General features: G+C 37.7%; 1 pseudogene; it reads left to right on the forward strand.

Moving 5' to 3' along the window:
- Nucleotides 1–10,431: 10,431 nt before the first annotated feature.
- On the forward strand, nt 10,432–84,187 carry LOC148165011 (cell division cycle protein 20 homolog; annotated as a pseudogene).
- Nucleotides 84,188–144,179: the final 59,992 nt, after the last annotated feature.

Here is a 144,179-nt window from a genome sequence, read left to right on the forward strand (position 1 = left end):
GAATGTAGCTACCTGGAAGCAACCATCTCACTTTGATTCCTGGAATGTCCAGAAAAAACAATGTATATAATTTCATAAGATAAACATTAGAAATATCAAATATTTATGCTAGTACAACATACATACATTTATACAATTCCAATTATAAAAGCCATGCTATAACAAATTCTGCCCAATACTTTCTAACTGTTCACTATAGTTTACAGAACTTTGCAAAAGAATAAAATTATTAGTATAACAGTTTTTACATTGGGCTTTTCATAGTACTCAGATTTCAGTAGGGGTGACTTGGACACTGGAACTGAGCAGAGGAGGCGTGTGTCCCTCATCTCCATTCAAAGTACCTCCTCCTCTTTTATCTGTTTTCTCTAAGTAGGTTCTGATTAAACTGTCTACAAAAGGGAGCTTTCTGCTAATAAAAATCAGTTAAACAAATAAACATTTTGAAAACCACAGCACTAAGAAAGTTCAGTCCAGTGACTTCCTTAACATTTCCAAAGCTTACCTGTCACATGAAATTTACAGCAGCTTAATGTTTTAACATTGTGTCAAGGACTACTCCAAAGTTAATGCTAAATCCTATCCAGTCTATAGCATAGATTTTCTCTCCTTCTTCTGCTGTAGGAAACTTCTTATTTGTGTATTCTGGACAGGGGCAAAGAATTGGCCATCTTGTAGAGGCCTACACTGTACTTTAAGACAGATCACTAATTCTATGTATGTGGGCATGTGTGTGTGTTTGCAGGTTTAGAGGAAAGGGTAAAATTTAGGTATTAAAAATTACATGTAGGGATGCCTGCGTGGCTCAGTCGGTTAGGCATCTGCCTTCAGCTCAGGTCATGATCCCAGGGTCCTGGGCTCGAGTCCCACATCAGGCTCCTCGCTCAGCGGGGAGTCTGCTTCTTTCTCTGACTGCTCTGCCTGCCACTCCCCCCTGCTTGTGCTCTCTCTCTCTCTCTGACAAATAAATAAATAAAATCTTAAAAAAAATTACATGTAAAAAAATGATATGTATTACATAAAGTTTGGTGGGTTTTTTTTTTTTTTTGCTTTAATTTTCTTTTAGCTTGATTTGATCTTCATAACGACTCCTTTTAAATACCAACTTTCCCAGACGCTGTTGTGAAGATCCAAGCACAAATTCTTTTTGATCACTTCTTTCTGTGCTTCAAGAATTCACTAATTCATTCTTCCAACCATTCAGTAAACTTTGCTGAATTCTCACCATGTTCTAGAGGATGTGGAAGGATGAAAATAATAGAGCTGTGATAATCCAAACAGGTATGCTCGGTACAGACTTGCACGGAGGAGGCAGCATGTAGAATCAATGGGCTTTGGGATCAGAATGGCTGTGGGATGCGTCCCATTTCAGTGTTTACCAATCCTGTGAGCTTGAGTAACTGATTTATTCTCACTGAGTCTCTGTTTCCTCAACTGTGAAACAGGGCTTCCCAATAGCCTCCTTCTGATAATTAGGCATAGAAATACATGTTCAGAAACTAGCCCATTACCTAGCAGAAAATAATTACTCAATATGTGGTAAGAAGTATTTTTTTCTTTGAAAGGTACCTCGAGGTCATGAAATATAACCACATCTCTGCCCCCTGGAGGAGTACTTGGGTGGCAGTGCATTTGTGAAGCCACGTATTTGGCAAAAGGCCCCCAAGCAGCCTCCACTGTTCTCAACTTCTCAGAAAAAAATTGTGCTCTCTCCAAGCATTTACTAAATTAGCAGAATTCTAACTTGGTTTAGAAACATATTTACTTAGCGTAAATTGGCCTTTTATTTTGGAAGTGAATGCCATGCGAACCCAGGTGTAAAACAGGAGAGAGCTCCCAAATACCCTACAAACATGCTCTCTAAAAATGATAATATGAAAGATTAATCTACACTGATACTTTTCCCAGTATAGGAGCCATTCCCTGGGAGTGACTCAGGAGGTTTAGCCTAGCATCAAACAGGATAACAGCTAACAGAGCGAAGCAATAATGACTAAATGGTACCCTGAGTTATTAATGCAATTTCTAAAAAGGCCTATTATGAGAATACAGCTATCAAACAAAGCAAATTTGGCTTCAGAATACTTTGCACATACTGCATGTCTTTAATACTTGAGGCTTAAAAAGCTGTGAATGCATTTGGCTTAGTATTTGGGCTTTTCTGGCATATTAGTTTTCTATTATTGCTATAACAAATTATTGCAAACTTGGTGGCTTAATACAACACGCATTTATTATCTTGGGATTCTGCAAGTCAGAAGCTTAACATAGGTCTGACTGGGTTCAAATGAAGCTGTTGATAGGGCTGCAGTCCTTAATGGGAACTCTAGGGAAAGTCTTTGTCCCTGACTTTTTTAACCTCTAAATGTTGTCCTCATTCCTTGGCTCCTGGTCCCCCTGCTGCACCTTCAAAGCCAGCAATGTTATATAACTCTGATGCTTCTCCTTCTGTTCACCCTCCTCTGACTGTAGCCAGGAAAGGTTCTCCCTTTTTAGGGACTCATGTGGTTAGACTGGGCCCACCTGGATAATCTAAGATAACCATTTTATCTCAAGATTTTGAACTTCAGTTACATCTGTAAAGTCCCTTTTGCCATTTAATGTAACATATTCACAAATTCTAAAGTTTAGGACATAGACATCTTTAGGAGGTCATTATTCTGCCTCCCTCATATGGCATTGGGTGGGTGGGCTATTACCGACACTGTTAAAACTGGCTGTAGGTCTTCTGAATGCTCTTTTATGTAGCCATTAAGAAAGATCTGAACTCTTCAGAAAGCTCTTCCACTCCATATGCCCTCTTAAACTTTTCTCCATCTGTAGAGTGAACCAGTGGGACTAAATGATCACTGGGTGCCCTTCTAGTTTCAAAGGCTGGGAAGCCTCAAGGCCATATGGACTAAACTTTATGTACTGCTCTTTGATAAATTTGGAAGATTCAGATTTCAAGGCAAATGGAAGATTCAGAAAGGATGAAACAGGAAAAGAACAAAAAAGGTACTATCTAGACCACATGGATTACCTAATTACATGATCTCTGCACTGGCCAGTCCCCACATGCAGAATTGTGTTCCGATGGCCCTGCTTTTTAATTTGTTTTAAATTATTTTAGAGAGAGAGATTGAGGGCATGTGAGCCAGGGGAGGGGCAGAGGGAGAGGGAGAGAATCTCAAGCAGACTCCAAGCTGAGGTTAAAGCCCAACAGGGGGCTTGACCTCATGACCCAAGATCATGACCTGAGCCAAAACCAAGAGTTGGAGGCTTAACTGACTGAGCCACCCAGGCACCCTAGGCACTGCTGTTTCTTAATGGAGTGACTGACACCTTGAAGTGAGTCTAGAGAACAGTAATCAGGAATGTGAGAGTCTTCCCAATTTGAAATATAGTGGAAGTAACAACGAAACTTTACTTCAGGGAACAGAAAATTGGAGAATGGGATAGGGAAGGGGATATGAAACTGTCTTTAAATATTTGTCCTTATTGAATAAAAGTGAATCTTAATTAGATATAGCTCCAGAGAACCAAGGGTAGATTAATGAGTGGAAGGTACAGGAATTTAATATGAGAAGATACTTTCCAAGAACTTGAGCAAAATGGAAGTAGCTACTTGTGGGGCAATTAGTTCTGTATGATTAGTCTATGTGACTGTGAGCTAGAGATAACTGGAAAGGCAGTTCCTCCATTTGATGGGAGGTTTACACAGTGGTCTTAGAGATTATCCCAACCACTAAACCTCTAGAAATGTTATGAATCTGATTACCATAGAGATAGCATTTACATTTCCTTGTTAAAAGAAAAAAAGATAATTATAGAGAATGTGTGATTTAAGTTATACCCAAAGAAGAATTTCCATTAAGCAAGAGTAGACGGGTTTATAGATATGCAAGCAAAAAAGTTCCTGATACTTTTAAAAAAGAGTTGTCATTACATTATTCTTAGGTTTAAGAGGTAGACTAGAGCCTTGACTTTGAAACTGCATCAGTGGGATCCTAGTGTCCTCCTGAGTGAGTCAGTTGCTGCTAGGTATGAAGAGAAAAAGTATGCGTAAGGGGAAAGCAGAGGCGTTAGAGCCTACCGTTGCCCACATCCTGCTTTAAACCAGAGAAGCTCCCTTTAGGGCTCTGCATAGAGTTTCCATTATGGAATAAGGAAAGTTCAAATACTTAAAAACAAACAAACAAACAAACAAACTACTGGTCTAGAGGAATATTCAAATACAGAAGTAGAGGATTTGAAATGAAACAAATCTAAACTCCATCTTCCTGTAGTTCAGAGGTTTATTTATAAGACTGATAGTTTTTCAACTTATGTAAATATCTATACATTATGTCTTGATATTCCACCACTAAGGCATAGCTTTGTGGCATGGCCTGATAGAGATGAACACATACATTTTTGACATTTAAACCATTATCATACTTATTTCAAGAAGCTCCATAGACATGTCTTGTGGAACCCTGAGGCTTCATGCAACTTACATAAACATTCCCTGCTACTGAATATACCGCTTTTAACTAAATTTATTTGAACGATTCCTATGTGTATGGAAGCCAAGAAAACCAAACTTTTGAAACTTTTTAAAATAAAAAATTTCTCAGAAGATAAATGACAAACCAGAGGAAAAAAAAATAATTGCAATTCATCACAAAAGGTTAATCTCTCTAATAATAAAGGGCCCCAAGACATTGATAAGAAAAAGACTCACAACCCAACAGAAAAATGGGCCACATATACAGAAATAAAAAGGAAGTTTAAATCATATTTAAATATTAAAATGTGCCAAACCTCACGCCTATCAAACTGGCAAAATCCAAAGGTTTGATAATGGTACTTTGGTGAGGCTATGGAAATAGATATTCCCATACATTCCTGAATGTTCTACCATTGAGGGCTACTTGATAATACTTATCAAAATTATAAAAGAATATACTCTTTGATACAGCAATCTTAACGGAGAGGATTTATCCTACAGATATTTATGCATATACAAAAATACTTTGTATGAGGTCATTCAATACACTGCTGTTTAAAATAACACAAAATTGTTAACAGCCTAAATGGACTAGCTAAGTAAACTATGGAAATCCATATAGCTATATGAAATAATAAATAATACATAGCTGTAAAGATGAAGGCTGTAGTTTTACATGCATTGATGTGAGATCTCTAGAAAATCAGATAAAAAAGCAAAATGTAAATCACTGTGCAGAATAGCAGAATATTCAATTTTTTATGTAAAATGTATCAAATAATATGTATTCATGTTTATTTTTGTATACACCAAGAAAATTTAAAATTATACATACATATACAAACTAACAGAAATTGTGATTGGGTAAAGACAACTAGACAGGTGGGACAGGGATGGAAAGGAAGTTATTTTATTGTACTTTAATTTTCTCTAATCACATGAATCTCTAATCTCTAATCACCTTTTCAAAAATAAATGTAAAAAAATTCATTAAATGAGCAGCTTCTGATAAGCTGAAAAGATTCACATCAACAACTATTTCCTTTTTTCTAACATAGCCTATTTCTGTAAAAAAAAGCTGGAGAACAAGTTTGTTATATTAAAAATAATAAAACCATAAATCCATGTAGGTAGATAAGTTAGATATATCAACCTGTCCAGTAAATGTGGATAAAATGAGCAATTATTTATTTAATTCTGAATTTTCAGGTAATCAAAGAAAAAGTGAAAAAAATATCAAGTTACACAATTCTTACCATCTGGTAAAGCATAGCCTATCATATTTTTCATACTCTACTACAATTTTTATAGCCCACTAGATTTTCTAGAGATGGAAACATTATTTTTATAAAATTTTAAGAAGGCCCTTCTTCGTCTTTGAAAAATGATCCTACAGTAATTTCAGCAATCATTCTACAGAATATGCAGAAGCACAGTTCATATTAAATAAATATTAAGCTATTTTGATTAAGTCTCACTATGAGCCAGGCAGTGTTAAGTATTTTTCCTAAATTGTATCTGTACAACAACAAGGCACTTAATATCCCCTTTACGCAAATGAAGAAACCAAAGCTTAATAGTTTGGTAATTTGACCAAGGGTACACAGCTCTTAAATGAAGGAGATGAGAGCTGAATTGACAGTGGGAATCCAGAGGCAATGCTCCTGACCACCACACACCAGTGCCACTACTGGTCCAGCAATAAAAACCAAGGGTAGCCTATTTAAGAGGTAATTCAGGAAAGTCTGGTTTCGAGGAAACAGAGGTCAAGGTGAGAAACTTTCTCATGAGCCCATTCAGGCTTGGACTTTGCATTTAAAAAAGTTCTCCAAGTAATTTGATACAGCTGGAGCGAAGTCCAATGTTGCAAACAGTTGCCTCAGACTTTCTTCTGTGAATATGATATCACTCAACTAGAGTTTTGAAAGGTGGGAAATAGCAGTCACTTGGCGGACACACTCTCACCAGAGCATGGAGTACTGCTCTTCTCTGTTGCTGAAGAGAGGGGGAGCCATATGCTTTGGCTATCACACTTTCTGTTGGCAAGGTCAACATTCTATTTTTAAAAGTTGTGAAGGTGGACTTCATTCAGCTGGAGGGTCATCTCAACAACTGTTCGCCTCTGCAGCCCTAGTCCCATGATAGATTTGTGTGGCCTACTGAAGACACAGTCTTTGCCCTTGAGAAGGTGTACAGTTGTCAATTTGGGCGGATGAGATTTACATATTTTGAAACAGTTCAAGAACCATAAAAGGCAGTGCATAATCAAGGGCCAGATTGTGTGGTATGGCTCAGTCACTTATGAGAAATCAGGGAAGGAATAAGATGAAGCACAGTAAGAAAAGTCTTTATAAAGTAATGGGTCTTGAGTTAGCCCTCAAGGTTAATAGAGGAAAAAGGAGGTCACTTTTAGGGGGTAAAATAAGAAACAGAGAAAAAAATGAGGGACAAAAGTGGTATTTTCAGGGAACAGTTAGGGAGCCAGCATACTACTTATACTAATTTGTTCGTTCATGCATTCTTTTACTCTCATTCTGATAATCTGTCATATGCATACACTCTGTTAAGCACTTGGAATACAAAGAAGAGTAAAACAAGATCTTCATCCTTATCATCTGAAGATAGAGTTTACTTTTAGCTGGGGCAGGATTTATGTATGTTGAGAATGGGGATGACATTTATCTTAGGAGCAATAATGGTAGCAAAAGTAGAAGAGCTCTCAATATGAATGAGGAATAGTGAATGTGGAAAGAAATATAGATGGTATCTGATGAAAGAAACCTAGGAGATAAAACTGGAAAGGTATTTGTTTAGAGGCTGTGTATAATCACAGACACTATAACTCAGACATTATAATGTATATTGAGAAACATAAAAAAAGCAAAGAACAGAAACCAAAATTCAGTAAAAATGATTGGGAAATAATCTTTTTGGTATGGAGGTAGCTAAAGGAACAACTAAAAATGATTTTAAAGATTAAACTAGAGACTATAAGGAATAAAATAAGGGATAAAACAAGGTCAGGGAAAATGTCCAGGTGGCATCAAGGAGCACGGGGACTAATGTCCTGGTAGGTGGACTAAAGTTAAAAGGATTGATAAAGGAAGACTTTAGGAGGAATAATGATGGTAATGAAGATGATAATAAAAAAATCATGAGTGATTGGATATAGATTATGAAGAATTGGATTGACTCAAATACCATTCCCTGGTCAAGTCTAACTTTTGTCCAACTTTATTTATGGACAAAAATAAGGAGTTAAGACAAAGTACAAGTAAAATAGTGAGTCCAATGGTACAGATCAAGGGTCCACATACTCAAGGTGAAATTCCATCCTGAGTTAAAATTTATCTATGTCTGTAATTAATTGCCTTATGAAATCTTTACTAGTTCACACTTGCATTGTGTTTTCTGCTTTCTAAATCTCATGTTTCACCAGGTTACAATTTAATCTGAAAAGAGGAAATGAATTCGACTTTTTATTACTACATTCAAAACCAGTAGAGAGGCTGTAAATGGGTCACCCAAGAGAACGTGCAGAAGTGGTCAGTTAGAAGCATTTCTCAGGCAAGAATAAAGACCTTCATGGATGATCCAACAGTCTGTGCAAGATCTGATATAAGAAGAAGCTAATATCTTCTCCCATTCAGTCAGTTGTCTTTTGGTTTTGTTGACTGTTTCTTTTGCTGTGCAAAAGTTTTTTATCTTCATGAAGTCCCAATAGTTCATTTTGCCCTTGCTTCCCTTGCCTTTGGCGATGTTTCTAGGAAGAAGTTGCTGCGGCTGAGGTCAAAGAGGTTGCTGCCTGTGTTCTCCTTTAGGATTTGGATGGACTCCTGTCTCACACTTAGGTCTTTCAACCATTTTGAGTTTATTTTTGTGTGTGGTGTAAGGAAATGGTCCAGTTTCATTCTTCTGCATGTGGCTGTCCAAGTTTCCCAACACCATTTATTGAAGAGACTGTCTTTTTTCCATTGGACATTCTTTCCTGCTTTGTTGAAGATGAGTTGACCATAGAGTTGAGGGTCCATCTCTGGGCTCTCTATTCTGTTCCATCGATCCATGTGTCTGTTTTTGTGCCAGTACCATACTGTCTTGATGATGACAGCTTTGTAATAGAGCTTGAAGACCAGAATTGTAATGCCACCAGCTTTGCTTTTCTTTTTCAACATTCCTCTGGCTATTCGGGGTCTTTTTGGGTTCCATACAAATTCTAGGATTATTTGCTCCATTTCTTTGAAAAAAGTGGATGGTATTTTGATAGGGATTGCACTGAATGTGTAGATTGCTCTAGGTAGCATTGACATCTTCACAATATTTGTTCTTCCAATCCATGAGCATGGAACATTTTTCCATTTCTTTGTGTCTTATTCAATTTTTTCTTAACAGAATGGGAGAAGATATTTGCAAATGACATATCAGATAAAGGGCTAGTATCCAAAATCTATAAGGAACTTATCAAACTCAACACCCAAAGAACATATGATCCAATCAAGAAATGGGCAGAAGACATGAACAGACATTTTTCCAAAGAAGACATCCAAATGGCCAACAGACACATGAAAAAGTGCTCAACATCGCTTGGCATCAGGGAAATCCAAATCAAAACCTCAATGAGATACCACCTCACACCAGTCAGAATGGCTAAAATTAACAAGTCAGGAAATGACAGATGTTGGCGGGGATGAGGAGAAAGGGGAACCCTCCTACACTGTTGGTGGGAACGTAAGCTGGTGTAGCCACTCTGGAAAACAGTATGGAGGTTCCTCAAAAATTTGAAAATAGAGCTACCATACGATCCAGCAATTTCACTACTGGGTATTTACCCCAAAAATACAAATGTAGGGACCGAAGGGGTATGTGCACCCCAATGTTTATAGCAGCAATGTCCACAAAAGACAAACTGTGGAAGGAGCCAAGATGTCCATTGACAGATGAATGGATAAAGAAGATGTGGTGTGTGTATATATATATATATATATATATACATATATATATATATATATATATACACAACAGAATATTATGTAGCCATCAAAAGGAATGAAACCTTGCCATTTGCAAGGACATGGATGGAACTGGAGGTTATTATGCTGAGAGATATAAGTCAATCAGAGAAAGACACGTATCATATGACCTCACTGTAATGAGGAATTCTTAATCTCAGGAAACAACCTGAGGGTTGCTGGAGTGTTGGGGAGTGGGAGGGATGGGGTGGGCTGGGTGATAGACATTGGGGAGGGTAAAAAAAAAAGAGAGAGAGAGGCTCTTGCAGAAACTGGGAATGTGATTCCTGACAAGTCCAGACGAAGAAAACAAATGTAAACTATGGTTTAACTCAGTTTACCTTCTGGATTATTAACTTGCTTCAGAGGAACTGAACAGGAAGTCCTAAATGGGTCAAAAAACAAAGCAGGGATTTTAGACCCTGTGAGATTATCTGGCAAAATAAAGGCTGGTGCCACAGTCAGTTCCAAAAGCCTAGAAAGAATGCACTGTAGGCTAGAAGGGGCCGCTCTCTCCTCTTTCGGGGCCAGGACCCACAGAAGCTGCTGCAAGTGTGAACAGAAAGTGAAAATGAATTTAAGTACAGCAATAATTCTCTGTGTTAAGGGAGAACAGTCAAACTCCCTGTGTTGGAGTGGGGGGCAGGGGGGGTAAAATAAAGAAGGTGCTGAAAATCATTCCAGACCAAATACTGAGGTCAAAACAAATGACTTAGAGCTAAAGTCAATGTAGCTTGATCAGATAGAAGTTTTGGTGCCTAAGGAAGTGTGGCCTGTGGTGCCCAAATCCCTGCCAGCAGCGCCAGGCTGTGGACAGACTTCAAGTCTTAAGAGAGCTATTCTCTGGAAATGTTATCTCTTTCTTTATGTGTTTTTTTTTTTTCACTTGGGGCTTTGTTTTGTTTTCCTTCTACTTTTCTAGTAAACTTCCCCTTGAAAATTTTCCACCTTGTGATGAGAAAGCTGGAGGGCACAGGCGAGGTGGTGGCAGCATCTCAGCTGGATAATCCCCCCGACCCTTCTCCTTCTCTGGCTGCTGATGAAGCCGAGGCTGAAACAGACAGAGAAGTGAAACCCCTAGAGGAGAGACAAGACAGCTGTGATCACTGGTTCCTTGCTACCTGCTGGGGTCTTCTCTCACTGTAAGGCTATAGCACCTTTTAAAAATATATATGTAAGATATCTTTTATATAAATATTTAAATATATCTATGTATATATTTACAAATAGGCAAAAAATAGTAAAGTCATCAGTGGTTAGTGCACAGTTTCTTAATCTTTAACAGAAAACAATGATTGTTTTGAACTTAAGTGTACAAATAAGCTGTACCTAAAATAGTCGAAGATATTACACATAAACTACATATAAATGATAACGCTAGGATAATGTGTTCTAACAGGGCATTCTGCCTTTAGCAAATTGCATTCTGACATATTTATTTCTGATTTTATATGATGTAGATAAGGAACAAACCTCCCTGGGCACTTTATAGCCCAAAGTATAAAACATACTGGAAAATCACTGAAAATAGTATTTTTTTTTCTTCACCTGTTGTGCAGTGTTGCTCTGTGTCTTCATCCAAGTCAGAAGTAGCTAGATTTCAGTGTTAGCACAGGGATTACAGGTAAAGTTATTTCTACATGTTGGTTGAATTGGATTTTACTCTCTTCAATTGAGCCAACCTCCCACTGATCTCAATGGGAGTGTTGCCTGAGAGAAGGTGGCAAAATTTAGCCTCATACTTCATAAAGTACCCTGGACTGTTGTTGTTGTTGTTTTTTAAATCAAATAGATCCATGTTCTATTCTAGATCACTGTGACTCTTCCATGCACTAAACTCTCATTGACTTTGGAGATAATGCAGGACATAGAAAAGACGGGGAAAATCCAAAGCAAATTAAGGATCTTACCAATATCATTATGCATCAGGAGCAAATCCTGATAAACTTTTTTTTTTTTTAAAGAGCAGAGTCTAATGTGTGTCTTGACTATTTGTTCCACTAAGAAATTGAATATTGAGAAATCAATCTTGTAGCTTTACCTGAGCTGAGGTTTATGGAATGGGACTGAACCAAGCTGATATTGTCAGATTTATATTGCATATAACTTTTAATCCTATAAATATGAAATGTAACATTGAAAGTATTTAGTATTCAATAAAGATTTTCTATTGCTTAGAGAGATAGTCAATAAACATGATATTCTTTCTGAGCCAAGATAATATTACTAAAACCCTTAAGATCATGCTGCCCATACAACCTGTCGACACAGCTTCTTAAAATAATCACAACATACCTAATAATGAAAATGAGACTATATATCAATACAATCAATGAAAATGCCATGGCATTTTATACGTCTTTCCCTTGATGAAGAAGGGGACATAAGCATGATTTTTAGGATGGTTAAGCAGCAAAGGAGTTCAAGGAAGAATATAAGAAAATGCTATCTGAAAATGAAATCGGAGTCTTTGTTGGTAGTCAATAGGTATATAGGATTTTATGATACCATTTATATCCTTCTCAAGAAGGAACACCACAAAAACATCAAAAGGCTTAAGAATTATGAGGGATAGCTCTGCTGTTCACAAAACTGGATAGGGTCCCAGGAAAGGGATAAGTAACTAACATAACTATCAGGGAACTTCAAATCTAACATAAGACCTGGATACACTTTCAGGGTAATTACATACCATATAAAACATTTCCATGCATATGGGGATATAACTAGGCCTAAGCCCAACTACACAGACAGATGCAGTAGAATTACTAAAATTACTGGAGAAATTGTTATTAACTGGGAAGTTTTTGAGAAGGCTTTGAGTTCTGGATAGAGTTTTGAATGAAAAGAACCATGATGCACAGTGGAGAGAACATGCCAAACTAGAGTAATTAGACATTTTAAAAGGTCAAAGTCAAGAATGATAGATTTGGAGGTCAGCTAACAGATTTGGAGATGAAAACCAAAAGAGGTAAGAAGGAGAAATTAGTAAAGGGCTTGCCTTGAAGCTCAATTATGCTAATAAATGCTAATAGTAAGTACTCAAAATACTTGTTGAATAAATTATTATTAAATATACATTCTATCCGATTCTATACAAAATCAGTTCCTCTTTACTGGGTCTATACCATTTCCCGGGCAATGTGTTGTTTGCATATATTATCTCTTTTGACCAATTCAACACGGTGAAATAGTGGTATCCTTATTTATAGAGGAGAAAACTGCATTCAGGGAAATTATTTAACTTTCCCATGGCATTTTGATTTGATAAAGAAGGCAGTTCAATGCTATTACTACAGAATGACAACATTACAATGACTCTAGAGGAAAATACTCTGTTGTCCAACTGGGGTTGGATTGAAAAGAGAGAGACTTGAGGAAAGAATGTTCTGGTAGTTTAAGCATCACATGAGTGTTCTGAACTGTGTCAGAAGGGGAGATCTGAGCACTGCAGAGCAAAAATTAGGAGAGGTGTCCAACCACAGGTCTAGGCAATGGTTAAAGCTTGTGAGCTGGCCCTTAACCCACCATACAGAATATGTTTGAGATAAATCTTTGTAGCATGATAAGTAAAAACACAGGTTCAGAAATCAGTTTACCTAGGCTTGAGTTTTTATTCTTGCAAGTGGAATATGTGAGACCTTTAGCAAGTTACTGAGTTTGCCTTACCCTGAGTTTTCTAACTACAAAATAGTTGTTACCATTAATGGTTTCTTTTCCCACGGTACTGTTGTAACATTAATTTAGATCTTGCAGAGAGGAGGAGCAAGATGGCAGAGGAGTAGGAGACCTAAATTTTGTCTGGTCCCAGGAATACAACTAGATAGGGATCAAACCATTCTGAACACCTACGAATTCAACAGGAGATCAAAGAAAAGAATAGCAGCAACTCTCTGAACAGAAAAGCGACCACATTCTGGAAGGTCTGTTTTGATTTGTTCAGTGTATATTTTTCTGGGGACGTTGGTACCCTGTTAGCATTTTGTTCTCTTATTCATCTTTTCTCCTCTAGACAAAATGACAAGATGGAAAAAAAATCACCTCAACAAAAAGAATAAGAGGCAGTACCAACTGCCAGGGACCTAGTCAATACGGACATTAGTAAGATGTCAGAACTAGAGTTCAGAATGATGATTTTAAAGACACTAGCTGGGCTTGAAAAAAACATGGAAGATATTAGAGAAACCCTTTCTGGAGAAATAAAAGAACTAAAATCTAACCAAGTCGAAATCAAAAAGGCTATTAATGAGGTGCAATCAAAAATGGAGGTTCTAACTGCTAGGATAAATGAGGCAGAAGAGAGAATTAGTGATAGAGAAGATCAAATGATGGAGAATAAAGAAGCTGAGAAAAAGAGAGATAAACAACTACTGGATCACGAGGGCAGAATTCAAGAGATAAGTGATACCATACGATGAAACAATATTAGAATAATTGGGATCCCAGAAGAAGAAAGAGAGAGGGGGGCAAAAGGTATATTGGAGCAAATTATAGCAGAGAACTTCCCTCATTTGGGGAAGGACACAGGCATCAAAATCCAGGAGGCACAGAGAACCCTCCCTCAAAATCAATAAAAAGAGGTCAACACCCCGACATCTAATAATAAAACTTACGAGTCTCAGAGACAAAGAGAAAATCCTGAAAGCAGCTTGGGAGAAGAGATATGTAACCTACAATGGTAGAAACATTAGATTGGCAACAGACCTATCCACAGACACCTGGCAGACCAGAAAGGACTAACATGATATCTTCAGAGCACTAAATGAGAAAAAAATGCAGCCAGGAATACTATATCCAGCTAGGCTGTTATTGAAAATAGAAGGAGAGATAAAAAGCTTCCAGGACAAAAAAAAACTAAAGGAATTTGCAAATACAAAATCAGCCCTACAAGAAATATTGAAAGGGGTCCTCTAAGCAAAGAGAGAGCCTAAAAGTAACATAGACCAGAAAGGAACTCAGACAATATACAGTAACAGTCACCTTACAGGCAATACAATGGCACTAAATTCATATCTTTCAATAGATACCCTGAATGTAAATGGGCTAAATGCCCCAATCAAAAGACACAGGCTATCATATTGGATAAAAAAAAAAAAAAAAAGACCCATCGATATGCTGTCTGCAAGAGACTCATTGTAGACCCAAAGACACCCCCGATTGAAAGTGAGCAGGTGGAAAACCATTTGCCATGCAAACAGACACCAAAAGAAAGCTGGGGTGGCAATCCTTATATCAGACAAATTAGATTTTAAACCAAAGACTATAATAAGAGTTGAGAAAGGACACTATATCATACTTAAAAGGTCTATCCAACAAGAAGATCTAACAATTGTAAATATCTATGCCCCTAACATGGGAGCAGCCAATTATATAAGCCAATTAATAACAAAAGTAAAGAAACACATTGACAACAATACAATAATAGTGGGGGACTTTAACACCCCCCTCACTAAAATGGACAGATCATCTAAGCAAAAGATCAACAAGGAAATAAAGACTTTAAATGACACACTGGACCAAATGGACTTCACAGATATATTCAGAACATTCCATCCCAAAGCAACAGAATACACATTCTTCTCTAGTGCCCATGGAACATTCTCCAGAACAGATCACATCCTAGGTCACAAATCAGGTCTCAACCGGTACCAAAAGACTGGGATCATTCCCTGCATATTTTCAGACCACAATGCTTTGAAACTAGAACTCAATCACAGGAGGAAAGTCAGAAAGAACTCAAATACATGGAGGCTAAAGAGCATCCTACTAAAGAATGAATGGGTCAACCAGGAAATTAAAGAAGAATTCAAAAAATTCATGGAAACCAATGAAAATGAAAACACAACTGTTCAAAATCTTTGGGATGCAGGAAAGGCAGTCCTAAGAGGAAAGTATATAGCAATACAAGCCTTTCTCAAGAAACACGAAAGGTCTCAAATATACAACCTAACCCTACACCTAAAGGAGCTGGAGAAAGAACAGCAAATGAAGCCTAAACCCAGCAGGGGAAGTGAAATAATAAAGATCAGAGCAAAAATCAATGAAATAAAAACCAAAAGAACAGTAGAACAGATCAATGAAACTAGGAGCTGGTTCTTTGAAAGAATTAACAAGATTGATAAACCCTCGGCCAGACTTGTCAAAAAGAAAAGAGAAATGACCCCAATCAACAAAATCATGAATGAAAGAGGAGAGATCACAACCAACACCAAAGAAATAAAAACAATTCTAAGAACATATTATGATCAACTCTATGCCAGCAAATTAGATAATCTGGAAGAAATGGATGCATTCCGAGAGATGTATCAACTACCAACACTGAACCAGGAAGAAATAGAAAACCTGAACAGACCTATAACCACTAAGGAAATTGAAGCAGTCATCAAAAATCTCCCAACAAACAAAAGCCCAGGGCCAGATGGCTTCCCAGGGGAATTCTACGAAACATTTAAAGAAGAATTAATACCTATTTTTCTGAAACTGTTCCAAAAAATAGAAATGGAAGGAAAACTTCCAAACTCGTTTTATGAGGCCACCATTACCTTGATCCCGAAACCAGACAAAGATCCCATCAAAAAGGAGAATTACAGACCAATATCCTTGATGAATATGGATGCAAAAACGCTCACCAAAATACTAGCCAATAGGATCCAACAGCACATTAAAAGGATTATTCACCATGACCAGGTAGGATTTATCCCTGGGTTGCAAGGTTGGTTCAACATCCGCAAATCAATCAATGTGATACAATACATTAGTAAAAGAAAGAACAAGAACCATATGATCCTCTCAATAGATGCAGAAAAGGCATTTGACAAAGTACAGCATCCTTTCTTGATCAAAACTCTTCAGAGTATAGGGATAGAGGGTACATACCTCAATATCATAAAAGCCATCTATGAAAAACCCACAGCGAATATCATTTTCAGTGAGGAAAAACTGAGAGCTTTCCCCCTAAGGTCAAGAACGCAGTAGGGATGTCCACTATCACCACTGCTGTTCAACATAGTATTAGAAGTCCTAGTCTCAGCAATCAGACAACAAAAAGAAATAAAAGGCATCCAAATTGGCAAGGAAGAAGTCAAACTCTCACTCTTTGCAGATGATATGATACTTTATGTGGAAAATCCAAAAGACTCCATCCCAAAACAGCTAGAACTCATACAAGAATTCAGTAAAGTGGCAGGATATAAAATCAATGCACAGAAATCAGTGGCATTCCTATACACCAACAACAAGACAGAAGAAAGAGAAATTAAGGAGTCGATGCCATTTACAATTGCACTCAAAACTATTAGATACCTAGGAATAAATGTAAACAAACAGGAAAAGAATCTGTACTCAGAAAACTATAAAATACTCATGAAAGGAATTGAGGAAGACACAAAGAAATGGAAAAATGTTCCATGCTCATGGATTGGAAGAACAAATATTGTGAAGATGTGAATGCTACCTAGAGCAATCTACACATTCAATGCAATCCCCATCAAAATACCATCCACTTTTTTCAAAGAAATGGAACAAATAATCCTAGAATTTGTATGGAATCAGAAAAGACCCCGAATAGCCAGAGGAATGTTGAAAAAGAAAAGCAAAGCTGGTGGCATTACAATTCTGGTCTTCAAGCTCTATTACAAAGCTGTCATCATCAAGACAGTATGGTACTGGCACAAAAACAGACACATGGATCGATGGAACAGAATAGAGAGCCCAGAGATGGACCCTCAACTCTATGGTCAACTCATCTTCGACAAAGCAGGAAAGAATGTCCAATGGAAAAAAGACAGTCTCTTCAATAAATGGTGTTGGGAAACTTGGACAGCCACATGCAGAAGAATGAAACTGGACCATTTCCTTACACCACACACAAAAATAGACTCAAAATGGTTGAAAGACCTAAGTGTGAGACAGGAGTCCATCCAAATCCTAAAGGAGAACACAGGCAGCAACCTCTTTGACCTCAGCCGCAGCAACTTCTTCCTAGAAACATCGCCAAAGGCAAGGGAAGCAAGGGCAAAAATGAACTATTGGGACTTCATGAAGATAAAAAACTTTTGCACAGCAAAAGAAACAGTCAACAAAACCAAAAGACAACCGACAGAATGGGAGAAGATATTTGCAAATGACATATCAGATAAAGGGCTAGTATCCAAAATCTATAAAGAACTTATTAAACTCAAACCCAAAGAACAAATGATCCAATCAAGAAATGGGCAGAAGACATGAACAGACATTTTTCCAAAGAAGACATCCAAATGGCCAACAGACACATGAAAAAGTGCTCAACATTACTTGGCATCAGGGAAATCCAAATCAAAACCTCAATGAGATACTACCTCACACCAGTCAGAATGGCTAAAATTAACAAGTCAGGAAATGACAGATGTTGGCAAGGATGCAGAGAAAGGGGAACCCTCCTACACTGTTGGTAGGAATGCAAGCTGGTGTAACCACTCTGGAAAACAGTATGGAGGTTTCTCAAAAAGTTGAAAATAGAGCTACCGTATGACCCAGCAATTGCACTACTGGGTATTTACCCCAAAGATACAAATGTAGGGATCCGAAAGGGTACGTGCACCCCAATGTTTATAGCAGCAATATCCACAATAGCCAAACTATGGTAGAGCCAAGATGTACATTGACAGATGCAGTCATATGCTCTACCACTGAGCTATAACCCCCACGATATACATTGACAGATGAATGGATAAAGAAGATGTGGTGTATACACACACACACACACACACACACACACACACACACACACACACACAATGGAATACTATGTAGCCATCAAAAGGAATGGAATCTTGCATTTGCAATGATGCGGATGGAGCTGGAGGATGTTATGCTGAGCGAAATAAGTCAATCAGAGAAAGACATGTATCATATGATCTCACTGTAATGAGGAATTCTTAATCTCAGGAAAGAAACTGAGGGTTGCTGGAGTGTTGGGGGATGGGAGGGATGGGGTGTCTGGGTGATGGACTTTGGGGAGGGTGTGTGCTATGATGAGTGCTGTGAATTTTGTAAGACTGATGAATCACAGACCTGTAACTCTGAAACAAATAACACATTATATGTTTAAAAAAAAAGTAGGAAGGGAAAAATGACAGGGGGTAATCGGAGGGGGAGATGAACCATGAAAAACTATGGACTCTGAGAAACAAACTGAGGGTTCTAGAGGGGAGGGGGTTAGGGGGATGGGCTAGCCCGGTGATGGGTATTAAGGAGGGCACGTTCTGCATGGAGCACTGGGTGTTATATGCAAACAGTGAACATGGAACACTACATGAAAAACTAATGACGTAATGTATGATGATTAACATAACATAACAATAAAAAATTAGATCTTGCATGTAAAATGCATAACATAAGGCCCGATTAAGATAATGTGTGTTTAATAAATGTCAGCTACTATTGGCATACTATAACTTCAAAGTCTCTATTCCTTCTATATATAAAAACCTGGAAAATATACCATCTATGCTTCCTTCTGGGAATTCAATCACTTTCAAATGATTTTTATAATTCACAATAAGAAATAACCTTATAAAATGAACATGTGTCTGTACACACATTTCATGAAAAAACCCTTATTAAATGCCATAAAAAGCAATATTCTATCATATTACATTCTCTTCTGTTTCTTTTTTTTTTAATGCTGGTGTGACTCACTAAATTGACTCTATGACTCACTAATGGGTGTCAATCCACAGTTTCAAAAACATTTCCAGATTTCTCCTTGGGCTAATGAAGACTATTCCAGAGTTGTGAATCTGTATCCCATTGTCTAGCATCACAAAGATTTGTTTTTATTGAATGGAACTTAGGCATTACTCTTTTGGACTGTTTTGAGAGGCTTTATAAGAATCAGCCTTGTGAGGGACACTTGGGTGGCTCAGTCGTTAAGCATCTGCCTTTGGCTCAGGTCATGATCCTGGAGTCCCGGGATCGGGTCCCACATCGGGCTCCCTACTCGGCAGGGAGTCTGTTTCTCCCTTTGCCACTCCCCCTGCTTGTGTTCCCTCTCTTGCTGTGTCTCTGTCAAATAAATAAATAAAATCTTAAAAAAAAAAAAGAATCAGCCTTGTGAAATTTGGAACTGTAGGCATTTTTTGAGGGTTTGAGGGATTTTTTGAGGGCTCATTCATAGGACTACTTGCATGTCTAAACCTTACTTGTGCTTCCTTTATAACAGAAACTACGGGTCACATAAGGCATCAAAATCAAAATTTCTAATCTTCCTAAGAGAGAATAATGTAGAAATAAGGATAAGGAAGAAATTTTGTTATTGGCCTTTCCACTGCTTTTACTTTAATATCCTATATTTTTATAGACTTATTTTCTATGGTTCCAATTATTTTTCTTATTTCATGGTATCATAGGTAATTCATTCATTTATAATATTAGTTTTGAAGTGATGCTATATCTGCATGGTTCAAAATCCAACAGGTTCAGAGGGTATATATAAAAAGTTTCCCTCTCATCTCTGCCCTGCAACCATAGTAAGCTTCCTGTGTATGCTTACAGAGATATATGCTATCTCAGGATACATAAAGGTAAACTCATATATCTCAATAAAATTATTTATGATATGCCTACCTAAGCAGGTAGCCATTGTTCTTTCCCCTAAACAGTTATTTACATATGATTGTATAGTTACTTAATCTATGTAGAAGGCTATTCCATATCAGAACATGGCTTCTTAAATATTTTCTATGGCTGAATGATACTTCATTTTTAATGAAAAAATGTTTAACCAATCCCCTACCGATGCATGTTTGTTTTCAATTTTGTAATTACAAATAAAACAATGACAATTATAAACAATACCACAATGAGTGCACTTATCCCTACATCATTTAGCGTGTGTAAATATATTCATGGAATGGATTCCTAGAAGTGGTATTTATGGCTGACAGACATGTGCACTTGCTGTTTTGATAGATATTACCAAATTATTCTCCTTTCAGGTTGACAAATTTTTGTTCCCAAAGGCAAATACAACGGTATTGCATATATATTGCATTCTGTAAATTACCTCAAATCCTTTTTAAAAAAAATATTGTGCAATCTGTATCTGATTAATTTCTTAAAATGGAAAAGAAATAGTTTAAGGCATGTTAAGATTTAAAAATTAGAGGGCGCCTGGGTGGCTGAGATGGTTAAGCGTCTGCCTTCAGCTCAGGTCATGATCCCAGGGTCCTGGGATCGAGTCCCGCATCGGGCTCCCTGCTCCTTGGGAGCCTGCTTCTCCCTCTGCTTCTCTCTCTCTCTCTCTCTCCCTCTGCCTCTCATGAATAAATAAATAAAATCTTTAAGAAAAATTTAAAAATTAGAGAAGCTTCTCAGTGATTATATCTTCTGGAGAAAGGAAGATACAGGTTAAAGTGAGGATTTGGGAACACTCAACATAAAAATTATAGTTTTAATCTAGGGTGGGTAAGTTCCTTTCCATAATGGAGAGAACTATATGACCAAACTTTATTTTCTACATAATTAGAGTATAATTATCATATAACAAAGGAAGGATATTAAATGTAAAGGCAAAGACTTCAGTCGCTTTAGCTTTCATAGGCATGCAATATAATTGGCACAAACCTCCTTAAGCATCTGTACTAATACAGCCAAGTTGGTCATGAAATGTGCCAATTTCAAATATAAGTTAATTAAATACCATGTACTATTTATAAATATGGACCTCTGGTTAACAGAAAGGTTGTTCACGGGTGTGGGGGGAATAATCTTTCTAATAGTTTACATCTAATGTACAGTATTCATCAATGCACATTAAAATATTTACTAAAATGAAAAAAAAAGATGAAAAGGAGTTACTATCATTATAGAGCTTTCTAATTAATCTTTTAAAATATTTTTGTATATTCTTTAGTCCTTTGGGAATATTTTAGAGGAAAAAATAGTATGTAAGAAAAATAGGTCTAACGGAGATGAGATTAATTATAGCGAAGTAACAAGAAGGAAAGATAAGTGTTGGTAATGGAAACAGGGGACATGTAATAAATTACTAGGTAACGAGGAATGGACAAGACTGGCTCTTGATGCCTGGAAAACTTACCGTGCAATAAAGAGGCCCGAAACTGGTATTAGCTTGGTCATATCTAGTGAAGAGCAGTCACTGCTCGAGTCCTCCACTGTACTGGAGGGGGGGTGCGGGTGCAATAAATGGGAACTGATGTATACTCGAAGCCTCCTGGAAAATGGAACACGCTCTAGAGATTGCCTAGTCCAACACCTTCACTTTTCAAATGGAAAACTGAAATCCAGAGAGGAAAAATGATTTTCTATTATCATTAAATCACCTTGTGGGGAAACTGGAGATAAACCTTAGGACTCTCGATGCCTAATCCACAGTGAAGATCTAGTAGAGATCACTCTCCTTTACCCCCGTGCAATCTACACAGTTTCCCAATGGCCTCTTCAAATTCACTAACGACCTCTCAGCCCCAAATTTAATAGCTCACATGCCTATTAACCTAAAGTAGAAGACTTGAAAAGGACCTGAGGAATCACAGAACAAGCCACCCATTCATCACACAGAAAAAACCTGAGATCCTGGAAGTTGCTATTTGCCTACACTTTGCTGACTAATGGCAACATTAACAAAATATTTCTCCACTGGATTATGATCCAATTGCTCTCATTTATTTCCCAAAGCTGATACGTGATGGCATGGGTCTTTGTGTATGTATATTCATTTTGATACATACTATATATTTTTCTATTTAATTATACCTGGCATTTTTACTTGGTTGTTCTAGGTGAACAACTTTCGTTTTCCATATAAACTCCCTGGGGACAGGAACTACGTCTTACATAGATTTTTGTCATCTTGCCCTACCAACTTCGCAGGTGTGCAGTCACCATGTAAACCGTACCTACCTAAAGCTTGACAGACAGGTAGCTGTTTATCTCAATCCTTAGTTGGGTGTGATTCTAAATGAAAATTCAACTGTGTTTCACATACCCCTGAAGAAACTCTGCTATGGAGTTGCTGATGCTACCTCTACATTTAGAAGCCTCACTGACCAATTAGATGCTGGCTTTGAAGAGGGACATTTGATACTAACTCATAATCTCCTTTTCTATCACTCTCTTTTCTTGCATTTGCTGTCAGTTTAAGCTGGCCCCAGAGAAGTGACTTTTCCTATTTGCAGTTCCTCTGTTGTTTAATCAAATGGCGGGCAGAATCAAGGTTGGCTGCTCTAAACTGCATCCAAGCAGGGTTTCTTAGGGGGTGGAAATGTCAGCCTACCTATTGGGAGCTATTCCAAAGCCAGCTGGAGCTGTCTCAAACACTCTTAATTACCATTTTGTATTCTAAATGTCTCAGCCAATGCGGTATCCTTTAAAAAAAAAAAAAAAAGTAAAATAAGCTCAGGTAAACAAAAAAGAAAGGAAACCAGGTAGAATGAAATTTTTCTCCAGACTTCACCTGGTGGAGGAAGCATAGGCAAAACTTGTCTTAACGTTCTGTCAAGGATCTTGGTTAACTGCTCAAATGCACAAATCACCTTTTTCAGTAACTTCTTCCTTGAGGATTGATTACCACAAGTAATAGCTCAGCCCTCGCCCTAACTCCAGTTGCCAAGAGAGACGTTCAACTGGGTGGGACACCACTCAATTACTAGGAGGTGACTTCTCAAATAAAACCCAATAATCCCAGGTTTTGACAACATCTTTATCAAGGAAATAAGCTTATTTGAGGAGAGTGAAGAACTTTATGTCAGGCCACACATGATTCTCCCATTAGCCCCCAATTTCCATCTTCTTTCTTCCACTTTCTTTGTCTTTGATCTCACCCTTTTAACACCCTTTGTTTTGTTTAGATTTGGTACCTTTGTAGTCAGTGAAGTAACTGAACCAAGAACATAGTGCATTTGTACCATAGAAATGTTCCCAATCGACATACAAAGCAAAAATACTCAAGAGGCTCCAGACATACTGTTGACATTTCTTTGACTTTCAGTTTATGGCAGCCATCTTTGAAATATAAATTATAATCCTAATAACACAGTATCACAGGAATTCACTGTTAGAGACTATAAAAATTATATTTATATTGGTATTGGTCAGATGATTTTCCCTAGAATTTCCTTTTCTTTATTATATGCTTAAACAATTCATTTAAGGCCAAAGTCTATTTAGATCATTTCTAACATAAAATCCCTATAATAACAATATAATGGAAAATCCACTTCTTTGGGAAGCTGCATAGGACCAGCGGGAGGGTGGGAGATGTTAACTATAATGTTATTAAATGTGTATTGTATGCCTTATTCAGTGAGAGATATTTACTATTCTCATCATACTCCTTAGAAAAACCTGTGGGAAATGAGTTTTAAATGAAATTTATATCAGGCATGACTTTAAAGAAATGTAATTTTCAGAGGAGGCAGGAGAGGGATTGTTGTTTGTGTGTGTGTGTGTGTGTGTGTGTGTGTGTGTGTGTGTATCTCTGTGTGGGTATGCATATTTCACAAATAAACTGAATACTCATTTTAAAGAACATTTTCCTTCACAATATACATTTTGAGAGATCACAGAATTTCCTTCCTCATTTATGGAAGTCTTTTTTTTTGGAATGAGTTTTTAAATTTATGGTCACAGGAAAGAAGCAGTTTTATTAATGCTTCATCAAACTTTGTTTCAGATGAAAAATAAACTGCGTAATTTGTCACAGTTGATTTCAAATGATACTTAACTGTTCTCAAAAATGAAACCCACTCTTAAAAGAAAGATTTACCACGTTTGACGATATGGGTACATATAACCCTAAGAGACTCTTCACCAATTGTTTGAGCTATACCAGAACCACAGAAATATGTATATAGCTTCCAAACATGACTGCTTTGAAAGGGAAAACTCATTAGTACACATAAATTCTGTTTTGAGTTTTTTGTTTTGTTTTGTTTTGTTTTTAAAGAGCTCAGCCATTCTACCGTATATTCTCACAGTGTATACAGGTGAAAGAAAGGAAATTGTCATTCATTTGCTAATGTGTTCATTTTTTATTAAGTATTTTTGGATCATGAGCTGTGTGTCAGGCATTATGGTAAATATGAATATACAGTGGATGGTTGTTTACCACGAGAGCAATCTCACACTTATGGAGATCGAACAATTACAACAATGACTATATAAACAAACTACAATAAAGGTTTTGAAGTAAAAATACAGTGTGCTATGAAAGCAGAATATAGGGGGGCCTAACACAGTTGGAGGGTTAGGGAAGAGTCTCAGAAGAAAAAAATAGAAGACTTAACCTGAGGTCCAGTCATGGGCTTATTAACTACTTTGGGCACATGATCTTATTTTATTCTCACATCAGTTTTGACAATTATATACTCTTATCCCCATTTTGTAGATGACAAAACTGAGGCTTAGAAAGATTAAGTAATTTGTTTGAATCCAAACTGCTCACACGAGACATAGTTAATATTTCAATCCATGTCTATTGGATTCTTAAACTCATACTCCTGCTACACCACACCATCCCTAACAATGCCTCAGAGTCTGACCAATTACACTGCACTTACTTCTTAAAACTACAGGGCTCCTAGGTATGTTAATAGTCATTTGGTTGACATTGTCTGATGAAGACTATTTGTGCCAAGGGAATTTTCAAGTAATCCAATACAAATTTAGATGAGTACGAATTGGTAAATTGATCCAAATCTTTCTTTTTCCTTGCAGAAATCAACTTACATAGAAAATATGGATCCCTTAGGTGCAATAAGCAGCAGCAATCTGGGACAGGGTGGATTGTTCTGCTCAAACGCATTTTGAACAGATTCTTTGGCCAACTTTGTTTCATCGCTCATACCCAGAGACTGCTGTCATTATTTGGCTCAGGAAAATCTGGCACTCTTCAACCAAATAAATGTATGTTCTGACAATCCAGGGAATTTCAGTCATATATCACTTTGCATTTTCACTTCAATTACATAAATATTAGCAGACTTCTTCTAAATGCAAAGCATTGTGCTAAGCTTTGCCTCTTTCCTCCAGAAAGGAAGCTACCTACTATCTAATAAGACAGTACCAGAACTTAATAACTAAAGAAAGATAACTTAAAAGAGGGTGATTTAAGTGGCATTGGGACACAATGTCACAAGGATTACTTGAAGGAAAGAAAGCACATCTAGTCTCTGAAAGAAGTAGCATTTGAGGTAAAATGGGAGTTGGGGTAAGCAAGGGACTCCATAAAAAGATTAACAGTACATACAAACAATTGGCTATGGGAAAAATTTTGGCACACTTGTGCAGTGGTTTCATTTGACTGAAATAGGGCAGCTGAGTTGCGTGGGAAGGAGTTGGTAATACCATGGAGTTATTATTTGAAGGTAATTGGAAACCTTAAGGATTTTTTTTTTTTTTTAAGATTTTATTTATTTATTTATTTGAGAGAGAGAAACAGCATGAGAGGGGAGAGGACCAGAGGGAGAAGCAGGCTCCCCGCCGAGCCGGGAGCCCGATGTGGGACTCGATCCCAGAACTCCGGGACCATGACCTGAGCCGAAGGCAGCCGCTTAACCGACTGAGCCACCCAGGCGCCCCAACCTTAAGGATTTTGAAGAAGATATTGGTATGTTGAGAAATGCATGTTAGAAATATAAATTGGGTGAAAATGTGTAGAGTTATTTGGATTAGAGGGGAAAAGACAGCAAGTGAGGAGAAAAAGTTGGAGTTACTATCGACAGGATGAAGGAAAGGACCATGTTGTTGAGAGGTAGTGGGTGTTTTTATATAGCATAGTAATCTGTAGCACTACTATGTTATAGTGGGAACTGAAAAAAAAAAAATGCTTTTGTTGTTTTTTTTTTAAAGAATGATTGATTGACTGACTTATTTTAGAGAGAGAGAGAAAGAGAGAGAGTGTTCGAGCAGGGATATGTGGGGGAAGAGAGAGAATTCCAAGCAGATGTCACACTGAGCACAGAGCCCGATGTGGGACTCAACCCCATGACCCTTAGATCATGACCTGAGCCAAAATCAAAAGTTGGATGCTTAACCGAATAAGCACCCAGGTGAACCTGCATTTACTTTAATTTATTAAGAAGAAAGGGAGAAAATGGTCTGCGTATGACTTGTGCCAATTGTGGGTGAGAAACTAGAATTCTCAAACATTGACTGTGGTAGTGTAAATTGGTAGCACCATTTTGAAAACCTGTTTAGCATTATCTAATAAATCTGAATATATTTATACCTTATACCCAACAACATCCCTCCTTGGAATGCTCCAAATAAATGTACATCTAAAATGAAAATATAAGAATGTTCACAGCACTTATGTTTTGTTGTTTTCATGCAACACGATTGCCCAAAAATAGAAGAATGGACACATAGGTTGTGGTATATTCCACAATGGAACACTACAGAGCAATGAATGTGAATGAACATTAACCAAAAGAAGCTGAACACAAAAAAACACACTGGGTATTTTTCTATTCATAGAAAGATCAAAAACAGGTCAAACTAATCTAGCGTGTCAGAAACCAGAATAGTGGTTTGTGGAGAGGAGGAGTGGTGATAATTAGAGGGTCAAGAGGAGCTTCCCGAAGTGTTGAGAGAGTACCTTGTCTTGGTCTAGTGGCAGTCACGTGGGAGTGCTCTAGTGAAAATTCATCAAGGTGTCCACTCATGATTTATACATGTTTCTATTCTTATACTTCAATAAAAAGTTTGTCAAGTTAAAAAAAAGTAACTGGGAAATGAGAACGGTTACAGACAGGTAAAGATGATGCAGATGTGAACTGGAAGTGCAGTCTTCAAGATGTTTAGTCATTTCAAGGTTCTCTATCTCGTTCAAGACGGTGTGGTATGGCCAACCATCGGGGACTTCAACCTTCTGAGAACCAGAAATCATTCTGGAAGATGGATAGGATGAAAAAGAAATATAGAATTTCCTTCTGCTCTCTCACACACACATTTACTGATGGGGTAATTTGTAACCCAGCATGAACATCAGGCACTGAATTAGTTTTCCTAGCTATTTTAGCAAGTTTTTGTTCATGTTACTTCTTTCTCTGAGGTGGGGGGCTCAAAAGAAGGTCAAAGAAACTGATAGTCTGCTGGTAAACATTCTCAATATTTGCCTTGTGAAACTATGTGTTGTCATGTTCTGGCATTGGCATTTTCAGTACAGTAAACATGGTGGTTATTAATATGTGTACACTCATTATTAAAACCACCTACATAAGCCTTGCTTGATGGTTGGTGATTCAAAGCTATAAGCCCCAAAGTCCAGTCAGGCCTTGTTTTATATGTCAAGTATAACTGCATTCACATGATAATGATCAGTGGGTACTTTTACTAAGTAGGTAAAGGTAAAAGGAATGAAATTAAACATTTTAATAAAACTCGACAGGCACGGGAGCAGATTGAATCACAATGAAAATACAAAATATTAGAACTTTACATTGAAATAGAGGTTCTTTTTTTTTTTTTTTTTTTTCCTTTAGCCCTGGCTCTGACTTGTTATTTGCAGGCTATTTGGAATCTGTCACCCTTGAGCTGGTTTTTGGTGGACAGGGGCTGAGAGATGAGTCCAAATAGATTGTCCTTTATGTGCACCAGTGTATCTGAATTTTCAGCAGAAACCAAAGACTAACAGTCACAAAAAAGAATTAAGTACCCTCTCGTTACAATGGATAATTTCCTCAAAGGCAGGTCCTTGAACACTGAAAGGACAGACTTGAAGCAAATTTTCACTCCAGGGAATGTCACACCTTCATTGTGGATAGAAGAGGCCTTTCTTCTGGGTTAGCTGCTACTCATTTTCCTTATATTGAGTCCACTTTCACTATTTAAATGCAGAAACCATTAATACAACAGGCTTGACATCCAGGGTATGATTAAAGTGCTATGGCACTAACCTATTTTTTCTAGAATGGAAAGGCAATTTCTGCTGAATCAGAAGGGTCCCTTACTACGTATCGCTAGCCAGCTTATCATATTTTCACTTCAATACAATGTTCATTTCAATGCAGCTATCCACACTAATAGAGAGGAGTGATGGCACAGACAAACCCAAATTCAAAGAACATACTGATATACTTAGAATGGTGGTACATTTGAGATTTTGCTAACTCATAATATAAACATAACATACACAAAACACAAGCCACGAAGAAAGATTTGCCCTATAAAAGCTGAAACAAATAGGATTCTTTGCTCATTCACACTCTTGCTAATTCTTTAACCTTGTTTGTATCCCTTCCCAGTTTGATGTGGAAAACCTACCTGAGATGTGCTAGTCCTCCTCATTTTCACCTTCCCAATACTGAGGGAATTAATTGACTGTTTTGTTTTAAGAGGCTTCCTGCAGGGCTGTAGACAAGCTGGGTAAATAAAAATAAGTATGAGAGAGTAAACTGTGTCTGTAAATGATATCATAACCTACTTAATTATGTTAATAGAGACTCTGAAATAATTATGAGATGACTGTTCCTATTTATGCCACTCTTTTGGTACAAAATCTACTTCTCTCATCTAGGGCTTCATGGAATCTGTGTATTAGAGGGCTCTATTTTCTCTGGCTTCATTTTTTGTTTTTTGGTTTGTTTGTTTTGTTTTGAGAGAGAGAGCAGTTGGGAGGTGAGGACCAGAAAGAGAATCCCAAGCAGGCTCCACGCTCAGCGTGAAGCCCGACACAGGGCTCTATCTCATGACCCTGAGATCATGATCTGGGCTGAAATCAAGAGTCAGACGCTTAACCGACCGATCCATCCAGTCTGCTTTTTCTTTTTGACTATGTATTTTGCTTGGTAGTAGGCAACAAAGTGAAGTAAAGGAGTGAAACCAGACCAGTCAAGGAAATATTTACTTAAATATTAGGACCTTTTTTTTTTTTTTTAACTGTCAGACACCTGTACTATCTCTGTCCCTATTACAAGTAGAGTTCAAGAGATGGGAATAACTTTCCATGGTGAAGTTAGAGAAAGGGGAAAATAATCAGATAGAAAAAGATGGTGTTAAACAGTTAAACCTGAATTATTCTGTTTTCCTTACAGCCTGCAAATGTGTTTTTCTACTATATCTTAAAAATCCTGCTGAAATCCATTTGGCCTCTTTATAACCTGCAGCCATTCACTTAAAATGCGCCATCCTATGCACTTAAAGCTTTAAAGTTTAGCAAGAGGGAAGGGAAAGAATATTTTCTGTGGCCTAGAAACTATGTCAGGTGTGCTCTATGTCAGGTATTGTTTATTTAACGTTCAGGATAATTTTATAGGAAAAGGATGCTTTTTACTGAGGCTTAAAAAAGTTAAATAATGCACCCAAAAATGTTAAATAATGCACCCCAATGTTGTGAACAAATAGCAAAGTTAAAACTGTAACCTGGCTGCCTGATTCAAAAGCCCATGATGTTGCCAATACACTTAACTGAAAAATCTATGTGCATTATTCTACATTATCATTCAAGTTTTTATTTGTGTTGTCTCTTATGCTGTCATGAAAATAAATTTACCTTAAAATAAGATCAATATTTTATTTGAAATAAATACTTGAAAACGTTGTCCCAGCAAGATACTACTAAAAGAATATAGCTTCATTTCTAATGCAAACTACTCCAAATAAGTGGCTTTCTCTCTGAGATGATGCTGTTTCTAATGCAGTGCACAGAAGGGGAAAGGTTACAATGGTGATCATGGAGAGATCAGTGAAAGTGTCAGTCCTGGGACAGAAGATCAATTGTATGCATTGTGAGTTCTCCTTGCCCAGAACCCCAGGGATCTACTGCAATCCCATTCTGCTTTCAATGCCTCCTTTCTCTCTGCTCCTGAATAGTCCTGTTGAAAGTAGACTGTCTAAAGTTCACGTAGAACTGACTCTAGCTCAGAGAGTTCAAACACTTAGTTGAGCTGAGAACCTGGAAGGGCAGATTATTATTATTTTTTTCTTTTTTTATCTAAACCACTTATGACTTCTAAATTATGATGGTGAGATTTTAGATACAGTATTTTCTGCTTCCAGTCAAGTCAGTTAATACTGTAATTTACCGTGTTAATGGTACCATTTGTCCCTTCTGATCTCACTCCACATGCAGAGGCAGCAGTTTAAAAGAGGTTGCATAAACTCTGCTCCAACGAAGGGGGAGAAGGTTTGTGGTCATAAATAATGCACTTTGAGGAATAAATAATGCACTTGGCAGAATATAAATCAGCATCCTTAGATATCAACTCTGAAGACATTTTGGCAACCTTGAAGGCATCACCATTAATACGTGACTCTAAAGAGGATGACTAAGGTACTTCATGCTGCATTTCATCACATGGCTCATAGCTACAGAAGTGAATTTTCACATTGCTAAAATAATAGATCGGAATACAATCTGGTCACAGATTTTTAGGGATACCTGCACAAACATAATTGCTGGCAAACTGCATATATTTTTAATTAAAACCGTTTCAGCAAAGAAAGTCTGCAAACTTGAGCTTCCGAAATCTAAGATTACTCTAGTTGTTGTCTATCCTTTCTAGTTTTCTTCTTTTAAAATCTGCCTTTGTTTGCACAAATCAAAATCACAAATTGCAATTTCAAGAAGACACAAAGAAACAATACACACTCTGACCCCAAGTGTTTCTTCTTGTGGAACTCCAAAAAGCAGTTGCAAGTCTTACAAATTATCTTTGCCAACACTGATTAGAAGCCCAGTGGCTGCCATGTAATTGTTCCATAATCATATCTGTAATATCTGACCTGGTTTATGCACACAATCTATATTCTAATAGCACTCAACAGGTCACAAGTTAATAAAAATACTATTAACGTCCCCCTGTGACTAAGGAAGAGAAATATTCATCTTACTAGGCCACAGTGGGCCAGTATAATTTCCTTGGCTATTAGTGTAATTAACTGTGCTGGCCTGTGGATTTCCCTAGAGCTCAGGATGGGCACAAGATGACCTTAAAGAGTGCTCTCTGTGGTAGCTGCCAGAGGGCAGTCTGTCAAGGGTTTGGGTCAGCCCTGAGTCAGGTTCCCCCAGAAGATATTTGCTTATGTAACTGTGCTGGACATAAAAAGCATTTGCACACAGTTTCTATTTTCCCAGGTACAGGTGCACATGAGCAGAGAAATTGGCAATAGTTGCGAAGTGGACAGTTTTCCTTCGACATCTCCAGTCTTTGCTTTTTGTCCCTCTTTCCATGTGCAACACTTTCGACCTTGTTTTTCTATGGATACAACATGCCTTCCCTCCTGTCAAGGTCCTTCCTCACCTGACCATAACACAAAAACACAGATTTCAACTTTTCAACTTTGAGCAACGTGCCATCACATTAAAGTTTAAATCTTACACACCTGTTTGCATTTTTAGAACTGCTAAAAAAAAAAAAGGACAGGAAATGTTTTTATTTTTCATTAAAAATAAGAAATTTTTAATATTTTTATTTTCTGTTTTATAAGGTGCAGGATACACAGCAGTTCATTAGTTTAAGATCTTGTCAAATCACTATCAAATGACTATCAAATTGTCATTGGAAGATGGGGATTCAAGACCTGAGAAAGTGAAGAAATGTTGCCACTCGTCCCCGAGAGGCTGCCCACTGACCCTCACAGCAAAATTGCTTTACTGACATCTGGAATCGCACACAGGGACTGCAGAATAGGATCAGGAAGTCAGCGAGGGGTCTAAATGTATGCATTTTTTTTTCCTCTTTCTCCTTTCTAACCATAATTCCATTGTTTCAATATGGGGATCTCACTGGTCACTTTCAGTTTCTTAATGAAAAATTTACAGGTACAAATACACAGATAATAACATTATAAATACATCTGGTTTCGTGTGGTTTTACTTATCTTGATATTTCACCACATTAGCTCCAGATCTTTTTTCTTCGAAGAAATAAAATGTTATAGATACAGATGATATCTCTTTTCCTCCATCCTAAGGCAGGAAAGTTTTACTTAAGTGCTTTTCCTAGTAAGTGACCTGTAGCTGAGTTCTTCATGTTTTTAAATTTATAAGTGACATTACTCCTGTTATGGGCTAAACTGTGCCCTCCAGCACCACCCCAAGTCATATGTTGAAGCTTGAATTCCCAGTACTTTAGAATGTGACTGTAATATTGAAGATAGGGCACTTTAGAGGTGATTAAAATCAAGAGACTACGATGGTGTGCCTTGATCCAATCTGACTGGTGACCCTTTAAGAAAAGGAAGACATACCAGTGAGGTACACAGAGAAAAAAACCAGATCCACACACAGGGAGAAAGCCAAAGGAGCGAGGCCTCAGAAGAAGCCAACCCTGCCAACACTTCGATCCTGGACTTCTAGCCTCCACAACTGTGAGAAAATAAATGTCTGTTGTTAAGCCAGCTTGTCTCTGGTTCTTCACTATGACCATCTTGTCACACTAATACAATCACTTTCATTTTTTTCTTTTTTCTTTTTTTCCCTATGTTGATAGTTGTTTATCTAGTTCACTTATTTTAACAGGTGCTCAGGAGTCCATTGCATTCTTGCGCCACACCTGATTTATTCACTCCCACTCTGGTGGACATTTCAATCAGTCTCAAGTGTCCGCTAAAGGAAGCAATGTAGAAATGAACATGAACCACATGTTTCCTTGTGCACACTTGAGAGTTTTGCTCTACCCACACAGCTGTATCTAGAAATAAAGTCTTCTGTTTCATAAACAGAAGTTGACTTCACTGGTTTAAGATCTTGTCAAATCACGATCCAATGTGACTGTAACCAAAACCCCTCTTCTCCGTTACACGTTTTTCTGCTTCTTTAGAGTCTCATCAAGACTTGGTAATGTTAGACTTTTAAGTGATTTTTCTAATCTGATGGATAAGAAATGATCGATATCTCAACATTTACTCGGATATCTCTGATTATGTTTAAGTTTGACCATCTTTCAATGTTTATTACACATTCCAGTCTCTTGTTCCCAAAATGGCCTAATTTTAGTTGGATTTATTGAGCATTTTTTTGTTTACTAATTTGTATGATTTGTTTATGTACTCTGGCAATCAGTCTTTTGTAGATTATGCACAACTTCAAAAATCTCAAAGGTTGTGACTTGTAATTTAACTTTGTGAATGGCATTTCTAAATTGAGGATAGTAAAACATAATAAAAATTATCTTTATGGCTTGGAATTGTTGTGTCCTGTTTCAGAAATCTTTTCTATCAGAAAAAAAAATACTTTTTTTTTTCTAAAACTTTTAAATATAGCCTTTCAGATCTTGTCCTTTAACTATCTGGAATTTATTTTACTGTATGATACAAGAAATGGGATCTAATTTTACTGTTTTCTATGTAGCCAACTGTTTCCACACCATTTATTAAAATTCATCATTACTTCTCTAATTACCACCTCATCTACTAAATATCACCTCATCTACTAAATTTCTATATACACTTGAGTATGTATTAAAAATACTAATCGAGTCACCTATTTGTCTATTACTGAGGCATTGCCGCTCTGTCTTAATAACTACAACTTTATAATAAATCTTGACATTTGGAAAAGCAAGCTCTCTCCCCCAAAATGTCATTTTATTCTTTTTCAAAATTATATCAGTGATTCTTGGACCTTTGCACTTTAAAATATATTTTAGGAATATGTTTTTTTTTAAATATTGTAAAAACCTTCTTGGGATTTGATAGGGATTGTGTTGAACTTAGTTTGCCATATTTATATTATTCAGTCTTTCCATTAATGGATACACTATACAGCTCCATTTATTTATGCGTCCTTCTTGCCTTTCAACAGATATTTAGGATTTTTTTTTTCCATCACAGTTTTACATAACCTGTGTCTGATTCCTCCCCCCCACCCCCAGTAATTTATATTTTCTACTGTTATTATAAATGTTGTCTTAAAAATAATAGCATTTTCTGTCTGTATGAGAACGTTGTTGATTTTTGTTTATTGATTTTTCTATCTAGCAAAGTTACTGAACTCTCTTACTGATTCTATTTTTTTCCATGAAAGTGCATGCAAAACGTCAGAGTTTTTTGTTTTGTTTTAAGTTAACCTTGCCATTTTCAGAGCTTCTATTTCTTTTCTTGCCTGACTGTCTTAACTAGGACCTCTGAAACAATGCTGAATAAAAGTGGCAAATAGTGTGCACCTTCATTCTCTTAATGGTTTTAAAGAAAATGTTTCTCAAGTTTCAGTATGATTTTTGTATGTCTTTGGTAAAGACCCTCATTTGGAGAAGTGTCTTTTCATATCTTCTGCCCATTTTTGGACTTGATTATTTGTTGTTTGGGTGTTGACTTTGAAAAGTTCTTTATAGATCTTGGATACCAGCCCTTGATCTGTAGTGTCATTTGCAAATATCTTCTCCCATTCGGTGGGTTGCCTCTTTGTTTTGTTGACCGTTTCCTTTGCTGGGCAGAAGCTTTTTATCTTGATGAAGTCCCAAAAGTTCATTTTTGCTTTTGTTTCACTAGCTTTTAGAGATGTATCTTGAAAGAAGTTGCCGTGGGCGATGTCAAAGAAGTTACTGCCTATGTTCTCCTCTAGGATTTTGATGGATTCCTGTCTCACATTGAGGTCTTTCATCCATTTTGAGTTTATCCTTGTGTATGGTGTTACAAAATGGTCGAGTTTCATTCTTCTGCATGTGGCTGTCCAATTTTCCCAGCACCATTTATTGAAGAGACTGTCTTTTTTCCTGCTCTGTCAAAGATTATTTGACCATAGAGTTGAGGGTTCATATCTGGGTTCTCTATTCTGTTCCATTGGTCTATATGTCCGTTTTTGTGCCAGTACCACGCTCTTGGTGATCGCAGCTCTGTAATATAGCTTGAAATCGGGCAACGTGATACCCCCAGCTTTTTCTTTTTCAACATTTCCTTGGCGATTCGGGGTCTTTTCTGATTCCATACAAATGTTAGGATTGTTTGTTCCAGCACTTTGAAAAATGTCATTGGAATTCTGATCGGGATGGTATTGAAGGTATAGATTGCTCTGGGTAGCATAGACATTTTAACATTGTTTATTCTTCTGATCCATGAGCATGGAATATTTTTCTATCTTTTTGTATCTTCTTCAGTTCTCTGAAGAAGACATACAAATGGCTAACAGACATATGAAAAAATGTTCCTCGTCATTAGTCTTCAGGGAAATTCAAATCAAAACCACATTGAGATACCACCTTACACCAGTTAGAATGGCAAAAATGGACAGGGAAAGAAACAACAAATGTTGGAGAGGTTGTGGACAAAGGGGAACCCTCTTACACTGTCGGTGGGAATGCAAGTTGATACAGCAACTTTGGAAAACAGTGTGGAGGTTCCTCAAAAAATTAAAAATAGAGCTACCCTATAACCCAGCAATTGCACTCCTGGGTATTTACCCCAAAGACACAGATGTAGTGAAAAGAAGGGCCATATGCACCCCAATGTTCATAGCAGCAATGTCTGCAATAGCCAGACTGTGGAAAGAGCCGAGATGCCCTTCAACAGATGAATGGACAAAGAAGATGTGGTTCATATATACAATGGAATATTACTCAGCCATCAGAAAGGATGAATACCCAACGTTTACATCCACATGGATGGGACTGGAGGAGATGATGCTAAGTGAAATAAGTCAAGCAGAGAAAGTCAATTATCATATGGTTTCACTTATTTGTGGAACATCAGGAATAGCATGGAGGACATTAGGAGAAGGAAGGGAAGAATGAAGGGGGGGGGGAATCGGAGGGAGAGACGAACCATGAGAGACTATGGACTCTGAGAAACAAACTGAGGGTTCTAGAGGGGAGGGGGGTGGGGGGATGGGTTAGCCCCGTGATGGGTATTAAGGAGGACACGTACTGCATGGAGCACTGGGTGTTATACAAAAACAATGGATCGTGGATCACTACATCAAAAACTAATGATGTATTCTATGGTGACTAACATAACATAATAAAATTTAAAAAAAAAGACCCTTATTTGGGTGTTGAGACTTCCGGTGTGTCCTCTTGCCCCCATGGGCAAGCAGTTTTAGATGAACCACGGCTCCATGCAATACTGAGCTCCTATTTCTTTTGGCCTTCTTTGGCAAGCCTCTTAGACACATTCTACCTGGAGCTCAGGAACTTCAATCTGTTGCACTGCTTTACTTTCTGAGTTTTCCCTCCAGAAATATTTATCAAATTTTTAGGTGTGAGTATGTTATTTGTGTCCTATCTCTCTGATAATGCCAGGTTTTTGGAGTAAAAGGGTACATACAAGTATGACCTTACTATGTTTAATTTGGGACTCTTTCCCATCACACCCACCGTTTCCCTGCACCACTCTACCTCACACCACCCCTTCTACTCCTACCCTGCTAGGAGCAAGGGAATGATAGGATCTCTAGGCTCTTACTCACAGCTGGAGAATTGGAAGACTGAATTAGCTCAAGCCTGCAGAATCCAGAATACCTCCTCATGGAGGACAGGATAAGAAGTCACTGTTAAGGACCTTGCTCTTAGATGTGTCAGCGTGACTGAGGGAATAGTAGAGAAACAAGGGAGGAGAAATAGGGTGTGAATGGACATCAAGGAGGAGAGTGGACTTCAGCCAAACAGCATAGAGTGGAGAGGAAAGGAGAGGGAAAGGTCTGCAAACCCTAAATGTTTAGAATATCATTCAGTTCCTTGGTCATTTAATGTGTATATGATAAATCCCACATGGCATTGGGTAATTTTCACACTGATGTTAACTTCAGAATGACAGACAAAAAGCGTAAAAAAATATTTTGGTTTCGCAGAACAGTAACTCGATATATTTGAAATTTTCATATCATGTATGTTACAGTATTTATTTGATTATAACAGCAGACATTCTTTACATGTATTCAAGAGTCATGACATACTGTTCATGAGGAATAGTCACCTAGCATAGTGAAGGAAGAAAAAGTCTAGAGAGAACATGGACCAGAAGCAAACACCAAGTTCTGAGTATGACTTTTAGGCTCTTACATTTTAGCTCTGGGGATTTGGTTAGTAATCTATAGCAGATGAACAAATACTGAAGGCTTGGACCAGGTTTGCTCAATTAATTGTTGAGTGGTAAGGGAGATTAGAGCAAGGGGACTCCAATTAGAAAAGTATGACCCATATTTTCTGTCAATCACTTTAATAAATTATGCACAAAAATGTAGAGACATGAGAAAAGAGAACTTACTGTCCATTTCAGACTAAATTGTTGGAATTGAGTAGGCGGGGATTTGTTTGTTTGTGTTACCTGGTCTGTATGAGAAGAAGGACATTTGGACTAGAAGCTAGAAATCAATGATTAATGTGATACCATTTCCATTTCCCCATAATGCCATGCTATAAAGCAGGATTCCTACAAATATTTTTAAGATTTATTTATTCATTTGAGAGAGGGAGAGTGTGTGAGTGGAGGGGGGGGGGAGAAGGGCAAAGGCAGAGGGATAGAGAGAATCCTCAAGCGGACTCCACACAGTGCAGAGCCCTACACAGGGCTGGATCCCAGGACCCTGAGATTGTGACCTGAGTTTAAAACAAGAGCTGCTTAACCAACTGAGCCACCCAGGTGCCCCAGGATTCCTACCAATATTTCTTACAAAAGTTTCATACATTTACCAATTGAACATTAGAAAAATGGCTTTTTTATTGAACTTCCCTTCAATCTGAGAGTATTTTCTTATCTCCTTAAATATTACCCCTATGTACTACCCCCTCAAACACACCCCAATAACCACAACCAACACAACAAAAACTCCTGATAATATAACAGCTGTTCCATTGTTAAGGAGGAAAAGAGTCAAAAGCTTTTTCCTGGGTGGATCTATTCCAGAACAGAGGTGTTTTAGAGTCAATATTTTGTAGCGCAGTAGTGCACTAAAGCACTTCAGAACCATCAGGGAGCTGCAAGCCAGCAAAATTCCTACAGTGCACAACTACATCCATTCCCTTTTGAGCCACACTGTTTAATTCCTGGAGACGGTTATTTGGGTAATGTCAAAATGCTAGGGAAATGACTGAAAAGCTGTAATAGGTTAAAAAAAAAAGTATACATGTATGTGTTCGGCAGGAAAGAATGAGTGGTTTTATCTAGAAGTGTGTCTATTTTTAGTAGTTCCCTGGCTTGGGAATCACTATACTACTTGCTATAACTACCTTACTAATAAGGTGTTACAAAAAATATATAAAAATGCATGCAATAGCAGATAAAAATACATAAAGTAACACATAGGATACCGTTTAAGGGCCACTGCAGTACACTTTCTAGATGACACTTCCATCACCCAGTGTCCCAGGTGTCTGGAATTTTGGCTGTCCATAGCTCATCGCTGGGCTCCTCACCAGTAACCGCAGTTAGCTTAAGTGCTTCATTCAAGGTTACATTCTTTTCCTGGTGATAACCTGCATCCAATAACTGATCAATGTGGTAAAACAAAGGCCTGGTCCTCTTGCTTCACTTGGGACAAAGGAGTTCTACTGGCTCCAGAGCTCCCTGTCGTATTGCCTGAGGCCTTTGTTGTAACTGCACTGCCACTCAATTTACCTTCTGTCCAATCCTGTGTCCTTACCCCTCACAGGTGATGTTTCTAAGAGTGCTCCCCAAAAGCTCTGTAAGTAATTCTCTGTCTCAGTCTCCTTCTCAAGAAGCCTGACCTAAGAGTGCTGACAACAGAAAGGAGCCTAGGGATGACTTTAGAATAGTATATTGAAGCTACTCACTTATTCAATAGTATATTGAACCTACTTACTAGCTGCCTGGCAATGAATCCCTCATCTCTGGTGCCAGGTAGAGCACTGATAGCCCCAGAAATGTGGTTGTAGTACAATTATTAAAACTTTCATCAGTGCAGATGCAATATCTCGGGTGTTCAAGAAGTCTGGGGAAGTAATAATGACTGCAGAATCCGATAACAATTGCTGGGAAACTTTAATGCCATGGGGAAAGAAAAAATAAAAAGGCTAAAGGTGATTAATCACCAGCATAAGGCAAAGTGTAAGTGCCAGAAGGCCTTCTTGGCAACATGTAGACTCTCTTCCCTAATAGGCAGAGGGCAAAAAATGCTGAGTATCAGACCCAGGACTTAATTTTAAGAGTAGAGCTCCATGGAGAGTTGAATTTCCAACCCTAGCAAGTTGATTATCACGATCAGAAATGGGACTCAGAAACTGAGAATGGGGACATCTGGGGTGAGGTATCAAATACTAAGAACCTGCAGGATCCCTTAAGCACTCTCAGCCTCCAGAAGAATCCTGCTCTTACTTGCTAAAAGCTAGTGCTCATCCTTCGCAGATAACACAGAGGATTCTATATTGTAAGACAACAAGCCTTCTGAGAGCCACCATCACTTCTCCTTCTAGAAATCAGGCAAGTAACCAGGATCAAGTTTTAATATAACCTGGCCAGAGAAGTATTGAGCCAGTTAAGGGAAACAAAGGGATAATACTACGAAGGAGCTTCAGGATCTAACTAACATGTACTGGCAAGAGCTGGGCTTGTATATATGGGACTGGATCCTATGAGATAATATATATGGAATTGGATCCTAAAGAAGCTGATCAATAACAAAATATGAAGTTGGATAAGAAAGTTCATTAATATGGCAATATTCTCCCATGATACAAGACTTAACACTCTAGCAAGGACACTGGGAGATAATGCTCTCAGGATACCTCTGGAAGCTTGAATAATGTGATGGCCCATACCAATTGAGTAACAGTGCAAAATCTTTCACAGTAAATGATGGAAAGGCTCAGAGAAGCAGGCATAGTACTAGAGTGGCTATATTACCAGAGGTCATAAAGCCTACCAGATGACTCTATTCCATGGAAGATGGTTTCTTTACCAAAGTAATATGGAGTTTTTTGATAAGAAAGGCACTAGAATCAATAATCACAGTGGCGGTCATTTTCTGAAGGCCAGGGCTGATAGTAAGAGATGATATTAAAGAACTGAGCATTCCTATAGCAATAAAAAGATGGTTGGATCCCCAAAATAATAGAGGTCATGTAGGATTACCTAACCATTAGGAGCAAAATAGTATGTGCAATTATTGTAACAAATGCTATTGTCAGAGTAGCAGCCAGACCAGGAGATGGTGGTATGGGAGGCAAGTGGGTCTGACCCACATAAAGTTATAAAAATGGTGAATAGAACACAATCTTCCCAGGATCAACCTAAATGGATAGCCAATAAATTTACAACCAAAAATCAAAACCCAAAAAAACAAACCAAGGATCTATGATCAGGAGTCTGAGAGCAAATGGTTAAATAAAATCCCTATCTCATGCCCAAATTTCAGAGTTGAGCTCATTCTCAGACCTGGAACCCTCTAACTAAAGAAGAGGCTGAATGGATCCTGCAACCTAGATCTTACCTATGGCCTGTAGTCATTTATTTAAATCATCATAGCCTAAAGAAATGGGGATACCCAGAGATTTTAAGGACTCTTGGGCAAAGATTCAAGTTTGCAATACTACCCATTGACCTAATATTTCATAATGGCCCTCATGGTAGAATGGAGGCCACATGTGAGCTAGGTATTAGAGAGTGCTGACCCAGGTCAACTCATGTTGAGTTCATGGCATGTTTGAAATGTACATACTTAGTAGCTGACAAAATCTCCATGTAGGTTCCTTGACCTAAAGATAGGAGCTATTATAGTTGAGGCATGCCATATGGAAATCTCTGAAGCTGTTCTTACTACAGTCAAAATTGAAAATTATAAACGTTACTGCTTCATGGGAAGAATGGCAGAATTAGGGCCACCCCTAAAGTACAGAGAGGTGATGTTTACCATCATATCTTCATTTATTTACCAGTCCCTACCCCCCCAAACCAGAAGGATTCTGAAGTATGACAGTGAACCATCAAAACAACCAAAAGCTATCAAGCCAGATGTGGTATCTTTGTTAGATACAGTTGCAGCTATCAAGCCAGATGTGGTATCTTTGTTAGAACACATTAACATAGTCTCAGGTACACGGTACATAGACATTGGCCTAGTATATGTGTTCTTTTTCATCTCTACCAGGAAAGAGAACCAGAAGTAGTTCACATTCATTTAGGAAAAAAGAAACAAAGAGTATTATAATCTTGCCAGAGGGCTGGTTAAATCTTATACCCTCCATCATAATATACTCTAAAAGGATTTGGATCATTGAGACATTCCATAGATCACTTGTCCACTATTTTAAGAACATTATTTAAAATGGACTCAATAAACAAAAATTGTTAGAGGATCTGGCAAAACATGTGAGCTACAAAAATTCAGGGGTGTGCCATATCAGTGACTTTTTAGGGGTCCTATCATGTTGACCATGCCAGGACATGCCCTCCAAAGGAAAAGATACACTTCAGCATCTTACACCTTTTGCCATGAGGCATAATGCCAGCTAAGCCTCTTTGGTTTCAGGCAGAAGAATATTTTACACTTGAAAAGTCTGTTCTGACCCATATACTGAGTGATATGGAAAGCTGACAGCTATGAGAGGGGCCTGGAGTAGGAAAGAGCTCTGTAGCTGATCCAGGCTATAGTGCTTGCAATTCTGCCCCTTGGATCATGTGACTCACAGACTCTATGGTATTACAAGTATTGGTTATGAGAAAAGCACTTCTGCATTTATGACAAGCCCCATAGGAGAAGAAAACAGACACCTAGTGTTTTAAAGCAAGTCCATGATATCTACTGCAAAGAATTATACACCATTTGAAAAAGAACATCCGATCTGGTAGAATATCAAGTGACCATGAGGCCAGAGCTGCCCATCATGAGTTGAGGTCTGCATGAACCAATAAGTCTTAAGGCAGGGTGGGCCAAGAGGTACTTTATCATAAGATAGTTGTGAGAAATCTAGGATCAGACATAAACAAGGTCAGGAGTACAAAGAAGCTGGATGAACAGGTGGCTCAGGCCTCATGCCATCCACTATATTGCAACAGCATTTCTTTCTCAGTTTATAACTATGAATAAATGTGATCTGTGGGGGATGGGGTAGAAGGAGAGTCTCTTATGACCAGCTAACAGAGAAGGAAAAAGTCTGAGCTTGGCTCATGGAGGGTACATTGCAATAGATGTGTACAAGCTAAAGAGGGACTGCTGCTCCATCACAGGCCCATTCAGGGCTGAGGGAAAATTCTCTCATTGGGCAGAGATTTGAGTGGTGTGTGTGTGTGTGTGTGTGTGTATATTTTTTTTTCTTTGCAAAATATACCTTTCCTGAGATGAAAATATATTGGGATACACAGGTACTAGTGGATGCCTTAGCTGGTTGTCCAAGCACCTGCAAGGAAAATGAACGAAAGGGTTTCTGGAAAAGAAGCTTGAGGATGGGCTTCTGGAAGTTTATGCAATGTAAGAGCTTTGAATCACATATTAACACTTACTGAAGGGCAATTATCAAGGAAAAGGCACTAATAAAATCAATCAGAGAGACCGAACCTGTCATTTGACATCTGCCATTCTCTGTTATCATCACAATGCATACATGAATGGAGTTGCCATGGTGACAGGAAGGGAGGTTGGTGCATGAGCCCAAACACCACAGGCTCCCACTCACCGAGTCAGATCCAGATATTTCTACTGCCAAATGTCCGAACTACCAGCCACAGAGACCAATGCTGAGTTGGTGATATGGCACCATGCCTCAAAGAGGAGCAACAAGTCACTTGGTAGAATTTGGTTACAGTGGGCCCCTTATGCCTTTTGCCTCAGTTGGGATAAGCTTGAAGAACCCTCTCAGCTCCTGAGCTCCCTATAAAATGGGCTTGAACTACATCACAGTTTAGCTTCTCCCTCTGCCCAATCCTGCTTTCCTCATCCCTCAGAGATGATGCTGTCCAATAAAACTCCTGCAAACAATTTACTGTTTCATAGTCTTTTTCCCAGGTAATTCAATCTAAGACAGATGGTAAGGTCGAGGACTTGCTCACTGATGAAAGCGATTACCTTCAGAAGAGAACATGAATTAGTATCAGTGGTTATTTTTCTACATCTGAAAATTCAGTAAAATAGTATTACTTCTTATTTGAAATAAGAATTTTCTTTTTGCTCAAGGGTGAGTTAGCAATAATTTGGAGAAAGAAGTGATTTTATTTACATTCTACTAAAGTGACTCATTGTCTCTGTCGTGACCTAGAAAGTCATAGAATTAGGTCTTAGTATGGACCCCACATACACATATAGTCTACTAGAGTGCTTCAAGCAAGTGATAATGCCTCATTTTGTACATTATAAATGTGAAGTTGAAAGAGATTAGTTGCCTTGCCTGAACTGTATAGCTAGGTTAGTGCTGACGGAGAAATCAGAAAATGGATCTAGCAATATTTAGTACAGTGTTTCTACTAATATGCTACCCTTCCAAGTCTTTGTAACCTATTAGAGTCTAAATAAAATAAATCACTTTAATGGGGATACTCCACCTATTTCTAAAAAGCTATTTGCTAAAATACTGTGTGTGTTTCTCAGAATATCATTATATGATGCTCATATTTCCACATGGGAAAATGAGAGCTGTAATTTGGTTAGCTTTTGCTGGGTGAGAGAAATGGAAGGATTTGTCTTCAAGTCCACCTTAAATAGAACTATCAAAGAAGAAAATTAAAAAGGTGGGAAAGCCCATCTGATCCCAAATTTCCACAGAAAACAAAAATATTGCAAAGAGTCAAGAAGACTATCTATCATCTATCATCTATCTATTATCTATCTATCTATCTATCTATCTATCTATCTATCTATCTATCTATCTATCTATTTTAAAGAGACAGAAAGAGAGAGAGAAAGCAAGCACAAGCAGGGGGAGGGGCAAAGGCAGAGGGAGAAGAGGCTCCCCGCTGAGCAGGGAGCTGGACTTGGGGCTCTATCCCAGGACTCCAAAATCATGCCCTAAATCAAAGGCAGATGTTTGACTGAGCCACTCAGGCACCCCAAGACTTTTTATTTAGATTCCAAAAGAAAGAATTTCTGATACTAACATATTTCAATAGTCACTGCCTCACCATCAGGTAAATATCCTAAAATCAACCCAAGTCTTTTGAGATTCAGTTTATGCTCATTGCAACATCTTCTATTTTTCATAGTGATCAAAAATAAACCTGACACGTTATCAGTACATTCTTTGAATTATAGTTACAAAATGGAAATTCTATATGACTTATCTATAACCAAATTATCTACTAACTACAAGTTGTATATCTTTATATTCCAAAGAGCTAACTAGATTAGGGAAATGCAATACGCATAGCTGATAAATAGCCCAGGTAGAATCTACTTTCAGAGGCCATCACATTCTGGCTTTATCATAAATTGAAAAAAAAATGTAATACATAAACATGTGCAGAGTATAAAATCATAGTTTAGCACCAAAAAGAGTAGAGGAATAACAGAAAATAAAAGAAAGAGCTGGCCAAGCCTTTTTTTTTTTTTAAAGGAAATGACATAAACGAGAAAAACAGAATTTTGTTTAATGGCAAAAACAAGAAAACTAAATTTTAAAATGAAGAAAACAAAGCAGCAATATTTCAAGGGCAATGATCAGTCTGACTTTCTTAGGATATGGATTTTTTTTTTTAAGGGTTGAAGTATTTGACTCATTATGAGCATGATGAAGGGAGAGGTATACTCTTCCATACATGAACTGAGCTAGTATGGTTGTGTTGGGAGGAAATGAACTCAGAGGAATCAATCAGAGTACCGGCTCTATCCCTGTCAGCTAGGCGGCATGAGGAAACTTAATTTCGTTGACTTCCAGTCCTATAATTCTATGTCAATTCTTGTTTTCTCAAGTTTGTTACTTATATATATTTTATTTTTAGAAGATATATTTAGTAATTTTAGAAATATTTATTAAACACAGACTGTATTATTAACTCCATTTACACTTATACTTCTATAAGTTTTTTTTTTATTCCTTACTCAATTAACACCCACAATGAAACTGTGAGAGGGATAATTATATCTCCATTTTATAAATGAGGGAATGTATACTCCAAGAAGTAACTTGCCCAAGATTACAAAGGATCAAAGGACAGACGGGACTCAAGGCTGAATGTCCTTACCCAAAGGCTGCTCGATTGTCCAAGTTATCCACTACTGTAGATGAAAAGCTTCTTTGAAGGAGATCGCACTCGATCTAAGAAGTGTTCACCCTTCCAAAATGATTTCAGAATTCTCTTGACTATGGAGTAGGGGACTAGGAGAGATGGGAGCACAAATCTACTCATATGCATGCGGTTAAGCCCATCTGGGTGAAATTGTCTACTTAAACAAGTTCATAGTTTCATTATATTTCAAAGTGTGATTTAGATTTTAGAAAAATCAGGAGAATTACAAAAATCAATATTTTTAAAACAGTAGGCTATCTGTTCTACCTAATACCTACTCTCTGAAAGACTAAGATGTCTTTTGTAGTTCTTAACCATAACGCTGCTCTCCCCCAAAAGAGATTCTACAGTTCAAAAAGATCAGGGAATGCTGACTTTAATTAATTAATGCTCACCCTAATTAATGCTAAAGTTGTTAATCAGAATGTCTTTAGTACAGGACATTTCAGAGCCTTTAATATGTCATTATGTATTGTGAATTATCTAAGGGAGGTGATAATATACAGTATTCATTGGATTTGTTGGAGCATTAGCTTTTTTTAAAGCAAAACCTAATATCTCATCTAACTTATGTTCTGTAGAATACAGCTTGGGAATTTCATCTCCTAACATCTAAAAAAGGTCTTAGACATTGTTTATTTCAACTTCTATAAGTTACATGAAATGAAGATCTGAGTAACTTGCTCAAAGTCACATAGTTACTGATATGGCCTATGGCTAGAACCAAGGCCATCTGACTCCCACTAGAGTGCTATTTCCATTTTATATACTATATTTCTGTAAATTAATATGAACAGTAAGAATAGTTTACCACTTGATACATATTTGGCACAAAGTCGATTAGCTTTGATCCAAATAATTTATAGTATAGTGTCTTTCCAAATCTAAGATATGCATTTACTAGAGTATGTTTTACCATAAGATCAACATATTTTTTAAAATGTGGATTTTCTGAATTCATCCTGGCATTGGACTTTACAAAATAGTTTAATGCCCTGTCTTCTTTCACGAATGTTCAAATTTTTATAAAATAAGAAGATATGTTTTAATTGAGAAAGTAAAAGAAATCATACCAAATGAGTGCCTTTATTGTGCCCAGTACTTTGACTACAGTGTCTTTAGTTAGTTCTCAAGATAACTAAAACAATATATTACTAGCTCTGTTTTCAATAGGAGTTGGAAATAAGACTCAAAATGTCTATTAAAATATCCTATCACATAGCCAGTTAGTAGAGGAGTCAAGATTTCAATGCAGTTATGTCTGGAATATTATTTGATTCTTTAAGCTTTCGTTTTCCTTTTTAGGAAATGGGATAATATCCAGTTGCATCAACTGTGATAAATATTAAAACATTTATGTACCATAAAGTGTTTATATGCATAGAAATTACTATTACTCTTCCTAGTAAGGAGCAAATATATCTTAATATGTTTCTTATTTTTCAAGTCTTCCAGTTAATATATACCTAAAGACAAATATTGCCATCAGGGAAAAACAATAAAAAAAGTTCTGGGGCACCTGCGTGGCTCAGGCAGCTGGGCAGCCAAGACTCTTGTTTCTGGCTTAGGTCATGATCTCAGGTCCTGGGATCAAGCCCCAAGCTGGACTCCACACTCAGCGGTGAGTCGGCTTGGGATTCTCTCTGTCTTCTTCCTCTGTCCCTCCCCCGCATTCTCTCTCTCTCTCTCTCTTCAAATAAATAAATAAAATCTTTTAAAAAAAGTTCATTCTTTTGTTGTTTTTGTTTTAAAGCTTCCACATTATTTTTAAAGTTGCACTATAGGTCTTGATCATCTTTGTTGATCAAGCATGTGTGAAGCTGAACATCTTTAATGAGAAATGCAAGATTTATGGAATTCAAAATCGCTTTGGGAAATGAAAACACAATTTCATTTATTAATGGTCACTAATGGCTTATAATCAAGGCAGCAACTGCTAGTTAAGTAAACAATTAGCTGGTTTGTTTGAAGTGTAAGCAGAGGATAATCTAGCAATTTGTTTATTATTCTTATCTGCTGGGCCCTTTACCTCTTAACGTCATAATGGAAAAGCTGGATATAAACTGAATGTTTTTATACTAAATTATATTTTAAATAGCCTAGGTGAGTTTGCACTTATTTTCTAATTTAAATTCTGTTTATATCTACATTTTTTTATTCTGTGTTTCCATAAAGTAGACATTAAGGGATTAAAATACAGTAACTCCCCACTTATCCAGAAGGTCCAGCTTGTCAGAAGTCTCTGATAAAGGCTTCAGAGAAGCCAGAAATATCTACCCCAAAGCCCTGCATTAAGGCTCTTAGGGATTCATGAGGAACTTTATTGACTTTTTAAATATGCAATTCTTTTAAAGCTCAGTTATCTGGCTCCTCAGCCTCTGATAGATTAGTAGAAGCAAACCAGGAAAGGTCAGAAGCTGTCTGAAACAGGTAAAGTATGAACAGAGGTGATGGGCTGACAACATTTTACCACACTGTCCAAAACCCTGGGCCATAACAATCGTCCTGGATCATGAAGAAAGGGCTAAGTGATGTTAATGATGCTTGGAATTTTCTGGTTAAGTCATGCATTTTAGAATGATTGCCCTCAAATGTGGTTAAGTTCAGGTACCTGTAAAATTGAGTGATGCGTATGATTGTGTATCTGGCAAGGCTTTCTCAAAGTAGATAGCATTTAAGAAGACACTTAATAAAGAAGAGGGAAATGACGAGGAAGATAAAAATGAGGCATTTATCTTGAGAAGAGAGAACACCATAATCCAGTATTTGGGGGACTTGAAAGAGGGGTGAAAGATGAGTCGTCTGCTGTAACTGGAGTGCTGAGTCTATGCAGAGGGTCACCAGAAGCCTGGCTCCGTCTCTTTAAGTCTTTAATTACTCTGAAAGTCTCCTCTTGCCCTACACACTATATGACTACCTTGAGGTGTTACTCATTTATCCACTGCTGTGATTACAGGGCCTGTGTTTTGGTTTGGTTAGGAGGATAAAGGAATGGAGTACGGTATGATTGGTATGCAAAAAAGGTAAAAAGAAAAAAAATCACCAATCTATGCCAAAAGTCTACCCGAAGCCATGTACTGTGCTGCATATTTTTTCATCTCATGTCATTTAAGTTTCCCAACAGTCAAAACCCACCACCAGTGTTGTTATTCTCATCTCATGTGAGAATACTGAGATTCCAAGAAGTTAAAGGTCTTAGCCAAAGACATGGGGCAATTCAGCGGCAAGGCCAAATTGCATACTCAGATATGTCTGGCTCCGTATCTGTGTGTCTTTTTATCACACTATATTACTAGCTCGGGTAAGGGCTTCTGCAAAAGGAAAAGGAGTGCACAAAAGTGAACTATGGCTTCTAACAACAAATCTTACCTACTGTAAAATAATAGTGCTTTGAAGTCCTGAATAGAGTATTATAAACAAACATTGAGCACGAATTATGTCCAGTGATAATAATAATGACAAACCATTAATTAAACATCTGTTATATGGCAGACAATGTATTTTACATACCTTGGTAGTTCAGGATGACTATTCTCATATTAAAATTGAGAAAACTATGGCTAAGAGATTTTAAATAAATTTCCAATCACGGCATAATTATAAGTGGCAGAGCTAGAGGAGCTAGTCTGTGCTTTCCCCCACTTGGTATGGTATCTCTCTAAAAGGCCCCCCAAAATGAAGATTAGTAAAAGGACATGGGAAGTTGTTTGAGACTAGGAAATGAGTACTTAATAATGTCAGTAGGAAACAATAGGTTTCTTATCACTATATATAAAAAGCTGTACATGTATACATCTATCATAGGAAATAGAAGCACCATATGCTTCATGTTGTTCCACAACTATATAATTCGCTTTAAGGAGGCAGTACCTCCTCAGTGACTGGGTTGCTCAGTCGGGGGCTCAGTTGATTAAGCATCCGCCTTTGGCTCAGATCATGATCCCAGGGTCTCTTGGGAAGCCCTGCTCCTGGGGGAACTTGCTTCTCCCTCTGCCTCTCCCTGCCCTCCCTGCTTCTGCTCTCTCTCTCTCTCTCTCTCTCTTTCTCAAACAAATAAATACAATCTTAAAAAAAAAAAAGAAGGTAGTAACTTTAAGTCTCTACTGTACACAAACTTCTATTATTTTAATATATATAATTACCTGGATCAGCCATCTTCCTACTTTACCCTAACAAAATGAGATATTGGAACAGTTTACAACCTATTCAGGATTATTAACAATCATGAAAATGAACTACCACAAAGTCTGCTCACCTTTTTCAAATGATGTGATTAAAGAAAAGGTTGGAATAGTTATTTAGAGACCTGGCCCTAGTGTTGGTCTTTCACTAATATAGCATTTGACTTCGACGGAGTCACTCACATCATTAGTTGTTTGTTTGTTTGTTTGTTTTTCCCCACCTCTCTGTTACAACGATAGTCCCAGCATTATCCATTTTACTGGTCTAAAAAGAAGTATAGACTAGGATTAAAGGAATAAAGTTTGAGCCTTGTTGTTTCTTAAATGTAAAACACCGATCAACTCAAAACCTTGGCATTTTGGTTTTCTCACCATGAGGTTCTACTCTCTGGCTGGCCCATCTAATAGTACTGTACTGAAGATCAACATGAAATCATGATACACACTAAATTCTATAAGCCACAAAAAAAATCCACGTGAATGTCTTATACACTGTAGACATATTAAATATTTATGGAATGGATAGCAGTAAAGGAGTCAGTATAGAGTAAGTACGAGTATGGCCCCCGAGTCTTATTGCTTGGGTTCAAACACTGACCACACAACTTGTTAGGTGAGAAATTTGGAGGACTGATGTAACCTCTTTGTGCCTCTCTCTTCACAAGTAAACAAGGAAAGTAGTATATGCTTCTTGGGCTGTTGTAAGGATTAAAGGACACATTCCATGGAAGGTATATGGCACTGTACTCAGCACGTATAAGTATGTTATTAAATAGCAAAAGTTATTAATATTATTTTTTTTTCCTGAGGTTAAAATGAAACCAATAAAAGGGAGGGAGAGATTTAGGAGCTTTAGGCATAGAATCTCCTGTCTTTTGAAAGCCTGTATGTGTGTGGGGCTAGTTAATTTATATGGACACAGATAGTTTGAACCAACAGCTTTTGTACTATCCCTATTACTTCTAAAAGGATAAGGAAACTGAATACTACAAGGGTGAATACTACATCCAAGAACATAGCAAGTCCTTTCCATTGTTCTTTTTTTCTAAAACTCAAAAGGAATACTGAAAGTCAAAGACAGTGGGAGAAACAGGAGGGTTTAAAAAAAAAAACAAAAAATGGGGTAGGATATCCCAGTCATTTTTTTGGATTTTGCTTATGACATATAACATAAATGGACAATTAAACTCTGCAGATAATGTTCTTTTCTCTGCTGAAAACATCTTTTCCTCCTTTCCCTGCCTGATAAACCTCAGAACTGCTGCCAACATCCAAGAGGCATTCCCCGCCATATAGGCTGGTCCAAGGCCCCTCCTCCACTGTGCTCACGTTGAGTCTCCAACCCCTTCTGTGGCTGCACTTTACCCATCACTAAAATCACCTTGTTTACCTGTTCATGAAAGCTTTCCAGAACCTAAGTTCCTCAAAGACAAGGACCATACTCATGTTTACATCCCTGAGAGAGTAGTTGGCATATTTTAGGAACTCAATAAATGTTTATTGAAGTAGACTAAATTGTTTTTCTTCTTGATCATGTTAATACATTTTGAATTTTAATTCACTTTGCAAGAAGTTCAACACCTAGTCTGTAATTTTCTTGACCACATTTATATTACTCATAACATTTTATAGATAATTTCTAATGACATAAAACAAATAAACATCTGCTAATCTTCAGATTCATTCTACACAAAACTCTACAAAAGCTCTTAACTTCGTATCATATTTTTTAAACAAGATAACCTGGTGTTGACTTAGATTTATAACCCAACTTAAAAGGATCTGCAATCATGGAACACTACATCAAAAAGTAATGATGTAATGTATGGTGGTTAACATAACAATAAAATAATTTAAAGAGAAAAAAAAAAGGATCTGCTTCTGCTGGTAAGCTCTTAGTAGGGCCCTCTGATAGGATGCTCAAGTCTTTTCTAACCTCCTGCTATTACAATTGCCCTGAGGCTCTTCCTTAAGGGATAAAGCTGGAGTTATTTATTAACTAATAGTGTTCATTACTCAGAATAAAATCTTCTCACTAAAAAGGGAAAGGATGTATACTCCCCTGGTACAATTACAGTGAACTGTAAAACAGGTGTTTCTGTTTTTCCACTTTGTTTACCTAACTCTTTGGTTCAGTCAAGAAAACTTTCTACTATTGCAGGGAAAACCTTTAGCTCCCAAACTCTTTTACCCAGGGATTTGTGCAGATTTCTCTAAGAACACAGACCGCTTGGCTAATTTCACAAGATGACTGGCAATTTGATCATTTCTAAACAGAGATTTTATATATATATATATGTATATACACACATATATACATATATATCCCACACATATTTCTTATTTATATTCCACATAAATCATAAGTACAAAATATAAAGCTATACAACAAAATTGACTCATTTATAATGCATTTTTCCTGTAAAGAGACACAAGTACCTGGACTGAATTTCACAGGAAATTATTTTTCTCTTTTCCTATGACCAATGTTGTGTGTTTTCCCCAATATTGCTTAGACTTTCATTTGACAAAATGTGTGCATATTTTTCTGTCCCAACCCTCACATGAATTGAAGTACTATGTTTTCCTCCTTGACATCTGCGTAGCCCATGTGAAGCAATGACGCATGCTTGGTATTTTACATATGCAATATTCTTGAATGTGTGATGTTTATGTGAGCATATATTCCTGAATACAGGAAGGAAAACATTTAAACTTAAAATAGAAATGTATCATATACTCAACTGAAATGGGCATTTCTAAGAAAGCAAAAGATTAGAAACAGCAAGCCAGAATGCAAGAACGATAGGGAGAAAATTGGGTAAGGTTACAATGTAAAGTACAGGATTATTTTCACCGTTGGCTGGATAAGGATAATGGCAGAAATGGGTGTATATTCCTCCCTTCAAGCAAAGAATGATGGGTGCTTCTGGATCTATTTAAATATCTGTGCATTCATACTCCTGTGCACACTTAAATAGTCATTGATGGTCATACAAAATAGGACACACATTTGCTTGCTAAATAATACAATAGTGATTTCATTAAATTTGCCATTATTGAAAATTGTACTGTAGGAAAATCCACAAGCCAATCACCTTCAGAATCATTCAATTTGTTCATGTCCATCTAGAATGAAAAGCTTGCTGCACAGCTGTGTTTAAGACTGTGTAATGACTTTAAATCTAGGACACAGACTCTTTTTGCATGTCCAATCAATTTGTTAGGAATCTGATCCTGTGCTAATAGGGCTGTGTGCATTAAAATTCATTCTTTGAAAATTGTATCTGAAGTGGATGCTGCACACAACCTTCAAACTATATCAACTTGGTTTTGCTTTTCCTTCACTTTCCAGAGAGATTTTTTTTTTCTTTGAGAAGGAGACTATTGTTTTCAGAGGCATAGATTGAAGACTAGAAAATGTTCATATATTGGTACTGTGACTTCCTAAATTAGTATGTGTCAAATTCAAAGTGGCCGGTTTTAGATACACGAGGTTTATTGCCCCAACTTCTATGGCATTCCATGCAGTCTTGAAGCAATTCTTTACTAATTTTAGAATCATGACTACATGTGGTGAGCTCTAATAGCAATCTCACTTTCAACGCAAGAAGTGCCTGGAATAAGACTATCAGACAAACCTTAAACAGAAAATAAATAAAAGAGTATACTGGGAGATCAGGAATTTTGGTAACAAAAGAAAAGCAAGGTCATGCAGTTCTTCAGTGTACATACTCGATTAAAGAAACCTTTTTTTTTTTTTTTAATTTTCTCCATTGGCAAACTCAACGAAAACTCAATGTTTAAACTAATCTGTGTCAACTGTCATCCAATATTATGACTTTCTTGATTTCGTAATCTTATGTTATAATTACACACTCTCTTTTTAGATGTCATGGTAATAATCAATATATGACTGTAACATTTCAAACTCTGCACACAATTGGGTCACTCTACCTTGTTTTCATAATACCATGACATAGTATTAAAACTGTAAACTAGTGTTTGGCATAGAGCTGTTCAAATCATTACAGTGAATGAGGCATAAAAATGTCATGACATGATTATCATACCTCATGAAACAAGTACTGTAATTGTCACATTCTGATTATCTAAGCTATTGAAGAAGCCAAAATATTGTATACAACTACAATGATAACATAAAAGTCTCTTCTGACCCAGTTCAATCAAATCCAGTTCCAGTTGACCTTCAAAGGAAGGACTCCTGTGCTAAAGAAGTGACCTTTATTTCTTGTTCCGTGAAAGAGGCATGAAATGTGGTTAACAGTTATGTGACTAAGTGACAACTGTGGTTATCAGTTAAGTGACTAAAGTTGGAACCTACAGACATCAAACAAAAGAAGCCAGTAAGGAGTCCTAAGCTATAAAGTCCTTGAAGGCAGGAGCTATATTTTACTATCTTATCTTTCTATTCAACATATCATCATGCACAGGGGTGTGTTTGAAAACATTTTTTGAACCGAGTTAATTTACTGAATTATGTAACTGGTCACCCTGCTCAGAGCAGAAGTTCTTCAAATCAACTAAAGCTACAGTATTGGTATTATGGTCAATCTTTCAATCGTAATAGAAAAGGCAGGACCACTGTTTAGTACACCATTTTCACCCCTTGAACACTTTGGAAAATGAGACAGGGTATAAATAAATGCCTAATTAAATTAACTTGGGAGCTTAAATGTGCTTCTCATATTATTAGCTGGTTTCTCACCGGAATTCTAGACTATCAAAAGATACTCCTTTGCCTCTATGTCACAGAGAGAAACATAGACAGTAGGTGATGCTCATGGACTGAGAAAATGAAAGACAAATCTTGAGACATCTTTGGATTATGATTCAGGGTTGGGAAGTCAGAAGAAATTTCAAATTAAGAAAAAAAAGCTCTCGCTAAGCCAGGTTTTCTGACTCCTCTCTATTCAGCATCTATGGATGTTCACCATCATTTTCCCTCCCTTCCTCCAACTAACCTGGGCCAAGCTCTAGGGACAATCATGAGGAAGAAAAATCCCTGGGACTGATTCACTGATGTTTCCCTTGCCTTACTTCCATAAAAGTTACCAGGCACTCCTTAACATAGAGGGAAGCAAGTACAGGGACATGGTTTCACACTGCTGGGCTCTGCTCACACCACACCACAGAAGGAGTACCCCCTTGTAGCTGTGGCTCATGTTACCTAATTTGCCATAAGTTAACAAAATAATTTACTAAATTATATATTCTCCACTACAGATTGTAATTTAAAAAATTAATTTCTCAAATTTGAATGATGGTTTAGGTCTTTAATTTTCTGCATAGATTTTCCATATTAAAAAAAATAATACTTGAAAAATTCTTCCATTTTGAAGCTATTGTGTCTTGCCTCCTGCTAAAATACTGAACTCTTGAGAGCAGAGTCCATTTCTTATTAGCTTTGAATTATCTTTATCTTATTATCAACACTTGGTAAATACACTTTTGATAGTAGGCGACTTACATTTCATTATACATATTTATGTTCTCAACAGCATGTAGAAACTTGGCCATGTATTAGAATATTGAAAATAACTAAGCCCTGTATTGCTAACTCCACAGGAAGCTTTAAGAAATATTTTAATGTTTCCTAAGAAGCCAGCCGTAAATATTCAGCAAATGAGTGATTTATTTTAGATAGGAAAAGAAAGGTAATTTAAAAATAAAATTCTGGAGGGAATTCTCAAATACCAACAACTCATCAAAGTGGATTTCACAATTGAAAATAGAAAGAATGCCTTAGTTTGGCAATATGAATTGACTCTTTGAACCAACTGGGCACATTTAACAAATTATGCTTCTAAAATCTTCAGTAATAACATAATCTCATAAACCTTTCACGTAATATTTAGATGTATCTACTTTCCTTGCTTCTTTTCTCATGTGAAGTGTTTTCAGACCGTATACTATAAATTGGAGTTGTATATGCATTGAAATTTCATAAATCAATTTTTTTGTCGGTCTCCAGTTCTCAAGGAACTAGTTTGGTAACTTAGGTTGTATCACTGCTAAAATCTGTAGTACATTTCACCTGTCATCTCAATTAGCCTAACAGGCCACAGTATATTTTAAACAGATAATGCTGCCATAAACATAAAAAATAAGGCACTTCATATTAAGAGGAAGAGACCTATAAAAACAGTCACAAATACATATTGACATAGATATATTTCATACACTATTTAGACTAAATTGTGTATCTGCTACTGTAAGATCTGTTTAGAATGGCATTTCAATTTGAAGCACTTCCCTTATAAAGAGCTTTCTGCTGAGGGTGGGGCTATAGAAGCTTTAGATTAGGACATGACCGGCTCTCAAATACAAATACATAAAAACACACAATTCTCCTAGACCTTGAGGTTTAAGCTGTATCAAGTTAAAGTGAAATAAACAGGTGTAACCACACAAGAAGAAACAACAACCTCATTGGCTGTGTGAGACACTTCCCTGTGTGTACGGAACAGCTGAAATATTACCATTTCAAGGATCTCTGCCTTCCTTTTCTTCTAAGAGAACACTGCCACCTGCACAGTTTCTGCAGAACACTTCAGAAGGTATTTTTCACTTACCTGAAAGAAAAAAACAACAACAAAGAAAGCATTTAAACATCATTTCAGGGTGAATTTGTTTTTGCAATCTTAATTTTAAAAGCTTGAGTTATATAATAGATACGTCTCTAAAATGTTGTATATGCATTAAAGTTTTGTAAATCAAATCCTGCTTTCTTCTAGTCCTGACATTACAGATTTAGATTATTTTTTGGAAATTTGGTAGTTGGTTGATCATCATCCCTGATAAAAGCATTTCAATGTCTTGCACAAGACCAGATTTTCTTCTGCTACAAGAAAGCAATGTCTCAATCTAATGCAGAAGAAGGTGGGTATCACCAGGTCTCTTTGTGTATTTAGTCATTTAATCAGTTATACATCCCTCTATTTATTCAACAAGTATACATTGACCTTATCGTGTGCCAGCCATTTTGCTACTCATCTTCACCTTAAAGATCCTATACTGTGTCTAATCATTCTTACAGGTAAACTGTATATTTGTCAATCAGGACTAGACTCAGAAGTAACCGACCCCTTGCTCTCTGGGCATGCTCAGAAGTCTAACACAGATAAGCTTTATCTTTCTTCCCTCAATTTTACACTCAGTTTGCCACATTAGTGCAAAGATATGTTTCCTACCCAGAGGAAACATGGTCCAGGACAGAATGGGGAAACTCGGGGATATGGTAGTAAACAGCATCTTAGCAGACTGACAAATCACCAGGGCAAACTTGCACCGCTATATGATAGACGCCCATACCCAGCTCCTAGCAGTCCCCCAGCGTCAGCACCGCTGAAGATGGCACTTCCCTCTGACACCTCTCCTGGTGTCCCGAGGTATTTTAAAGGTCCTAGGCTTAACTGAAATTTGACTCCCCTTTCCTCAGCATGAGAATGTTTATTGCTCTCCATTGCTGACTTCCAATTACCAGCCAGTTCCTATACCTTTTATGCTATAAACCAGATGAGCCAAACAGGGTAGTTCCAGTCCCCCGACTAAAAAAATCATTTTCTGCTCTAGATGAAAGCCGTATTGGCCCCCTTGGGGATTTACACTCTGGCATTTCCTATCTGCCACTGGATGCCGCTGATTTATATTCTATCTTAACATCCACAAGGAGCATTGGAAGCTCTTGGCTTTCATCCCACCCAATCTGAGAACAAGGAATGAGTTCCTTTCAGTGGGCATGTGACAAATGAAGCTGTTATCGACATACAATAGAAGTTACTAGAGCTATCACAGAGGGTTGTGAGATGAGCTCCTGCCCTGTAGTGCTGCATGTAGCTGTTGTTTCCTCGGAGGCTGAGCCAATGTGCTGTAGTAAATGAAAATGGTGGCAGGGGAGTAGGTGAATGAGGTGACAGCTGGGGTGACTGCATTTAGGAAGTCAGCTAGGACAGCAAGGACAACTTTTTGGCATCCTTAGGGTCTACTTGATTTGGGTGGAAGATATGCATCTTCTTCAATTAGGCATTTCAAGGTGTTTATTGATTCATTTGATTTGCAAGTGGAGTAAAGAGTTTTAAAAACGTGAGGCACCTGGGTGGCTCAGATTGTCAAGCGTCTGCCTTCGGCTCAGGTCATGATCCCAGGTTCCTGGGATCGAGTCCCGCATCAGACTCCCTGCTAGGCCGGGAGCCTGCTTCTCCCTCTGCCTCTGCCTCTCTCTCTCTCTCTCTCTCTCTCTCTCTCTGGCTTTCATGAATAAATAAATAAAATATTAAAAAAAAAAGAAAACACAATTTAAAAAAAAAGAGTTTTAAAAACGCAAGTCCTGAAAGGTATCAAATAGTAAGATTCCCCTATAATATCCCTAGTCATTAAAAGAATACGGGTATGTCTTAAGAAAGCTTTAAAACGCTATGAAAATATAAAGTGCTTTTCCACACACTACTACATTTGTCCTCATGGTCCCAAAAGTCAGTGGATGAACTTCAACAAACCCCTATGCAAAAAAGGTGTGCATTTCTAAACAGATGTACTAGTATTAAAACAGGATTACGTTATATTACAGATTTCCAGATTTGTGAGGAAGAAAAATGAGATGCTGAATGCTTATGTGACTACTTATGTCTTTGAATATTGGTTTTTCTTCGTCTAAAATCTGGAGAATAAGTAAAGCAATCAGACATACTCTGTGATACCCAAACCTAATCCACCACAGTTGTGTTTCTTGGCCAAAACACTGACTAGAGGACAGTATGTTTTAATTTAGTCCGAATAGGAGCCATAATGAAACTGGGAAAACAATAGTAATGAAGTTCGATGACTGCTTTTGCATTTGCAAGGCTTCAGGTTCTCCTGGGGTCAATAATGACTTATAAAAATGGCAGGAAGAAGTTGCTGAAGGTGATTTTAGTGATCAGAGGAAAAGCAATCTGATATTCTGGAGGTAGTATTGTGACGTGATTAAATGGGTTATACTCTGGAGTTACGGGTTTGAAACCCGCTCCACATCTTATCAGCTTTGGTAAGTTACTTAAGCTATATAAACCTCAGTTTCTTCATCTGTAATATGGAAACAATCCCTGTACCCACATCATGGTATTGCCCAACCTATGTCTGCTTACAAGAGCCCAGTACATGTTAGCTATTAGTCTGATATTTTCTTGGATAATCTCAGCCGCACCTTCTTTGCTTTGCTATGGGGAAGGTGGATTTGAGGTAGGAAAGGAAGACAGGACTACATATGCAAAAGTTTTACTTTATGGCAGGGAAGACAATGGGCTGACAGTCTCTGGCGATGGCTTAGGAAAGTGGTTAAGGAAGGGAGGTGATATCAAGAGATGAGAATAACAAGGATACATTACAATTGTGTGGGTTTTTTTTACCACTTCCTGGCTGTGTCACAGGCATGCTTTCAGTGGGTTCCTGTGCAAAGCTCAGAACAGGGACGTAGTGAGGGCATGAAGGAAAGTACGGGTAGAAGCTTATGTAGAATATCTCGCTCACAAGTCATGGACAGCATTCTGAGTTTTCATATTGCTGGGGGAGATTAGCAAAACTTAGAACACAGTACTTTGGCCAGGAAGTAAACTGAACAACTTTTTTTTTCCCCCTTCCGGTTATCACTAGAATAAAATGATGAAATTTTAATAGTGTTGCAGGGCCTACATTATTTTCCACAAAAAGAGAAGAAAGTGTTAGGAGAAAATGTGACCACAAGGCAAGTCAGCCTTTGTTTCTAGAGCCTGGGGCAAAAATAAAAATAAAAATAGAGGGTCTGCATGCCATGTGTCTAAATATTTGACCATTATAAATCCAGGTAACAAACTGATAATAAAATAGTTTATCCTCCCACCCTGACAATATTTCTTCATAATGACTCATAAGGCCAGGTTAAAATTTAAAATTTTAAGACTGCTTGGAACGCTGTACGAGATCATGGTGTCACAAAGAGTCTTGGCCCCAACCTTGACACCTGACCCATGAGCTTCTTCCCGTTTCTTCCCACAGCTGACTCAGTCAGCATCATAAGGAGATTCACATCCTTGTTGACGCCCCCAGGCTATACATTCAGGCACAGGCAGCAACCTGGGCCATCTTCCTCCCCTAGACATGTGCACACTAGCGGTATAATGTGCCCTTGGAAGAAGAGATCCAGGGAAGAGTTCCTTACAGACCCTGGAAGCAGACTCACAGCTACCTGGGTAGGGAATTTTGGAGTCTCCTGAACCTTTATCGTAGACTACAAGGGGTGGTAATAAACCCTGTGTGGGTTTTTTTTGCGCCCCAAAGAATCCTCACCCCATGAGGAGAGGTATAGCTCGTCAGGGTCGGGGGTGCTCTAAAGCATGAGACTCATGGAGGGATCCTTCTTACCCATGGCTAAGAGTCACACTGCTCCATATAGCCCTGGGTAACATCCACAAGGGAGAAGAAAATAAGATTTTCTAAGAATAACCAGGGTCATTATTGCCTTCCAAGTGTATATTGAACATCAGCCTTAAAAGACTCACTACCACACATTCTAATTGCATCCCTACTGCCTCTCTCATTGTTGCCATTGTTTTGTTCTTTGCCCCCTTCTGACGTTGTAATTCTCTCTGTTTTCAACAGAAACTTTACCACGTGGAGAGCATAATGAGGCAGCTGCTTAACAGTTGCAGCTAAACAAGAATAAGACAATTTAACTCAGAAAGTCTTCTCCAAGAAACCTTGGGAATATAAAGAGGAATGCACCCAAACTGGAATTTGGCCAGGCACTGAAACTAACCCTGCCCCTTGCACAGATGTGTCATCGGATCCTCAACCACTGCCCATGATCAAGCCTTTGGTTTTAAGTCTCCTCTGAAGGATGTAGGTATAGGAACCCAAGACTCCAGTGTAAAAAGCAGGAAGTTCATTGCTGGCTTATGAATACCATCCCTGTAAAGATGGTTTTCACAGGAGAGCTCCCACTGGAAGTTCCACATAAATCAAAATCAGAAATAAATAATATTATGTAAGTACTAATGGACCTAGTATCCCTAAGATAGTTTAATCAAAGCTTCAGGTATTCTGAAATTAGATTTGTTTTGATTTTCTTCAGGCTCCATTTTTTACTTCATGATAATGAAACAAAAGCTTTCCTAAAAACAGACAAAAATCAATCACTGCTACCTCGGGTAAATGCCATTCAGATTTCCTGAAAGAGTCACCTTGTGAACTTAATGTAATCAAAACAATGGCAGGAAAGTTCTAAACTCTTGTTAAATAACCACTAATTATTTATCCAAAAAGTCAATTGCTTATAAGTAGATGTAATTCTTTGACCTGGAAGAAAAAAAGAAACAAACAATGAAGATTTTATCTGTTGAGGCTGTTGAGATATAATTACATATTTTTATCAAAGGAAGTTTGCAGAAATGCTGTGAAAGGCAGAATTTGTCCGGTCTATATTATCTACATAAATGGACTATCTTGCCTACATGAATTTTGTTAGCCTTAGTGACAATGCAACTACAGTAAGTCTGCTCTCAGCCAGCATCCACATTGGCAGATTGGGCATACGTGTAGATGAAAATAGGGGAACAAACAAATAAATAAGATTAATACATTTAGATACTATAAGAAACTATAAGTATAATAAGGATGGACTTAATGCTTAAATGACATTTTATAATTTACAAAAAAAAATTATTTTTACAACGTATCTCATTTGATCCACAAGTCAACCATGTGCAATATACTGTGTCTAGGAAACATTCTCATCCCTTATCTGTCTTTGACAGTTTTCTGGTCCATTTCCAGACTACAAATGGAGAATCACCTCCACTGATGAAGCAGAGGATAGGCAAAGCCAGGACTTGATCCTTGTTCTTGTCACTGACCTTCACTTTCTCAACCTGCAACCTATGGAATTTACCCATAGAGGTAAATAGTATGCATGTGCTAAATTACATGTCTTCATCTAGAAACGTCTTCATACCTTTTTCTCCAAAAATTAAAGGATGAGAAAAAGCATTTGTTCGGCCAGTGATGAGAACAAACTACTCTCAGGAAACCACCCCCCCCCCCGCCCCTTTATTCCACCTGCTGTGTTTTCTTCATATTCATCTTCTTTCTCAAGTTCCTCTAATTGACTTAATGGAATTATTCCTTTGTTTGAATTCCCTCATATTATTTATGTGTGTTTTTTTTTCATTAGATGCCCCAAAGGATCAGATGACAAACTTCTAATCTTTTGCTGCATTATACATATTTCTATTCTGGGACAAACTAACAATAAACATGAAAGTTAGTGTCAAGGATTTAAATTACATCAACAATGAAATTTATTAAAACTTTTGTCATGTTTTTGCCTATATATTATATCTACTAACATGATTTAAGTAAAGATTTATTCAACTCTGATTATTCTAAATTCCATCATCCTCTCCTCAGCAAGCTCACACCAAACTCTTTAGTTTGTTTTGACTCCTACCCCCTTAGTGGTAATTGAACTTGTTTCTTTTCTTTGTAAGGTTTTATTTATTTATTTGTGAGAGAGAGAGAGAGAGAGAGAGGGAGCACAAGCAGGGGGGGCAGCAGATGGAGGGAGAAGCAGGCTTCCCACTGAGCAGGGAGCCCAAAGTGGGGTTCGATCCCAGGACCCCGGGATCATGACCTGAGCCGAAGGCAGACGCTTAACCAACTGAGCCACCCAGGCATCACTGAACTTGTTTCTATTCTTTTCCCTTCATCATTTAAAGCACAACTATTCTATAGATGAAGCTGAAAGGAATTAAGAAACTTTACTGAGGTCACACAGCTAGCAAAAGGCTGAGCCAGGAATCTACACAGTTGCCTGATGTGAAAGACCTGCCTCTTGATCACTCTGCCATTATGCCTCTAAGAAACATCTTCACTCCATGCCATTTGCCTTCTACATTTTTTTCTTCATTCCATCTATAAACCACAAATGGGGAAAAGGCAATGAATCATGAAGCACTGAAAGGAAATGGGATTTATGAATATTTTCTTCAATGTTCTAGCAACTGGTATGTGTGTAACAGACTGAAGGCAATGCATGTGCTTGTCTCTGGTGTTCTCCACCAGCAATGCAGATTTGGCATGTGCCACAAATCAGGCCCTATGATCAAGGTCTTTTGTCACACATCCATGTATCTATTATCTAGGAGCTGTCCCAAGTTTAATTTCGTCAAAATGTTACTCTGATCACACCCAGATTTTACAGGTAAATAACCTGGCTTCATTCACTGCCACCCCTGAGAGCCAGAGGTGCTGTGGGAGTTGCCCCGTCAGCAGCTACATCATCTCCATAACTACTAGACTTCATCATCCACATCCCCTGCTTCCCTCTACCATCCCCCCATTCTTTCCAGTAGGGATGGATGAGTAAATTACATTATATTCCTCTGATCCATGAACTATGTCAATTTCTGTGAAAACAATATTAAATAATTAATCCACTACATTCTCTACAGAACGTAGGGTTTCGCTACGTTCCTCACTCACAACGACCTTTGAAAGAAAACAACTGCAAGGGTGTGCGTGGAATGTCATTATGCTAATTTGCTATGCTAATCTGTAGAAATCAAAAAGTAGCTATTAGACTGGGGAATCTCTGGAAAGAAAGCATGGCGTACCTTTTCCTCCATCCTTCCCTGCTCCCATACTCCACTTCAGCTGAGCTTTCTTTGTTGACTGGGGACTTTGACCTTATATCCACACTGGACGGTTGGACTAGAGCTTCTGAACTCTGCCCAGAACACAGAAGAGAACGCTTATGGAGATTGGGTGCCTCTCTGGGAGGGGTGATGCTCATCAGATGATCTGAGAGCAATTACTGGGACCATACTGTGCAAAATGGGTAAAGAGGCAACATTTCTCTAACCCACAGTAGCAATCTTTAGGGTGGTGGAAGTTTCATACAACAATACCCACAAGGAGCAGAGTAACGATGCCACCACCATTTTATTTCTCTCACCTGCCCTGCTGCTAAACTTCCCTGTGTGTGTTTTTGTTAACACGTCAGGTCAGAGCTTTCACTGCCCCAGGTGGCATCACTGGTCTCAGTTTAGTGTCCTCCAGGAGCCACCGGGAATCAGAGAGCGGAGACAGACCTTAGAAACCATGAAGTCTTTCCCACAGAACTGCTCTCACTTTCTGCATGTTCCAAAATGAAAGAAGGGAGCCCTGGCCTCAGAGAGCAGCTTCCCAGTCTCTCTGGTGGTGGAATGACCTTGCTGCTTATGAGGGAGGGCTGCAATCAAACACTGACATCCAAAAATACTCTTTGGACTCTTAAGCTTGTTTTCACTTACTGCACTATTTAAGTGGGCCCCGGAAGAAAGTATTTTGTATGATTTCGAGTCTATGTTAATGTTGGTACAGAATCATATTTATTTTAGAAATGACAATCTCGTGTATTCTAATTGGAATTAGGTAAAAATAAATAACCCTAATCTGTCTCAAATTCAGACATATAGCTTGGCTTGAAATGTAGCTAATAATTAGAGAAAAAATAAAAAGGTAAACTATTCACAGTGATGTTTTATTTTGACATAGCCTCTCAATTTTTCTGGAGATATAAATGTGTTTAATCCATCTACATTCTCCCACATATATTCTGGCAAAATCACTGCATTATGACAGCAGACATGCATTAATTATCTAAATGTTGCTTGCACTATAGCACTAAAGTACTTTATACAACATGGAAGGACAGAGAGGTTTTGCATATTGTTAACTCATGTGTGACATTAGTAGGTTGAGAGTCGTGGGGGGTGAAAGTAGCTGAGGGTTAAATGCTGAGTCTCAGAACACCTGTGTCTATTTTTTTATTATAACCCTGGTCACTTGGAGAACTTTATTCTGTGTTTTTTTCTTTTCTTTTTTTTTTGTTTTTTGGTTCATTGACTTAACATTTCTGAATCTAGAAAATGAGCCTGTTTGCTGTGGGTAACTATATCATTCGGCATAAAATAGAGTCACATTAAGAGTAGGAAAGAGGATTATGAGTGTGCTAGGAGTAGAAACTAAGAGAAAGCTGGATTTATGCAGAGCTTTGCTGAAAAGAAAGCTAGCATAAAACCAGAGGGTGGGGCAAGTATCAACTATTAAATACAGTGCAGCACAGTATGGGTAAAACCCACCTCAGGGGCAGCCCAAGGATAATCCAGGCTGTTGGAGCACTCCCAGCCTGACCAGCACCATGGCTCCCCTCTGGGTCCTAGCACCACTGCCTTAGTTTAGGCCCTCTTCCTCTCTTTCAGGGAGGGACTGCGGCATCACCCATCCCCCCCTAGCTGTATCCAGTCTATCCCACTTTCCTCTAGTCTCCAGAGGCTTCGTACTTGTCCCTACAACATCAATCTAGTAATGCCTGTTCTTCACTCAGACATGCTTGTGTGGAGTTCAGTGACTTCACAATAAATGGAACCTCCTTCACATGGCATTCAGACCTTTCACAATTAGGTCACACATCTCAACCCCTCTCTCCCACCAGCCCTTCTGGAGCTCCCCATCCATGCAGCGATCACTGGAGCCATGGAAGACCACTCAAGGCTCCATGGACTTTCTCACCTTTACTTCCCTCTACAAAGTTTGTTTTTCTTGTAATGTTCTGTGGCCACTCTTTTGAGCCTGTCAAAACCTTGTCCATTCTGCCAGTTTCTGCTCAAATGTTCTTCAGCCTATGAAGATGTCCTTGGTACCTCTCTCCTGACCCAATCTCTATCACAGGCAAAAAGTTTGCTTTTCACCCAATACTCCCATAGCACCTTGTTTACATTATCTGCCATGTCCCACTCTACCTTGCTATCCCTTTAGGGCGTAGGAGCCTATCTTCCTCCAATAGATAGTGAGGTCTTTAAGGGCAAAAAAATCAACCGAATGACTTTGGATGTTCAGATTCCCAATACTGCCTTGCACTTACCAGGTGCTGAGTTAATATTTGTAAACTCAAAGACTTCACTGAATTCCATTCCAAGAAACAATCAGTGACTTCATTCTACCTATTCAGCAGTGCACCACGGATAAGAGAATGGCTTATTTTAACCAATACATTATACTACATCTGTTTGGCACTTTATAATTCCCTCCGTGCAATGGTAGAATACAAGAGAGAAAGAAACACACTGAAATGTCAGTGCCCTGAAGGCAGAGCTCTGACGGCACTAGAAGCTGCTTGGGGATGTCTTCTGTTGTCTTTCAACAGAAACAGTAACAGTAGACTTTGGTAAGGGGAAGAAAGCAAAACATCTCTAATTTTCCCATTGCTAAAGCTTCTCTTGCTTGGCAGAAGCTCTCGATGTATGGGAAGGCCTCTGGGACATCTCTCTCCATGGCTGCCAGGTAGCTGCTTTTGCTGTGTCTGATGTGCCTCCCACCAGACTCCCCCCATCCCCTCTGCCTGCCGGGTTACATAACGATAAATTGACATTACATGTAAAAATAACAGAGGTTAGATGTGAGACCCAGGTGCTTTAATAATAAGTAAGCACATTCAGCCCAGTCCCTTTGGGGTAAAAACCAATAAAGATATTGACAAGGGGAATTGATGTTATCTTTGTAAGACATTCATAAAGCATCTCAAAAAACAATCCCCACAGTAACATTTGCCTTTTCATTCTCTACCTTGAGTACCCTCTTCTGACCATGGCTGCTTTATTGTCACCCGGTCTCTGCAGCTGAATGCAATAACAACAGTGGATTCAGAAGAGTAAACAAGAGAGAAAGAGAGGAGATAAAATCTTTGCTCTTCCCCACAGTGTTTGGAGTTAAGTGTTCAGCTGAACCGCTTAGGCAATGAGACGTCACTTCCATGCGGCTAGGGGGAGCCAGAATACAGTTGAAAGCTCTCTGGTAAAAACTGGATTCATTTAAATTTTCTGTCCAGCAAATTGAGAGTGTCTTTCAAAGTATCCTCTTTCATTTGTCCAAAGAAGCGGCCAGGTGTCGCTGACTGGAGGATGGAAAAGGCGACATGGCAGAGTCCCCTGGATGTGTTCAAGGGATTTTTATGGTGTTTGTGCCTGTCTGTGGGATGAGACGGTTTCCCACAGTTGTACATTGCCATAGCCAGAATAACTGGAAATATCACTCCATGGTCAAATTAGAGAATTTAAGATGGAGATATTTTGCAACTGGTTTGTTTTCTCTACCTAATCCACTTGTTTTACTTTTAATTTGATGCTTTCCATGATAGCCCCTTTTAGAAACCTTTTTCAATTTGGGAGTATAATTGCTCTTATATAAAAAATTGTACGTGGTGTACAAACACGTACCACACACACACTTTTGGACTTCAGATACAATATTTAAGTAAAAATGAGTCTGTAACATGTAAATTAATAACAATAACCCCAAGACAAGTAGGCCAGAGTCAATTTCTAATTTACCAACTGGCAGTTCGCATATCAGTTGTCTGGAAGCCTATCCACCCTCCTTAGAAATAAGAATTTCCTTATGGCACTTAATAATTGCCATAATACACACTATGCTCAATCCGTAATGTACAACATACCTAACCCTAATTGAGAAGAAAGAGAATATAGCAGAGTTACTTTATTAACTGTGTAAATTTCAGCAAGCTATTTAACTTCAGAGATCATAGCTCCTTAAAGTGAAGATAACAATCATACCTACTTCTTTGGATTATTTTGAGGCTTAAATGAGAATGTGGTTGTAAAGTAGCACATTGCTTGGCACACACAAATGCCTCATGTTCTAGCATCTAGGACCTGATACAAGGCTTGGTGTAAAATATGTACTCAAAAAATATTTGCTGAATGAAATAAATGAATGAATGAGTGAGTGAATTCCCCATTTAATAATATTTTCCTGGAACAGACCCAGTACCACATTTTCCTGACTATCTCCTCTCCTTTCCCTGTTCTTTTGCTAACTTGGGTGGCAGATTCCCTTCCCTTCGTTACTCCTTGACTAGCAATGAGGACATCTCCAACTCTGCTCCATTTAGGCAGCTTCAAGCCTCAGTAAGGATGAGGACTGTGGGTGGAAATGAAGGGATGAGTATCATTTTGGGGGAGCGGGGCCAGTGGTTCTGGTTCAGGGTAGAATAAGAATCATAAATCCTAGTTTGGAGTCCCCAGAATTATAGAGGAAAGAAAGAAGCTCCGATTAGGGATATAGGGTTAGGAGTCTTAAGAGGGAAGAAACAGTAGCATGAAGGATTTTAGAGGAAAGAAAAGAATAGGTGTAGGAGGGAGAAAATCCTATGTGTTATAATGAAAAAGGTGAGTTCTGGGAACACAGGGAAGGACTAATGATATGGGTGATGAAGGAAGGATATACTGAAATGGGGTCTGCAGATTTGGGATGGGGGCAGAAAGGGGATGGGATATGTCAACGGAGCAGGCAAAGGGTAAGGAAAAGAGGCAGAAGAAAATCTCCATGTGGTCAGGCCAAGAAACTGTTCCATTTCACAAGCAGGATGAACAGTAAGGTCGAAACTAGACTCAGGCCATGTTTGCACAGGTGGTTCAGGTGGGGCAATTACATTACTAATCATTAATAAGTCCCCAGGGGTGAAGAGGACTCAGTGACATCTAATCAGGCAGGGGAAGTTAAAAAGACAACAGGTCAGGGACAAAGCTGGGGGACAGGCTATACCACAGGCAATCTGCAGAAAAACACAAGTAGAGTCTTGTTGGAAGATGGCACCATCAACAAAGTTTAGTAAGACAGGGAACTCAGACACCAAACTGAAAGAAAATCCCTTTTGCAATTGCCCCACCTTGGCCCACCCAACTTGCTCCATCTTTTGGGCATTGAAGATCCACCCTCATATTTCTGGCCCGGCTCCCAGAGCTGGAAGGGGAGTCTTTGGAGTGTCTAAGGACAGGTTTACTTTCACTTTAGACAATCATATTCTCCTTCAATTCTGTGATTAGTCCCCTAGAGCCTTTTTTCTCCTTTTGTCTTCTTCCAGATGCATATTCCCCTAAAGTAGAAATTAGATTCCAGTGTTGGGAGTCCCCAGTGTCAGCCTGTGGGGCAAAGGCAGGAAGACCCTGCTGCTAGACCCACATACTACAGAGGCAAAGTACTCCCCTAAGTAGAGATATTTGACCAGTGAAGATTTCTCAGTAAGAGTTTGTATTTCTGAGCATCTTAATTGTCGGTCTGATACTTTAATAGAAAATGTAGAAACATGTTTACTAGCACTTCTGTACATAACATTACAGAAAATGATTGGACATTCTTTGTTAAACACAAGGAAAAACATTTCTGGATCTAGTTCATATATATTCATAACTAAGTAAAGCCTGTTTCATTTTAACTCTGTGACATTTTGTGTTTTCATAAAGATAGTGTATGCACCGGTGACTAGAACAGGACCTGCTTGAAGGAGGTGATGGGTACGCATGCTTTCTGTGTGATGTGTAGCTAAATTTGCCATCTTGAAACAGAACAGCAGCAAATAAATTATATAAACACTTTTACTGTTTATGATTTAAAAGAAAATTACTGATACCTGAGATTTTTCTGAGCGAGATTACCAGCTCCAGATTTACATGATTATGTAATGTGGCCCTTAGTATTCCGGAGATTTTTCCAAGATACAGAAATATTCAGTTCACTGAACATTTCACCATGTCCCAGGTTTTTTGTTTCTAAAATTAAAACTGCTATTCAAACTCATGAAGAAGAAACTAATGAAATGTTGACAATAGGAAAATGCTTACATATATTCATATGTGTGATTATACATGTAATTATAATATACATATATATACATACACATATGTAATTATTTCACATATATAGATGACAGTGTTTGTTTGTTTAATTTATCAGGGGTACAAAATTAATTTGTACATGGCAATGGGACTATCTAACATACATTTCAGTTTGACATCTCACTGCCTTGTGACCTTGGTCACTAACCCTTTCTGAACCAGTTTCTTTGATGCCCTACTGTGAAAATTCATATGAAAGTACTGTATAAACAGCAAACCACTTCATAAATGCATGTTTTGCTGGAACGAAAATGGATGCAGGAGTGTAAATACATATAGTTTAAAGGCAATAAGCCACCAGAGGGATTTCTTTGTAGCATACTAATGCCTAAACTTATATTCCCAAGATTAGAACATAAAAGTATTCCAAGTAAATAGGACCTTATGGAGCAAATAAGAACATGGATTATATATGTTAGAAAAATATGAGGTAGTTTCTCCTTCCACCCAAAGAATAAGCAAGGGCTTAAGGATATTTAAAATGAGAGGGGAAAAAATAAAAAAAAATTTAAAAAAGAGAGAATGGAAAGAAAATGTTACTAATAATGCAGGTTATGAAGGCATATACTTATATTTATCCATTTCCTAGAGACAAAACTGGAGTGGGGAGCGTGGATGATGGTCGATACGGACTAGAGACCCTGGTATTTGAGTCTGAATTTCCTTCTTCTAGTAAAGCTCCTGGACTCCGACTCTGCCATGTACCCATCACCTTCCTGGAACTTCCTACCATCTCTTTCTCCTCCCCACACTTTCCCTTCTACATCTCCCTTCCTTTTGGTTCTAGCTCTTTCTGCTGTCTTGGCAAAGGGTAAAAGCTTATGACTGGTATACTCATATGAAGAGGCCCTATAGTTTCTGGACCAATATATCCATTTGACTCATGTACAGCCACTTCCACAATCCTAAAAATCCTAAATGTCTCAAAGAAGTTAAGAGCTTTACTTAAGGTGGCCCAGCTAGTGACAACCAAGATTGATGTTCAGACTGGTTGGCTACAGTGACTATCTACTCTTTCCCAAAGAGCTGAAAAGGAGAGTTCTAGGCGTGTGAAGTTTGATGTGGGGCAGGAAGACATGAAGGGGACAACCGAGACAGTGCTCTCCACATTGTCTACTTTGATGTTAATTGATGTGAACTCAGGTAAGTACAAGGAAAATGGCAGCCTCGCAAAATAACTCACTAAGCCCATAGGCAATGCTGTTGAGCAATTATGAGAGTTGTTCTGTGGGAGAAGGAGCCAAGATCAAAAGTGTGCTTCTGACTAGACCAAGCCTGACCTGCAACTAGAACCAGGGTGGAAGAAACATGAGCTGCCTTCCACCTCCCAAACCACTACTGAGAGTAGCAGTAGGCATGCCATTTGCCCATAGGGTACCACTGACCTCAAGGCTAGATTTGTATTCAACATCAGCTTGCTGTGTTCAGGAAACCTTTTTATCTTCTTAGCATTCATTGGAATATTCTTTCTATATTTATATCAAGGAACATAATCCATGCCCTGGTCACTTTGGGAATATGCTATTGTAGTCACCTCCTTCCCTTCTACCACACATGCCCTGACGGCATGATGTCTTTCTTCCTTTTTCTCTCCCTTCCTCCCCTCCTCCCTCCTTCCCTCCTATCCCTCCTTTATCTCCTTCCTTCTTTGTTTTCTTCTTTTCTCAAATGTTTATTGAGACTCTTCTATGGACACTGTGGTAGGCACAGGAAAAAATGTCCTACTAGACCTATAGTTCCCATAGGGCTTGCATTTCTACTGTTCCCCTTAATAATAATGATAATAATAAATTAAATAACAATTAATATTAAAATAATAATAATAATAACTTTTTACACATGATTTTTAAATAAATCCTTCTGGTCAAATGCTAGAATCAGATTCTCTCTCCTAGGCCCGTCCATCTACTTTTAAATACAAGCTCTCCCCACAAGTCAAACAGGTATGTGTATGCAAGAAAAGTTTTTGGTTTTTTTTTTTTTTTTTTTGAGTTCTTAACCTGAACATGGATCATTAAGAATATTATAGATGGATTTCATTTATTCTGTTGCCTTCCTGACATTTCAAATAAAATTTTGTTTGCACATGTGTAAATGTATTTTTTCCCGAAAATAATTTTCATCAGATTTTCAAAGGGGTCTATAACCTAAAAATAGATAAGAGCAACTGAGCCCTTTGAAGGCAATGGTGATAACATTTCTAAAATTTGTTCTTTGTATGGGTGTTAACATTAGGCTACGTCTCATACCTCATTTGATTTCATGATGGTCACAATCATGATAGATACAAATGAAGACTATTATCACTGAGGACAATTTGATGGTACATTTTGAAGTTTGGCTTGTCTCAACATGATATAAAAAAAAAATTGAGATTACTCAGAAAAAAGAGACCAGTGTAAGGTTTAATTTATAGTGTATGTTCTACTTTAAATTAAAATATTCTAAATTATATTCAATATAAAGGGTTTTGATGCACTCACACAGCAATAAAATGCATCTTTATGGGACTACTTGGGGAAAAAATTGTTTCAAAAGAATAAAAATTAGTAACTATTTTTAGTTTTGATTAGTGCAGCCCTATGTACATGACTCAGAGGGGACTTGCCCACCCCCTTTTACCGTAAGGAGATCAGACTTGCTCTGCCCAAATGAGCAAGAAAGGGGATTAAGAACTCTACGTCCTTGAAGTTCTGTAAATAAAAATTAAACCCCTCATGCTCACATTTGAAGTGAGGTTTCAGGAAGAAATGCTATGTTGGTGATCCTGGAAACTAGGTTTATACACAAAAAAGGCATTGGAAATACCAGCTTCACTATATTAATGGCATACTGAAAGTAAGAAACTGAGCATGGCTTATAGAAAAGAAAATCATATTGACTAATGCATTCATTCATTCACTCAACAAAAATGTATACGGCCCTCTCCAAAATATGTATCCAAGTGAAAGGAAAACTTATGTTCACACAAAAACTTTTACTCTGATGTTTAGAGCACCTTCTCCATCATCCTCCAAACAGGAAATGTTCCCAAATGTACTTCTGTTGGGAATGCATAAACAAACTGTAGTATATCCATATAATGGAATACTACTCAGTAATAAAAATTAACACAGTCTACATGCTACATGCTACAACATGGATGGATCTCAGATGCACTGTGCAAAATTAAAGCAGACAGACTCAAATGCCACATGCTAAAAGATTCCATTTATGTGACATTCTGGTAAAAGCAAGCTATAGGGACAGAGAACAGATTAGTCACTTCCAGGGTTTAAGAGTAGGGAAGCCTTAACTACAAAGGATTAGTACAAGTACCTGTGGGTCTTGGGGGTGGGGGTGAGGCGAAGGAAATGGAACCATTCTGTATTTTGACTGTAGTGGTGTTATACAACTCTGCATTTGTCAAAACACATAGAACTGTACACCAAAAGGAGTGGATTTCACTGCATATATATTGAAAAATAAGCCTGAGAAAAAAGACGGCCATAAGATATTCCAAGTTCAAAAGCAATTTTATTGGATATCTTTTATTTTTTGGACTCCGTGAGGAGTTCAGAGATGGAAAAGCAAACAAAACGTAACTGAAATACAAAAATCCTTTCCTTTGACCTTAAATGTCATGATCTAATGAGCAAAACAAGCTTGTTGGGACAAACAGAAAAAGCTCAGTAGCTTATAGGAGAGGTATGCACAATCTACAATATGAGAAAACAAATCTATTACTACCCGAACAGAATTCCCCTTCCGTTACTTTTGCTGGAAATATATCCTCACACCCGTAACTTTTGCAACTAAAATCAAATCCAGCTCCCCAAAAGTGGAAGAGGCTCACCCTGGGGTTTCCATGGCTGCCCATGGTAGCTTTCCATTCTGAAGTCCAGTGCAAGTCTGAGGGGCGCTGTGGGTCCTCCCTGCTCTTCTGCCCCAGCACCTCAACTGCGGTTATTCAGCAGACTCTAGCCTGCCATTCTCCCCTTTCTCCTGCAGCTGTATGGATTCCATAGTGGAAAAGACATCCCCTGCCCAAGAGCTCATGATTTTCAAGGTGTCGGTGGGCTATCAGGCGAATGAACAGCTTCAGGGGACCAGAGAAGGGGCAAAGTTTATTTCATCATTTCTGATGAATATATAGAGTCGATAGTTTAAAAAAACAGCTAAACTGCACTTCTTGTGGGCTTTTCATTTTTTTTTTTCTCCCTTTTCTGTTTTCTCCATCCCCTGGGAACCAACTGAGCAGCTCCCTCCCTGCCTTATCTCACCAACTACAGTAATGAGCTCCAGGGGGACCTCGCTACTGCCTTTGAAGTAACACGTTTCTCTGAATACACTTTGAAATTTCTCTTCGTACATTGCTTGTTTCTTGTTTGCTCTGACTGTCTTCATATGGGGGTGGAGTCTGACAGCAGTTGGGGGGAAGGGTGGTCCAGCATGACAGTTCTAGAATGTGTAAATTGACTAACAACAACAACAACACAAAACAAAATAAGAAAGAAGGAAAAGAAAAAACCCAAACCCTTCTAACCCACTGTCTGAGCAGAAATGTAAGCCCTTGGGCTGGAGTTGCTGAAGCATCCTGCAGGCTGCAGGCAGAAGACAGCCAAGGACAGACACAGCTGGGAGGCCTAAAAGCTGTCACAGAGGAAATGGGCTGCTGGAGACAGGTTCTTCTGGGGAAAGCTGAGAGACAGCCCAGGGGAGGGTCAGAGAGAGGGGGGGACTCTGCCCCCCTCTCCTTGGGGTTTAAATGCACAAAGATCCTGCATCTGAAACAGGTTAGGATCCTGCACACCAAGCGGGGGGCGGGGGATAAGGGAGCGCTACACAGCACATCCATTTTATATACCTTCTATCTACATTGGAAGAACCCAAAACATTTTTTTTTGGAAATTCAGGCAAGGGAAGGGAGATTAGATTCAGCATTTAGGAGACGTAAAGGAGGAAGGATATATACTGTGGGGACAAACCTGGTCTAGACCCTTGATTTAGCCATCCACTCTCATTCGGGGTGAAAGAATTAAATTTCAGTCTACAGAGACTTAATTAGCCACTATTTCCAACTGACTGAATTGCAACTTGGCAGCAATGCAGAGAAAACGAGATTGTGGTAGTCCTTGAAACGTGAAGTGGGCAATCCTCTCCCCAGAAATCCAATGGAAGAATGGAAAACCAGAGTGACAAAGTCAACTCAGTATTATTGGGTTCTATTTACATGAAAATAAACGTCCGAGAAGACCATTAGATTTGGAAATATGGGCGAGAGGACAAGGCCCCCCAGGGAAACTTGTTTTGCTCTAGCAGAACGGTGGAAGGCAGCTGTAAGACGTGGCAGTGTGGTCCCACCCTCTGCTTCTCCTGGCTCCTTCTGAACACTTACCTGTGGTTTTGTGATCACAGCTCAAACGCATTTCTGAATATGAACGTATAATCTTGCCTTACACCTGACTGAAATTTTAGTCATCTTTGTTTGACTCCTACGACTTCGCTCTCCGGTCCCTCTGCCTAGTCAGTCTCCAAGGCATGTTCGGTGAGAAAGTTCATCATAGTCCTTACCTTCTTTGGCTGCCACTTCAAGTCCCGATTAACACCTAACTTCTGAGAGCACCCCAAAAATGGGCTCCTCAGCTCTCCCCTACCCTAAACTTCAGCTTGATTTTCTTATATCACTGCTTTAGTGCTTAATCACTGATTGGAAACTCTTTAATTTCGTTGTTTTTATGAAGTGAAGCCTGTATTCCTCAGTTCAGAATGAAAGGCAGATAGCAGTTACCAACCCAGCTCCCAGACTAAGTTACACATAAACCATTAGACCTGCCTCTTTCCTACTTCCAGGCCTTTCTCAAACTATCAGCCCCACCCTTTCCTTCCCTTCTTACCTGCGGAGCTCCTAGTATCAAACATACATATCCCCCTTTCTTCCGTTTTTGGGGAAGCATTTGGCAGTCCTAATGTGTGTGTATTTTATAGCTTCACTCTAAGGAAAACCACTCAGTTTAATTTACACAGGTATGGACGTGGACAAGCTGGAGAATTAAGAGAGGCTATTTGATCCCCTCCCAAAAGCCAACCCCAAAGATGCCCCAGAAATGAGAAAGAGGCTTATGGATGAAAGAAACCTCTGAGAGAGTGAGAGAGAAAGAGAGAGAGAGAGAGATTTTTCTTGCTTGCGTGTGAGCCCGGGAACAGGCTGGGACACCAAGGGGGCCTCTTCTGCTGTGACCCCTCTTCCCCAGTGAAGGGCAGATCCTTACCTGCCCACTGTTCCTTGGCCCCGGGATCACTGGTCAGAGCTGGCAGCTGCTAAAGCCTCATTAGGGTAAAAAAACCCATAACAAAGCAGATTCTTTTTCAACTTACATGGAATACTCACAAAAGGTAAATTTGCACCAGTCCAGAGATCAAGGCTTAATCAATTCCACAGAATCAACATCCACCTATGTTCTCTAACCATATTGCAAATAAAATTAGAGAAGTTATAATAAAAACAAGCCAAAGATATCCCCTATGTCTTGGGACTAAAATGCTTGCTCTTAAATTACCTTCAAGCTAACACGAAATCATCAGTATGAAACACTTAGAATGGAGCTACAGTGGTATCACTGCATATGAGAGCTGGCAGGGCACAGCCAACACGGAACTTGAGGAAAATGTATAGCTTTAAAAACATCAGAAAAGAGGAGGCCTTGGTGGCTCAGTCGGTTAAGCGTCTGCCTTTGGCTCAGGTCATGATCCCAGGGTCCTGGGATCGAGCCCCATGTCGGGCTCCTTGCTCAGCGGGGAGCCTGCTTCTCCCTCTCCCTCTCCCTCTGCCTCTACCCCCTGCTCAGGCTTTCTCTCGCTCTCTCACAAATAAATAAATAAATAAACAAAATCTTTAAAAAATCTACTTTAAAAACGTCAAAAAAGAAGAAAAATAAAGATTGAAATAAAATGAAGCATGATTCTACTTGACTCACTGGAAAAGAGGAACAACCAAATTGAAATGAGATTATTATTGAAGCAAAAGGCAAACATCAAGAAATACAGAACAAAATACAATAACAAATACTGCTTAAATCTAAAGCCAGGTTTAAAAAAATAAATTAAATTAGAAAATAAAGTCAGTTCTATTAAGACCAGACAACCCTCTGATGATTTATTAAAGGAAAAGGAAACATTTTCAATCAAATAAAATACAGAATACAAAATCGGGCATATCCAAAGACAAAACAGCAACTCACAAAAGGAATATCACAACCAACTATTCACTCATACATATGGAAACAGATGAGAAATCCATCTGAAAAAATATACAAATGACTGTGAGAGATTTTATTTTTCATAAATGTCTACATGTGCTTCTAGAATCTTCCCCCTTCTTCATCAGAGATGAAGTCCATTTCTCTTCCCTTTGAATCTGGGCAAGCGTGAGGCTGCTCTGACCAGTACAGTGTGGCTAACTGAATAGCTACATGATTCTCCATGCTATTTGTTTCTCTCGTTCTGGGAAAGCCAGCCGCCAAGCTCAAAGCCCAAATTAGCTGACGTGGGAAGAGAACACAGTGAGACCAGATTGAGAGGCCCACAGGGAAAGGAACAGAGGTCTTAGCTGAAAGCTGGCATCGACAGTCAGGTATACGAATAAATGAGCCTTCAAGTGATTTCTGCCCTTAATCTACAATTCTTCCAGCGGAGGGACATCACCACTGAGCAAAAAGCCATCCCACTATAATTCTGTCTGAATTCCTGACCCAAAGAATCTGTGAGGATAAAACATCTTTGTTTTTACCACTAAGTCTTGAGATAATCTGTTATACAGCCAAAGTAATGGAAACAACTGCCAAACGTGGCACAAAAATTAGAAAACTGATCAATAACCACTCAAAAACGTAAAACGGCAATTTAAGGCATCTTGCTACAAGTCCCAGGCCAGAGACTTTTATAGGAAAATCAAAATTTTAAAGAAAAGATAATTCATATCTTACACAAATTGTTTAATAGAAAAAAAATGAAAACAAACCCTGCCATTCTAAAGATAACGAGATAAGAACATTACAAAAACATTAACAATTCCATTTATGAACATACGTGAGACAATCCTAATAAAAATTATCTAACCAAATCTGAGAGACTACTAAAAAAATAAATAAATTTACCAAGCCAAAGGATTATTTAACATCAGAAAAATCTATCAACATAACACAATCCATTAGTGACCTAAAGGGGAAAAAGAGTCATCTATTTTTCTAAATGTAGAAAAATAAACTTTTGATAAAGTTCAACATTTATTTGAGTATTCACAAAACCAAACAGGTAAAAAAGAAATCTCAGAATACTTGGAATAGTAAGTCACTTCTGGAAATTTTATTTTATACCAAATCTATTGTAGGCATCTTACAAAAAGGCACTCTATTACAAATCTGGAAAATGGACAAAAATGTGCATTATTACTTTTGCCATTCCATGTAGTACTAGAGGTTCTGGCTGATGCAAAAGCACATGAAAAAGAGGAAAGAGCTGCAAGGACTGAAAAATCTACGACAAAACCATAACTGTTTGCAGATGGTATGATCATTTACATGAAAAAAATCAACAGGCTTTTCATATAAACCATTAGAACTCAAAATAAACTTCTGACATACAAGATCAACTGGCACAAACCGAAAGCATTCGTTTTGCACAAACGTTTAACACCAGAAATAGCCAACTTGAAGACATAATAGAAATTAAGTGCCATTCATAATAACTACAAAAGATAGAAAGTATCTAGAAATTATCTTGCTCAAAAGTGTATAAAATCTTTACAGAGAAAAAAAATTAAAATCTAAGTTATAAGAATAGATTCAAATAAACAATGATTGACACTTCATTCATGGATGAGATAACTTTGTAAAGATGTGTATTATCCATAGGTTAATCTAGAAATTAAATTTAATTCCCAATAAAAATACCAGCATGTTGGCAGAACTATTTTAAAGAAATTTGACAATTTTATTCTAAAATATATACAAACAAATAAAAATTGTAGATCTCTAAATCTGCTTTCAAACAGTAGATCACAGAAAATCTGAGCAGCATTAAGACACATTATAAAGTCATAGTAATAAAAACATCATAAAATTGCCACAGAAATAAAGAAATCGGCCAAAATAGACAGAATAAAGAGCTTATAAACTGATCTATGCATATACAGGAACTATATACATAATAAAATAGTAACAAAAATCTATAAAGAAGTAATTGTGTAAAAGATAATGGGGGAAAATAGGTTCATTAAATGGAGAACGATAAAGTTGAAAGTCTACCTTATACTTACACACAAAGATGAAATCCAAACAGATTTACAATCTACATGTGAAAAATTAACAGCGCTAATACAAGAAATTAAGGGAATATATGTGTTACCTTGGGAGTGGGAACATAAGTTTTAAATAAGACCCAGGAAGCACAAACTATAAGGCAAATAAAATAATCACTGGCTTTAAGTATAATGGAAATGAAGTATTTATGTTCAACATAGATTACTATTGATAAAAATTGAAAGGTGATGAACTTTTAGATGATATTTGAGAGTATATTTTAAATCCTAAAAAGATTAATATGAAGGACATGCAAGAAATTCTAAATCAATGAGACCAAGGCAAAGAGCTCAATAGAAAACAGGCAGGGGATTAAAAAAATAAAATTTCCAGAAGGAAAAAGCCATATGCATAGCATGAATACAAATAATTAGAAAAATACAAATTAAAACTGCCTTGAGATACCAATTTACACCTTCCTGATTGGCAAAAAATAATAATAATAATAAAGGTTGGATAATAACAAGTGTTGCCAAGATTAAAAGGAAGTAGGATTTTATTGGTGGGAATGTGTAAAATGGTAAAGCCAAACTAAAGAGCAGTCTGGCGGGCTTTAGTACGATTATGTGTGTTGAACCGAGGAAACTTCATTCCCACTATTGGATATATACTTTAGCACAGCAGTCTTCCAAGTGAGGTACCTCTGGGGGTACACAAAAACTATACACAGAGGTATACAAGCACGAATGATTTTAAGTAATTCATTTTTCTGGCCCTCAAGTTTTTTGTATTATTTAATTAATATGCTAGTGTTCTTTCCCACTACTTCTTTGATTACTGCTTTTTTCCCCACCTTAAGAAGAAAGGCCTACCTCCTACCCATTCAGAGTTTTACTACATGACATTGGCCCAGGATTCAAAAACCTGAATCCTTGATTCAAACACAGGGACAACATGAAGTCTGCAGAATGTTGTGCTAAATTAGAAGCAGGGTATTTTGGTCAATGCTGGGATTTTCTGAATTCAAATATAGCAGAGGAGTGAAGACATAGTTCTTCTTAGGACCTCACTTTTGCCACCCTTGACTACAATCAAGGAAATCCTGGGGTCGGGGGCACTTGGGTGGCTCAGTCATTAAGCGTCTGCCTTCGGCTCAGGTCATGATCCTAGGGTCCTGGGATCGAGCCCCACATGGGGCTAAGCCAGTGCTTCTCCCTCTCCCACTCCCCCTGCTTGTGTTCCCTCTCTCGCTGTGTCTCTCTCTGTCAAATAAATAAATAAATAAAATCTTAAAAAAAAGAAATCCTGGGGTCTAAGGAAGAGTCGTATGGTAGAAGGAAGCTAGTGAAGGCCTGCTAAGAGAGAGGATGGTACATTATTTAATCCAGGTAAATATCGTACCAAAAGAAAGACTCTGTGCCTTATCTACCTGTTTTAGATTTATAATATCCAAAATATGTAAGAAGCATGCTGTACAGTATTAATCTGTTACGAAAGTCTCCCCCTCTGCCTTTTTATTATTCTGTTATGAGAAAGGTCTAGGAAAATGCTTTCATTCACCCTGTGGAGTTCTCTGCCTCATCTTCATATTTTATATGATTTCAATTAAAGGAAGGAAAAACTTCCATCTTTACTTCTCAGACAGATTAACCATACATCTTTAAGAAAAAAAAACTTACATGAGAGCTGTTTTATATGTATTAAACATTTATGTAGATCTTTATGCGAAACATTTTTACTAACTTTTATGAAAAGTTTATGTGGTATACTAAAGCATTTAAGATTTAGAGACATACGATTGCATGGAATAAAGAAAAAAATTCACGTTTTAATTTATGCATAGTTTTTGTTTCAGAAAGTTATGATAGGATGATCAATTGCATACTTTCAAAAGTAAAAACATATTTTGTTAAAGTAAAACTATGCAGGAGATGTGCAATGAGAATTAAATTTCAAGGAGAGGGCGCCTGGGTGGCTCAGTTGGTTAAGCAACTGCCTTCGGCTCAGGTCATGATCCTGGAGTCCCGGGATTGAGTCCCACATCGGGCTCCCTGCTCGGCGGGGAGTCTGCTTCTCCTTCTGACCCTCTTCCCTCTTGTGCTCTCTATCTCTCATTCTCTCTCTCTCAAATAAATAAATAAAATCTTTTGAAAAAAAAATTTCAAGGAGAAAAAGAAATAATGTCAAATGGTTCACTGTTAAAGGTTCGCTTTGGTGTTTTTACCCTTTTTAGAGTAACGGGGATTATCAAAGCTCAGAGTGTGTCCAGATTGTCATTTCTAAATTATCATTTGTGTTTTTACTAAGAACAAAAACAAAAACAAAATAACAACAACCAAAAAAACTGGTCTCTCAGAACAATGGCTGATTTCACATCTGGAACAGGACATTTATAATATGAGCCTTGACATGACTAATGGAAAGACAATGTCAAAGACTACTGGGGGCATATGAAAATGACACAAAAGCAAGTTTAGAGAGGCTTCCATGACCAAAAAAATAAGAACTTCTGAGCAACAGTAGTAGTAGTAGCGATAGTAATGACTGCAATAGATTGAAACACATATAAAAGTCCACAAGTTCACAATGATTTTTTTTTTTAAAATCTTCATTCATAACCCTTGAAGGTTGCTAGGGCAGTGTCTCATTATTTCATTATTCTGAAAACTGATTAAGGGAAAAAATCAAGACTTGCAATTTTTCAGAGTAACCAGACAGTTGACAGGAAAAAAGTTTTCTTTATAGGAAACCACAGATGATAAACATAAGAAGAATGATAGACCAGAAAGTCCCAATTTTGTAACCTTAATGAAATCTGGACACCATGAGCATACCTGCTAAAAAACTATTTTACTGAATTATAGTGAATTTTAAATAGTTGGATCAGGCTGACAATACCAGAACCCACTGATGAATCTTAACTGTCACAACCTACTGTGATGAGCCTCATGAAATTAATAATCCTTAATCTCATCAACCTACTAGATCCAACTTTCAGTTTCTCAGAAATATGGGAGGAAAGAAGAACATGTTAAACAATACCATGAAGACACCATTATGAAAGCACATTGATTGTACGCAGGATATGGAAACTTCTATAAGACAAAATATACTGTTTCCTCAATAAATAAATGGCATAGGAACTTTAAAAATAAAATTAACAAATATTAAATAAATATTAAAAATTTTTAAAAGAAAATGTTATGGATTTTGAAAGAGACTCAAAAGCAATCAACCAAAGGCAGTGTGTGAACTGATTCAAAGAGAAGACTAATACTTTTTAAACTAGCAGGGAAAATTATGCACATACTGAATATTAGACACTGTGAAGGGATTTCTGTAAAATGTGCTGGTAATGACATAATGGTATTTTGGATTTTGTGTAGACATAATTTTTAAATATTTGTGAATGAAATGATACGTCTGTGATTTGCTTTGAAATACTCCAACAAATAGAAAAAAAAAGTCTATCAGGAGGGCATATAAGCAGCAAGAATGGCAAAATGTTGATTTTAAGTTAGAAGATAGGTACATGAGGATCATTATACCGTTCTGATTTTGTGTATGTTTGAAAATTCCCATTAAAAAAAAATAATAACCTGTTGCAGATTCCACTGGAGGCATTTAAAGAGTAATACATCTTTAATTTAAAAATTTACAAATGTTGGATACCACACCCTTTACAAAATCATTTAAAATTTACAACCAAACAGGTTTTGATGTGAAATTAATAATGTGCAAAAAAATAGGTCGTTTTCCAAATTCCTTTTAGGGGTACGTGAGCGTAAAAGTTTGAAACTTGCCATAGAGAAATTCTTTTCCAGATACATGGCCTTTCTTCCCTACTGTCTGAGTCAAGATAGAGATTTAAGAACAAATCCATTCACTCTCTTAGCCTCTCTTACATCTGGGGTTGGTCATGTGACCCAATATTGACCTTTAAGATGAAGAGTTAACTTTGCTGGGGAATTATGGGAAATATTTATTCATTATAAAATGAGATAAAGTGCCTCCTTGATTGCCCTGACTGCTACAACCCTGCCCACACGACATTTGTATAAGGTCATATAAAAACATGGTTCTAGAAACTGCTGCAGCCATTCTGTGAAAACGGGAGAGGCACCATCTAAGGATGACAGAAAAAAGTGTAAGTGTGCTCCACAGAAGCAGAACTAAGACTGTGTAGGGATCAACATTTGTGAAAGGAAGTTGGAAGAAGCCAAATTCAAATGCAGGCCCAATAAAGTCTCAGTTAAAATGCAGTGAGCTTTAAAGAAAAGATTTCCAATCAGAATGTCCTACATGAGGGCCTATGTGCCCTAACTTTAACTTCCAGCCTCAGCCTTGCTCAGTCCCTAGAGGCAAGCTTTCCTGGGAAGAATGGTTCTTATTCTGGGAAAATTTGCTAACTTCTCTTACTCTCAGTACCTACTTCAGAAGTTTAGTTTGTTGGCGGATTAACTGAGAAAAAGTGAGGTAAAGCGCAGGATATGTAATAAGTCCCAAACAAAGGAAAGCTGCTCTTATTACGCGTGTCATCCAGTACAGATAAAAATAAACTTTTAAAAAGATAAACCATTTGTCTCTGTAAAAGGAAAATGTTTATCAACATTTAAAAGCATAGCATAAAAAAAAAGAAAAAGAAAATGTAGGACTAGTAGTGAATATACAAATGCACCATTACTTATAAGAAAAGATAACTCTAAAATTCATAAATCTGAATAAAGTACTCAGGAACCTTCCAGATACATTCTAAGAAATGATTTGTGTTTAAGAAGTGCCATACTCTCCCGTTCTGGCCACATCCACCACCATGACGTTCAGGGGGCAGAACACCATGTGGCCACACTGAGCAGCCACAGCCAGGAGGTGTGTGGGCTGCACTGGGCCCCAGATGGATGACATTTGGCCAGTGGTGGCAACAATAACTTGGTCAATGTGTGGCCTAGTACTCCTGGAGACGGTGGCTGGGTTCCTCTGCAGACATTCACCCAGCATCAAGGGGCTGTCAAGGCTGTAGCTTGGTGTCCCTGGCAGTCCAATGTCCTGGCAACCGGAGGGGGCGCCAGCGACTGACACATTCGAATCTGGAATGTCTGCTCTTGGGGCCTGTCTGAGTGCTGTGGATGCTCAATCCCAGGTGTGCTCCATCCTCTGGTCTCCCCACTACAAGGAGCTCATCTCAGGCCATGGCTTTGCCCAGAACCAGTTGGTTATTTGGAAGTACCCAACCATGGCCAAGGTGGCTGAGCTTAAAGGTCATACTGCCCGGGTCCTAAGTCTGACCATGAGCCCAGATGGGGCCACTGTGGCCTCAGCAGCAGCAGATGAGACCCTGCGGCTATGGCGCTGCTTTGAATTGGACCCTGCACGGCGGTGGGAGCGGGAGAAGGCCAGTGCAGCCAAGAGCAGCCTCATCCACTAAGGCATCCGTTAAGGACCAACTCATCACCTCAGTTGTTTTTGTTTTTGTTTTTTTATTTTTCTAATAAAGTCATGTCTCCCTCTCAAAAAAAAAAGTGCCATACAAGTTTAATATACTAATATCATTCAATTATGTCCAATTAAATCCAATTATCTTTTTATTTCCACACCAGACCTTTTTGTTTATTTTCATGACAAATTGTAATCTAGAAAACTTGTTTACTAAAGACAATTCAAGTTGAAAGTAAAGCTATTTATTTGCAAACTTAGGCTGCATACGAAATTGATAAGATAGGAAAGTGATATACAGGGCTTCAAATAGGAAGAATAGGTCCCTGATATAATTAGTGGTGCATACTTTGCCAGTTTTCCAAAAAGAATAAGCTATGCATTCTTTTTATTGCCTTCCTTATGTCAGCAAGAGCTCCAGGAATGTGCATCTTGGCTTCGTATACTGTCTACACACTTTACATTTAGTTAATATTTTGGGCCAAAGTATAGAAAAAGGGCTAATCACATTTAGAGATAACATAAGATAGGAGACAAAAACTTTCATAGAGGATTCAAAAAGATTTTGACAGGCTTAAAAATGGGGGAGAATAATGAAATGTGACTTAGAGATTAGTGTACAATCTTGCCTTAAAGTTTAAGACTTACGAGGTTGGCAAACTTGATTTAATATATTTTCCTAGGTGATATGGTACCATATATACATATATATATATATATATATATATAATGTGTAACATATATATATAATTATGTGTATATGTGTATATGTGTGTATATATGCATATATATATATATATATCCCTAAAGACTCCACCAAAAAGCTATTAGAACTGATAAATGAATTCAGTAAAGTCACAGGATAGAAAATAAACATACAGAAATCTATTCTATTTCTATACTAATAATGAAGGAACAGGAAGAGAAATTAAGAAGACAATTCCATTTACAATTGCATCAAAAATAATAAAGTACCTAGGAAAAACTTAACCAGAGGTGAAGACCTATGCTCTGAAAATGATAAAACAAGGATGAAAGAAATTGAAGATGACACAAAGAAATGGGAAGATATTTCATACTTGTGGATTGGAAGAACACATATTGTTAAAATGTCTATACTACCCAAAGTATCTACAGATTTAACGCCATCATTTTCAAAATACCAGCAGCATTTTTCACAGAACTGGGACAAAAAATCCTAAAATTTGTATGTATCCACAAAAGATCCCAAATAGCCAAAGCCATCTTGAAAGAGAAAAATAAAACTAGAAGTATTACAATTTCAGATTGCAAGTTGTACCACAAAGCTGCGGTAACCAAAACAGTATGGTAATGACACAAAAAAGAGACACATAGATCAATAGAACAGAAGAGAAAACCCACAATTATATGGCTAATTAATCTTTGACAAAACAGGAAAGAATATGCAATGAGAAAAAGACAGCCTCTTCAACAAATTGTGTTGGGAAAAATGGACAGCTACATGCAAAAGAATGAAACTGGACCACTTCCTTACACCATGCACAAGAATAAACTCAAAATGGATTAAAGACTTAAATGTAAGACCTGACTCCATAAAAATCCTAGAAGAGATCAAAGGCAGTAATTTTTCTGACATCAGCCATAGTAACATTTTTCTAGATATGTCTCCTGAGGCAAGGGATATAAAAGCAAAAATAAACTATTGGGACTAGATAAAAATAAAAAGCTTCTGCACAGTGAAGGAAATAATCAACAAAACCGAAAGGCAAACTACTAAATGGGAGAAGATATTTGCAAATGACATATCCAATAAAGGGTTAGTATCCAAAATATATAAAGAACTGATATAACTCATCACCCAAAAATAAACAATCCAATTAAAAATGGGCAGAATACATGAACAGACATTTCTCCAAAGAAGACATACAGATGGCCAACAGACACAGGAATAGATGCTCAACCTCACTCATCATTAGGGAAATGCAAATCAAAACTACAATGAGACAGTTGACCTCACACCTGTCAGAATGGCTAAAATCAACAACACAAGCAACAAATGTTGGCTAGGATATGGGGAAAAAGGAACTCTTGCCCACTATTAGTGGGAATGCAAATTGCTGCAGCCAATGTGGAAGACAGTATGGAGGTTCCTCAAAAAATTAAAAATAGTTAGAACTACCATATGATTCAGTAATCTCACTCCTGGGTAATTATCCAAAGAATACAAAAACGGTAATTCAAAGGGATATTTGCACCACTAAAGCAACATTATAAACAATATCCAAGTTATGGAAGCAGCCCAAGTGTTCATCGATAGATGAATGGATAAAGAAGATGTGGTATACATATATATATATACATACACAATAGACTATTATTCAGCCAGAATAAAGAATGAAATCTTACCATTTGTAACAACACTGATGGAGGTACAGAGTATACTGCTAAGTGAAATAAGTCAGAGAAAGACAAATACCATATGATTTCACATTATATGGAATTTAAGAAACAAAACCAAGGAGCAAAGAAAAAAAAAAAAGAGAGACAAACTGAGAAACAGACTCTTAACTGTAGAGAACAAACTGATGGTTACCAGATGGAGATTAAGTTGTGCACTTGTGATGAGCACTGGGGGATGTATGGAATTATTGAATCACTATATTATACACCTGAAACTAATGTAACACTGTATATTAACTATACCGGAATTAAAATTAAAAGTTAATATAAAATATATATTTTTTCCTTAGGAAAAAAAAAACCCTGATTTTGTGGACTACATAACAAAAAGCAAGTAACAGTACTCTATTGTACTCTATACTGTATTTCAGTACTGCTGGAAAAAAAACAAAAACAAAAACCTGTTCTCTTCTTGGAATACATTGATATAATAATTCCCTAAATCCACCAAATGTACTGTATGTTATGTGCATAGCACTGTGACAATCTCTGTGAGAAACTGAAAGTCTGTGTAGGAGGGCTTAAGGTCTGCATGATCAAGAGATAGAATGGTCCTACTGTACCCTTCATACAATTATCGAGGCCCTACTATGGATAAGGCATGGTAATGGTTATGGGGTGGCAACAGATAAAACACAGCCACTGCTTAGAGTCTGTAATTTATTACAGATCATAGGATGGGGAGATATTTTTTCTTAAATTTTGAGGGTTTAGGCTTATTACAAAGTACAACTGTTCAGGGAAATACAATATTCAGAGGATAAATTAATCATATGCCCATACACACATACATTCCTATACAGAGAATTCCTAGTTAAATATTTAGAGGGTTTACCTCTGCCAAAGTGAAAACGGTGGCTCTTTCACCTTGGTATTCATAAGAATAATTTTGGGATAAAAATTCCCAAAGAAATTCTACTTACAAGTCTCAGCTCCTCAGCAATTCTAGCCTTTCTGACTACCCCAGATCTTCTTTCTTTTTTTTTTTTAATAGACTTTATTTTTTGTTTATTTTTAAACTAACATTTAGCTCTAGTGGAAAACTGTATTAAATGTTTTAAACTAATTAGAAAGGGGATAAACCCTGAGCTCACACAACAGAAGCAGAAGGCAGCTAATGAGAAGTCTGTGCAGACAAGAGAAAAATGACGACTGGCTCTTTGGACTGCCTGGGTGCTGCTGCCAAGTGGGCAGATCAGAAGCTCGGTGATGAAGATTTTGTGCAGCGAACAGTCATTGCATTTGTTATAACTTATCCTTATAAGACTATTTGAAGCTTTACCTTTCAACCTGACTTACTGTGATATTATAGAACTATTCTGCAAAGAATAAAACACTAACCACGGATATACAAACAAAGTGGGGGATAGAAATGAAAAATCGCTTTACATGTATGTATTTTTAATCTAATTTCTTTAAAAAAAAATAAGCGTGAACGACGATTTTAACACTTTGACATCTCTCAGGATGGAGCTGCTGCACTCTTCCTAGCTGCCCACGGTGGTGACTTGGATGTTATTCCATGATCGTTGTCTTCAGGAGCATAAGTCAACCAAGCGATGCAGGGACTGGCCGTCTACGCAGAGCGGTGAGACAGGGAGGACCTGCGGTCCCGCAGCAGCACCAGAGATAACCGATCAGCCTTGAGTGTCTTCAAACCCTTTTGCCGCGGTAAATGGCACCCAGGCCGATTCCCATTGTAATGTAACCTGACAGGAGAATGCCTTTATGTTCACCTAGGCAAGCCTGGTCTGAGCTGTTGGCTCCAGGCTTCTTCAGTCTTTATAAGTTCAAGTACTGAGGGTTTTAGAGGGGAGGGGGGTGGGGCGATGGGTTGACCCAGTGATGGGTATTAAGGAGGGCACGTGTTGTAATGAGCACTGGGTGTTATACGCAAACAATGAATCCTGGAACACTACATCAAAAACTAATGATGTAATGTATTAAAAAAAAAAAAAAAAAGAAGTTCAAGTGCATAGGAGCCTGCTGTGAGCAGAGAATGAAAAGGTGGTCTAGCCAGGTCAGACTTGTCCAAGCTCTGTCTTCTTTGAAAGTGTCAACTCTGCGTATTTAATTCCTTTCCTTGCTGTTCTATGGAGGCCATGTGGCCTGGTAGGAGCAAGCGTGTCGTCTCTCGTGTCAGGATGTCACAGAGCCACTGTGGATCGTGCCGCAGAGGGGCCACAGCGAGGTGGTGAGGGTGCTGCTGCTGTGGCAGAGCCCACCTGGACGCCACCCTCAAGGTGAGCTGAGCAACAGAGATAGCGTGTGCGGCTGGGGGAGAGGGGGGCTCTTTTTTCTTTCTTTTTTTAATCATCAGTTCTTACAACAAAGTTGATTTCCGGATTGACTTGGAGAAGAGAGTTTTTAATCAGTTAATCTGATAATTTAACTGATTACCTCGATAACACAAAGGCCTAGGAGGTAAGCTAATTTCCCCCATCCTTCCGTGTAATTTTTTATTTTTTTTTTAACCTGAGGTGACAACACTATAAGGTCAGCTGAGTCTTGGTGGCTCCATTTTATTCTTGGTTAGATATACTTCATTGATCCGGTTGTCTTAGACTTTGCTTTTAGGCAACCGAATACACATGCAAATCCAGTGTGCACTCTATACCATTCTCTCTTTCTTTTTACTTTGAATCTACATAGAGTTACTGATAGCTCAATGCCATTGTCATACTCTACTTATAAAATTGTGCAACCATCCCTACGACTACTTCCGTTATTTTTTAGCAATTGTAAATGCAATGGCCAACATTTATATATGGTTATGTTTATTAACTATCTGCAAGTCTTCAAAGTGCTTTATGTAGAATAACTCACTTAATCCCTCAAACGAGCCTTTGATGTAGTCCCTACCATTTTCTCCAAATGCTATTACATCAGACTATGTTATATTTTGATCCATAGATCCTCACATAACACAGTTTTCTTGGAAAACCTAAGAGAAGTTTTTTTACTAAGGATATTGTATAGGCTTCCTGGGGAAGATATCATATGATTTGATGGATGTCAACAATTTTCAAAAAGAAGAGAATAGGGGCACCTGGGTGGCTCTGTCAGTAAGGGTCCGACTCTTGGTTTCAGCTCACGTCATGATCTCATTGTCCTGAGACTGAGCCCCAGGACAGCTCTGCACTCGGTGGGGAAATCTGCTTCAGATTCTCTCTCTACCTCTCCTTCTGCCCCTCCCCCAACTCGCATTCTCATTCTCCTTCTCTAATAAATAAATAAATCTTTTAAAAAAAGAGAGAATAAACAAGGTGAGGAGAATGGAAATGTGAAATGCACATTCCAGGTACAGAGAAAGCATCAAAGTAAGAAAATGCAGAGTGTGTTAGGAAGATATCCAGACACTAGCCTGGAAATCAATCACAAAGGCTTTGAATGCCATATCAAGGACTTTGGACTCTTTTCTGTAAAGAAACAGATCATTTCAGAAATAGATTTCTCCCCTCATATGTAAAATAAACAAAGAAAAAAAATACTCTTTACTGGTCACACCCTCACAGATAGCAAACTGCATCCACCCTTCCTAGAGGAGTCTGGGCCTGGCAAAAGTTCAAAAGGAAATGCTAGAGTCTGAAGATGTAAAAATCTTTTGACTTTCAACCTGCTTCACCTTTGAATGACTCCTGAGCAGTATGACAGTCCAACTCAGCCAACCTGAGCACACCCTATGGACTTACCAATATACAAAACACAAAAAACCATAGTTATCATCCATATTTTTGTTAATTAAACAAAGTTCATATGGCTTTATGTATGTGAGGTTTGACTATGAAAAAAGACTGATATTTTCGCAACCATGCCAGAATTTATACTTCCATGTGAGTGTTGCACTTTGTGGGTATTCACTTGTGCTATATTGGTGATACTGCTGTCAAAACCTGCAGGGAATGACTTTCAAACCCAGGCCCTGAGCCACATGAAAACAGCCGTTTTCTTACTTCGCCTGTCTAATTTGTTACTGAGGTCAAATGGAATTAAAGGTCACTCTTCTTAGTTCTGAAATGACTTTTGACTATTTGGAAAAATAAAATTAATTCTCAAAGTATGCAGATTCACTATTTACATAGGAATAATAGATATCATTATTCAGCACTTAAATGTCTGGGAACTGTCGTGGTAAGTGGTATATGATCTGTTATGTGTCTTAGGCTATGAGATCACTTTGACATAGTTGGGTTAAATATCAATACAAAAGCCACACAGATAGACATAATTAAGTAGAAGAAAAACAGTCTGCAATGTGGTATGTAGAGATTTAAAATGAATCTGTAGCAGAGTGTGTAAAAATTGGTGATGTGGGTAAAGGGGTCTGGATTTAAAATCTTGGCTCTAACACTTGATGTCTGATCTCGGGCTGGTTGTTTGTAACCTCCCTTGGTTTCCTCATCTTTAAAATTATGGTAAAATGCATACTACATACATTATTCTTAACAAAATAGTCAGTGCTGGCCGTTGGCTGGTTGGTTTAGGGAGTTTCAGCTGGGAAGGCTTGTCTTTGCTTCCTATGGCCTCTCATCCTTCAGCAGGGCCAGACTAGGTTTCTTCACATGGTGGTTTCTGGGGCAGAATCCCAAGATTGTGAGGGTAAAAACGAAAGCTTCAAGGCCTCTTGATGCCTAGGCTCAATGGCCCACAACACCATCCTACCACACTCTTTTGCTTAAAGGATCTCACACATTCTGCTCATATTCAAGGGATACAGAAATAGACCCCACATACTGATGAGAAGAGTAATAGTCACATGACCAAAGGACATGCATATACAATGAAAGGAATGAGCTTTAAAAAAAAGATAATAACATGCTCCCAGTAATATTAGGGAGGTGGGATCTTAAAGAGGAGTTACCTCTGAAGGGCTTTAAGAGGGGAATAATAAGATGATCATATTTGCTTTTAAATGATCCCTCTAATGTGTGGAAAATAGATGGAGAGAGAAAAGACTAAGTACAGAGAATCCAATTGGGTGTCAGTTACAGTAGCTCGTTTCAGAGAGGAAGGTGGGCCTGTAGTCTGTCGTGGCAGTGTGACAGATGGAAGTAGACACATGGAGAAGCTCTTACAAGATACAGAAGCAAAAGACTTGGCAAATATAACTGGCTTTTGGAAGAATAGGGCTTGTTAACTTGCCCTCTTTCCCATCACCTGAGTTAATGAATCTACACCCAAACTAATGAACCTACACCAAACTAAATAAAGCCAATGGGTTTAAAAGAAATACAAAAGACACAAATTAAAGTTTCCTGGAAATGTGAAGATTCAGCTGCTGGTGACACTTATTATTGTTCAAGTGTCCAGTGGTACTGTGGAATGGTGGGAAATCTATTAAGAATACCTGATGGCATCCTTTTACAATGCCATTTTCATAGGACTTTAATTTACATTTTATAAATTATGCAATATTTTATAAAGTGAGTGAAATCTTTTAGTATTCTAAAGTGCAACACTGTATTTTTGCCAGCTTAGAGTTTTGAACATATAATTTCACATTCCCTGATTCAGTAATAAGCTTTCCAAAAGGTGAGACCTGTGGAAATGTTGAAATGAGTTATTCCATCTCCTTGTCAATTTTTTAAAAAGTAATTTCCACATTAAGTACTGTTCACATACAAACCATAATGGGGATGTCTGATATGCCTGCAGTAAATGCCTAAAGTAAGTTAACATTAATCAGGAATGTTTGTTTTAATCCTTATAGAGATATTAAAGGTAAACATTCTAATGGCAATTGAAATGGACTCTATTTGTAAAAAGTGTGTACTTTAAGACTGGGAAGGGGTAGGGGTCTCCTGTAAATACCTCATTAAAGCACACTGAGACTCAGTAGGTGGTACTTCCAAACGAGACCAACAGAGATCTTTTGGGATTTGTACAGGTCTGAAACAGGCCAGTTTGACACAAAGAGTGGAATTTAACTACTTGCACGGCAGCTGACCACTTCCAAGAAGCACTGACGTCATTGTTTTGAAGTATTGAAGCCACTGTGTTGGATCAAATTAGCACAGTTAAGATTCTTTACATAACTGGCACTTCAAAATACCAGGTGCCAAGTGGACAGTGTACCCTGATTTAGCTAGAACAGTCTTCTTCCACACATGTAGACCAGGGATTTACAGCCTTGTTTCTATGATATTTCAGTGCATTTCCATGGATCTCCAGAGAAGCCTGGATGGTTTCAATTCATAATACATTTTGATTCATTTAAAATGTACCATCGCCTTTTTAAAAATTGATATGGAATATGAAATGATAAAGTAGTGCATTTTTAAAAACTTTGCTCTTCATTGCACAGATGCCTTCTTAGATACAGGCATACCTCATTTTCTTGCACTTTGCTTTATTGCACTTTGCAGATATTGTACCTTTTAAAAATGAAGGTTTGTGGCAATCCTGCATCGAGCAAGTCTATTGGCACCTCTTTTCACAAAAGCATTTATTCACTTCATGTCTCTGTGTCACATTTTAGTAATTCTCACTATATTTCGAACTTTTTTCATTATTATTACATTTGTTATGGTGATCCATGATCAGTGATCTTTGATGTTACTATTTTAATTGTTTTGTGGTGTCAGGAATCAAATCATTATAAGACAGTGAACTTAATCAACAGATGCGTGTGTGTCCTGGGTATTCCACTGACTGGCATAACTCCATCTGTCTCTCTCTCTCCTCAGGCCACCCTATTCCCTAAGACACAACAATACTGAAATTAGGTCACTTAATAAACTTACAACAGCCTCTAAGTGTTCAAGTGAAAGAAAGAGTTGCATTGTCTTTCACTGTTAATAAAAAGCTAGAAATGATTAAGCTTCATGAGGAAGGCATGTCGAAAGTTGAGATAGGTTGAAATGTAGGCCTCGAGCCAAACAGTCCAGTTGCAAATGCAAAGGAAAAGTTCTTGAAGGAAATTAAAAGTGCTACTTCAGTGAACACACAGATGATAAGAAAGTGAAACAGCCTTATTGCTGATATGGAGAAAGTTATCAGTGGTCTGGATAGATCAAACTAGCTACAACATTCCCTTAAGCCAAAGCCAGAGCAGGGCCCTAACTCTCTTCAATTCTAGGAAGGCTGAGAGAGGTGAGGAGGCTGCAGAAGAAAAGTTGGAAGCTAGCAGAGGTTGGTTCATGAGGTTTAAGGAAGAAGCCGTCTCCATAACATAAAAGTATAAGGTGAAGCAGCAGGTGCTGATAGAGAAGCTGCAGCAAGTTATCCAGAAGATCTAGCTCAGATAATTCATGAAGGTGGCTATACTAAACAACAGATTTTCAATATAGACCAAACAGCCATCTATTGGAAGAAGCTGGTATCACAGCTAGAGAAGTCAATGCCTGGCTTCAAACCTTCAAGGGACAGGCTGACTTACTTGTTAGGGGCTAAGGCAGCTGATGACTTGAAGTTGAAGCCAGTGCTCCTTGACCATTCTGACAATCCTACGGCCCTTAAGAATTATGCTAAATCTATTCTGTGTATTTTCTATAAATGGAACAAAAAACTCCAGAGGAGAACACATCTGTTTACAATATGGTTTACTGAATATTTTACGCCTACTGTTGACACCTACTGCTCAGAAAACAAGATTCCTTTCAAAATATTACTGTTTATTGACAATGAACCTGATCATCCAAGAGCTCTGATGGAGATGTAAAATGAGATTAACATTTTCATGTCTGCCAATGTAACATCCATTCTACAGCCCATGGATGGGAGTATTTTCAACTTTCAAGTCTTACTATTTAAGAAATATATTTCCTAAGTCTGTACATGCCATAGACAGTGATCCCTCTGATGATCTGGTCAAATTCAACTGTAAACTTTCTGGAGAGGATTCACCATTCTAGATGCCATTAAAAACATTAATGATTTGTAGAAAGAGGTCAAAATAGCAATATTAACAGAAGTTTGGAAGAAGTTGACGCCAGCCCTCATGGATGACTTTGAGGGTTCAAGACTTGAGTGGAGGAAATAACTGTAGAAGTTGTGGACAAAGAAAGAGAACTAGAATCAGCAGTGGAGCCTGAAGATGGGACTGAATTGCTGCTATTTCATGATAAAACTTTAATGGATGAGGAGTTGCTTCTTACGGATGAGCAAAAAGTAGTTTCTTGAGATGGAATCTACTCCTGAGGCAGATGTTGTGATGATTGTTGAAATGACAACAAAGGATTTAGAAGAGGACATAAATGTAGTTGATAAGGAGCAGTGCCGTCTGTATTGACAGTGGGTTATTAATTACACATAGAAATTATATTTCATTTACATTGCATTTTATGTGGATTGAGAAGAGAAAGAGAGATGTAATATCTGTATTGGGCAAGATGAAATTTTGGCCAATAGGAACTTCTTTCCCAATTTAATAGTTGAAAGAGACTGCATGAATGAGGTGAGAAGAGATTTTAATTTTAGAATAATTCTGTTTAAAAGAATCTATCAAAAGTCATTATTAAAAATAAGAGAGCATTTTAATTTTTTTTTAGATTTTATTTATTTATTTGAGAGAGAGAGAGAGAGAGAAACAGCATGAGAGGGGAGAGGGTCCGAGGGAGAAGCAGGCTCTCCGTCAAGCAGGGAGCCCGATGTGGGACTCAGTCCCAGGACTCTGGGATCATAACCTGAGCCGAAGGCAGTCGCCCAACCAACTGAGCCACCCAGGTGCCCCAAGAGAGCATTTTTAAATCTGTGGCATGGGTTAGTCATGACAAGGAGTGTCATGATAAAAGACAGCTAATGCAACAGGAGATGGGGAAAAAAAGAATGTATAAAGGTAATGAGTTAGAGAAAAAAAAAAAAAACCAAAAAACAGGTTTTTTTTCAAGGCATCTGGGCAAAGGGCTTGTAGGATTTTGGTGGAGCTTACAATTCAGTGAGTCATTGAAGTATTATGGTTGGACAACAGCCATCAGGCCAAAAAGCCATGGAACGAAAAGGTACCCTTCAACTTGGTTTTCTCCTTCACCTCAAATACGTTGAAGAGGCCAGTAAACCTAAGGCCTGATTTCCCTCTTGATGTAATAGTCTTTGCACAGCATTCGAAGAGAGAGGCTCTTAGAATTTAAGGAATGGCAGCAAAACAAACAACATGGGGATAATTTAAAAGGTGGTAGGAGGTGAGGAGCAGCAAAGCCAATCTGATATTAGCTCACCTTCTAATTCATGTTCTTCTCCCCTTTTCAATTTATCAGGTATTCGGCTTTGTCCCACACTTTTTCTATAGCTTCAAAAAGCAGCTTACCAAAATGAATACATACATACATACAACAACAAAAACCCAGACTCTTTGCTAAGGCTCCTCATCCTCCCTCCTCTGCCATCAGAATGTTGTCTGAATACCATCCTAAAGGAAAAGTCACATTTAATGAGAAAGTAGGAAGAAGACAGAGATGAAGCAGGAATCACAGTGGCACAAAACTAGAAAGGGACCTTTCTTTGCTTAATAAATATTTATTGCAAGTATCTGCCAAATTACCTTTTAAAGATTTTTATATGCATCTTGTGTCTTTCATCTTTTTTGTGTCATAGTTTATGTAAGCCATGAGAAGTGCATGTGTCAGGTAAATGTTGATTTACATGTAAATTGTATTTGCTAACCTTGCTTTAAGTGAAAAAAAAAGATCTAGAAATTTATTATTTTCCTCATTAATTTCTACTTCAAAAAAATCAAATATTCAAAATCAATTTTAAACAGAAAAGAGTACGTTGGGCTTTTGTTTGGTACTTTTGGCCCTCTCTGTGCCTTCCAGAAATCTGTGCTGATTGAAGTCAACAAGATGGGTTTTCACCATCTACTATCTGTTTACAATGGGGTCCTGAAAAGATAAGCACCTAGTCCAAATTCATGTGTTAGAAATACACGTATCTTAGGAGGGGTCCCTGTAGATAATCCCAAGAGAGCAACAATCCAAGGGGTAGACTGGGACAGGAAGAAGCTAAAGAAAGGAAGTACAGGAGGGAGAAAGGGTCTTAATAACAAAATCAATGATCTTAAAACCCCATGTTTAAATAAGTAGTTTATTTCCAGTTTTTCTTCCACTGGGGCATTTTTAAGTGTCTATGCTTGTATAAGGTGTACATAACCTAAACCAGAGTTGAGAACATTTGCCAAGATCATGTAAGTTGCCTAACCAACAAAATGTAGCATTCATTTAAGATTTTCAACAGGAGGAGAAAACACCATTAATCAGAAATAGGTGCAGACTTGGATTTTCCAGAAAATTCTGGGTTGTGGTTTCTAACCCTTGCTCCCTCTTCAATACTCCTTATCCCACTCCATGTTCTTTCAGAAGCTTTCCTTAGTACTTGGGCAAGAACCAGGCAATTTAGTTGATAACCCATTGTTTTGAAAAGAGAAGGCATCCTTTCTGGCCAGAAAGCAAAATGAAGGGGTCTCTAAGGACACTGTCCAGTAAGAGGTACTGAAATATCCAGAGCTCTGGAACAAAGGAATAATTACCAGAGGACCTTCAACACTATGATACTATGGGACAACTATACATAATTACAACAACACTTAAGGGTTAGCTAGAAAGTAACAATAGTATTTTGGAGTTGTGAGGAACTGTGGAGTTGCCTCTTCTCATTTTACACATCAGCCTCACACCTGCCAACAGGTGCTGAGAGATACCGAAATCTCATTTTCTGATGGATGTATCATAAATCTAATAAAACACCAGCTTCTAGTTCCTCCCTTGTACAGACCCCAATGAGTTCTGAGAGTTGCACAGTGCTTTTAAATGAGTGGAGAGGAGTAGAGAGGCCAAATTGCAAACAGGAGGTTATTTCTTAAGGAGTATTTTGGGGAAAATGCCTATAGAGATTCCAGAAATTAGAGACATGGATCTCCAAGCCTTAAGCAAACTATGGTTATTTGGTTTCTAATTTTCTTTTTTTATTTTTTAAAGATTTTATTTATTTGAGAGAGAGAGATAGCGAGAGAGAGAAGGAACAGGGAGGAGAGGGAGAAGCAGGCTTCCCACAAACAGGGAGCCCAACGTGGGGCTCGATCCCAGAACCCTGGGATTATGACCTGAGCTGAAGACAGACGCTTAAACAACCGAGCCACCCAGGCACCCCTGATTTCTAATTTTAGATAAATATTCCATTTCATAAATAATTTTGTATGTGACATTTTGTATTCTTAAGAGATCTCCCCGGTTATAAACTTCAGGACCCACAAAATCTGGATTACTCCTTCATGTATTTAAAAGTTAATTCTCCCTTATGAGTTTAAACTGATTTAAGATGGTTCACTTTTGATGACTGCTTAAAATATTTTAGATTTATTTATCTCTGTGAAAGAACTATATGTGTGAAGATGTAGAAATACATGGTTACACGGATTAAAAAAAAAGGTTCAAAGCTTATCATGTGATGTTTCCTTACTACCACCTGGCGGCAGTATCCCGAAAATGTAAAATGTAAAGTTTAAAGTTTTATTTGCTTTGGGTGTCAAAGCAATGCTTATGAAGGCGAGGGGTATATATAAAACACACATACATATATAGATAGCACATATAATAACAATAAATCATGTTTTACTTGTTTATATTGTGACAATCCTCTATCATAACAATCATGAAGTTGATAAATTAGAATCCTGTTGTTTGGTGTTGCTTTTCAGGTAATAGATCTGGCCTTTTTATTTAGTATCTGGATGCCTGTAACAGAGATTAAAATAAGTTCTAGGTAGTGAGAAACAGTATACTTGATGTCCATGAATTCTCCATAACTTGAGGGAGGGGGCAGGGAAGATCTGTGTTCTTTAGGTTGTGCACACTCTTCAGTGCTTCATGCTTTTATTTTAATTTTTTAAAATATTTATTTATGTATTTGAGAGAGAGAGGAAAGAGCACATGTACATGCATGGGCGGGAGGGGCAGAGGGAGAGAGACTCTCAAGCAGACACCCCGCTGAGCACAGAACCTGGTGTGGGGCTCCATCTCATGACCCTGAGATCATGACCTGAGCTGAAACCAAGAGTTGGAGGCTTAACTGACTGAGCCACCCAGGTGCCCCAGTGCTTCATACTTTTAAAGAAAATGTGAAAAATACCACATTTTTTTTTTTTAATTTGAGCGAGGGAACCCGAGCAGGGTGGGGGGGCAAAGGGAGAGAGAATCTCAAGCAGACCCCACGCTGAGCATAGAGCCCACTGTGGGGCTCGATCTCACAACAATGAGATCATGACCTGAGCCAAAAACCAAGAGTCGGATGCTCAACTGACTGAGCCACCCAGGCACCCCCTAAAATACTGTATATTCTTATTGATTGCATCATTGCTGAGATTATAATATATTCCTTATACATTGAAAAATCTAGAATTATATTAAAACTTGGATATATTAAAAATCATGCTAATCTTACTCATTATAACAAATTAGGTATTATAATTTGGGAGGAAAAAAACATTGCAGGCCTTTGTCAGTGTGCTGGCAATTTCTGTGTCCTGTTTTGTGGCAGGCTGGACACCTCTGTGGGGCTTTTACATTGATCCACCGGATTTTCTTAAGCAAAAAAGAAACTCACAGATTCTCTATGTACTAAACAGACCGTTGGCAAAAGCTAAACAGCTGTTGGCTGTATGATACATATTTGGCTAAAAACAAACCCATCTGTATTTAATGCATTATTGCCAAAGTGTAGTAACATGCTGTTTCCAGTCTGAAAACACTGGTACCCTCGTGTGAGACGATCAAATTGAAAATCTCACAACATGGCTCTTGCACTTCTTGGCTATGCAAGTGGAAAACCCAGGAGTTTGCCAGAGGAGAGCAGAATTTGTTTCCAGAGGCTTAGTCTAGAAGGCAAGGAGAATGGCGCTGAACAGGCACAGACCAGAAAATTCTTTCCCTTGATAACCTTTAACTATTTTATCTCACTTTTCAAAAGAATCCCTTAGGGTATATTGCCTCTTGGACGATGTATTGTATAATCTTTATTTTTATTGATTAAGAAAGTAGTATCTTCCCAACAGTAAAAAAAAAAAAAAAATTTTTTAGAAAATGCAAAGAAGAAAAAAAAAACCCACACAGTATACCTGGATGTGCCACTGCTGAATAAAGTTATTTATTTAATGACTTAGGTGCTTAGCAGTACTCAGTCAACCTATTCACTAGGATCTTTGCCTTGGATAACAAGTGAAAAAAACAGACTAAGAGAGGCTGGACCACTTGCTAAGGTTATTTCGCTCTTAAGTGCTCAAGCGAGGATTTGAATCTAGGTTTGCTTTATTTAGAGCTGACAGCTGGGGCTTTCACTATGACAGCATACCACCTCTCATTATGAAAATATTACCATTCAAAAAAAAAAAAATGTCCCCAGAGGCCACTGGAATATAGACAACTGTTTTTATGATAATTGAAGATCTGGAAATTTTAAAAATTAGATTATGTAATAACTACAACTGGAAGCAACAACTTCCTTTGGTCACAAGTGAAATACTCACAAATTAATGTACTAAAATGTATCTGTAAACAATTCGGTTTGGGATTTCCTAGGATCTATCATTTAAAGGAAAAAAAATGTGTTAGCTAAAGTATGTTTAAAAGTTAATTAGTGTAATGAAATTTTCCTCTAAATACTAGCACTCATTTTATTTGAGAAAACACCGAACAATTTGGGGGGAATTCTTGTAGTTTTTTTTTTTTTTATGATCTGAATAATGCATAGCTTTTTCTCATAATAGGCAAATGTTCAAATCAACCTCAAAGAAATCTTCACCTGGAAAGCTCTAACTAAATGAGCATTTTTCTCTGCCTACTGCCAGCACCAGCTTCCATAGTAAACAGTCAACAGCTGGAGTGGTAACAAGGAACTCTCTGTGCAGTTAATGAGAGCCCCATGTTTCACAGCTCAGAGACTATAAAATACCTTTCTTTAAAAAAAAAAAAAAGGTATTTGCAAAAATCTCACTTCTTTGTTTGAGTGTAGACCCAGGAAACTTTTGCTTTTAAAGGAATAAACTCTTTACACTAATAATCAAGTTCATAGAACTGTAAAATATAAATGAAGATAGTTTACAAAGTGATTGGTTTTGTGATATACAATGTCACAATCCCATCAAAACAACCAAGATGTGTCTGGAGTATGATTAAATCTAACAGTGACTATTTTTAAAATAATATTTTCCCCATGTCTTAAGTGAAAGAAAGAAGGGATGGAAACATTATCTATGGAAGCGTTCAAATAAATGCTATAAAAATGCAAGATACAGAGAATATATTAGTCCCGATACATAAGAACATCCTTGAATATATATTTTTAAACATGTTGACAAAATGCCACTTTCCCTGGAAGACACTCTAAATAATTTAAATTAACTCTGAAAAAATGTTTGCCAAGTCTTTTGTTTAATTCAAGTTTCTCTCCTGCTTCCAACTGGCATTTGGTTTTGTTCAAAAATGTTTATAAGAAATACTGCAGACCCCTCTCAGACCTACTAGTAAGTAAAATTTGAGGACAACTGGAAAAATTGGGCCCAGACACAAGTCATATTAGAGCAGAATGGGAGTACCCAGGGGAAAGAGCAGAAACAGAGAGAGGCATAAAAGAGGAACCTGAATGAGAGAAAAAGTGAACAGCGAGGAGTTGAGGGAGAAAAGGAAGACCAAACATTTAAAAGAGACACAAAGAGAGGAGGAGAGAACAGAAGAGCACTGGTCATGCTCCAAAGATGGGAAATGAGCAAGGAGAGAATAAGGTGCAATTCTAGATGCTATATATCTCAAGCTTACTTAGTCCTTAAGACAATTATATAGAAGAGGGATCATTGACCTCCAAGGTGTAGCTTTGTGGAAAGAAGATGGACACTGAGTCACACTGAGCACCTATAAATTGCATGACTTTGGCAATTAATCTCAGAGAAGTCACTTCAAAGGTAAACCAGGAAGTTTTGAGCCTTAAGCTACGTGAGCTGGCATATGTAGCAATATCTATTATGCTTTATGTCTTTTGGATTAATAGATATTTGGTTAGTGATAATTTAGGCTTCACTTTACAGATTAAACACTGGCTTTCAAAGAGGTTCAAGGGCTCCAACTTAGAAATCACTCACCGTGTATGTTTTTTTAAATGTGTATAAAACAGCACAATCCTAGCCTAGTGTAGGTTCTCACTGAATAGCTGCTGTTACCCTTATCCCACACTTTGCTCCAGGCTTGACTGTCTCTTCTCACCATTCTGAAGTCACCTTGGCAATGTCTGATGAGGACTATGGAAGTGTCGCTGTGAATATCTACTCTTTGTTGGAACATAAAGAATTTAGTTTGCAAATACCAAGGTGGCCCATCAATAGCCCATACTAGACTTCAAAGCATTTGCAGAACAGCTTAGTTTGGACTAGCCCCATTTCAAGGGCTCAGTAGCCACATGTGTCAGTGGAGATATAAAAGAATTTAAGGAGAGCAATAATAAAAGAAACCACTGTCCACACTACACTTATTTTTCCCCCAAGTAAGCTAACCAGAGAAGCAAACCCTCCAAACTTAAAAAAAACCTCTCCTTCATCAAATATTTACTCTAGCCTGGGGCATTTTGAGGCTTGGCTTTACTGAGAAATCCAAAGTCACAAAGTATGAACTTCCTTACTTTCTTCCTCTTTTCCTCAAAATGTCTCGGCAGCCATTTCCTCCTCATAACTTCTCAGGAGCCAAGTTTTGGGGTTTTGTTTGTTTGCTTGTTTGTTCATTTTTACCAATTCTCTCTTTCCTCACTTCTGTCTCCGAGGCCAAAGTGTTTTCCTTCACTCGCCTTCTGCCTGCTTTTCTCATTCCCTCATTCCATCAAACATCATCTTGTACAACTTCAGACTCACCTTCTACAACGTGAAGTACACCTGGCTTCCTTGGGCTCCCTTTTTTAAACAAGCAGGAACTCAGACAATCCCAAAGCTGTTTTAGATTCACAGAAAAATTAAATGGAAGAAGGTACAGAGATTTCCTATATACTCCCTGCCTCTCAAATGCACAGCTATCAACACCATCAACATCCCACACCAAATTGGTACATTTGTTCCAACTGATGAACCTACACTGACATGTCATTATCACCTCAAGTCTACAGTTTAAATTAGGGTTCCCTCCTGATGTGTCACACTGGGTTTGGCAAATGTATAATGCATGTAACCACCATTGTAGTATGACATAGAATAGTTTCACTTCCCTTAAAACCCTCTATGTTCTACCTATTCATGTCTCCCACCTCTTTTAGCCCCTGGAAACCACTAATGTCTTTAATGTCTTCACAGCTTTGCTTTTTCTAGAATGTGATATAGTTGGAAAATCACAGTATGTAGCCTTTTCAGACTGGCTTCTTTCACTTACACATGTGCATCTGCATGTCTTTCTATGGCTTGATAGTTCGTTTCTTTTTAGTGCTAAATAATACTCCATCATCTGGATGTACCAAGTTTATTTATCCATCACACACTGAAGGGCATCTTGATTGCTTCCAAAGTGTTGGCAACTATGAATAATGCTGCTATAAATATCCATGTGCAGGTCTTTGTGTAGATATAAGTGTTCAACTCAATTGAATAAATACCAAGGGACATAATTGTTAGGTTGTATGGTAAGAGTATGTTTACTGTAAGAGTTTTACAAAAAATTACCAAACTGTCTTCCAAAGTGGCTATACCATTTTGCATTCCACCAGCAATGAATCAGAGTTCCTGTTGCTCCATATCCTCACCAGTATTTTGTGTTGTCAGTGTTTTGGATTTGTGCCATTCTAATAGGTATGTAGTGGTATCTCATTTTTGCTTTAATCTGCAATTCCCTAATGACATATGATATTGAGCATCTTCTCATATCATTTGACTTATTTGTCATCTGTATATCTTCTTTGGTGAAGTGTCTGTTCAGATATTTTGCCCATTTTTTACTCAGGTTGTTTGTTTTCCTATTGTTGAGTTCTAAGAGTTCTCTGTTTACTTTGGAAAACAGCCTTTTATCAAATGCGTCTTTTGCAGATATATTTTCCCAGTCTGTGGCCTTACTATTTCTTAATTCTTTGATAACTGCCCCACCCCTATTTATTCTCCTAAAACTGCTTTTCCCAAGGTCAGCAGCAACAATCTCACATACAGACTGGCGATGGTTGCACAACGCTCTGAAAGTACTCAAAAACCACTGAATCATGCAGTTTAAATGGGTGAATTTTATGATCTGTGCTATTGATTTATATCTCAAAAAAGCTGATACATATATACACACACACACATAATACATCTATGCATATATACATACACAGAGCCGTAGAGAAAGGGGAGATGAGAGAGAGATAAAAAACATGAAAACAAATGGATTTTCTCATGCATCTGTCCTTGAGCTGGCTGCTGTATTCTGTGAGTCCTTCATCCCTTGTTTGAAACACTCTCTTCTGCAGGCTGTTTTTGTACTCTTACTCTAGTCCTCCTATCTCTCAGATGTCTCCCACCCTGTCTCTGTACCTGGCTCTTCCCTCTTATCCCCACCAAATGTGGAGCCTTCTATAAATATCTGTATGTGTTTCCTCTTCTGTGTATTCTCTAAGTTACCCATTTCCTCTTTCCACTTCAGTCATTTATTCTCTTTTGATGACATCTATCTACATACATCCTATCATAATCCTACTCCTAAAACTGAGACTTGACATTGCCGGTTGTCTTTGCCTGGATGTCCTTATTCACAGTTAAATTTGACCTCTACATAGAGGCAATTGTTTCATACTACTTGTCTCTAAGTCTCTCCTGGGAGAAGATGTCTGTGGAACTAAGATTTGGGAGGGTGGAGCCGGACTGCTGGAATTTCAGCCTTAGAAAAGAGAAGAAGCAGGGGCACCGGGGTGGCTCTGTCAGTTAAGCATCTGCCTTCGGCTCAGGTCATGATCCCAGGATCCTGGGATGGAGCCCCATATCGGGCTCCCTGATCAGCGAGGAGCCTGCTTCTCCCTCTCCCTCTGCTGCTCTCCCTGCTCATTCTCACTCTCTCTCAAATAAGTAAACAAAATCTTTAAAAAAAAAAAAAGAAAGAAAGAAAAGAGAAGAGAAGAAGCAGACCTTTGAGAGAATAATGCCGAATTAAATGCCATATTCACCCACATTATTAAGGCTTTCAAGCTATCTGCTTTTCTCTGTCTTTCTCGGCAGAGCCAGCCCTCTCTACTTCCTAACCTGCTATTCACTCCTTAGCTCACTGAAATCTGGCTTTTGTTTCTACCACTTCTTGAAACCATTTTGGCAAAAATCATCAAGACAACTTCAGCGAAAATCCCATGGACAGTTTAGTCCTTGCCTTACCAGAAAAAGCTTTCAACTTTACATTCCTTTCAGAAATACAGTTCTTTTCTTTCCATGAAACAGGCATGTTGGGTTCCTGTCCTAGCCTACTTTTAAAAAAATCTTATCTTACTTTTTTTCATTGTTTCCTCCTCTACCTTCCCTAGCGTTTTTCTATGATCTTCCCTCAGATCTTTCCTTTAATCTACATGCTTTCTAATGGTGCAGCCTATCTCTTATTCCCGTTTACACATTGATGAATATTTTTTCTATCTTGAGCATATATCTGCTCTTGGGCTCAGATCCCTGAATTCCTCCCTGGCTGGACATACTCAAGTTGCTCTTCAACCGGCAACTCAAACTCAAGTGTCTAAAACTGAGCTCTTTACCACCCATCCCCAACCAATTTGTTCCTACTCTTGTCCAAACAATATTTGTGGAATGCATAGAAGAGGGAAATAAAAGGGGGGATGGGAAAATAAAAAGACAAGAAGCAGAGAAACTGTGAGTTTAGAGAGCACAATATTAACACCCATTAAACTGTTCTGCAGTATTTATTCATGGTCAGAAAGAACTACGGTTTAAGATAATGCTTTAAGTCATATTTCAGGAAAACTATGTCCCCCCACTTTGGCATTTGCCCTTCCTTTTTGGATGTCCTTTCAATCGGGGCATACTTTAAAGAGTATCATTCTAACTTGTTTGCCTAATCGACCCTAATTGCTTGTACTACTGCACAATCTAGTCCTCAGCAATAAGGAAGACAGCTTCAGGTTTATACGTTGTTGCTGATAGAAACACCACAAAGATTCAAGGCCAACCTTACTAGCAACTTTTTTTTTTAACCAAATACATACAAAGCACTAACAACGTATGTGGCATTTTCTAAGCGCTCCTCATGCACATGGATTTTTGAAAAACATGCCAAAAGTCACATAGGGAAGAAAGTGCCTGAGACCAAATTTAAACTCAAGCAGTCTGGCCCCAGAACCTAGGCCCTTAACCACTAGGTCACACTGTTTCTCTGATGGGTGAATAAGTGATTACACAGTTAGTATGATTTCATGGGGACTAGGAAGGCTCAATTTCTTTGAATGGGCACTCTTATCATATCATTTTGCTGATGCCTAAAATTCCAGGTCAGAGCTTAATCCCTTTAGTGAAACACAATGATCTCTATTCAAATGCAAATATAACCTTATCTGTCCTTTATACTTTAGTACAAATTGATTTAGCAAGACTTTTTGTGACAGCAGATTTTGATGGGGAGGGTGTCCAGAGGAGACACTGAGACTGAGATTATAAAGTAGAAGCATTCAGGGGAGAGAACGGGTGGGGGGAAGGGAGATTGCGGTTGTGATTGGCATCTCAGGCTTGCCTGAACTGGCTACATAGATTTGGGGGAAGTTTCACTTTGTGTGGGAGGAGGAGGGATGGAGACATTTCATTTTTCTTTGATGTACTAGAGGTTTCAATATTTCTACATAAGTAAGAATGTTAAAAAAAAACAAAAACAAAAACTAAATTTGCCAGGGATCAGAGAAGGTACGAAGATTTTAACCTACAGGGTAAACACCCTAGGAGGTTGTGGAGTCATTACAAAGCAAACCTTGAATCTGTATGTTCACCAAGCTTCACCTTTTGAAAACAAAAAAATTATTTATTTGAGAGATAGAGAGATTACCAGTGGGGTTGGGGGGGGGGGGGTTGTGCTGAGAGAGAAGCAGACTCCCCGCTGAGCAGGGCTTGATCTCCTGACCAGGAGATCATGACCTGAGCCCAAACCAAGAGCCAGACACTCAAATGACTGAGCCACCCAGGCATCCCCCAAGCATCATCTTTAAAGTGAGAAAATAGTAAGTCCCACTCCCTAGTTCTCAAAATGTGTAGATGACAAATTATAAATTTATTTGGAAATAAATCCATTTTTTTTTTCATTATGGATTTTTTCCAGCAATTTGGAGTGGGGATGGGTGAAGAGGCTGCACCTTTTAACATCATATTTGAGTTATGAACCAACTGGTATAAAGAAGAAATCTGGAGTCAAATTAAACAAGTTTGGTATTCTTCTGTGTGTCTTACTTCAGTAAATGCTGAAACTAAACTCAGGATAACATCTTTTCATCAGTATCATATTTGGAGTGAACAGATAAGAAGTGGCATCGGGTCTGGATCAGTACCCTGAGCAGTGTACATGCAGCCAGACGGACAGGTGTGTGCTACATGGAACAACACAACCTCTTCTTGCATTCTTTTACTTTTGTCTCTCAATTCAGCAATTAAAATACTTGTGATGCCTAACAAATCAAGCTATAATTTTCTGACAATTATCATATCTAGATAGAGTAACAAGATCAGCGAAGACACGTTCATTGAAATACCTATTGGGCCACAGACATCGGCTGTGTTTGGGATCAAATCAGGCTATTAAACCACCGGCCAGAGCGTATGTGATTTGCATGAGTAATTAGAAATGATTAATAGAATGCCTTGCTTAATTAAACTTATCTCATAAGGGCACCTCTTGAAAACTCATAAGCTTGACAATTCATAATCACCCTCGATATGTTGGGTATAATATTTTGGGGCTGTAATGAAGGGTTTTTTGACTATTTAACACAGATATGATTTAATGGCACAAGCCACACTATCTTAGGAATTCCAGAATTCTATAGAAGAGAGTGGAAAACACAAAATGATGATGTTTCAGGAACACTATAACTAAGAAAGGAATGCAGGTTGTTTCAGTGAGCCCAGCTGCTAGGATGTCTAGCTCTTGAATATTGGAAATCCAAGACTTAAGAACAATATTACTGTTTCAGTCAGTTCTGGTTGCTACAATATAATAGACTGGTCAGCTTAAACAACAAATGCTTATTTCTCACCAGTCTAAAGGCTAAGGGTGAGACTGAGGTGCTGGCAGATTTCACTCTGGTGAGAAATGCTTCCTGATTTGTACGTGGCTTCCTTTTAGGTGTATCCTTACATGGTGGAGAGGGGGAAATCTAGCATCACTTCCTTATTTAGTTTTATTTCAATAGTGGAGATGAAGAATAAGACAAAAAACTTAAGGATCTGCTGGATACCAGTAATAGAGTGAATGTTGCCATAAATACAAAAGAGAATAAAGCTTATGTTTGAATTTAAAGCGTGTATCATAGAATGAGAAAAATGTTTTTAAGAAACACATACTTATTTCAACTAACTTAGCTATGATCTTTGTCAGAGAAGACGAGGTTAGAGCAAAAATTCAAGAGGTAGAAGAGGCACTGACAGACACAGCTTGAAGACTTACAAATGCTCTAGTTTCCAAAAGGCACAATGTCGTAGCTATCTTTTTCATATTCACTGGTAGGAGTCTTTCTTACCTTTTAGAGCAACCTTTTCTTAATTCTAATGTTTTCTCTCTTTTTTTTTAAGATTTTATTTATTTGACAGAGAGAGACACAGCAAGAGAGAGGGAACACAAGAGGGGGAGTGGGAAAGGGAGAAGCAGGCTTCCTGCTGAGCAGGGAGCCCGATGCAGGGCTCGATTCCAGGACCCTGGGATCCTGACCTGAGCTGAAGGCAGACGCTTAACGACTGAGCCACACAGGTGCCCCTAATTCTAATGTTTTCTGAAGCTGACCTCTCTTTGTTCCCTTCTTTCTGTTAGTTGTCTTCTTCTACTGTTTTTAATTATCTTCCCTACTTCTTATCTGATAATTGCCTCAGTATGACCCAATAACCAGACATTTTTGATGGTCCCAATAATTACTAAAATACAAAATATATATTTAATCTTCAGTGTGGAACACATCAGTTTTAAGTTAAAAATAATTTTTTTCAAAGTACTTCCCCAAGACTATTTTTAAATAAATGCTTTTTAGTAGATTGATGGACAGGCCAAGGAGAGTGGACTTAAGGAATTGGATGGATGAGCATTGAGAACCATTATCGTCTTCTCCAACAGGCAATGATGAGATTACCCATGAAATTGTTTGCTTATATGTTTAGCAAAATGGTTGATTGCATACCCTGCTCTAAATATATTATTCCATGCTTGTATCAGGATCTGAGTGCTAGAAAACTTCCTTTCGGTAAACAATGAATCGTACCAGCATGTGGCAATTTTGAGTTGAAAAGTAACTTCAAGACAGCCATCTGTGCTGGTAAGTGAGGGAACTCAGCTTCTTAGCAAAGGCAAATGCATTTGTCATATGCAATACAGCAGCTTTTACTTCTGTATCAGAAAAGCACACTACTTCAGAAATTATTTTTGAATAAAAAATAGAATAAAATAGCAAAAAAAAAAAGTCATTTGGATAACAGCAAGGTATTTATTCAGATCTAAGGTTTATATTGTTAATCCAAACAACAAATGTGCTCAGAGTTGTCATTCAAAGGGTCATGAAGTGTGTTTTGAAGAGGAGACACCTACATGGGGTTTAATTAATCCATTTTTCTCATGAATGGTGCCAGTTTTCAGCTTGAAGCCTTCCCTTTCTCCTCTACCCAAGCAAATCTGACTTTAACAATGCACTTGAACTCTATATAATATAAAAAGCAAGTATATCTTAAACCTCTTTATGTGAAGGTGTGTTTAGACAAAGCCCCTAATCTCAAGAAGTGTCTAAAGTCTATTTGAGAAGATAGAGCACAAAAATCAGAGCAAGGAGGCAGAATGTGGTAATTACTGTAAGCAAAGATATTTAGTCTAAAAATTGTAGTATTTTTGTGTATTTTGCTACAGGGCATATTTTCTGGCATTACTTATAGGTATCAATCTCCATCCACATATATACAAGAAATATTCATTTCTTGTTTTTTTTTTTTTTTAGATTTTATTTATTTATTTGACAGAGAGAGACACAGCGAGAGAGGGAACACAAGCAGGGGGAGTGGGAGAGGGAAAAGCAGGCCTCCCGCGGAGCAGGGAGCCCGATGCGGGGCTCGATCCCAGGACCCCGGGATCATGACCTGAGCTGAAGGCAGACGCTTAACGACTGAGCCACCCTGGTGCCCCGAAATATTCATTTCTAAGCCTAACAGTTTTGCTACAGATCACTAAGGAGCTCCAAAAACTACCCGAAGCCTCTGAACTTTTTTTTTTTTTTTTTGGTTAAAATCTCTTAAGGACTAGATCTTTCTCAGTTTTGTATCTCTTGTAGCACCATTGTATTAACAGGAGCTCAATAAACACTTGCCCAGGGGAGTTGAGATACAATGAATCTAGTTGAATGAACTGGTATTTAAATTAGCCAATTCTCTTCTCAGCATGGGCAAGCCATTGATTCTACATATGCAAATGGAAGGTGGGGGGGGGTGGATGGATCATTGGGCTCAAATGTTGAGGATCTCATTAAGGAAGGGTAGAGGATTTATGTGTAGGGGAAAGGATATAGATCATTGTTCCAAAGACCCTTGATGAGTGGTTTATGATGAGCCAAGGGAGAGATAATCTAGATCCATAGCAGATAGTACAGTGAAAAGAGCATTGATCTATTATGATCTTGAGCCTGCCATTAATTAGTGGTAAGAACTTAGATAATTTCCTCAACCTTTGTGAAATCCAACATCCTCATCCATAAAAGAAAATTGAGTGGCGTTTCAACTAGGTAATTTCTATCACCTCTTAAAGTTCTAAGAATCTATGATAGCATCATCCAAAATATGTTCTGGAAGTAAATGTTCTGTGAGAATGTGTTTATCAAAAAAGAAGTTCGCTAAACACTGGGATAAAAAAGGATTTTGTTTTTTAAAAATCATAGGACTTTTAATGATTTAGCATACTAATGTGCATTTTGTGACTCTACCATAGGATCCCATCAAGCTTATTTGACTATGAAATTCTTTATTTTTATGTAAATCCTATTAACAACTAAAGGCATGGTCACATTCCACAGAATAGAGTTTGGGAAATTCACCTTTATGATTTTGAAAATTCCCTGATAGCCCTTAGACAGAACTTGTCACAGCAATTATTATTCCAGCTAATTCCATACATCCTTACTAAGTACCTCCCATGTGAAAATTCTTTCAAACATAACCTTGCTAAACTGTCACAACGAAAGGTCTAAGATAGACCTTATTATCTCATATTACAGGTGAAGTAATAAGAGTTCTGAGGGATTACATGACTTGACCAATGTGACAAAATTAAGGAGTAAAGCTAAAATTATAAATTAGTATTCTGACTCTACAGTGCTGTCTACTTTGCCTCCCAGCCTTTTACTACCACCAAAATCACACTTTTACCTTGAGGTGGGTTTCTCTGGATGCAATAGCATTTCACAGGGGACAATGTCCCTGGGCCTCTCAGAAGAAAACAAGAACTACCATTCATGAACAATATGGTGGGGGGAGGTGGCAGAGCCCTGTAATATTTAACGGTTCAAACACTCAAGGGGGAGTTTTGGGGAAAACTTTTCCTGGAATTACTCCCAGTGAGTCCATACACATCATATTATAAGAAAGGAGGAAAAAATAAGGACATATATTCCCTCTTGAGAAGTTTATTCTTTGAGCAGGAACTTTAATGATATTTATTTGTGTAAAATTTGTGAAACTGATATATTTTTCAATCACTTCCTTGCCATGAACTTACAGTCCTAAAGAGGGCTGAATTGTTTATGACTCTTCTTCAAGAAGAATCTCATTCTTATTTCATAAAGAGGAAAATGATGAGTTATCAAATTAGTGGCTAGAGAATCCTTAACAATCTAGTAACTGCCCAGGATTCAAAGACAGACACCTCAATTCTGTTGTTTCTTAACCTATGGCATGCTACTCTACAACCTGAGTGTTCTATTTCCCTGGCTTTTGAGTGGACAGTAACATGGATCTCAGCAAGCATAGGTTTTCTAATGGATCAAAAATAATCAGAAATAAAGAGTACAGAAAAAGGATAAATAATCAGCCATAGGTGGGTAAGGAACTTTTTGATAAACTTACAGAAGAATTACCCTCAACCAAACATATATTGAATTTACTATTTCATAGTTATAGATACATTCAATCAAGAGACAAGAAAATTCCAAAACTGAGCTTTCCCAAACTGAGGTTTTACTCCCAAATAAATCATTTTAGAGAAGTCACTGAAGTAACAGCTTATTTAGTGTCTTTTCAAAATAAGAAATTAATACATCTTCAAATTTTATAACCAAATGATAGGACCGAGGCCTACATTTTGACAGCAATTAATTTCATCACAGCCTTCATTGACTACACTATATTTTCCACTGAATCAGTGCATTCTGTCTCCCAAAAAGTCACATAACAAGAAGTGATTAGAATAGGAAAGGAAGAAATGACTAGTGGAAGAGTCAGGCAATATTCTATGCCTTACTTTCGCCATTTGCAACCCAGGGCAATCTAGGGCTCATTATTCTTATTTGTTAATGAGTTGCAACCTATATAAACAAAATCCTCTAATATGTTGCAATTAAGTGGTATCTATTTCAGGTAAGGAAGTTCTTAAAGAAGTTTCTGGTTTTCCCTTGTTTCTGAGTTTTCTAGAATTGGCCCTTGATAAAAGAGCTATGAACTTGAAAACAACCAAACCCAGCAAAGAGATCAAATGACCCTATGTGACCATTGACTACAAAGCCCCGTGAGACACAAAGGGGTGGTTCTGACCTCTGCCAGACTTACCCAGAGAGAACATCTTGCAGTTGATAGACTCAAATCCAAAGTCCAGAGTCCTACTATGGACTCTTTCACAGAGGTCATTTGGCTTTGGCAACTAACTTAACCCTTCTAAGCTGACTCTTCATCTGGGGCCATAGCTCTGGCCTTGCCTGCTTCACAGGGTTGTAAAGAAGATCAAATACAACAATATATGAGAGTATTGGAAAGTGTAAAATGCTATAGAAATGGACACATACAGCACCTAGTCTATAGGATAGCTGACCCCATTCTATGTCTGTACAAGTCACCTTCTCTATGGCGACATCTGAGATTCTTTTATTTAAAGAAAGGCCGAATAGAACAAAACCTATGCCAGGAACATGGGCATGCCTGGGAAAGATGATTGCAGCTATTGGTACAAGATACCTGCATCACTTCCTCAGCAGATTTACTAGACTCTATTGTGAAGCAAAATGCATTCTCTATCCCAGAGCTGTCGTCTTCCAGCTTTAGTGCATGGCTGAGACCCACACAGCGTCCCCCATGGTAAAGGCATGGAAGAAACTGACATGACAAGTAGGAGAGGCTAAAGGGCAGGTTTGTCCCTGGGAGTGTGGTGTGATGCCATTAAAAAAAGGATAAACTCCTGTCACAAATCTTCCGGTGCCAGGGCAGCCGGCCATTATGGAACTAAACAGGATTTATATGGGAATAAGAACTTAGTCATTATGCATCGTATCTTAATAACCTGTGCTGCCTCAGGTCCCTTTCAACAGGAGGCTAGAGCCAAATAGTATCTAAGTATCTAAGAAACATTAAAAAGACATTTCAGGTATCGTTAAAATATTTCAAGTGCTGACAACAGAAAATCCAAAGTTCACTGCAAAATCCTTTCCTGGGTAAGAAGTCCCATCCAATTTCCCAGAGTCTCCCAAAGAGCTTCTCAAAATAATCAAACTAGCAAACATGTCCCTGTTGCTTCTAACCTCCAGCTCCAGCTGATCACTTTTACTGATCCATCCCTGCTCATCCTAATACTCTAGCTCCTTTTCCAGAGCTCTACAAGCTCTAACTTTTATACCAATCTATCATTTTCTAGCTCTTTTTAATTCTGATGCTAAACCCACTCCCCAGACATAAAAAAAAAAACAACCAAACAAACAAAAAACAAACACCACAAACAAACTTCAGACACCAGTAGGTTGTTCCCCAGCAACACAGTTTCTTTCTGGGGCGCCTGAGTGGCTCAGTTGGTTAAGCGTCTGCCTTTAGCTCTGGTCATGATCTCAGAGTCCTGGGATTGAGTTCCATGCCCTGCTCCTTGCTCAGCAGGAAGTCTGCTTCTCCCTCTGTGGGCTGCTCCCCCTGCTTGTGCTCTCTCTCTCTCTCACTCTGTCAAATAAGTAATAAAATCTTTTAAAAAAAGTTTCTGTTTTAGAAAGTGGTCTGGAGGGGAGGAGAGAAGAAACTCTAAATAAATTTATATCCTTCAATTTCCAGCTACACCTGGGCATGTGGGAAAAGTCTGATCATAGAAAAAAGGCATCTGTTGAAATATAAGCACATTGATACTCATGCGGAGTTGAAATACACTGAACATCAGTGAGTTTCCAGGACAATGTGTTTATTTGAGAAATGCGGAGTACTGGAGAGGTACTGTGGGAGTTCCCAGAGTTGGACAATGGTACTATGATTCTGCTTCCCACACCATTCTTTCTTCCTCTGTGTGTCAGTAATAAGAAACTAACTAAAACAAGCACGTGTATGCAGGTACCCATATGGGCACAAGTTATGAGGCATTATCCATTGTTAGATTTTAATTAAAAATACACAATTAATACAATTTTGATTCCATGATTAAAAAATATTTTCCCTCCAGGTGATTTTAGATAACATTTTATAGTGCCATGCTTTTACTTTTATGTTTTCCTCTGCAACTGAAGTTCCGACTTCTCATTAACTGGGTCAGTAAGCAATCACTAATGAAAATAAACAAAAAACCCTCATTAAAAATAATCTTTCAGCATGAAGTTTGAGAACCCAAGTCTTCCTTCATGTCAGCAGCACATAACTGTCTCTGGGATGTACTTTTCCTGTCCTCTGACTAAAAGTGACATCAACTTGGTTCCTGGGTCATGGCCTCTACTCTGGCTCACTCCAGTTTGTCAGCAGCACAATGCCTAGATGCTCTACTTCAGTGATTTCTGGGAAGCAGGAGAGAAAACAGCCAGGCTCCTATGCAAACTGGAGTGAGACATGGAATTATTATTTAGTAGCATTTTTCCCCTTCCCATTTTACCCTATCTCTCCACCTGCCAAGAGCCTGTTCAGAGTTTTTATAGGATAAGATCATTGAGAACTAGTTTTCCTCCAAGATATGTTATCACTCACAGTCACAAGAAGGATGTTCTGTTCCCAAGACCAGAGAAAGAAGGTTTTAAATAATTTATCTTGCAAGAGTCTGAGAATGATATGTTGGTTTGCTGAGACCAATAGGGCTAAGAAGATGCAACTGGGAATCAGGAGGGGGGAAAAAAAAGATCTTGTTTTTTCAGGGATCCATGGCAGGCTTAACCTGGTGTTGTATCTGGCATATAGAAAAGTGTCCAATAACTGCTTGAGGAGTTGAGTATGGCTACCTGGAGGTCCTAAAGGAGGGAAGAAATAAAGGGCAGGAATCTATGCCACAGGCTAAGAAGGAAGCCAGCTGTTGGGCTGATGGGAAGTGAAGACTGCAGAACCAGTTAGGAACAAGCTCAGAAACCACTTTCCTTCCCTTTAACCACATTACTGCCAAGGCACGCCTGGTTCACCACTTTGAGAAACTCGGGAATCCAGAAAGAACAACAATGAATTTGAGGTTACCACTTTGATCCTGTGGATAAACTGGTGCTTGGGAATCTCTGTGGTCAGGGAATTGGGAGCCCCCATGCAGCCTATCTGTCATGATCCCTCAGCTGGCCAGCTGGGTAAGCCACACTCCAGCCCCTGCGGCCTTCACTTCTTATCTGTGAGATGAGTGAGTGGACTACATGGATTCCTGAGACCCTTATGCCTTAAAAATCCTCTTCTCCAACTGCCATGGGAAGTCTGTGAAAGAGCAGGGGGGCCACAGATTGCATGAAACTATTTCATGGGCTTCATGTCACTTAATCCTTGTATCGTCCCTACAAATTACATATTATTCCCCCCACCACCTTTTTTAAATAGGAAATCCAAGGTGTATAATGGTTATAGAACATGTCCAAGGTCACGCCACTAGTAAATGGCAAAGCTGGGAATCTAACTCAGAGCATACTTATCGTTGCAAATTTGATAGACAGATTAACAGGAAGCAGCCTCGGTCTCATTCTGAAAACAACAATAAAAGGATGATCACTTTAGATTGCATCCTGGTGCTTAAAATAGAACTGTGACATGAATTGTCATGAAATGATTATTTTTTCCCTTGTGCCAAGTATAAATAAGTGGGAACTGCCATTGAAACCTGAGAAAAATCTCTGTAGGGTTTTGAAATCATCATTGGATATATAATATAAGGGTACTAAAATTCCATTAACCCCTGCTCTTGCTTCAATCAACAAAACTTTACTGAGACATCAGGTGTGGACTGAATGCTGAATGGAGAACTCTAGTCAGCTTATCTTAAAATCCTGGTAGCATGTAGAGGGAATAACACATGGAGTTCATGTTCATGAAAATAAAAATAGGGAAGAAAGGATTTTAACTTGCCTAAACTAAAACTGATATATATATCTGGATTTACATGTATGTACATATATCAGAATTTACATATGTGTACACAAACATATTTTAGAATTCATATATATCCACATCCATCTATTTTTAAGATCCAAAAAAATGACTGGATGTTGGATAAAAAATTATATCAGGATCAGTAAACAATCACTTTTTTATGGGCTAAACCTGAGGAAATTGATCCCAGGTTGTCCAAGAAGATGGAGAGGGAATTTCTGTATTGGATCATATAATTTCTAGTTATTACACACACACAGAGTTCAAATTTTAATTAAATTTTTTTTTGTTAGGGCCTACCTGATTTCATTATGTACTAATAGCTTTTTTAACTGTATACTTTAAACCATATACACATACAGATCTTTATGTATACACACATACACTTAGGTGTGTCTATCAATCCCTCTCTTCATCCCTCTACCAAGTGGATTTCCCACTGTAAATGGGCAACTATAAACTAGACAGACTGACATAAGTCCTTCATGTTTTGTAATCATGGAAATATCATCTAGACCTTGGACTTTCAACATGTGAGTAATGTATCTGTCAGACACAGAATTAATCAAAATCATGAATGCGTATGCGTTGCATGCCTGGTGCTATGATGGGCACTCACAGGAAACAGACATGGCTACGCTGCATTCTGAAGCCTTCACCTCAGACTAGGGCAGCATCAGCTCTGTTAGGTGAAATGTCTGAGGAAATGCTGACAAACTGTATACTCTCTGTAGGGACTTTGGGGTCTTGCTCAACAGTAAAACTCAATGACTGTTCCATTTTTGGGCAAACAACAAGAATATTCTGTCTACTCAATCTTACTCTTCCTTTTGAGAATAAAAACCACCACTTTCTTGAAGCTGGGCTTCCCCAATGAGGAAAATATGACTCTACATGAAGTTAGGGAATGAAAAGATAGGTATTTTATAGACACAAGATGGTATAGGTTGTCATATTGCTTTGAGAAGTTATACCCAGTTACTCAGCCTTCCTAAAAATCTTATAGAGACTCAGGCTGTGCCAGGGTCAATCACTGTCAGGGGACTTGTTTTGTGTCCTTGGGTGCTATAGTCATTTTTGTTCAGCTTTTTTCTTTCATCTTTTTTTTTTTCTTAGTACATTATATGCCTTGATTGTGACAATATTTCCTATTATAACTGAGCATTGAGGTTTTTTTTCTAAGGTGCTGATGAATGTATCCTCATTTGAATAAGTATTTTATAACTGGATAGATAAGCAAGAGTTCTATGCAGAGCATTGTTTTTAGTATTGTCATTCCCCATGTCCCCCCAACACATATCCACCAAGGAGTGGGGGAAGTTTTTTTTTCTTTTTTCCATTTAAGTCTCAGCCATCTGTCTATTGTCATAATATCCCTTTACTAATGGATAGACACATATATAGATGGGTAGATGTCAGAAAATAAGTAAGATTGAGGAAGAGGAGGATCTAGAATTTCTTACCACATTGGCTGTGAGATGGTTAAATAGCAACACCCCCCAGATTGCTGAAAAGGGTATCTGTAATGTTGTTACTTTCATCTTAGATGTCATCAAAGCAGTGGCTCTCTTCACCAAAGAGAGTAGAATAAGATCTTTCCTTTTGCTATTATTAACACAAGTCAAGGAAGGAGCCGCAGGACCAGCCAAATAGAAAAATAAACTCATTCTTGGTGTTAATATAAAGGACAGGGCACAGTCTTGCTCTGCAGGGTACAGCCCAGAGTTCAAATCTTGGTTCTACTACTTTTTATTTCCCTGGGAAAACTACTTATCCCTTCCAACTTCATTTTGCTTTATTTCAAAAAAAAATGGGATTAAAAAAATCACTTCTCAGAATTATGAAGGTTGACTAAGAAAATTATGTAAAATACAACAAGGCAGCTGATAGTAAGTGCTCAATGAATGTGAATTCCCTTTTCCCCTACTCTGATCACATTTGGGAGTGACAAAAACCTGTAATTTTGGTAGACTTTGGTGAATGCAAAGACAAGGGCCATCTACAAATAATAAAGATCCCAAATGTCACTCATAATAAAACATGAGTTAGAACTCGGTGGGACACATAGAAAGATGGGTAGAAGTAAGATAGTACAAAGTGATGACAAGTGGTAATCTGGTTAAAGATTATCACCAGGATCTTTGGCAGGAGGAAAAAGAGATTGGTATTTCTCCAGAAAAGGAGTTTGTGAGGTCATATTGTAGAAGGGTTAGGAGCATAGACTAGGGAACCTGAGGGCCTGCTTCTGAATACAAGTTCTACCATTTATTAGCTATATTATCTCAAATAAGTTGTTTTACTTCTTTGTTCCCCACTTCAAAATGGAAATAATAGGAATGGAAATTCAAGGTGTGGTTTTTAGGGTCACCTGCATTAATATATGCAAAATGCTTAGATGAGCGCTTGAGACATGGCAAACACCATTCGACAGTGTTACCCTGTCTGTGTGCATGCTCAAGATGTTATAATACAATGCAAATAGTTGCCACTTCAGAGTAGGGACCAGTCATTTCTGAATAAATCAATTTGTCTTTCTCATAAAGCCCATGGCTCTTGCAGATAATTCTATACAGGGGCCAAGGCTGGGGCAGGGGCAATCATACCTAATTCAGAAAAGATATGATGCCCAGAATTGACAAAACAGTACCATTCCTTAAAGTGGTGTTTCTCAGAGCATGGAATTTTTAGGCCACTTGCCTCAGAATGACCTGAAACAGGTGTTTAAAATGAAAATTCCAAGAGCCTATTCCTAAGGTGACTATATACTTTATTGTTCAAATCTGGACATTTTTGAGAGTGAAAGGCTTTGCTGTAAATAATCATGCCAGGTTAACAAGCATAAAATACACTGCCTGGGCAACACAGAACACAGGGTGCTCCTACATATCCCAGATCTGTAGCATTTTTGGGACTGAGTCTCAGAAATTTGCATTTCTATAAGTTTCCAAGATAATTCTTTTGCAGTGTTAAGTTTGAGAAAAGCTGTCTTAAATTGTGCTGTTTTAACAAAATTTAATTAATTCAGGGATTCTGTGAATTATATACCATATTTCCATTTCCTGAGTTTCATATCGTACTCCTACTTCTACTTGTGATGGGGAAGAAAGAAAAAGGGAAGGGGAGGGAAGGACCATTTCTTGACCATCTACTTCTGCTAAAGCTTTTCCTCTCCTTGGCAGGACAGTGTCTCGTGTAGTCTATAAAATAGTTCTACAGGTCTTTGTCTCCTCTTGAAATTGAGTGAACCCCATGTGATTATGGTATAGCCACACCACCCTAGCTATTTTAGCAATCAGCATTTTACCCCTACAAACTCCTTAAGAGACTGATCCTGGGAAGAAAGGAGGCAGTGATCAGCTAACTACCCATAAAAATAGAACAAAGTAGACATTCAATAGGAATGAACCTACCATGCTCTCATCCCTGCTTGCAGTAGTCACCACTGGCAGTATAAGCTTCCCAGTCATCTACCAGGGTATGGACTCAGTCTCATGGAGCTCTATGCCACCCATAATCTGACCTACGCTTCTGCCCCTTTTAGCTCCCTCCCCAAACCTTTCAATTGCCTTCTAACGTAGTCTCTCATCAGCAAACTCTCCTTTACCGTCAACATGCTCTTCTTGTATTTGCCTTAATTGTAATGTAAATATTCCTTGAGGTCACAGATGCCCTTGTAGTTCTCTCAGTAGAGGGCTCTCCCATGGCCTAACTTCAACCCTGAAAACATGTCCTGGAGGTGAGGTCAGCTTCCTTCATGATCTTCATTGCCACACTGGGTCATTTCTCCTTCCTCCTCTCTGAACAACTCAAATAACGTTGAAGTCTGTCACCATTGCACAACATCTACTATTGTTTCTCATTTGAATCATCTCCTGACCCACTGGCTATCCCTTCTTTCATTAAAAATATTTAGAACATGCTGGGCGCCTGGGTGGCTCAGTTGGTTAAGCGACTGCCTTCGGCTCAGGTCATGATCCTGGAGTCCCAGGATCAAGTCCCACATTGGGCTCCCTGCTCAGCCAGGAGTCTGCTTCTCCCTCTGACCCTCTTCCCTCTCGTGCTCTCTATCTCTCATATAAATAAATAAAATCTTTAAAAAAATATTTAGAACATGCTTACTGTTTTTGAATAGACTTGAATTATTGCTTTGTTCACCATACAGGTAGATAATCCAACAGCTTCAGCTATCAATTTCTTGTTCTTTTCACTTCCAGTGATCTTTTCCCCAAACTCAGCCAACCACTCCAGTGATGGTTTACACTACACGTTGTTATCACCAACTCCAAAGTTTTCATGTTAATCCACCCAGTCTCTCTTCCCACTTCCTTTTCTTGAAAGCCACTCATTCTAGTCCCCCAGTTGCTCTAATTCTTTGGCACTAGTGAAATTGCTGATCTATTAATCACCATGTCTTCAGTTTCTCTCTTCTTCCTCATCCTGTTTTCATTTATTTTTCTATGAAGCTTAGATGGAGTGATTCATCACTATAGTAATCCCTTGCAAACACCATCAACTCAACCTGGTTTTCCTTCATTTCAAACCCTAGTTGGTAAAATCTGGCTTTTCTCTTCCAGTACTGTACCTGAGCAGTGTAAATAGGTGAGAAAAACACCAAACTCTGATGACTGGACCTCCCCTAACTTCTGACCATATATTTAAAATGGGACTTCAGCACTGCCAACAAGTCTACACTTTCTCCAAAGTCAGTTTACAATTTCATTTTTTAGGAGGAATATTTCACACCTTTTCCTCTCTCCTGAAATATCCAGTAAGACCTAACCCTACTTCATTATCAACCAATGATCTCAATATTTATTTGAGAAAATAGAAGCATTCTGAATAAAATAATCCTCACTTGTCTTCCATCTAATCTACCAACCTGCTTGCCTTTGGATCAATATACTCTGCCTTTCCTCCCGTTAAAATTGATGAACTGTCGCCACTCTATCTAAGGCCAACCCCTGCACTTGTGCTCTGGAGGCCGTTTCCTTTCACCTACTAATGGATTTTACCTTGCACTTGTCCTCTCTCTCTCTCCTACATCATCAACTTTCTCCTCTATAGCAGATAATTTCTATCAGCATATTAACATGTAGTAATATCTTCCATGATATAAAAATAAAATTCCCCTTTGACCCAATACTCCCTTCTAGTGTCTGCCCCTTTTCTCTGTTCCTCCTCTCAACAGATCACCTCAAAAGAGTTATGTATATTTGCTGTCTAAACTTCCTTTGCCATTCTCTCCTCAACATATTGCAATCAAGACTTGGTCCTGAATATTTCAGGGAAACCATTTTTGTCATATTAACAATGATTTCCACTTCACTAAATCCAATAGTCAATTATTTGTGCCTATCTTAGATTCTAAGTCTCGGCAGCATTTGACACAACTGAAATATTTTTACTTGGCTCTCATGTTTCCTAGTTTCCTTCCTACTTCATTGGCATCTCCTTCTTGGTCTTCTTTGCTGGATTCTTTCCCTGACCTCTAAAGTTTGGAATACTGTAAGACTCAAACCTCATCCATCTTCTCATTTCTGTTTTTCCTCCAGTATTGATTGATTGATTAAAATGTATTTAACATACAAAATTTTGCAAATTTAATGTGCACAATATATTAATTTGATATGCTTGTATAGTATAATATGACTGACATTGTAGAGATTAGCACCTCTACCATATTACATAATGATTTTTTTTAGTGGTTGCTGTCATTAAGTTTTTTAGCATATTATGTTAAGTAAGTCAGACAGCGAAAGACAAGTATGGTATGATATCATTTATATGTGGAATCTAAAAAAATACAAACTTGTATAAATGGAGATAAAATGGTCACCAGGGAATGGGGCTGGGGAATAGGACAGATGTTGTAATAAGGTATAAACTTGCAGTGAGTAGCAGTGAGTGGTGCACAGTATAGTGAATAGAGGCAACGGTATTATATAAAAATCATCAAACTTGTTGAGAGACTGGAACTTAATGATTCTTCTAATTTCTGTTTACTCCCCTTAGATAATCTTGTCCAGACTCATGGTTTTAAATATCAACTGTATACATACAGAACTATGTATGCATTTACTGATAAAATGATACTCTCTGTAGTTCACTCTGAAATAATATAAAAGAGACAAAAGTGGTGGGGGTAGGGATAAAACAATATTGGCCATGAGTTGATAATTATTAAAGCTAAGTAATGGGAAATCTGGATTCATTATACTCTTCTGTATCACATATTTTTAGATTTTCCCATAAAAATATATTTTTAAATCATCTTGAATTTTCTTCTCTAGTCCCAATACATTCCAAGTTATAGATACATATATTCAATTTGTTACTCAACATTTCCACTTGGATTTCTAAGAGACATAACAATTAACATGTCCAAAAAAGAACTCTTGATGTCCCTTTCTGTTAAACTCATTCCTCCCTTGTGTCCTCAATCTTAACAATGGCATTACTATACCACATTGATGTAGGCCCAAAACTTACAAGCCATTCCAGCTTCATCTTTATTCTCTCACAAACTACAGCCTATCTGGCAACAAGCATTGTTGGTTTACCTTTCAAATGACATGGCATTTTTATGACATCTCACCATCTTCATAGCTCTCACTCTTATCAAAAAGTCCATGTAGCTTTTTACTCAAACTACTTAGGAACCCACTAACTCATCTTGTTTTTTTTGTTTTTTTTTTTTCCGTTTTTGCCCACAAAGAATCCATACTGAGGTGATCTCAGAAGTCACTTGTTGTTACTTCCTTGGTCATCCAATTAATGGTATTGTTTCCCATTTTAAAAAATAATTGGAATCCATATCATGATCAATATCATGCGGTCTGTCTTCTTACTTCTCCAAACTCATTTGCTGCAAATGTACTTCTCATTTATCTACACCTACAAAAATGGCCTACTACTGTCCTCAAGTACACCAGGCTTATTCTCATCTTAAGGTGCTTGTACATGTTGCTTCTCCTGTCTAGAACATTCTTCTCCCAGACCTTTATGTGGTCCATCCCCTTACTTCCCTCTGCCTGTGTCAACTCATTAAGAGATCTTCCCTGACAAGCCTTTCAGCTATCAGAACCCTTTCTCCTTCTTCATTTTTGTTTCTAGCACTGATTACTACTTAAAATTACATTCTACCTATATCATTTTGCTCGTTAATTTTCTGTTTCCCCAGCTATAATGTAAGTTCCCCGCAGGCCATCTTTTGCTATTATATCTCTGGGACCTATAGCACAGTCTAGAGTCGACTGAACACAAAAAGCACGCGTGTAGATGACATAAGTGAATGCCAGACTCTGCTATATATCTTCACATAAAACTGACATGTATCTGCTTGTGAAGGTAGGAACAAGGTGTTTTGAAAATGGGCTTTCTCTGGGAACCTTCCCTGATTTAGCTTTGAGACTTCAATTCAAGAGGCACTAAAACCCCCACAAAAGCAGCCCAGCACCACAGTGAGATTTTTGGCTTCAGTTTGGCCTGTGAGTTCTCCGGAAGTCAGCCTAGGTTCAACACTCTGCTGCTGTTTCCCTGATAGTTCCTTTTACTTAAAACCACACAATCTTTTAATTCCCAAATTACAAAACATGCAGATTGCCACAGCGGGAAACCAAGCAACAAAGAGACTACCTTTCTTAGTAATTCAGTATTAATGAACCTTTTACTTTGAGTGATATTTCAAGAGTAGGAATCTCTACTTCTCTGACCAACTTTTTTCTATAAATGAAGAGCAACCCCAGGCAACTTGTAGAAACTGGATTTACTCAGTCCTTAAACAGAGTTCTCTTCGGCCAATGGTATGGTAAAATTCATTCACAGTTTGACTCTGCCAAACAGTTTGTGAGTTTCCTATACACTATTCTGAGCTTCTTTTGCCCCAATCTCCCTGGCTATGAAAGTGGAAATTTCTTTCTAACCCTTTCCTAATAGGTGGCTTTTACCCTAGTTCATGAGGTTAATATCATACACATTTAAGCCAATAGAAAATTCTTAGTACAATATGAGTGCCTCATGCACTTGAAATAGTACATATTTGCAGTGAACTTCAAGAAGATCTGTGTTCTCAGTGTGTGCTTACAAATACTTTCACTGGGGTTCTTATTCACTGACCCCTGGCTTGAGTGTAATTCATCTGGGAAAGAATTGGAACAAGGAAAGATATGCTTTTATTTCTACAACATAACAAGGGGGAAAAAAACATTCAAAAGCTAATTTCCTACTGCAGTGTCAGAATCCAGTGAATTTATCTGCACATCTTTTCTTCTCCCTCTTTTCTTTCACTCCCACCTGCCTGAATTGTACCTGTGCTTATTTGATTCACCAATGAAGTATTTTATGGAGCCCAACCATCTGTGCCTTTTTCTTCCTCAAATGCATAAAACCATAATCCATATACATAAATTCATAATCCATGTGCACTGCTTATAACTCTATTAAGACAGTGAATTTTCCAGTGCAATTAAACTATGAGCTAAAGAGATGATTGCAATTTCAGACTCTATCGTAAATACTCAGGCCCTTATAGCTATACACCTGGTGAGAAATTGGGGCTGGTTCGTATTTTGAAATGCCTTAAAGTAAAACTAAAATATAGCATAAAGCCACAAACACTTTCCCCTCTAGTTATCCAAACTCTTGCTATCCAAATCAGATAGAGTTTGATATATTTATAAAATATCCCTTGCTCTTTGAGCTTCCTACATAAAACACACAAAGAGAAGAGTTTGATATATTTATAAAATATCCCTTGCTCTTTGAGCTTCCTACATAAAACACACAAACAACCTGAATAGATGCAGATGCAATTGAATCCCTTGCTACCTGAATAGGCTATTGAAATTCTTATTTTCCAGATTCAAGAACTACATAGATTTGGTTAGTGAAAGATACTTACACTTGGAAACTGTGACATCATCACCTTTTTAAAATGAACCTACATTATGGGAGTAAGGTAGTAAGAATTATTTTGTTTTATAGGATTCATAGTAGGAAGTAAATGCCAAGTTCTGTGGAGCAGTAATGAAGTAATTTAGGGTATACCTGATCCTAATGAGTAAGTTGTTCTGGGCATTCATAACCAGTGCTGCAAGATCTCCTGGTAAATTTGTTATGATCACCATAGCCTGACGGCCCTGATCACTCAGTCATCAGAAATAACAGTGAAGGATACAGTGGAGCTTACTGTTCCCCTCTCCCAGGACCATGTTAGAGCCCCTCTGAAAGTGGACTACTATTGAAACTGATAAGTCAGTTTAATAAAACTTGGATTTCACACAGAAAAGAGCACGGAGTTGTATTGTACAATAGCAATTAAAATACCTCAAATGGTCATAGGATTCTTTTATCTCTTCCTAAGACTTCTATGTCACAGCCTTGGCACTTATACGAAAGGTCAAGGTGGATAGAAAATACCGTGGCAGGAGAAGACAAAGCATTTTTATAGGGCTTAGTACAGTGTCTTTCATAGACCAGAAACTCAGAAACTCATTGAATAAAGTGAATTTATTTATAAAGGCTTATTTTAAATTCTCTTCTGAGCCGTCAAGGAGGGACCTGTGAATTCAAGGCAGGATCAAGCCTGGCATGAAGATCAGCCTAGAAGGAAATCTGTATCTGGGAAGCAGAAATAAACAAGAAACTCGGAACTAAGGACCACACGGAACCATGTTAGTCTTGAACTTTCAAAAAGTCTGCCTGTTACTTACATGTGAACATTTGGACACTTCTGGGCTAGAACTGCAGCATCCACTTTCCTCTCTACGTTGATCATGGCCAAAGTGATTTTGTGTTGGGAGTTTTTAGGTTATAAAAGAAATAGTTTCTCGGGCGCCTGGGTGGCTCAGTTGGTTAAGCAACTGCCTTCGGCTAAGGTCATGATCCTGGAGTCCCGGGATCGAGTCCCACATCGGGCTCCCTGCTGAGCAGGGAGTCTGCTTCTCCCTCTGACCCTCTTCCCTCTCGTGCTCTCTGGTTCTCATTCTCTCTCTCAAGTAAATAAATAAAATCTTAAAAAAAAAAAAGAAATAGTTTCTCAAAGCAAAAATCATGAGTCTGCAGGAAGTTCTTGGGGTTGGAATTTGCTTAGGGCTCACACCTAGATCTTTCACATGGTTTGCCAATAAGATGGAAGGTGTGAAAATCTTATTAGTCAACTGGTCTAATGTAACTTAAGGTGGATGAACATCTAGATATAAAGATCAGAACCCTGTGACAGGAGAGAAAATGACCTTTAAGTATCTGGGTGTATATGCATTTGCTATAATTAATTATAAGTATTTATTTATTTTAGTGGAGGTAAAATTTATATGTAGTGAAGTCTATAGATCTTAAGTGGACAATTTGATGAGTTTTATATAGGCAGACACTTGTATAAATCACACCTCATTGAGATGTAGAATATTTCTATTACCAAAAATCTTTCCTTGTGCTTATTCCCTGTCAATCCCTCTTCTAACTCGGGGACAACCACTGCTCTGCTTTTCCATCACTGACAGGTTGTTTCCTTGTTCTAGGACTTCATTTATATAGATTCCAATAGCACATACTCTTTGGTGTCTGGCTTCTTTTGTTCAAATGTTTCTGAAATTTCTCTATATTGTTGCAGTTTGTTCTTTCTTATGCTGAGTAGTTCTCTGTTGGAGAAATATATCAAAATTTATTCACTCCTCTTCTTGATGGACATTTGGGCTTTCGATTTTGGGGCAATTATGAATAAAGCTGCTGTGAACATTCTTGATCAGAGTTAATATATTATTATAATTAATGTATTTTGATATATTTTCATTTCTTTAGAAAGGGGTCATTGGGTATGTAAATGTTTAATCTTATAAGGAACTGCCAAAAGGTGTTCTTAAATGATAATACCATTTTACAAGCTCCCACCAGCAACAGTGGAATTCTGGTTGCTCCACATTTTTCATCTTTAGTATTTTTTTCCATTCTATTAAGTGGGAAATGGTATCTCATGAATTTAGTTTTAATTTTTCTGATGACTGATGGTAACTGCTTTCTTACGAATTTATTAAATCCATACCTTTTTTTGTGAAGTGTTGTTCAAGGCTTGACTCATTAGTTTTGTTTGGTTGCTTACTTCTATAGAATTCAATTGCAGGAATTCTTTAAATACTTTGGAGATATATATATATAAATATATAATATATATATTATATTTTATATTTTTATTTTATATATTTTTTATATTTTTATATTTTATATGTATACATTTTTCCCCTCAGTCTGTGCCTTGCCTATTTATTTTCTCAATGGTGTCATCTGATGAGCAAAAGTTTTAAATTGTGATGAAGCCCAAATATCCATTTTCTTTATGGTTAGTGCTTTCTCTGTCCTATGTAAGAAATCTTTTCATATCCCAAGATCTCACTATATTCTCCTGTGTTTTCTTCTGAGAAACTTTATGGTTTTGACTTTTATACTTAGGTCTATGATCCTTCCTGAATGAATGTTTTTATATTGCGAGGTACGGGTTGAATTTCATTTTTTTTTCACATACAGATATCCACTTGTTCCAGGGTCATTTCATGGAACTGAATTTCTTTTTTTTTCCACGGATAGCTATTGTTTTTAATTGAAAAATTAGCCCCAGTGCATTTAACAGTATGAGAAATGCCACTCTAAATGGAATTGTCCTAGGCAAACACTATTCTATCTCTGATAGTTACAACAAAGCACTGAGGAAGCAATTAATTATCCTTTGAGGTATCTTCTTAAATAGGTTAGAATTTACCTTGAATACTCTTATCTTATCTTAACACATCCACAAATAACAGGTTCATGCTGCTAGGGTCTTGCTTGTGGATGTATGTGCTGCCCTACACAAGAACACCCAGCCAAGGAGGACCAATGGGAGCTGAAATTCTCTACATGCTCCTGCTTGCCAAGCTGCTCATCCTTGGGAATACAGGTGGGAAAGAGTCACAATTGCAATATGAAAATGTCCCCTTTGCCCATGCACAGGAGGCAGTCTGTGTAATTCGTTGAGAGGAAGTATTTTAAGGCTTACCCAGAGGTGACATCTTTTCTAATTTGTATAAAGCAATTTTATGTGCTATCATAGGCTTTGTACTGCTTATCTAACAAAATAAGGTGAGCCAGTTCCTAGGATCTGGAAAATAGAAGGTTGTTATATGATTGAAATAAAGAGTGGTATTGTATGATATAGTCTGATGAGGAGCTGCAGAGGAGCTAAGTGTTTTAAAAGAGGAGGGAAGAAAAGCAAGTACCTTAATTCAACCTTAAGGACCTGTTTTAGATGGGAAGTATAGAGGAAAAAGTTACCATTTAAGACAGATATGGCAGTATCAGGAGTATCCTCATGCAATGGTCAGGTTTCCATTGAAGTGAAGAGGTAGAAGGGGAGTTCAGTGATATAGGGTATTTTAATGATGACAGATTGTTAGAAGGGTATAACAGGACCTTGTGGGAGTGAGCGCTAAATCAAGTCTGATTAGGGAGTGGGCAGATCCATATAGGGAGATGGATGAGTAGACAGTATGAACTTCCAGTAGTGATGGGGATGAGAGAGACATGATGTTGTCATTTCTGTTGATGTTGTCATTTCTGTTGAGGAAGGTGGGTACACAGACACACTCACACAAATGTGAGTTTTACTCAAAATAAAACTACTTAGTAGTTCATGAATTGGGAAAAATCCATACATTTCCGAAATGTATCATATGTTTGTTTTTGTGTCTCTTACAATTTATTTCCATCTAAGAAAAGGATAAGATAGTGAAAGAGGAGATGGTTGGAATGAAAGTCACTGTGCAGCTAACTCTAAAAACCAGGGATACAGCTGCAAAAAGGGCTGTCTAAATTGGTTAAGCTTTTTCCCCAAGTGTTGTGATATGTCTTTCTCGGATGCAGTCCCATCCATGAGAATGAAAGAAAGGACAAACACAGCATCAACAAGAACACAGGAATACTACATTTTCAAGAGAAGAAAGCATCAAGAAAACTAAAACAAAGTGCTTCTCATTTCCTCTAGGGACTCCTGTTACATAATTTCCATTTTAAATGAAGCAAAAATACTTGCAATAACCAGAGAAACACTTAAAAATTAAGAAACACTTGTTCTAGTTAATGTGTCTGAATAGTACTAAGAAAAAAGTCTCCCCCAGGAGGTCATTATTATTCAAAAATTACTCTAATTAGGTCATGAATACATTAGGCCTTATTCAGTGCCAACAAGAGAAAAAATAGAATTGGAAATGTGACACACATAACACTCCCAACGTGTTAGGGCGATTTTATTCCAAAATGCCATTAAAAGATGAAAAGGTCACCCTGTAGGGAAGTAATTGGTACAGCACTCTTGTAACTGATTAAAGGGGCTTCTATTTAGGCATATCTCTTTTTTTTTTTCTTTCTTTGAAAAGGGGTCTTTCTAGATAGAGAGAAAAGTATGTGTGCATGTATATACGTGTGTATTTATACATGTGTATACATGTGTGTATTCATAAAATTCTGATTGGATGACTGGCTGTTTTAAGACAAAATACAGGAAAAGAGAAGAACAAGAGCTCTTGACATATCAAAACAGACAAGTGTAGATTGAGAACACAGGCATGGAACATCTTAAAATATAAAAAGGCATAGGTATTTCCTTGGGTGATTTTTTTTTTTATTTAATTACTCCATCAGTTTCTCAGAATATCTGCCACACTGAGGAATTCTGCATTTAATTAGAATAGAGTATAAAATTTTAATGAGTTGCTAATACCCAAAGAAAGCGGGTAGGAGGCTGAAAGCCTTTTATTTTTTATTTTTATTTTTTCTTTAAGATTGTAACAGAATCTGATAATGAAACACTTGGTGTAGTTTGATGGCTGAATTTGTGAATCTCTGGTAAGCCCACATCAAACTACATAGAAAGCTGAACTTGGAAAAGCATGCACAGGGTTTATACGTGCATTTGCCCTCTGTTGAAGGCATAGAAATATGAGGACATTGTTTTATCATTTGTAGCATGACTTCTATTTTTCCCATATAATCTCATAATGTAAATGCATTTTTACATAAAAGCAGTTTACAACATTCATCATCAAGACTGCTTTCTTTAAAACCTGCTAAAATCTTCGTCATATGCACAAGATTTCCATTTCAGTCACATGACATCTAAACAGGAGACACCTGAAAACTCATTTCTTCCCCTGTATTATTAGCTTACAAATATGCCATGTCTTAGTGTCCTTAGTGAGCTGCAGAGGGAACCAAGTATACCAGATGTCTAAGTGATTTTATTCTGGTTCCTGATGATACTTGGATTTGTCCATGTTCACATTCCCTCATTTAGCCATTTACTTATCCAACAATTTATTTTTTAAGTGTAACTTTTTATTGTGACATAATAAACTTAACAAACAAGTTGTGAGATTTCTCATACTACCTTTACTCAGATTTCCAAATATGTACAGAAACACATACTCACACAACCAAGGTCCCACATCCTGAACCATCTGAAAGTAAGTTGCTGATATTATGCCCCTTTACCCATTAATAGTGAATGCCCAAGGACATTCTTCTACACAGCTACAATACAATGATCAAAGTCAGAAAAGTAACATTAATACAATAATATCATATAACTTACAGACTTTACTTAGATTTTGCCTACTGTCCCAAGAACCAGTTTTTGAATACCTAAGATCCTGTTGTATGTAGCCCTGTAAGAATAAAGGACTTCTGAGAAAGTAAAAGATCCCAGAGGGTTTGCTTATGAGAATACATTTCTTTTTAGTATATAACACATTCAATACCTTTTAATTCAATAAAAAGTTATTGGGTATCAACTCTTTATATAGGATAAATGATAAAGCTCCCATTTGTTGGGTGCTTACACTGAGTCAGGCACTATGCTGATGTCTTCATATAATGTTCTAATTTCATGCTCACAACAATATTATAAACCAGATATTATTTTATAGAGGAAGAAACTGGGCTTGGAGAGATTCAGAAACTTATTTGGTCACAGAGCAAGGGAGTTGCAGACCTGGAACATGTCCAATGCTTTCTGACTTCAAAACCTAGACTTTAATTCATTTCACCATATTCTTTATAGCATAAAACAAAAGACCCTGATGATACATTCTCTACTGTCCTGGAATTTATAATGTTCCTGAGAGAAATATATAAATAGATACATAGAAACTCAGAGTATTAGAGTTGGAAGTTCATCTTCATTTAAAGTTGGAACCCAACTACTGACCTTCCCCCAGTACTCCAATCCCCCTTCCCCTCACCTATTGTCTGCATAGCACTTATCATTTAACTCACTATGTAACATATGTGTATTTACTATGCTAATATTGTGTTCTTGACCCACAGAAATGAAACTGCAAGTGAGTAGCCAATTGCCCTTGTTTTTAATTGTGAGGTCTCCAGCACATACAGAAGGGGCTTGCATAAATTGGGCATTAGTAAAAACTTGTTCAATGAACAGCTGAATTCCTTCAGTGGCTTAATTTTATAGATAAGGAAAGTGAAGCCCAGAGAGATTAAGTTGCTCCGAGGTCAATAATTTAGTGACATGAAATGTCATTGAGTTGAAAGTAAATAGATTCATAATGAGTGACTTCATGGAAGCATGAAGAAGAAAGAGATCAGTATGGTGTGAGTGTGGTAGGAAGCCTTTCATGATTAAAGACGCTGGGAGAAAAATTAAGATGGCACATTAAGAAGGCATATTAGATGACCAGATTATACAGGAAGGTTCATTATGGGGAATGAAAAATCAGGTTTGGAAGGAGTAATCCTGCCAGATGTTGGAAGCTTTTTTTCTTCATGTAGAGAAGTTTGCATTCCTATAAGCAAGGTAAGTTGGATATTTTCTGTCAGTACAACAATTAAATCATCAATGAAATAAAGGCTAACCCCATCTCTACTCCAAGCAAAAAGCATTACAGTTACCAAAATTTAACAGGATTTTCTGGATTTAATTTTATGTTCATCTTTCATTTTCCAAGTTATTCTCTGGTTTTAATGAATTTGATACATCATTGCTCAGAGAATGACAGAATAGATCATACCTACAAATGATGTTCAGAAATTCCAATAAACAGAGATAAATAAAATGTTTTAGCAAGGTAAAATAGTAAATAATAGGAAATGACAGATGCCAAAAAGGACAAGAAAGAGAAGATGTGAATGGTTAACATTTGAGTCATGATACCAGTGAAATGAGAACCTAACCATTCAGATCTCTCTCTCTCTTTCTTTTCCCAGTACATACAAATCTATCCCAGATTTACGGCTGTTGCAAATTCTGGAGTAGCCAATCTTTTTCACCGTAGCTGACTAAGAACCCATGTTGATTAACACTATCTGCTCTAACATAGGTACAGAAAGATCTGAAAATAAAGTAGGATGTATCTCCTCTAAAACCAAACCAAACTTCTATTCATTTTGTAGCATACTGTCTATATATAAAGTCTCATTTTATAACTCTCCTTGATTTGTTAAAGATTATTATCCTCCTTTTACAGATGGGAAAATTGAAGGATTAAATGTCTGTATCAAGCACTCCACTCCCAGTGAATATAAAAACCAGGATCTCCGTTTAGATAGCCTGGCTATGCCCATTATATTCTGCAACAAGGCCCCAAATTAGTTTTCTTTGCCCAAATGCCTCTGTGATAAAAGCAGAGAATATACTTCCTTATTTGATGTATAGTTACTCAATGGTTGAGATCTGATATTGAGCATTATGGGTTCATACTCACTAAAAGTACTGCCTTTATGCTAATATTTGTGAGATACTTTTTGATACCATTATCAAGTCTAAAAGGAGTAAGACATGCCATCTTTGCTGCTGGGTCATTATTCACAGCTTAAAATATTTATTTGTTTATTTATTATTATTACCATAGCTACTACTAAATTAATACATGTTGATCAAACAAGTCAGAAGTTATAAAAAAGGAGAATAAAAATTTGCCCCCTTCATACTCTGACCCCCATTTCCATTTCCAAAATAAACCCCTGCTTCAGTTTTATTCTGTTCTGTCTTGTTGGTTGGTATATTTTCTTTTAGTAATTCTTATACAAATGGAATCCTAGTTACTTCATTCACTTATCAATATATTATGACCACCTTTTTATATTAGTCTATATAGCATTCCTTCATTCCAGGCCATGAATGTAATAGTGTAGCCAGTTTCTATTCAAGTTTAAGTTTTCAGCGTTCTTGCTATTAAAAACAATTTTTCGATGACCGTTATTGGACTCGTAACTTTGTTCACAGGTACAAGTAAATGTGTGGGAGAAAAATCTTAGAGGTGGAGCTGTTGGCTCAATGAGTATGGAGGCTTACTATTTTGCTAGATATTGCCAACTCTTTCCTTCAAGGTATGTGCCAATTCATATTGTCATCACAAGAATATGTTAGTGCACTCTTCCCAAATCCCCCACCAATTTGGGATATTATAGAAAATTTTAATCTTGCCAATCTTACTGATCTATAATTGTCTAAATTTGCATTTCTTTGATTATAAGTTGAGAACGACCAAATGTTTATAACATCCTTTTTTAGTGTGACTCCTATTTTGGTCACTTTGTATTATAGATATTAGCTATTATTATAGATATTAGATATAGATATAGAGCTTCTTTGTATTATAGATATTAGCTCTTTGTCTTATTTTCTTTATGCTAAACCATACCCAAGGTTATCACTTATCTTTGTCTTTTGACTGTTTTGTGGGTTTCTTTGCCAGTTATTTAATATTCTTATGTTCCAAATAATTTTCTCTTATTTTTTTAAAGATTTTATTTATTTATTTATTTATTTATTTATTTATTTGAGAGAGAGAGAGAGAGAGAGAGAGAGAGAGAGTGAGCACAAGAGAGATAGAGAGCACCAGCAGGAGGAGTGGAGGAGGGAGGAGAAGGAGGCTCCCTGCTCAGTGGGGAGCCTGACAATATGGGCTCAATCCCAGGACCCTGGGATCATGACCTGAGCCGAAGGCAGATTCTTAACTGACTGAGCCACCCAGGTCCCCAGATAATTTTCTTTCTTTTTATTTTTTAAAGATTTTATTTATTTATTTGAGAGAGAGAGAATGAGAGGTAGAGAGCACGAGAGGGAAGAGGGTCAGAGGGAGAAGCAGACTCCCTGCTGAGCAGGGAGCCCGATGCGGGACTCGATCCCGGGACTCCAGGATCATGACCTGAGCCGAACCAACTGAGCTTAACCAACTGAGCCACCCAGGCGCCCTAGATAATTTTCTTTTTTATCTGTAACTGCTTTTATATTTTTTTCCTCTTTAGATAGAGCGTCCTCATTTTAAAGTTAAAGAAAAAATACATTCTTAAATATTTCTGGCTTTTTAAGGTTTCATTTAATATCTAAACCTTTGATTTATCTGGAATTTATTATGATACAGGAGTCATAATATGTGATATATTATGATATATAGGATATAATATGGGATATATACTATATATATTATATGATATAGGAATATGAATCCAGACTTTTTCCATTTGCTAGCCAGTTTTCAACACTATTTACTGAATCCAGTTTCCCCCTCACCTTTAAAATGTAAGTACTCATATAAAAGTTAGTCTATTCATGTCCTCTCTATTCTCTTCCATTACTATTTTTATGTCACTATCAAACTAATTTTTAATACTTTGGTTTAAAAATATGCTTTCACCTTCTAAAATTACTTTAGATTTTTTAAGAGAAACATTAGTTGTGTTCTTTCAAGTTTCCTAAAAATCTTGATTTTCCGAGATTAAAATTATATTTTATTTTAGGTATAATTTGATTTTTTCTACTTTACTATACATTTTTTATATTTAAAATCAATAGGCCAACATGTAGTGCATCATTAGCTTTTAATACAATGTTCAATGATTCATTAGTTGCGTATAACACCCGGTACTCATCACAACACGTGCCCTTCTCAATACCCATCACCTGGTGACCCCATCCCACCACCCGCCTCCCTTTCTGCAACCTTCAGCTTGTTTCCCAGAGTCGAGTCTCATGTGGTTTGTCTCCCTCTCTTATTTTTTCCCCTTCTGTTTTTCCCTCCCTTCCCCATTGTCCTCTGCACTATTCCTTATGTTCCACATAGGAGTGAAACCATATGATAACTGTCTTTCTCTGACTGACTTATTTCACTTAGCATAATCCCCTCCAGTTCCATTCATGTCGATGTAAATAGTAGATATTTGTCTTTCCTGATGGCTGAGTAATATTCCATTGTATATATGAACCACATCTTTATCCATTCATCTAATGAAGGACATCTCAGCTCCTTCCACAGTTTGACTGTTGTGGACATTGCTGCTATGAACATTGAGGTGCATATGGTTCTTCTTTTCACTACATCTGTATCTTTGGGGTAAATACTCAGTAGTGTAATTGCTGGGTCATAGGGTAGCTCTGTTTTTAACGTCTTGAGGAACCTCCATACTGTTTTCCAGAGTGGCTGTACCAGCTTACATTCCCACCAACAGTGTAGGAGGGTTCCCCTTTCTTCACATCCTCACCAACATTTGTTGTTCTCTGTCTTATAATTTGATTTTTATATAAATGAATTCTTCCTATTTTAAAACAGCATGCATTTCCATTCATCCAAGATATTTTTGTTCCTCAGTGGAGTTGTAACATGTTCTTCATATTAGACCCACACATTGCTTATTAAACTTGTTCTAAAATATTATATCTTTTATGACTGGGTCAGTGAATTGAAATTTTCTTCCATTAATTTTCAATTTGTTTCTAATTTTTATGTACATTATTATTTTAATCAATCACTTTTTAGATATACTTATTATTTCTATTTTTTGTTGATTTGTATGGATTACTAGACATATAGTCATATAATTTACAAATATCTTTCCCTTTCCAATACTTATATCATATCTCACTCTTTTGTGAAACTTCAATATCTATGACATCCAGAATAAAGTTTAATAAGATTAATAGTGGTAATCTTGTCTTCTTTCAGGTCTTATGTTTTCTTTCAAAGCAATAATGAGCATGCCTTGAGTGTTTTACCATTAATCAAGGCCCTGGTTATGAATATACGGAAGGTACTTATGTCATGTAAGGAATGTCTCCAAATTTCCATATTGCAAAGGTATTATAAATTCCTTTAAAGTCTGAAATGGAGGTTGAATTTATTCTCCCAATTTTCTTTTGCACTTTATCGAGATAAACATATTTTCTCTTGTTATTTTTTTCATAAATTTGAAATATTTTAACAGATGTCTTGTTATTGAACCATCCTTGGATTTCTGAAATTGATCCCACTTGATCATAGTGTAACATTATATATTTATTTGCTCTTGAATTCATTTTGGTAATTTTTTTTTATTATGGTAGTATCAATATTCATATGACATAATGATTTTTTCTTTCTTTTTTGAATGACAATTTTCAGGCTTGTTTTTTTTTAAAAAAGAGGTTGTTTCCTTCTGGTGCATAGTATTAAAAGTATCTCAAGACTTGAAAGAAAGCACCTAAGCAAGTTTCTGGGTCTGCCTCTTTCTTGATATTTGCCTATTTGATAACTTTCTCAATGTTTCTTCTTCATAATTTATCTAATTAGATATAATGCATATACTAACTCAAATTTAGATAATTTCCAATATCCTAAAAAAGTGTTTCCTTTTAATCATGTTTTCACAGTATTTTTGAAGGACGTTTAGAAAAATATTTATTTATTATTATTCTAATTTCTTTTTTTTTCCCATGGTCTATTTCCTCTGTTCTTATTTCTGATTTTGTGCCTTCGTCTTTGTTATAATGATACTTTTTCATCTTCTTTTTTTAAAAAATCAGCACCTAGATCTTTCATTCATTTTTTTTTTAAGATTTTATTTATTTATTTGTCAGAGAGAGAGTGAGCACAAGCAGGGGGAGCGGCAGGCAGAGGGAGAAGCAGTCTCCCCACCAAACAAGGAGCCCAATATGGGACTTGATCCCAGGACCCTGGGATCATGACCTGAGCTGAAAGCAGATGCTTAACCAACTGAGCCACCCGGGCAACCCTGTCATTCATTTTTAATTAGCTGTTTTAAAAGTTTAATTTTTTTAGATTTTTCTTTTGCATCCTTTTCTATCTTTTCAGGTGAATACTTCTCAAGTACTGTTTAGTAATGTAGTAATTTTAGGCTATTCATTTTCCTCCAAACATATCTTTAATATAAATTACAAACATTTTAATACAATCACTATTTTCTAGGCATTCTATACTTCTACTTAGACAGGAAATGTTTAAAATATACATTTTGCTTATTTTGTTTAATTCCCATGTCATTGGGTATACCAGATTCTTTTGTGTCAATGGTTTGTAATACATAGTTCGGTCAAAAAAAAAAAAATCTGTGTTATTACTTTTTGGTTTCAAATTCATTAAGGATCTTCTTTGAAACTAATATAGGGTTAATTTTTGTAAATATTATATATTTGATTAAAAATAAGTTCTGTTCTCTGTTTCCAGGAACTACATTTTGATATATACCTATTAGAGCAATTGTATTAATTATATTATTCAAATTCTCTAGGGCTTTATTATAATTATGATTTATTAGAAGCAAATAACTAAATCTGATCAAAGGCATCACTGAGAGGAATGTGACTAAATAAACATGGCATGTAGAGCTACATTTTTTTTAAAAGGGGACAACTTACATATGCATTCAAATTACGTGTCTTCTGAAATATGAACTGTCAAAAGGTCTGTCACTTATATGTGTGTACTGAGAGACCACAGTAGCACATTTTTAATCATTTTTTTTTCAGGTTTCCAGATACTTTGTCAAAGACAAACCCAGAAATAGTCATCTCTGGAAGCCTCTACAGGTTGGTAACAAATAACCGTAAGTACAAAGAAGAAAAAGCCAGGCCAGCCACTTTTCATATGGCTCTTAATGCTCTCTGCTAGAGGCGGAGTTTGCTAAGCATGGTACTTTTTCTATTGGTTTGCCTGAGGATAATCTGATCATTACAATCTTACCAAATCACCCATTACTCTAAACTTTTAAAGCATGACCTTGCCTCTGAAATCCCCATGAAGAAAAAAAAAAGTAGTTCAAATATAGGTTCAACACTTTCCCCTGATATTATTTTATTTTATTTTTTGACATAGTTAACTTGGATAAAGATAGATGATATAAGTGAGATGTGAACATTGAGTTTCATTAAAGTATCATAACTGTCTGTAATGGAGAACCGCTCTCCAGATGTAGAGATGGAAACATGAAGATCACACAGACAGCTCATTTCCATCAATTTAAAAGCACAGCTTTCTCTCTGGGTCCTTTTGTGTGGATGTGTGTCTCAAATCTTTTCAAAAACTGCCAGCATGTTCTTTGATACAGGATTACAAAGTGGAGCTGAAAAATATGACATGGATCCTGAAATGACAGATGTCTAGGAGTGAACCAAACATCAAGAAAGATAGAGCTCCATTTCTTTTTCTTGTAAGACAAAGACCTTTCCTCCTTTGATGAAGGCTCAAATCTAGGTAGTTTGTTATAATAAACAATATCTTCGTACCATGGCCAGAAGAGGTGCTTACAGCCTAGAGGACACATTTCTTCAAAACATCACGGAAACAAATAAGAAATGCACTGTTTGGGCCATTACTGTCTTTCCCCATCTCACCCATGCCACCTATTGAGTAGTACTCCTATGTTGGCTTTGCTAGAACATGGCATACCAAAAGTTGGAAGTTCTGGAATGTTGCTGAAGACAGTGTTTCTCAAGATGCACTCCTCCATTACCTCTGTCTGAATCACCTGTGTAACACATCTCTACTGAATTGCAGTTTCTGATGTGGTTGACCCAGGAAGCAGTATTTTAAACAAACCATCCAGATGATTCCTAGGCATATGGAAATTTCACAGCCTTTAGATTGTCTTATCAAACTTCCCCTGACTTATAGATGATGACTCTGTTACAAATCAGTTCGTGAGAAGTGTTTGAAAGAAAGTACTAAAATGGCCTCAGGCTTTAGTAAGTATCCTTATATGTGGTAACTGGTAGCCATAAACCTAAAATCATTAACCGCAATTCTGGGAATGTGCTGCATGGAAAAGCTATTATTAAATCTTTTGTCTCTGCTAAAGGCTTTTAAAGCAAGGTTTTTACAAGGCTTCAGATATCCCTGGTTCTGTTCTAGGCACTTGAAATACAAACATTCCAAGATTCCTGCTCTTGTAAAACATACAATCTATCTTATGTTTCTCTTGCAATTACCATCCCTCCCCAAATTATATGTGAAATATTATGCATGTGTGCTTTTATGAGAGTTAAGAATTGGGTCAAAGATCAAAATGGGATCAGTTGGCCTCCAGAATCCATGGAGCTATTCCTGCCCTTCTAGATTGTCTCTGGGATATGAGTCCAGAGTTAGAGGTCTCCGGTCTGGTTGTCATCTAGGAAGGCATCAGTGGACATTTATTTCTGTGTCTCCTTCAAAATTCAGATAAAGATTGAGATCTCCTTTCTGCTGAGTTTTGCTGCCTTTTCTAAACTGGGACTCAAGAGAATTAATGTAGATGTTTTAACATAATGGGATTTACACACACACACACACACACACACACAAACACACACACAAATTAGGATCACACCCTCCTATTTTCTACTCACTGCAACTGAGAACAGTCTCTGAATCCTAAATGATAGGCATCCTAAATGACAGTGACCTGCACATACTTATACAGAATATGGTTGAGTGGGGAGCTGTTTTTCTGGGGCTAGTGATGAGGGTGAACACTGCCAGTCTGGCATAGCTGAATATCCATACATTTCTTGCCTTCTTACATTTTATTTGTCTTTCACAACAGGCCAGTTTAAGAGGCTGGAGAAAGCTTGATGCTGGTGATTGCTATTAGTAGATTGAATAATGGTCACCCAAAGATCTTATCTCTACAATTTGTAAATTATCTTATTTGGGGGAAAAAAATTCTTTGCAGATATAATTAAGTTAAGGATTTTGACATGAGCAGATTACCGTGGATTATCTGGGTAGGCCTTAAATGCCATTATAAACGCGCTGGTAAGAAAGGTATGCAGTCGCAACACAGTCACACAGAGGAGAAGGCCCTGTGAAAATGGAGGCAGACAGTAGCGATCCAACCACAATCTGGGAATCCTGGGGCAGCCACCAAGAGGCTGGAAGAGGTAAAGCAAGATTCTCTCCTAGACTTCCCAGAGGAAGTATAGCCTTACTGGACTTTGGACTTCTGGCCTCCAGAACTGTGACAGAATGAATATCTGTTGCTTTAAACCACCAAATTTGTAGTAATTTCTTACAGAAGTCTCAGGAAATGAATACAGTTGCCATGCCCCATATCATGCACCGACTATGATGTGCTAATAATACTCCAGGTAGCCTGGCTGGATCTCGGTGGAGAGTTTTCAGTGTTCCTTTACTTGTTCATGTTTCTTTACAATAAGGCTTTATCACCTGAGTAAGGTTACTTTTCTGTTCCTTGGAACATTAAGTGATCTAGGATACTCCATCTATAAGCTTTTGTTTTCTACTCTTTAGCAACTTTTTTTTTTTTACTAAAGATTTTATTTATTTATTTGACAGAGAGAGAGAGAGAGAGAGAGAGCACAAACAGGGGGAGCGGCAGGCAGAGGGAGAAGCAGGCTCCCCACTGAGCAGACAGCCAGACGTGGGGCTCGATCCCAGGACCCTAGAATCATGACCTGAGCTGAAGGCAGATGCTTAACTGACTGAGCCACCCAGGCACCCCGTATCTACCAACATCCTAGGTTGTCTCTTTTATCATCTGGCCAGTGTGTGCTTGAAGAATGCAAACTGCTTTCATTAAAGATTTATGCAATAATCAAAATGAGTAAGATTTAAAAATAAAGCAGGAATAAAATGTTTTAAAAAGCTAAATAACGGGAATTTTAAAAAATTATGTTTCAATTTATGTGTGCCACTATTTCCCTCCAAAAGGTAAATATAGAACTAAAAATTATGACACAAAAGACTAATTTTTAACATATATGCCAGAATTTATACCTGTGTCATAGATTAAATATGGACATAATTTATTTGTATTTCCTCCCATTAAGAGGTGAAATCTACTCACAATCCTTTGAATTTGGGCTAGCCTATGACTTGCTCTGACCAAAGAAAAAGATATTTTTCAAAATTGAGGTTTCACTGACATATAACATTCTATTAGTTTCAGGTGTGTGACATCATGATCCAATCTTTGTATATACTGTGAACTCATCACCACAATAAATCTAGTTAACATCTATCACCATATGTAGTTACAGCTTTTTTTTCTTATCATGAGAACTTTTAAGATCTACTTTTTTAAACAACTTTCAAATATGCAATATGGTATTATGAACCATAGTCACCATGCTGTACATTCTATCTCCATGACTTATTTATTTCACTAGAGTAAAAACACATGGGCCTCAAGATACTTTACAGATTTTTCTGTGTCCTCTTAGAGCACTGCTCTGAGACTAGTATGTAAGAGAGTGGGCCTCACCTACAGGAGAACGAGAGTGCCCGCGAAGAGAACTTAGTATCCTGCCTAGATCTAGAACTCACTGCCCCACACGTCAATGAGTCCACGTGTAACTTCCAGTCCAGAAGACTTTCCTTCTGAATTCAACCACATAAGTGAGCCTGGGTGAGCTAGCAAAAGAATCATCTAACCATCCCACAGAACTGTGAGACAGAATAATAATCCGATATTTTTCAAGACACTAAATCTGAGGATAGGTCGCTATGCAGCAAAACACAGCTGGTATAACGTCCAAGGAGTGCTTTCCTTGACAGAAACTTCTCTGTAGGAATTGCCATCAGATCCTATTAAGAAGCCATACCCACTGTTGTGAAATGAATTGTGTCCCTACCACCCCAAATTCATAGGTTGAAGTTCTAACCCCAGAATCTCAAAATGTGACTGTATTTGGAGCTATGGTCTTTCAATAGGTAATTAAGTTAAATGATGTCATTAAAGTAAGCACTAATCCAAAATGAGTGATGTCCTGATAAGAAGAGGAAATTTAGATGCAGGCATGTACAGCGGGAAGGCTCTGTGAAGACACACAGAGAAAAGAGCCATCAGCAAGCCAAGCACAGAGGCCCGGAATAGATGGTTTTACCATGGCCCTCGGAAGAAACCAACCCTGCCAGTGAGCACCTTGACATAGGACTACGAGCATTCAGAACTGAGAGGAAATCATTTTTGTGTAGTTTAAGCCACCCAGTTTGGGTTATTTTGTTATGGCAGCCCTAGAAAACTGGGATAGCCACCATGCCCCCTCCCTCATGCACACACAAATACAATCTTCATTGTTCTTTAAAAAACGAAAAAACAAACAAACAAACAAACCCACTGAAGTAAAAATGGTTTTGCCAAACTTGAATATCCACCTTTTTAACAGACTTGGCTTACTCTCAATGAATACAGATTTGCTTTTCTTAGGACAATTGAAATAACATGTGGGAGAATCTAGAAGCAATTTCCAGGAGAAGAGTCCCTAAATATTTTGAACAATGACAGCGTAATTAGAAAATATATTGCTTCCTCAGGTTAGTACATTGAAGAGAAAGGCCCTAATTTTTTTTCAAGAAAAAATTATTGTTCTTTTAGAGTCACATTTTTGAAGCATTTTACCTTGTTCCCCATCCATATGGTACATGTTTTGGCAATAGCTCTAGTCTATGTAAACATGGACATGAACCAGGGAAATAGCATGGTATTGGAGTTATACAAATGCTCTAGGACAACAATGCCTCAGATCCATTTCAGGAGTCCATTTAATCTAAAACAGCTCTTCCTTCCCAACCATTTGCCCCCACCCCTCTCCCACTCTGGCAGTATTAGGAAGTAGGAGGAAAAAAAACAAAAACAAACTTTAACAGCAAGGAAGATAATGAAAAAAAAAAAAAAAGAATTTTATTATCTGAATTGAAAAAGAAAGTTCTAGTTAGACAAAAACCCTAATAAAGGAAGGATTAATTTCTGCATTCTCAGGTGGTTTCCATCTCACTGCTTTCCTTGCTGTCTCTCACAAGATACATAAAGTAAATGAAAGAGTTAGGGCGACAGATTTAATAACTGTTGTTTGTTAAAGCATAGAGATACGGTTCCCTGCCACTAGCTTCTCCAATTAAATCTCGGGCAAATTACTCTTCCATTTTGCATAGATCTACAGTGATGACAGTCACTATATTAAAGATGGTTGTCAAAGAAATAAAAAAATATTATTTTCTCTAGTTTTCCAGTTGGTAGCGTACTAGTTAACACACACCATTTGTAGCCTCTTCCCTTTGATCCTGTTTACTTTATCTGTAAAAATCAGAGCTACTCCTTTCCAAGAAAATGGCCTGGAAGGCTCAAAGAATATCAGCTCCAGGAAAAAATTATAATAGTCATTCCTTCGTCTACTCAGCCAAACACAAATCAACAAGTCTTTCTCTAAGTTAGAAGTGTCTTTCTCTAAATGCCCAGGTTAATATCTAATTGTCTTTACATGGTAGAAAACAGGCAAGGTTGTCATGACAACTGGGTGGAAAGTTTAGCTAGAATAATGTTTTCTTTGAAAAGAATGAAGCAATTTCAAGCTTTTTAGTGCTATCTGGAATTATAAAAATTGCTTTATATCCCCATTTTTAGATTGCAGGAGATGATTGATCATTTTTTAAAAACTGGCTTACGGATTTTCTTAACACCAATTTTGAAAAAATGCTGCTTTTTTTTTCTCTTTTCTACCCCCTTACCCCACCCCCGCTTTTTTTTTTGATAGCAGAATTCTACACTTGCAAATGGGGCAAATAGTTCTCTTTTTAATTAGTTCACCAGACCTATAGCATCTGAATAAAATGAACATTTAGCTACAACTCATTTGATTGGTATATTGCAACGCTACCCTCAAAATAAATCTATGGTTGCT

Source organism: Eumetopias jubatus, unplaced genomic scaffold, assembly GCF_037043125.1.
Source record: "Eumetopias jubatus isolate StellerSeaLion01/CBP00866 unplaced genomic scaffold, mEumJub1_p1.0 scaffold_1, whole genome shotgun sequence".
Classification (NCBI taxonomy): domain Eukaryota; kingdom Metazoa; phylum Chordata; class Mammalia; order Carnivora; family Otariidae; genus Eumetopias; species Eumetopias jubatus.